The sequence below is a fragment of the Excalfactoria chinensis genome, chromosome 5 (assembly GCF_039878825.1).
Source record: "Excalfactoria chinensis isolate bCotChi1 chromosome 5, bCotChi1.hap2, whole genome shotgun sequence".
In the NCBI taxonomy this organism is placed as follows: Eukaryota; Metazoa; Chordata; class Aves; order Galliformes; family Phasianidae; genus Excalfactoria; species Excalfactoria chinensis.
In genome coordinates, this window is record NC_092829.1 from 13,679,534 (window position 1) to 13,823,712 (window position 144,179).

Genomic DNA, 144,179 nt, shown 5'->3' on the forward strand with positions numbered 1-144,179 from the left:
TGCTCTGCCAAAGTGCTTACTGAATGTATAGGAACAATATGTAAACTCAGTTGTATACACAGATACCCTTAGAAATGCAATAATGCAATGCTGATCAGACACAAGGACAATTTCAGATAAGATACCTCACAAAAAGCAACACCTCACAAAAACCAACACAGAATCATTTCTTTCCTAGTGGTGTCATGTTAGTATCTTGGTTGGAAACAAATAGAGCAGACCAGAAATGGACTAGCCATGAGGCCCAATAGAAAGAGAGTAGCAATCCTAAACGCTGGCAAATGAAAATCAGTATTTCAAGTACAAAATAAACTGGTTTTATGCAGGAAGTATAATATTCTCTACAAGATAATCTTTCCTTTCTCAACAGAATTATTCAGAAAGAAAATGAAGCCTGTACTGTATTTGTGTTTGTTTCTTGTTGGACTTCAAGTCCAGGCTCTTCCTAACCCCAACCACAGAAACAAGCATAAGAAAGAGAGACGTCATTCCGTAGGACACCATGGGCATGTGGAAGGTGAAAACTTGGCTCACATGAGGATAGCCCCCAGCAATGCTGAATTTGCATTCAGGTTTTACAAGCAGGTCGCAAAGGAGGGAGGTAACAAGAACATTTTCTTCTCTCCCTTGAGCCTTTCTACTGCCTTTGCAATGCTCTCACTGGGGGCCAGATCAAACACACTCAGCCAGCTGCGCAAATGCCTCGCCTTCAACCTGACAGAGATGGAAGAGCAGGAGATCCATGAGGGCTTCCAGCATCTCCTCCAGCTGCTGAATGACCCTCACCGAGAGATTCAATTGAGCATGGGCAATACTCTGTTCATAGATGAGAGACTGAAACTGCAACAAAAATTTTTGGATGATGTCACAAATTTTTATCATTCAGAAGCTGTTTCTATGGATTTCCAAAATTCTGAACATGCTATGAAGGAAATCAATAACTACATAAAAGAAAAGACCCACGGTGAATTTGTAGACTTACTGAAGAGTCTTAATAAAAATACACAGATGATTCTGACTAACTACATTTACTTTAAAGGTGAGTGAAAAACATTGGTTAAGGTTGTAAAAATAGGCTCTAGAAGTCTGATCCAAACTCAAGGATCAAGAGGTTTTTTCCCATGGTGAACCTACGCTATCATCCAATTTAAACTATATCTTTCTTCTTCTAAATGAAGTAAGGAAATACTTGAAAGGCAGGTATAAGGAATCAATTTTTATGAGTAAAAAATAAAAAGGAACAAAAGGATATAAGTACCAACCAATACTGTATCATCTCAAATTAGGCTCAGAGCTAAAAGTATTCCAGAAGGGCAAGCTTGCTATCATTTTTTGAAAGGCATAGCTATTTTGCTGGGCAAGACACAGTCAAAATAAAATATGAATGAAGCATAATAAGGGAATAATTCCAGAGAATGCATAAGGTCAGTTCATAGAAGATAAAGGCTCAGGCCTTTTCCTTGGCCTATATTTTCTTTTGTGATTTTTATTCAAATAACTGAAATGATTCAAAACTCCTCTCCATTGCCAGGGAACAAGAATCCTTAAACTGAGATAGGCTTGTAATTGTATTTATCATTCAGATATACTACCCTGAGCATCAACTATTGTGTTATGCACTTACTTGTCACTTTTTCAGCTTATTCACTTCTATTTTCATTCTTTTGTCAAAAGGCTACTGGGAAGATCCTTTTCAAAGTTACAACACCAAAGATGATGACTTCTTTGTGGAAGCTGAGCATTCTGTTAAGGTTAAAATGATGTACAAAAAAGCATACTATAATATCCATAGGGACAAGAAGCTGTCTTGCTGGGTAGTAGAAATACCATACAAAGGAAATGCTACTGCCTTTTTTATTCTGCCTGATGAAGGGAGTATGAGCCAGGTAGAGGACGCTCTCCTACAAGATACAGTGTTAAACTGGAGCCTATCACTTCAATTAAGGTAATCCTTTGACTTTTGACTGACATTTTTTTAAGCACTAAAGAGGCCATAAATGCTCATGCAGGAAAGGTTTAGGATACCACAAGGAGCTGCTAAACACAGATCTGAGGGCCAAGCATTGCAGAGCTCATTCATCTCAAAGGAAGGAAGTATCAGGAGATTTTGTTCACTGGGGAGCCTTCTCCTCATCTTCCTCTGCCACAGCAGTGGTAATGCTGTCAAGTGTGGGGTTTCTGCATTTGCAAACTCAGACCTCAGCAACCCATCTAGTTTAGGGAGGATCCAACCAAAAGAAAATGGAATTTCTTCTCCAATCTGGATGACTACTGATCAGACTGTGGGTGGTGGGACTGGTACCTCAATTTCTCCTTCACCAATGTTGTATTTATTTAGGCCTTAGAAAGCCAGATCTGTGCTCCACAGTTAGCTGGGATGGGCTCACGCCTCTTGTATCAGCTCTTATATTGAAGAACATTGAAATTGTAACTCACTTTCTTTTCACTGTTTTGTGTTTTGTTTGTTTGTTGTTGTAAAAAAAAAAAAAAAAAAAAAAGAAAAATCAACCTGTATCTTCCAAAATTCTCCATCTCTGGATCCTATGATGTCAAGAAATTATTTTTGAAAATGGGTGCGACAGACATGTTCAGTGACAATGCTGATTTCTCCGGAGTGACAAAAGATGCCCTTCTGAAAGTTTCCAAGGTAAGTATGTGAGCAGGGCAGATAATGAAGAAATCTGCTTGCCCTCCTGACTTGATGGTTCTATCTTAAAAAATAGGCTGATCCTATTTCTAGATTTCAGCCATGGTTCACCCATAGCAATACGTAGTTTAGGGGTTAGATGGCTACTGTTCTTTGCATTTAGCAAGCAATTTCTTTTTCCATAACTATCCCATAAACTCACTTTAAAACTGACAAAGTGTAAAGATCTGGAAAGGATAATGGGAACAATTTCACAAAGATCTTGTGTAAATAATTAATACTAGAGTCAGAGTTTCGACATTAATTTGGGAATGGTCATTCTTATTCTACTAATATGCCTTTCTTACTGTATTAGCTGAGCACCTCAGAATTGGTCTGTCATTATTGTGTCAACAGAAAAAAAAGTTTTTTGCATATACATAAACTGATTCAAAATGAAAACATTCATCCTTGGTGTTAAATATTAAGGAAAAGATCTTACTCAAAGAAACCACTGAACAATAAAAGCTCTCCATGCTGCTCAGTATCTGTAAGCAGCCAAGTTCGACTCTGACAGAATGAAAAATAAAGCTTTCTCTTAATTCAGAGAGAACTTTCTTGTCTTGGAAAGGCTGGACAAGAGAATCTTCTCACAAATTCTGTTCATTTTGTGCTGTGTCTCTTAAAAACTATCGACTCTCAATTATAGAGCAAACCTGTTTATCCCCTTGCTGCTTTTCACTGTCTGTCTCTAGATGTTTAATTTTTGCTTCCTTTGTAGGCAATTCACGAGGCCAAGTTGAATGTTAATGAGAATGGCACAGAAGCTGCTGCAGTGACCATGGTAGAAATGGTGTTTATGTCTGCAATGATTGATCCTCTTGAAATAAAATTCAACAGACCCTTCTTGGTGATGGTTTTTGACAAAAGCACCAACGGCATCCTCTTCATGGGGAAAGTTGTGAACCCAGCTGCCACTGAAGACTAGGTCAGAGTACTTGTATTCCACAACAAAGAACAGTCTGTACACATCTCAAAGATTTCTTTGTGTAAAATGGCCAGAACTGATCCCTAATGAAATAAAAAATAATTTTAAAAAGAAGTAAATTGTATATTATATTATTCTTTTTCAACAGACAGCCAGGAGAAGAAGAAGCAGGCTATGCTTATGAAATGTCCCAGGATAAACATACAGCAGTGAAGTCTTTACAGACATTTCTCTACCTTGTACAATCAAGGCTGCTGTTATAGGCCCTTGTGTGCCAAAGACCAATACCTCCAGCCTAAGCTCTGCTTTCCAGCTGAAGAGGATCAGGGATCAAAACTTGATTTGAGATAGAATCAGGCTTCTAGCCATTACTGGAGAGTATCAGCTTCTAGCAAGGCTGTGTCAGAAATGTTGAATGTGGCTGGGTCTGAAAAGGTCCTGACAGATCATATGGATGGGAGAAAACAGGAATCTGAGGAATCTGCTCTTGTTTGTCATGAGAAGTAATAGAACCTTTCAGATGGGCAATGGGCAATCACAGACCTTTTCCCAGACCTACTGACAAAAAAAAAAAAAAAAAAAAAAAAAAAAAGGCGGCAGTCAGTTTATTCACATAGATAGTTTATTCACATAAAGATACTCTTAACACAAAATATTGTCTCTATAATCATCCCACTGTACTTTAAAGAAAGGAATACACTGAGGCCTGAAAAATGTTCCAAGGAAAATCTTAGTCGGCTATGCCTGCCTAATTCATTTTTGCTCTCAGGAAAATCAAATCAATTGCTCCAACAGTTCTTGAAGAAGCAAAACTCCACTCCTGGAGCTAAGCCAAAGATTTCAGCTCTGCACAGAGGTGCCAAATTACCACACTCTTTATCCACAGCTTCTCATACAGCTGCATAATTGTTGCTCACCTGCTTTGGAAGTGGTGGGATTTAGGTTAGTAGTCAAATGTTTGAGACATGTTAGAAAAAAGGTAACAATGAAGGAAAATGGGTAACTGTTCATATTATTTCAATTTCCGCCTTCCCCTCTGAAACTTCTGGAAAATGAGGACAGACACAACCTCATTCTTATTGCTTAATTATAAATACAAGTGGTCTGAAATAGGAACCTTTGCAAAATTCATGATTCTCTGCTTATACGAATTGTTATTCTTATGAAAAATAGTGGAATTCAACTTGCTGCCCCATTGATACTTAAGATGGAAAAAAATATTTCAACTGAGAGAATACTTCCCAGAAACTGTTTCATAACTTCCTTAAAACTGTAAAGAATAACAACCACCTAAATTTTTCACAAACCAGTATATAGAGTGGACTAAGGATGTATCCCTGAGTTACCACAGGATAACGTCTCACTTTGTCCTCCACTAGCACAGCACCTGCAGGCAATTAGGCACAAAGATGTGGATTTTGGTCTTTTATGACTTCTCTTGTCATCTGAAATAATACCATACATACCACAAACCTTTACCATCCATGAGAACTGAGATCTGCAAGGGATCTTTACAGTGATTTACCTCCATTTTGCATATATCTTGACAGGAAGGGCTTTCTGTGTCTTCACTAAGCAACACTCTCTGCTACTTTTAGTGTCAAGACCCAGTCATAGAAAATTAGTATTACTGAGGTGCTCAGAGACAGCATAGTTCTTGCCAGAGTCACAGGGAGCTTGAACTGGCACTGCCTACAAGCAGTTCTATGTGGGAATGGAAACTATATGAGCACTGCTTATGTTTTCCATTTCCAACAATATGACCTGACACCCATCAAAAATAAGGGTTATGAGAAGCAGCAGGGAATGGTGAAGGCTGCAGACTGGGAGATTCGATCAGCTGCATGTTGCAACTCAAAGTTACTTTGAACTCTGTTGATTTCTCTGACATGCACTTATTGAATAAATAACAACAAGATGCCTAAATAGAAAAGCTCAGAATGGTAAACACAGTTTGCCATTTGCTAAGATATAATTTTTAAAATATACGAAAACAGCTTATAACTTTGGAGTTTTTCTGTTCTCTGTTTTTCAAGTGCCAATTTTCAGCAAGGCTGCAGTAATTCTCAGTTTTCAAGGGTCTCACCTTTATAACTGCTCTGTGCAGAAGAAACTACATTTTTTGTCTGAGGAACTCAGGAACAAGTGTGTTTAGAAGGGAGGTGACCCAGAAGCCTTCCTTCATGCTGTGACCAGTGCCAGTAATCCGCCTGGATCACTCAGAACTGCTCCAAAATTTTTTGGCTCTCATCAGAATCTTTTTGGTGACTCAGAAGTTATTTCTAGAAACAGCCTGAGTTCCCCAGTGGCTGAGAAGCCAAGCAGCAATTTTTCCATAAGCCCTTGGGAAAACTGCTGACTTCTTAGACAATAGCTATTGTATGCAGAGTCAAGCAGATTTTCTTGCCAGCTATATTTCTTTAAAGACATGGCAGTACAGGCAATGTGCAGGGGAGCTTGTAGCGAAGAGGAACTATGATGTTTTCAGTTCTTCAAAGCTGCAATTATTTCTGGTCCTTTCATTGCTTTCCAATAAACATTCTAGTTCCTTTTGCACAAAGCCGTGAGCCTTTAGGCAAGTATGTCACATTTACTCCAAAATTTTGCTTTTCTACATGCTGCTTTGAAGTCAGTGGGAACTACAGATTTATACTGACTGTACTGCAAGTACTATTTAGTTTAGCATTTAAATATGGCACTAGGAAAGGATGCAGAAATCCATGACTTATGGCTATTCCAGAATATTTTTTTTTCCCAAACTGCTGCAGTGTCTGTGTTGTTCACTGTATGCACAGTGTTTTCACAGTCCTCCTTGTTGAATACTCATTCAGGAATAAAATGCTCCAAAATCAGCATCACCTCTCATGCTGTGAGCAGCAGTCTGCAAACCATTGAAATGTACCATAGGACCAAAAAAATTACCAGTAAATGAAGGGTTTTGACTATTCAGGAAATGATCAAACTGACCCTGATGAAGCAGTTTACATGGAAGAAGCATGTCCCTCACAGAATAATACATGACATTCAGCTATACTTGAGATGTTGAATTCCCCAGTGTTCCTGCTCTCTCCTCTACTGTCCCATTGGGGAGGCCAATGCATGCACACAGGTGGGGACAGGTGAAAGACCATCAGGATTGTTTTCCCTCTTATTTATTATTTAATATCTGCTACAGACAACTACAAATGTTCCTGCCCATACTTACTGTGAGAAGGAAAAAGAACACACAGAAAGATAATGATAAAATATTGCTTAAATAAAGCAAGATCAATATAAATTGTAGCCGCTACATTCTATTTAGAATGCTCTAGTACTTCTGATAGTGTAGAAAACGTCACAGTGGAAAAGCCGCATTAGAAAAAGAGCATTCAGGTTTCTGTAATCTTTCCAAATACAGCAAAGCAATCTTCAAATGCAGACAACGTGCTGAAAAAAAATACCAAGATATCAATGAAAAAGACTTGAAACATTCTTTCCATCAGAAAGAAAGCAGTTTTATCAAAACTTATACTTACAGTGGCTATGGGTATAAGCTGGCAAAGACTTCCCTCAGTAAAACCAAAATTTTCTGAGGTATCAGATGACATATGTTTCAGCATGCATTTGACCAAGTGCTGTGCTGAGTTATGGTACCTACATGAGATCTTCCACCCCCTTGCACTCTTCTTTTGGGTCAGAGCAGCTTTTTTTGGCCTTCTTGAGGCTAGGCTGTATCTGGGCATGAGGATACATCACAAAGAAGCTGGAATACATGGGAAGTAAAAGCTTGCTTGGGCTGTAAAGCAAAAATCAATTTCCTATTCTGGGAAAGATTAACTGACTTTAATCAATAAACACTGTTGAAACAACGTACACATTCCTGATTCTTCTTTTAGTTTTCACACTAGAGAAAGAATGTGAAATTATGGCATTCTGTTCTTGGAGATTAAAACAAATGTCCAAACACAGAAAAAATAAACTTCCTTCTAACTAACCCTTCAGTTGCTGGAATCCAAGCAGACAAAACTTCTGCCATACTCCTCAAGGATTTTTGAGAGATTATAGCAGACAAAATTATCTGACAAAGACTATTTTTATGTATTTCTTTTTGTTGAATGCTGGAGGTCACTCAGACATTCTCAGAGATTGCCTTTTAACATATTTGTCACTTCTCTACTGTGAAAAGCCTTGTGCACCGTGTGGAAATGCAATAGATACTAGTATTAAATCACCAGTCATTGCTATTTATACTTTCAGTAAATGTTCACAGTGAACCCTTTTTCATGATGAATTTCAGTGAAACTATTCAGTTTTGTTTTGTTTTGTTTCAGACAGAACCTTGCTATTTTTCTTCCCATTCTCTCCCATGTGTGCTTATTTACTTTTCTGTGGGTTTAACAAATCACCACAGCATATTTTGCTGTTGAAGTTAGGGGTAGGGGACTAACTGTCCCTGCATCCCTGGAGCAGATGGGTGATTATGTAATATGTATAAGCTGATACTGATTTGAAATTGTCATAAATATAGGAAAGTGAAACAAAACTTGTACCAAAATCTTACCCTAATTTTTACTTACTTAATTTTTACTTTACTTAATTTTACTTACCCTAATTATAGGTACAAGAGTCAGATACTGCTACTGCTCTCCTTATCAATACAAATGGCAACCTTTTGAGGTCACTGATAGAGATTTTGTGTAATACATGCAAATTGTTATATGATATTTTGAAAAACCCAGCTACTTAAATGCTTATAACTTTACTATATGGTGCTTCTTTTGAGCAATGGCAGATGCTTGTGCAGCCTCAGATTGTCCAGTTTGCGTGAGCTTATGGACTTTCCCAGACAAATACACTGGGACCAAGCATTCACCAGAAAGTTGACATCTGCAAGGAATTACTGGTACAAGAAACTATAGTATTCTAAGAAGATGAGAAATGCCTAGATGGCCCCATTACATGACATACTTAATAATCCATCTCTCCTAGTTAAGAACTTGCACCTGCTCCATAGAGGACTGAACCCTCATGCTCTGTGCCTGCCTTGGTGCAAGCACTAACACAGGCTCCCTTCCCAGCATCAAGCTCAATTCAGTAAGGCAATACCTTCTCCACTGTGCCCAGACCTCCTGATGGGTTGTGATCTTTCAGCAGTCTTTTCACAACTGTATGGGGAGATATTTTCCATCACCAAGAGTACAGGAACAGTCCTGTTTGCTCACGAAAAACAGTTATGATTTGCCTACTCAGAAAACAATGTTTCTATGAAAAATTTATATCTACAAGTACTTCTTCATAAACCAGTTCCATCAGCAAGACCACTTCCCTCTTTGTACAACTGATATCCTCTGCCTCCCTCTGTTGATTGAGCTGATCAGCAGCACCCTCGACCAAGGGGAAGCAGCGAATCCTTTGGAAAATTCTGTACTTGGAAATGTGTATTGCTTTCCTCTAATGTACTGATTACAGTTGGTCAGTAAAATAAATTTACATTTACAGGAGGTTCACTTCTCACTGGTTAATCTGTTACTAATTAAAAGCCTTCTGTTAGAGAGCTCAACGCTGCCAGCATTGATTGCAATGAGTTCTACATAAAGAGACAGAACTCCATTTTTGTTCCTGTGTGTGATTCCTACTCAAGCAGCAGTTTGAGGAAGCAGAGAGAAAAAGAGTGTGCATATATGAAAATCACCTTCCTGCATACCCAGTTACAGCTTTTCCTGCCTTCTCATTATCATTACAGATAACCCACAGTTCCTCTGAGCTTGCCATGTCCCTCTAAACCTCTGCAAAGGGGCAGAGGAAGCTTTGTGCTTCCAAGTAAAAACAAGTCAAAGGAAAAAAAAAAAAAAAAAAAAGAAAAAAAAAAAAAAAAGAAAGGAATATGCGACAGTGCAAAAAAAAAATTCAGAGCACTGGAAAAGGATTCTTATTTTTTTCTTAAAAAAAAAAAAAAAAGAAAAAAAGAAGAGCAAAAAACCAAAAAGAACAGTTATTGAATTATAGGTCATTGATACCCACAGCTATTCTTGGAAAAATGCTGGGAATATTAGTGAAAATAAAAACCATCAGAAGGATTTAGAAAATATCAGGATGATACATAGAAAAAAAAAATGACATGACAAAAAGAAATTGTTTTTGTCAGAAACTGACCACATCAGACCAACTTAATCCTCCCCAGTGACAGAGTACCAAGCCTTGTCATCAGCAAATAGTTGAGCTACAGTACATCTTAGCTAAGCAATAGTTAGGTTATATTTAGGCTTAGTAAGGCACTGTTGTCTTACATGACCTACTCTTGTATAATGTAGTGAGCTGTGAGTTTGGATCCAGCGATCCAGAATTAAGGAGAAATCAGCCCTCCTTTGTTGTTCTGCATGTAGAATGATTCAATATTTTCTTTATCTGTCCCACCTGCCTGGCTAAAAGGCATTAATAAATGCTGGTATTTCATAACTGTGGGAATTTACAGCTGATATGTCTCACCATTATGCCATACAATGTGACAGCCCATCCAAGAGACTCAGATGTTACTGCCAGCACTAGTCCATACTACCAATTTCTGGGGTGTCCAGTCACCACAGACAGTGGATGGGACAAAAACTGAGATTCTGGCAAAAGAGAAGATAGTGCAAACACTGAAGCAATCAACCTACCAGACAAGTCACAGTTGGTCTCTGGGATTTGAAATCAAATCAGAGAATAAGTTAGACTTAGTCTGCTGGGACAGGTATTTCTGTAAGTGGCTAGATTCCAATTGCCTGGCCATTTGAGAGATATAAGGGCACCTTGGCAGAGGTGAAATGCTTTTTAGAAGCTTTTGAAAGAAGTTGTTTATACAGGGCATGTGCAGACCTTGAGTGTTGGCATTCCTTGTTTTTAAATCTCTTATGGGCTATCCATCTCACAACATGGGCCCAGAGTTGTGCAGAATTGTTAAACCTGTGGGTATCCTTTGGCCAAAGAACCACACATGGTCAAAATGAAGATACAACATTGAAGGTGTCCTGACCACATCATTTTAGAGCACAAAAACAATGGATCCACTGATTCTTTCTCTTCCCTACAGCTCTCAAGAGGGAATAACTGCAAATGGAGAAATGAAATTTGCTCAGATAATAGTGGAGAGCTGTCAACATTTGTTCTCAGACCCACTCACATATATTGTTTATAATGGCACAAGAAAGAAGAACTCAGCTCTACTCAGATAACAAAAAAATCTAAGTGCACAAAACAAATTAACATGCATTTGAATATTTTCCAAACTCTGTTCAAACTCCGACAGTAATCAGAGACAGTTCTTCTCCCACAATCACACAAGCTCATCTTCAAAAATGCTTTGTCTGTCCCTAGACTAGATCATGGAGAACCAGACCTGCTAAGCCATCTGCAGCCACATGTGCTGTGCATCTTATAGAAAGTAAATAGAATTTAAAAAAGGGTTTTCCTCAACTGCTTGAAGGCTTCACTGAGGATGTATCTGAAAACTGACCATCTTAATGGACCTTTGCGAAAGAAAATGGAGTATTTCTGATTTTAAAATAGTTCATTCAAGCTTGTCTATTCTGAACAGGTCTCAACACTTCCCCTTCTCCCCTCCAACCTAAGCTTTAAAAACATATTATATCATTAGCAGGACATAATTACAGGCAGGTGTAGAGAAATCAAGGCAGCTGCATGAATCCCTACTGAGATCACAACTACTTCCATGAATTTCCAAGGTCTTAGGAGGGGAAAAGCACAGCCTAAGCTTAGGCACCATTGTGGTGGGGTGTGTGTACCTACTGGGAAGAAGGCAGATGGCCTGCCAGATTTGTTTGTTCCTAGTGTCATACCTTGTGCTGAGCCCTGGCAGAGGCTGTGTCTGAGCAGTGGAGGGGGAGGCTGCCTGCTTGCTTGTGCCAGCTCTGCTGCTTTGTGCCATAGGATGAGGGAGATGACAGCTTCCTGAGTGTTTTGGGAAAAGCCGCTGGAGTAACATGGTGAGAAGCAGAGAGGTTTCTCAACAGGGTGAAATGCAAACCTGTTGCGCGAGGCAGGGTCTCCTGGGAGTGGGATTTCACAGTCATTTGGATTAGCTACGGGAAAGGGGGAGACAGATTCTTTATCAGGGTCTGTAGTGACAGAACAAGGGAAAATGGCTTCAAGCTCAAAGAGGCTGATTTGGGTTAGATATAAGGAAAAAGTCTTTTACAGCGAGGGTGCTGAGGCACTGGAGCACAGTGCTCAGGGATGTGGTTGATGCCTCATCCCTAGAGATTTCAAGGTGAGGTGGGTAAGGCCACAGGCAACCCACCGTAATGTGGATGTCCCTGTATGTTGCTGGAGATTTGGACTAGATGGCCTTCAATGTTCTCTTCAACTCTGAGGATCCTATGATAATTTGGGTTGGAAGGCACCTCTGGAGGTCATCCAATCCCACCACCTGCTCAAAGGAGCACCAGCCTGGAAATTAGATCATGTCGCTTAGGGCCATATCCAGACAGGTTTTGTATGTCTCCAAGGACAGTGATTTCACAACCTCAAAGAGCAATCTGTCCTTATGTTTGACTATAATCCCTGTGAACATTACTTTACTTATACTGATTTTCACTTCCCTTTCTATAGCTTGCATCACCTGCTACTCACACTACTGCTGTGCAACCCTGGTTTCATCTTCTCTCTAACCTTACCTGTTACACAGATGAAGACTGCAGGTACATCCTCCTGCACGACCTTCTCTTCTCCAAGATGATTAAGTCCTGGTGTCCTAGCCTCCCCAGCTTTGTCCTGGACTCCAGCCTTTCAGCCACCTTGTTGTCCCTCCACTAGTCTCAGTCAAGATGTCATCATCACTCTTGCACAAGGGAACCCAAAAGAGGAGATAGCACTCCAGATACACATAGAGCAGAATATGATGGAGGGAACATATGCTTCACCGATGAGAGGCAGGAATGTGTTTACTGATAAAATACAGTAAATTAACAAAGAAGACCATGACTTAGTAAGATTCAAGATGGTGAGATGCACCTGATTATTAGCAGTATACAGAGTTAACACGTTAATCTAGGAGACCCTCCAATTGAGTAATGGGGTTCAGAGTGGACCCCTTTTCTTTCTAAGGTCCTACTCAGAGAAGCATAGGTGCAACTTAATCTTCTTGTAGTAGCAGGCTTGGTCAATGTTTTCTATTAAAATGTGGAGGAGACCCTCCTGCTGAGTGACGAGATTCAAAGCACACCCTCCTCGCTTTCCAAACTTCTTGAACTGTAGAGGAAAGGAGCCTTGGTGGTGCTGGATCCACACCTAGTCCCAGACTTGGTGAACAGTTTATGTCTAAGGGATTATACGTGAACAATCATTCTAAAATACAATCTCAGCAAAGCTAACAAAGCTTAAATAAACTGTTAGACACTTACCAAGTACCTATATTTGCTAGACACTTATTGTTATTGTTTCTAGACACTATATTGTTAGACAGTTACCAAGTATCACATCTGTCTTAGCAAAGTCTTGAGTGTAATCAGCACTATGCTCACTATTGGCCTGAACAAGGTCTTGTGTAATAGCTAGGCTGGAGGAGGATGCTGAGCACACTATCATGGATAATCATACCTTCACTTAACCTGTTGGCCCCACTTCTGCTAACTCAGCCTTGAACATGGTAAGATAAACTAAATCCAAGCACAAACTCTTCCCAAAAATAACTACCAAGATATATGGTAATTACCACATCCTGGGAAACGTTCAGGCTCAGAATGAACGGGGCTCTGAGCAGCCTGATCTAGCTCTAGATCTTCCTGTTCATTGCAGAGGAGTTGGATTAGATGATTGTAAGGGAAACTGTTGATCACAACCCAAACCTCTGCTTACCCATCTGAGGCAAGCGACAAGTCAGCTGTAGGAGCACAGGTGAAGGTAATTCAACTGTGCTCCTGGAAGGGGTGGAGCTTGACTCCACCTCTCCTAGATTCCATTTAAGGGCTGACCACCACTAAGGTAGCATCTTTTTCTGGAGATTGTTCCTTTGTGGAGTTTTGTTTTTTGTTGTTGTTGTTTGTTTCTTGTTTGTTTGTTTTTTGTTTTTTTGTGGTGAATCTCAACACTGGCAAGCATCCATCTGAAGTGAAAGCCTCAGCACTGGTGAGTCTTTTCTTAGGTACCCTCTGGCTATTTACTCCGTGATTATAACTACACACTTGTATTATTTCAACTATACAATGACTTCCAAGGGTTTCTTCAAATGATTCTATGATCCTGGCCTCTAAGCAATATCTTATCCTTTCCTTCTTTACGCAAGCATTAATGCCTGTGAGCACATGGAAATCTGATCAGCCAATCAGTAGAAAGCCAGTCTTTTTTTTCCGTTTTCCCAAGGTTGGGAGAGCACTACAAGCCCTGGAGTGAACAGGGATGCCCTTCCTGGACTGCTGGGGTCAAGAGATGTACAACACAAAATAGAGGAAGACACATCTTAAGGGTGAAGATCTGTCATATCTTTGCTTGAAAGGACTGGAGCAGAGCCTTGATACTGCTGTACTTTTTCTTTATTGATACTGAGAGTAACTTCTTCCAGGAAGTCATTTCTGAGCTGTTTGTGTAATTAAGAGTGTAGTTCCCCTTGAAACACGTTGAGAAACAGAGGCACACAAATGCACAGAAAGAGAGTGAGAGATGCAGCCTTCAGCAGTTCCACACTGATGTGTCATCTAGGCACATCATACAAGGAACTCTGTGCTCACTGTACTCCAGAGGGCATCATCAGAACAGCAACCCATCGTGGTTTTAAATGGCTTTCAGGGCAGTCAGTTAAATATATTTAAGAGATCAAACTGTTCCTCCACCAGGGAAGCAAGCATGCAGTTTTTCTAATTTGAATAATTGATTCATTTTGGACTGCAACCAGCCTGTTTCCAAGGGAATTCATGCTGGATGACTTTTGTTAATTGAGACAATTTACTGAAGGTGAAACAGTGTTATTAAGATCTTGCAGTAATATTAAAAAAGTAAATTGGAGTTCAAAATAATAAGATACCTAATGTAGCTTGACCTAGATCTAGAGGAGCAAATGGAAGAATTCCTAACAGCACTGTTGTTAATGAATTATTTTTCAAAATGCCAGAGAAGCGGCCCATTAACTCTAGAAAATAAAATACTGCATGTTCATATTAGGCATATTATTTTATCAAATACTGAAAAAGAATGTCAGAAAATTTCAGAGTTAGATACATAGTTAATGAAACTGTTTTATGCAAAAGGGGGGAAAAATCAGGCTTCAATGCTGATAAGATCAGAGATTGTTATGCATTAGAATTTATTCATTTTTTTTCCTCTTGCATTTTTGTCCTTCACTTGCCGTTGGGATGCTCCTGCTGGATGTGAGGTACTCAGCTATGCAGTGATCTATTATATTTTCCAGCCTCACGTTAGCACACACCCTAATGCTCCTCCTCTGTAGTGCTGTAGGGGCTACAGACTTCTTCAGGGAGTTTGCTGTGAAGAAGGATCATATAAAACGCAAGTGGCCTTCCTGGGCTCACCTTCATGCAGTTACGTTCTAGCCTACTGGCCTGATGCTTCATCTGCAATTTAGGAGTACTTGCAGTTGGTGGCAGTACACCAATTCATAATGTTGCTGATTGTCCACCTGCATGCATGGCTACACCAGTCTGGATGGGGCACCACGGGCACTAGAGTGCCTTATCTCTGCCATCATATCACTATCCCTACAACAACCCTCAGCCACTATATACATTGATATTACCTCTTTAAGTTTACTAGCAAAGTCCCTAACACCTGTCTCTTCTTAGACAATTAAGAATGATTAGATAATTTAAAACAAACTAAATAAGGCTATTAAAAGTCTGGTGTAGAGAAGCAGGATATTTCTATACAGAATATTGAAATGAGATCTCACCATGACATGCATCTAGCTGTCTTTTCATAATGCTTTACTTTGTATTATGGATGTGTTTAATTTTACTCATTTCAGTAGTTCTAATGTATCTAGTCAGGCTGTTTGCAGAGTTAATGGTGTATGCAAACTATTTGCTAGAGTGAAGGGCTGATTTCCCAGCAGGAGACTGTGCAGAAATGCAAGAGAACTCTAACAACTCTTATAAGCAAAGGCAGGTTTAGGCCATGCATATACAGCAAAAGTCAGGTGCCTCCCAACAAAAAATTGTCTTCACTGTTTGCTCTGCTCCATTCCTAATGTAATAATGCCTGTCTGACTTGGTTAATATTTTCTAGGGGACGCTTTGCTTTCATAATGCTATTTAACAGTATAAATAAGAGAGGGTGCTGCAAGGTAGTTCTGGTGAGGACAGCAGGATCCTTGAAAGCTGCTGTAAGTAGTAACTATTTTTCCTACAGAGGCTTCAAAAGCAGATCATATTGCAGTCAATTGATTTAAAGACTTTCATAGTATATTAAATCTGTTTTAGCAACCGTTTCAGTGGTAAAGAGGCTTACTTGGCCAACTGGATACAAAGCACACAGGCACCACTTAGGCATTTGCCTGTATATAGTTAGGTGACTGGCAGGACTACTAATAATGGCAGAGTAGGGTGTCACTGCCTTTGGGAAATGCAAGGCGATTTCTGGAGCCAACAGATCTTAAACATCTAAAGAAGGGAATTTCCCCCAACACACCTCCTGCTCTTCCCAGCTGGAGGGAATGGGCCCTGTCCTGTTCAGAGCCTGGAGATGGGTGCCTAGAGCACTGATCATGTTTTTTAACTAATTTTACTTATTGTCATATTCAAGAAGCAATATCTTTGCTTAGAGAATGGGATATCTGAGCTGTACTTCTCTTTCAGATGAGACATCTCCTTGTATCCTCCACTCATCAGACTGAAGGATAATTGAGGGGGAAGGAGGGAGAAGTTGTTCTTTGGCCACTCAGGTGAGCTGAAATCACAGTAATGCCAAACTGTAATGTTCCTGTAGAGACTGTGTAGTGGTCGGGTGTACACTGGAAAGCAGAAAGCATGAACTCAGTTTGATCCATTCATAACTGCTGTAAATACTGCACTGGTTCCTTTTTGTTTTCTTTTTTTCTTCTGGCCTCAGTAATGCTTTATCCATAGGTGTGTGTAGTAGCTCAGATCCAAAAAGTAAATACCAAGAGTGCTCTGGTAGATGAGTGAGAGCTTGTGTTCACCTGTTTCCAGGTAAAAGAAGCCTAGAAGTGGGTGTTGCCACTCCTAAGGGCTGCAACTCCTGGTGAGGTCTTCCATGCCAAGCTGTCTTGCAGAAGGTTTATTTATTTGTTTATTTACACCCATGTAGGATTATAAGCATTTCTAAAGGATACTGTAAAATTGATTTATATTTCTATCGCAAAAGTAATAACTTATGAAATAGTGACAATGACTGGATTCTTTACAGAAGCCAGTACCCTTGGCTTGTGCTTATGGTCTTCTCAAGCCTCATGTACAGGGGTATCACAACTCTGAATCTTAGAAATAAATGTCTAGCTGATCACTCTTGAAGAGCCCTAAGCTTGTCCAGGCACATAATGGGAGGTATCCTGAGAACTTTCAGGCCAGCTAGTAAAGAAAGTGAATCTGTGGTGATCCTGTGAATAGGCAGTCATGTGCAGTAGGTTTCTGAGATCAGTTTCTCACATACACATGTGAGTAGTCAAATCTTGTGACTTCTGTGTGTTTGAATTAATTTCTTCTTTGGATATGACCACGAGCAGCTGAGATGAGCCCAACAGACAGCACTGATGGTGGTAGGGTCATGTCTTGTTATGCCTGGTCCCCCCAGGGAGCAGCTTTCAGGAAAAAGGTATCTCAGATTTCTTCATTTGATTGTTTTTAAGAGGGAAGCAGCACCATCTGGTGAGTGAATGGCTCTTCTATTACGTGACTGCTTATGTTTTCAAATAGTGCAAATGTTCATGTTGTCTAAAATGAGATTAGTGGTGAAGATCCCTTACAGAAGCAGCATGGGATGATTACTGATCTCCAAATCACAGAGACAAAAGTCAGCCCTCAATTGGACAAACTAGCTGTATCCACAAAGAATCAGGTTCTGTCAGTTGGAAAATTTGGTCTCGTTCTGCTCTAGGTCTTCAAGTGGAATTATTTTGAGGTAACAGCCAATCCCAGTTTTCTCCATTTTCTTTCTAGGAAAGAGCATCCTAAAAAAGTAATGTCTTTCTAGTTTCCATGGTCGGGAAGATTGTAATGTACTCAACAAATGTTATCACCAAATCTGTTACAGATAAATTGCTTTAAACATCACTATCCTGCAGGGCTTGGCATGTTCCTGTGCCATTGTTGAGTTTGACTGAAAGCTTTTCATGAATGAAACCTTTTCCTGAATACCAAAATTACATTGTCATGGCCTGACATAGACAAAGGGAATAAAAGAAACAGAGAATTAAATTGGCTTTCTTCCAGGCTATTCAACAAATTAGTGTAAATATGAAATTGCGTTTGAATAGCTCTTTGCTGTATTCCCATGTCTGTGGGCAATCTGACAGAATGCCTCTTAGCAAAATGTTCTTCTGAAGACAGTATGAGTCTTAAGATAGAAAGTTTTCTTCAAAATTATCCTTTTCAGATAGGGAATTCCCTAAGGGCTTTTTAGCAGATGTTCCCAGGCCTTTGTTTCTTAATACATAGATTGAAACTATTTTTGGTAGGATAACTCAATCATGAGGATAGCCTAAGAATCTGAATCTTCTGCTCCGTAAGGAAACAGTTGTTATCATTGGATAATCTTCTGCTAACTTAAAAATGCAGTAAAAACAACTAGAATAATAAATACGAAGTAGTAGCTCCCAGTTGTATTCTAAAGACCTACAGGATCTAAAATCCGTCATGAAAGTGCCTTTATTCTTCAAAGAATAGCCTAACAGTGTTACTTCTGTCTTCAGTGATTTAAAAAAAAGAAAGCATGCAGACAAAAAGGGAACTCTGCACACTACTGTTGCTGAGTCTTTCACAATCTCATGATTTTAAAATCATCCCTTACCAAGATTTCTGCAAAACCTGACTCATAAGTCTTGAATGTTTGTGATTGGCCAGTACTCAGTAACAGATGGGTTATTCACATTCAGATTGTAGTTAATTATCTGTGAATTCAAAGCTATAATAAAATGAAATTAATTCTGTGAAAACTAAACATAAAAGGCTAGTATGTTGTAACTGCATAGAGCAAAAATATCAGGGTAGAAGGAAAAAAACCTTCTGAAAACTATAACCAATATTTTACAAAGCTCTTACTGCACCCATTAGCTATAATTTTGAGGCCAGATCAGTTAAATTCCATTCCTAATTTGCACTTCAAATAAATAGAAATGCACAATTCAATGCCTATATAAAAAAACACAGCATATAGGTGGATTATTTATTTATTTATTTATTTTGTAGATATTAAATGTGATGAGATGGGGAACAGGTAGTGTCTTAGGTTTAAAATGAAATATTTCTTTCTTTCACATTCATGTTGTTGATAATATTGCCTGCAGCTGAGTAAATTCATAGTGAGTAATTTATCCAGAGGCAGATTCTGAATCAGACCTGTACACACATGGAAATAGATTGAGCTCACATTTAGTGCTTTTGTCTGGGAGCTGATTTCAAAGTCTGACTAACATATTGGATCACACATAGCTGGCTTTAAATATTCAGAATGAAAGTTTTTATGATGAGTTAGAAGTAGATAGTTATACTGAGCAGTATCATTTCAGTGACAGAATCAGAGGAGAAGACCAAAATATAATTTAAAACTATTGTGCACAGTAATTGAAAATGTAGTTACTGGGACCCTCATGGCTATTCCATTTGTTAATATCATAGAGTTGCTGCAAGCAGGTCTGCATTTTAGAAATCACAGAATCACAGAATTATAGGGGTTGGAAGGGACCTCTAGAGATCATCGAGTCCAACCCCCCTGCCAAAGCAGGCTCCCTACACCACGTCGCACAGGTAGGCGTCCAGGCGGGTCTTGAATATCTCCAGAGAAGGAGACTCCACCACCTCCCTGGGCAGCCTGTTCCAGTGCTCCGTCACCCTCACCGTAAAGAAGTTCTTGCGCACATTCGTGCGGAACTTCCTATGCTGGAGTTTCAGCCCATTGCCCCTAGTCCTGTCCCCACGCACTACTGAAAAGAGACCAGCCTCGCCACTATAGCTCCCACACCTCAGGTATTTATAAACCTGGATCGAGTCCCCTCTCAGCCTTCTTTTCTCAAGGCTAAACAGACCCAGTTCCCTAAGTCTCTCCTCGTAGGGGAGATGGTCCAGGCCCTTCACCATCTTTGTGGCCCTCCGCTGGACTCTTTCCAAGAGATCCCTGTCTTAAATACTTTCATCAGACTTGCAGTTGTTTAAGTATCTGATTAAAATTCAAAATATTTTGTTGTTCTTGTGCAAGACTAATTGTAACTAAATATTCAAATACTAATAAAATTTGATCCCTCTTATATTATGGAGAAACTGTGGCCATGATCATATTAATTTCTGACCACAACCTTTCAAGCCAAATAATACCAGAATAGAAAGGTGCAAGTAGATTAGCATATCTCATTGCACAAGTTTTAGCAAATCTAGCTCATTATTTCCACAAATCCTTTGCAAATCTTTCACCATTCTTTTGCATAGAATACCCAAGAAATGAGGCCCACTGGGACTCACGTTTCCAGTGTCCAACTGTAAGAGCTGATACAGTGTCAGCTCTGTATAGAAATGTAAATAACGCAGCCAAGAGTAACAAGATAAGATAAAAGTACTGTCCTTTGACCAGTAGAGCATCTGATAAAAATAAGGCCTTGTTTTTGTTAGTGTCATTGACTCCTTTTGCTGTGTCAAAAGTGAATCCACTCCAATGGTATGGTTAATATGGTATATTAAGAGATAAATTAAGAACCCAAAGAAATGTTTTAAGTGTCATGTCACTTTTTATTGAGAAAGAAAGAGAACTTATTTCTTAGAGACATAGTGCTTTATGTTTGGTTTGCTACTGAAAAACAACCACTATTAATTGTTCTGCCTTGAAATAGAAGGCCTTGTCAGTCTGACCAAAAGGTTATTTAAAGATCTCTGTGCCTAATTGTTCCAGTTCTATTTGTATGTAGCTACTGGTGGCTGTCTGTGTAAATTTCCTTTCTTCCCCTTATTTACAAAACATCCAGGCTTGCTCTGTGATTATCTTAGACCATTACTGTCAAAAGCACGGAAGTATTGAAGCCCTCTGATGATTAGTCATGGTGTGTTTTCTGGTGGAGTACTCTCCGTACACTGGCCTGCTGAGGGTGCTAAGTATTCAACAAATCAGTGCTGAACTTTGCTTTTTGGTGTACTTAGAGTGAGGCAGAAAGAGTTGTGGAAGATCAGTCAGGAGGTCGGGGATATTAAAACAAACAAACAACATCAACAACAAAAAAGGGGAAAAAAAAATAACATGCCTGGCAAGAGATTATTTTTTTTTTCTTTTAAAGGAAATTGAGATGAGAAAAACACAGCAGCTCCTTTTTTTCATGAGAATGACAGAGTGACTCTTTCTACTTGATTAATTAGTTTATCTTAATAATAGATTTTTCTTTTCTCCATAGGATTTTAATACAAGAAGATGAAGACTGTAATTTATATGTGTTTGCTTCTGGCTGGGCTTCATGCTTTTGCCTATGGTCAGCTTACTGCCAACCACCACAATGAACACGATCCAAATGAACCTAACGACCACATCCACCACAGTGCTGAAGCGATTGCTTGCCTTAAACTAGTGCCAAACAATGCTGACTTTGCATTTAAATTTCTAAATGAGGTTGCCCTAGAAGCACCTAATAAGAACATTTTCTTCTCTCCTGTGAGCATCTCCGCTGCCTTTGCAATGCTGGCCATGGGGGCTAGGTCAGTCACCAAGACTCAGATCTTGGAAGGACTTGCCTTTAATCTTACAGAAATTCAAGAGAAAGAGATACATGAAGGCTTCCACAATCTCATGCACATGATCAGCCATCCTGAGGGTGGGGTACAGCTCAACATGGGGAGTGCAATCTTTCTAACAGAGAAGCTGAAACCACTAAATAAGTTTTTAGATGATGTCAAACCTTTGTATCAAGTAGAGGTTTTTGCTACTGATTTCAACAATTCCATAGAGGCTGAGAAGGAGATCAATGATTATGTAGAGAAGAAAACACAAGGGAAGATTACTAATTTGGTTAAGGAAATGGATCCACAGACCGTAATGCTCCTGGCTAGCTTTGTTTTCTTTAGAGGTAAGTCATTTAATGTTTGTGTTATTTGTTTTTTATCAAATGATCCCATCAGCTGCCTTACTGGGAAATTGTTCCAGCAGAAATTTTCAAATGTGGGACTGAAGCACCTTGTGATGTGCTTGGTTGAAGGAGAACAGCAGAACTTTGCTTGAGGAGACCCTGGAGATCAGATCAGATCAGCCCAAGGCAGATGCAGGAGCTCTGCTCTGGGATGCAGCCTCTGTGCAGCCCTAGCACACTTTCACACTCCAGTTGCCCCACGTTTTTTCAGTTCTCAGTAAATGCATGAATGCATGTCTAATATTTTAGAAGTCTGAACAAATGTGTGCTATTCACTGGCCTAATTTATTATATACTATAAAATCCTATTTTTCTTCTCCTGAAGTCCTTGAAATATGTACAAACAAATATTTACGTATGAAAGAAGCTACTGAAGAGCAGAGGAAGGCATTTTAAGGAACAAAGTGGAAACAATGTTTCCAATGTGGATTTCAGGAGGTGGTATTAAGATGACACAGGAGCACTCAAATATAAGATCTTACATCAATTTTATCTACAGACCAGGACTTATTATTAAAGTTAATAGGCATCAAATAAAGAGTACGGATGCTGTCAGGTGAGCCCTTAAATCACAATTTGCAGAAAGACCACTAAGATCATGTGAAGAGAGAAGCAATGGAATCTAATATTCTCTCTTGACTGAGTAAAAGATTCTTGCTTTACTGTAACACACATCGTAAAATGGTAAGTTTGAAAACTGCAAATTTATGTATTGGAAAAATAGGTGCATACAACTAGTTATATAAAATTCCATTTATGATGGGATGAGACATGGGATATTCAGCTGTATTTCCCTTTCTGTATCAGGCAACTGGGAAAATCCTTTTAAACCAGAGAACACTGAAGAAAGGGAGTTCTTTGTGGATGCTGAAACTACTGTGAAAGTTCCTATGATGTATCAGGTTGGCACATTTGAATTGTATTTTGATAAGGACCTGCCTTGCACCGTGGTACGTCTTCATTTCAGTGGAAGTGCTACTGTGTTTCTAGCTCTGCCAGCAAAAGGGAAAATGGAGCAGTTAGAGCAAACTCTGGACAAGGAAAGAGTCAAGAAATGGTCAGACCATCTATTCCGGAGGTAATCTGTCAGTCAGTTGCAGCAGCACCTAGATCTATATGTATATAATTTTTCTTTTGGGAATGCAGTACTAGAGGTTTGCTGACTCTGATACCTGAGTGGGTTGTTTTTTGCTTGTTTATCCTAGTTATAAAAAATCTTTCAGTTGGTTGATATTTAACTTTTCCCTTGCTGATGCCTAAGTGACCTTATACTTCCCCATCAGAGCAGAAATCATCCTGATGGGGTCTTGAGAGCGCTGAACAGTAATCCCATATAGGGTTTCTAAAACCCAATCCACTGACTGAGTGAGAAAGTGGCAGTTCTAAGGCAACATCTCAGCTAATATGTTCTACCTTTATATATGTCACTGACACACCAAGACTCAGAAATATGTCTAAACCCTAAATAAACCATAACTTTGTATTAATTCGTAATATGCCCCACACGGATATTGTCCTTACAAGGACCATTACAGTATGCAGTGGTTGTTAGAGCAGGCTGGTGACTGATTACATGCACCCTGATTTTCTGGAATTCTGTTTCTGAAACTATGAAAAAATATGAAGGGGTTCTGTGAGCTCCTACCATTGAAATTAATGTCAGTTAGTATGTCTTACAACCTTGTTTGACTGAAAGAGATCAAAGCACCAGTTGATGGGTAATATCAAGGTAATACAGGCCTAATTTACCAGGCTCTGCCCTGATTCTCAACAAGGCTTTGCAATTCACACAAATGATTCTTGGTGTATGCTATAGAGATGCTGCCACAGTTAATAAAGACATAGTGGGCAGCAAACTGAATGTGAGCTGTGAAAAATAAAAACATAACTCTCAGGTGTGAAATTAGGAAAATCTGTATCTAAATAAGTTATTTGTGCATGCACCTTCAAGTCCAACGTATAAATATATTCTTCGTAGGAGTTATGGAGAACCAAAAGACAATTTTAATTCTTCCAGTTTGATTATTCTAGTGCTAATAAGCTTGGTGCTATCATCTTCTAATACACTGTGAAGTATCACATAAAGGCGGCAGCAGTGGGGCTTGAATTCTGTTCATTTTGGCTCTTCAGCAGGTTACTCTCAGGGAGAGACAGAAGATGTGAGCTACTTAAAAGGGCAAAACCTGCAATAGGTACCTAGAAGGTTCTGAGGGCCCCTAGACAGCAAGTGAAAGAAATCAAGCAAAAAGTGCAGTGAGCAGGAGTTATATACAGATAGCCTGGAGGTGGTGCAAATCCCATCAGGAGTATGTTGGGGGATACACTTTGATCTCTGGAGCTGGACAGAACTTTTTCTGCATGTCTACCCTGTCTGTGTCACACTGTTGAACACAGACTCTATCACAGCAAGTGTGCAGAGGAGAGACATTAGAAGATGTAGACCCAGTGTAGATGTCAGGATGAAGAACCTTCCCTGAGTCATGCCAAAGCACTGCTTTGGTTTGAATTGCTGGGCTTTATCACATCTTTCCCCAGGCAGAACTGTTTGTACCCTTTTTCATGTCCTTCCCTGCTTGAGTGATATGGGCTGTCACCTCTGTGTCTCATCTTTACTGACTGTAGAGAGACTCTCGTTACTGCCCTCCTTTGCTGAGAGCTTTCATATTTGCTACAGCAAAACACCAGATAGATATTGCTGTTACTACTATGAATTACAGCACCTGCATTACCCTGAGAAGAGCCAACAATCAGATTAGTGCTCATTGTATTTTTATGGCTGGTCCAGCCCCCTGGTCTGGTATTTGACACAAGTGGGAGTTACACAGCTTTCCTATGAACATTTACCTCTGCAAAAGATCTCTTGCCATCCTCTGTATTTATTGTTTTTAATTTGTTTTTGTTTTGTTCCTAACAGCAAAATACAGCTCTACCTCCCCAAATTTTCTATCTCTGGGCACTATGAAATAACAAACATACTTAGCAAGATGGGAATTGTGGATGTGTTCACCAACCGGGCAGATCTCTCCGGCATCACTGGTGACCCAGAACTGAAGGTTTCTAAAGTAAGTCTGTGGCCACCAACCCTTTTCTTCCTTTCACAAACATTTGTCCCTGTGGTGTCCAGAAACATCAGCTAAACACAACTCTTGGCTTCCTAGCTTGCCATACCCAGGGTTATCCTGGCTTCAGTCTGTAAATTCACAACCAGGGGGAGTTTGGCTGTCAGTGACAGTGATCAGATTAGTTTTCTGCACAGTTCTTTTTCCCAAGGCTGTTTTCAGGCAAGACCTCCTTGGGTGTATCTGGAGCGTGAGAAGCACATCAACCCTCAGCTCCTCAAGAAGAGCCATAAACATTACTACACACACCACAGCCCACCCTACTGCTCTGTTGACACAGTTTCAGAAGTGCAGCTCTGGCCCCCTCTAACATGTACCTGAAAAGCAGACAAGAGCAGAGCAGCACTCTGGTCACTTTGAGATACAATGGCTGGAGGCAGGTATGAAGGCCTACCAGGTCTGAGGGCCAGCTGGGCACTGGCACCTCTTTTATCTCAGCATGAGGAAAGACTGGTGAGAGGCATTAAGAAGAACAAGGGAAAGAACGATCAAAGAAAATATCAAGATAAGGGGATGCAATCATTATTATTCTTTTATTTGTGAATGTTGTGGCAATTTATCTTGTATTTGCTAAAACAGTCCCTTTTCCTCCTCTTCAGATGCCTCATTTTCTCAAAGGTAACTGGGCAAATAAAAGCATTTGACCCAGTAGAAAGCAGAGACTGTTATCCTCTTTTCATTTATCTCACAAGAAGCAAAAGAAATTTATTTTGTTCTGTCCTGGTCTTCATTTAAAGCAGCTGCCTATAGCAGTGCAGCTCACATCTCTTCTTTGCCTACAAGTCATCTGTGGAGGACCTTCCAAAGAAGGAGAGATTTAAATGGAGTCTGTTTCGTCTTTCTGCCCAGAATGACTGTGTTTTCTTTCTTCCTAGGCTTTCCATAAGGCTTCTCTGGAAGTTAATGAGAGAGGTACTGAGGCAGCAGAAGCAGCTTCTCCTAAAATGATGGCCCTCTCTCTTGCTCCATCCATTGAATTCAACCGCCCCTTCCTGATGCTGATTTTTGATAGAGACACAAACAGTACTCTCTTCATAGGAAAAATATCTAACCCAACTACCACTAGCACAAGTGAGATATGAATTCTAGTTATTATTATTAATTAAAGAACTTGTGAAACTGCATGACGTTTATTTCCATTTGCACCAGCGTAGTATACAGCTCCTTTTCATAAAGAGTTCTTATTCCAAGTCATTATCAAAAACACAAGGTATTGATTTAGGAGGAAGTACAAAAATTGTTTTAAATTCATCTATCAAAGAATGACTTTTTTACTTGACCTAAAACCTGCTAAGATTTGCCAGTATTCACAGTGAAACATTTGTATAACAATGGAATATTACTGCTTAGCAATTAATTGCTAGTCAGAATATCAGATAAAATGATTAACACTTCTGCAAACAAAGCATAAGTAGTTATAATTTACCATAAGTACATTATCGAGTAAATAAGAAATGAGGAAAGCTGAATAAACAATGTAGGGTTGTGGGAGATTGAAGCTTCCATCAGCACCCGGAACACAAGGAGCTGTTTTCACTAGGAAGAGAGAATTCTCTTCTCCATAAATCATTTATTGCTTTTAGTGTTAATCTAGCAGCAAATATTTCTGGAAAACCTTCCTTCAGCTCAAAACAGAGCTGGAGGATCAAATCTTCTTTTCAGCCTGAAGACGTTCAAACAGGTACTGTCTATTTGACAGACTTATCTCTCACATTAGAAGTTGACTCTTCACATGTGTATCTGTCAGTAGTAAGGAGGATGTGGCTGGATGAGAAGGTGGGGTATTTGGACAACAATTAATTATAAAGGATATCAGCTGAGATTTGTAGAAAACACCTAATGAAGGTCTAGCAACATGCCATCCAAGGTAGATATGTAGGTATCACCCCAAAAGCAGATCTCTAGACCCAGAGAGTGGTGACAGTCAGCCACAAGAGTTAGGACAACCCAAAGAAGGCAGAATGATAACCTCTTTCAACAGGCTTGCTTTGAAAACAGGTACAAGAATGAGCACAACTGACCCTTTTTCTAAATACAACTGCAGTTTTAGAAGGAAGTGAAATAGTATGACAGCATCAGGAAACATTGCAGGAGCAGCCAAATGGCTTGAGACGCAAAAGGCTTCAGCCACATATTGAACAGAGTCTGTGAAATTAGAGCAAGGATGATTTTAATCAGTTTGACACATGTAAGGAGGACCAAAGCACTGTCTCTTTCACAGATGAAAGGAACATTCCCTTTCTCTTCCACGTTTCTAATAAAAATAATTGTCACACTTGGTCTTCGATTGGGCTTTTTGACTAACTGCTCATAATCTCTGAATAAAAAACTTCACGACCAACTGACAAACACTGATGGCAGGAATCCTGGTGAATGAGATACACATGTGCTACACAGTATTCCTAGCTCCTTCCTGCACTCATCTCCATCTGTTACAGTGGCTCTGTGGCCTGACACACACACAGAAATAATTCCTAAGGCAACCTGTCTGACCACACAGATTTGTCATCTTCCTGAAATACAACTAACTACCTGCACAATACAGAATTAACAGGACCAGTCTTAGCCATCATCACTTCTACTGTTAACTGACATACAGAGAAGCAACAGTGCCTCTAGGATAAGATAAACCTCTAGGGATAAGAGGATTCAGTGTGGTCAGATCTTCAGGTAAGCATTTCGTGAACATCTAAGAGTCATTCCAATTTCCTCTGGATTAAAAAAAAATATGTATTTGATCTTAGTAGTGTCATCTGTGGTTCACGTTAAGAAATGTAGAAGAAACACACACAGTGCCCCAGATACACAATTATCTGTGGCAGCCACAAGGCTAAATCTTGCTCCCTCGCTTGTAAACCATTTTGGAATGGATATACAATGCAGTAGGAAGAAGGTTGTCCCCACATGATACCGGCAGATATCTGAAGATCAAGAGAATCCCACACATCAACTGAATCAGCTTTTTCAGACTGTAAATCTGCATTTTGAGAAAGAGACTGCTTTCCTTCCTACCCTCGTAGGCATGTGCCCCAGTCGGAAGCTGAATGTGGGAGTTCTGTTTTTCTCCCACATTCTGAAAAAATGAGACCACAGGGCTCTAGGAAGGAAAGGAGAAGCAAATGTGCTGCCATGCAGAACTAGCACTCTGCAGTGTCTCTCCTGCATAAACTCTGTGCTGTGGAGGTTGCAGGGAAAACAGGCAAGGCAAAGTCTGGGTGCCAACCATGAGAAAACAGAGTGACAGCCAACCAACAACGCGTGTCTGCCATCCTCACACGAGATTTGCTACCAGTGTCAGGATCAGTGCTGGGGAGCCATCTGCCAGGCTTGCTTGATCAGGCAACAGCCCCTGGTTTACTGACACCTTACTGTGATTTTTCCACTGCAGGATTTGCCAGAGACAGTGTTGAAGTAGAGGCAGGCACCACACTCAGCACAAAAGAGCAGCAGACAGCTTGCTCCCTGCCTACGTCCATGCTGTGCTGTTTGTTACGTGTTCCATTCTCATCTCTCCTCCATCCACCAAGTCCTGCTGTCAGAAACTTGCTCTCATCACAGCAAGCATCACCAAACAGATTTTCCCCTTTTATGCTTGCTCTTTGTGTTTCCTCTCTGCACCAGCTCTTGTTCACAACCTCCCACTCTACCTCCTGCAGACATTTTTCCCTCCCATCACCCTCACCAATTCCACAGGAGGTGGATGCTGCTGGCTCAGCTAGGTTCTTGCTTTCCTCCTACTCCCAAAACTAGGACAAGGTGGCAATAGGGCTCCTTGCCTCCTGGTAACCGTCACTTTGGCGCATACAGTAGAGTGGCAAAGATTGGGCATAAAGGCACATTTTCAGCCCTCCCCTTTCACTGAGTTGTTCCCTTTGGTGTAATTGTCAGTAAAGCAGGGAGGCATATCAGAAGTAATTACAGAGGACATTCATTAGCTATTGACACAGCTGGGGGTGAGGCTCAAACTCATGGCCACTCCAGATTTTGGTGACCTGGATGAATTCTGGTGAGACAGAAAGACCCTTATCTTTGCAACAGCAGAGGGTGCAGGTTTCTGCAGCTGTCAGGTTTTGCCTGGCTTCACAGGGCTTGCCTGGAGTTTTGTTTATGTATAACTATATATAAATATATAAAATATAAAATATTCAGGTGATCGTTACCCAATTTATTATTTTCCTCATTCATATAATTGTATGGCATAACATCTATGCATCACTAGAAATATAAATATTTCTGTAATCAGTAATTATGAAGAATGAGCATGTGTTCCATCTATGGCCCTAGAATGAAAAATGAAAGAGTACAGGTGCAGTGGGATGATAAGATTTGAGAGTTCAGGCTCAGAATGACACTGGTGGCCTCAGGGCCATAAACAGCTCACCAGTACACAGTTACTGACCTTGAAAAGGCTGCAGCCTTTGGAGCTGAGTAAAACCAATCTTGGAGATAAACAGAGGAACACAGACTGAGCTCTCAGTATATGTGAGGCACACCACAGGTAGTAAGATCAGGCATACAGGGATCCATGAACCAATGAAGAAGCAGCAAAGTGTTTGGAAAAAATAGAAAATATATAAAAGTGATGCCAGATGGACCCTGGAGTTCATACCCACCGCCCGCACACTACTGCCATCAAGGACCAGGATGCAGCTTTCCACTGTGTCCTTCCCTCAGGGATGAAGCCACTAACCTAAGGGCCAAGCAGGGCAGAGAAAGGGTGACCATAACATGAGGGAGTAGGGAGGATGCTAGAACCTTCCTGTGTGTTAATTTTAATCTCACGTAATCTGTACTGTTTTAGGTGTGTTGGTTTTCTTTTTTTTACTAGACTAATCACAATACTCAGGAAAGAATGCTGAGGTACCAGTATGGCTGCTGGTAAATTCTCATCTTCGCATACAAGGCAGCATAGGGCACACTGACAGTCTCAGGGGTTACTGAAAAGGGAAGAGAGACAAAATGCCAACACATGGTTACAGGCTGGGTCCTCCTCACAGAGCTGTTCTAGATGCCATCTCATGTTGTATTTAGATCAAGAGTACATCATGAGTTTAATCAAAAGGCACTGGTATAGCACAAGATGTGCTTCACAGTGAAGGCAAGGAGACTGAGGGGATGACGACCTCCCTACCATCACTCCCTGCAGGCAAACAAGGCAAAGCAGCAGCCAGGAGAATTGCCCTGCAGTCAGGAACCTGATAGCTGACCATTCCTGAGGCAACAGGGTCCCCTCCATCTGGCTGAGGTGGTCAGAAGAAATGTGTTTCACCAGCAGTGCTTCAGCCTGGAAACTGAAGCAGTGCAAAACTCCATTTCTTTGCCTCCTTATCTTATCTGACACGCTGACACTCCGTTACTCAGTCACTAGATATTTAGCAACTTGACCAAAAGCACTTTTTTCATCATTATTTATTCTTTCTTATCTTCAGTAACCGAGGCAGTCAGCTACAAATTGGTAGAAGTCATCATCCTGCCTCTGTTCACTGAAATGGAACGGTGTCTCACTGAGGAGACAAACAACAAAAACACAGCTAAAACCTCCAGCTGATCACTTCCACATAACTAGAAAGAAAAATAACTATTTAAAAACATTTTTTTTCCTCCCCCTTTGTAAATGTCCACTACAGCTAGATAGAAGGAGCCATGACCAAAACCCTGTGTACAAATCCACGTGTCAAAGTCACTCTTGGAGGACTCAGTCTGCAACTAGAACCAAAGCTGAAACCTGTAACAATGGTAATTGTTTTTATAGCCTAATGTAATTCTATCCATTATTTCATACCTGTGGGATTGCTATGTTTTGTTACAGAGAAGCTATTTGCCTGCTAAATGATCCAGCTCATAGATAATCAGGCTGCCTGGTGTGTTGAAATAACAGACTTCAAAGCAAGGGAGATAACTGTTTAAATAATGTGACATGTTTGGCCACAGATAAAAGTTTCTCATAACTTAATATTTGTGAATCCAAGACTCTTAGTAAAGCTTTAGCAAAGTATATTTGGAGACTATATGAAAAAGAAGAAGATAAGAAGAATCTTTGGCTCCTCATACAGTAGGAGAAAAGACACACATGGTATAGCTCTGCAGTGGGAACGAGCTCACCCTATGGCACTGTGCACCAAGGCAATGCTGTCTCACATAACCCATGAGGGCGGGTCCACAGAGCCAGAATAACTGAACAGCCTTCAAACAGCTAGATCCTGCATGTATTTTCCTTCACAAAGCAGACTTCCTTGGTCACAGAACAGTCACTCTCTAAAAGAGACAGATATTTTATGAAATACAAAGGTAAGGTTCAAGACACAAAGGGCATGTTTATACTGGCAAGCTGCAGGAAAGATCAGTCTCCTAGATTAGCACAGGGAGATGCTTGGCCTACTTCTGCTCGTGACCACCAGGACCTAGTCTCACATGAACTCACTTGGGTCAGGAAGCAAGGTATCCCCATGGTGAGGGCTGCAGAGAGGAGACATGAGGTTGTGACTCCCAGCCTCCACTGAGCAAATCCTGGCTAAGGGACAAAGGGACACATCCCAGACATGTCCTGTTGGGTCTGCACCCATTTGCTTGATATCCATTGCCTTATGTTCTGTGGCATCATTTTCATATATGAATGCATCTCTTGGATGAATGTGTCTGCAAACCCACGCATGCATACTTTTTTCTGTGCTTTGAGATCCCAAGAGTATTTAAAGCTGTTATTATAACCAAACAAATCTATAGAAGACTGTGGCTAAGATGCTTGCAATGCACAGTATGGATTATTCCATAAGAAAATGCTTCGCTAGTTGATATCTATGTTTTCCAGTCTCAAGGTAAAGTTAAGATAACCCTGATGTTTGCTTTGCAGCTAGCATGCTGACTTTGCATGCTTCTTCCACCCCCTGCCCTCTTGCTCTATTCTAAACTAGGAGGTAAAACTCAGGACAGACTCCATTACACAGCTTATTTTTCTTTTCAGCAGTACTGACAAAAAAAAAGAGGGGGAAAAAAAAAACCAACCAAACAAACAAACAAAAAAAACCACAGCATTTACATTTCATTTGTGCTTAGGACAAAGTTTTCAGGCTGGCTTCAACTTCTGTTTTTGCAGCCTCATCTGTTTGAGCTCCTTTGCCTGCAGCCTTTCTATAGCACACTGCAGACTGGACTTGACACCTGCATCTATCACATCCATTTGAATTAGATGTGCCACTACCAACATAAACTGCAGCATGTGCATAATTAATGACTGAATTCATCTTTGCCTGTGCAAGGACAGCTGATCCCACAGCCAGCCCAGGGAAGTAATAATGCTGTATCATCAGAAATTTGCTTTACAAGGAGACTGCGTGCACAGGCGGCAGAGCTGTCAGCACAGCTGTACCAGTATAACCACTTCTATGGGGGTGTTTCAGTCCCCAGTTCCCACAGCAAGAGCTCAAAACCCTTCACACTGTGACTGGTCTGCACACCTGGGGTAGGAGCTGTTCTGCTGAGTATGGGAGTCACAAAGACACAGGCAAAATAACAGTTCCCACTATGCTAGGTAGCAGTGGAAGCTGTCACATGTGCATGGCATCACCTGTTGTAGATTGTTAAAAAAAAAAAAAAAAAAAAAAAAAAAAAAAAAAAAAAAAAAAAAGCACAAGCAACAGCACTGAATTCCAGTAAAGTTTACTTTTGAATTCACGTACCCATTACAACTGCATGCACACAAGTGAGGCTTAGTTTAAGGCAAGACAGATCCAGAATAGAAGTTCACCCATACAGAAGTTTTTGCTCTGGTATAAGACATCACTTCTCATGTCAATTGAAAAAGAGTTTAAATTCAACCAAATCTATTTTTATTCTATTTATTCTAACAAAGTCCATACAAGGGTTTAGGGTAGTAACATTTTCATTACAGCTCTGCTATATTATTTTGCTATGTAGGCAGCCCTATATTAGCTAAATATTACAGATATAATAATAAAACATGCCCACACCGGAAAAAAAACTGTTGTTTTCTCACTATTATTGACCTGTGTCTTATAGATTTCTCTCTTCAGATTAAAACAGTAATTTCTCTATTTTGTATGTTCTCTCTGGTGCTTCTGCTATTCCTCACAGCAGACTTCTATCTTCTGCAGACTATTGTGCTATACATTACTTGGGAAGAACAATTTGATCTGGTTAACAGTTTCAGGGGTATGAACATCTGAGCACATTGTCATAAATATATGCAAGCCTAAGAAGGAGCTGAGCTGCCATCTGGAGCATATTGGAGCAAATAAATAAATAAATAAATAAATCACACATTTACCTATATGGTTTGATTTGTATAGAATATAGACAAGGAAAAGTATCAGCAAGTCTGACCTACAACAAACATTAAAGTAGGTTCGGTGTTTACATTCTCACTACCAAAAGGGGCTGCAGAACTTCCCTGTGTCCTGACTTAGATCTTTCAATGCCTATTATGGATAAGATGCACCTAAGCTGCAGTGTAGATATATAACTTAGATATTAGCCTGGGTGAAATTCACATGAATGAGTATGTGCACTGTTTTCAATTTCTCTCTTCTCTTAGAACAGTTCTTAATCTCATGCCATTACTGCACTGGCATTCACAACAGCACTACTCTCTATGACCAACAGAACAAAAATCTTGTTAAATATAGTCACTCAGCCAATAAAGTATAACTAGAATATCACATTCTCCCTACGTTTATTTTCTAGCAAGCAAAAATGTTGGCTGACAAGAAGTCTGACCACAAGACTGACTTTTCTTTAGAACAGCAATGGCTGGAACTTGAAGACACCACTGCTCACTGAAGAAGAATGGGTGGTGAATTATAATTTAAACCTCCTGTCAATGTAAATGCCTCCATGTTCATTACAATGCCAAAATGAAAAATGAATACCCTATGAAAAGCAAATTATATGATGCGGAATCTCATACTCATTCCATAGTCAGCTGTTGACCAAGGCCATAGAGGGATGGGACTTGGGTCATAAATGGAGGGACTTCCGTGGGTTCCAAAAATTGTTTCATTATACAGGGAGAAAAGTAGGTGCTTTCAATAAAACAAAAAAATAAGAAGGAATAATCTGAAGACATTAAATGAAACCTTCTGGAAGGTAGGAAGAATGCTGTGGATGTGTTCAGTGACTTATTCTACTCTGACTATGATTACTACACTGGAGACACCATTCACTTTAAATATAACACAATACAGGATATCACTGGCTTTCTTCAGGTTGTAGAAAATCTTGACTGTAAGAGACTGGGAATCTTTCCAAGAAAAGGCATATGGAGCAGAGCTGGAAGCATTGCCTATGGCTGAAGCATATAAAAACAAGATTTACATACTGCTGACTCTTCATATGGGCCCTGATGGTGAAGATGGTTTACACTGGCCTGTAGTCCATGTCCTCTGGGAATACAACCTTCTACTCTAAATGTGTAAGCTTTCAGAGGCTGCATTGTCAGCAGCAGCAATGCAGCCAAGTCCTATCACTACCTAAGGAACAGGCCTTCAATGGCCAGGTTTAAACCAGGATGGTTACTATTTATTATCTCAGTTGATAGCGTTGGCTTCCTGCTAACTTGTCTTACTCTTCTCCCAACATCCTTTCCACTAGATGTAGATATACAAGAGAAGTTTCTAAAATAATGTTTCTTAATTTATTTTGCTGGCCCATTATATCAGAGGTGATAGAGGTGTGGCAACAGAAATTGAACCTTCCTAACAACAATACATTCCATTTTGTTGCTGTACAACAGATCGCAGGCAGGCAGTCTGACGAAATGACATCTGACACAGAAAGACTTTGAATAAAAGGCATGGAATTGAATTCCACACTCCAGTGTGGATCCTCTGTTGACTAACAAAGACAAGCATGTAATTTCCCCACCCCCCCCAGCCATACAGGCTGTGAAAGTACCTCCATCCCAGAAAAAGTCATTCAACTTTATGAATTTTGCAGACTTTATTTATTCAAATTGGATGCAGAACATTGTTCCAGGAGTTACTGAAGAGAAGAAAAGAGAAAAAGACAAAATACAACCACAGATTACATTTTAAAGCAAATAAGTTGAAATACCACTGAGTCACGTTCCAAAGCTGGAGGACATTTTAGCCAAAAAATATCAGGAACAGTGATCAGCAACCAAGTGCTGTAGTGCTACCTCTGAAAGAAGCCTCTCAAAAGAAAAAAAATTCCAACTGGATGCCATCAGGAACAAAAGACATTCCTGCATAAACTACACTACACAAATGTTTTTCTGTTATGTTATTCTCACTAGAAATCTATGTGCATCTATGTAAGTGTTCCATTTCAATGGTAAGTAAGGTTGCTAAGTGATATTAGCACTTATCACTCATCAAGGAAATGAATAATTAACACCTTACATCTGGCACTGCCCACAAATTAAAAGTAATATTCCTAGGAAAAAAGAAAATGTCCCTTCATAGCTCATAGACAAGGATTGCTGTTCATTTGATTATTCAATTATGTAAACATTTGTCCTCATGGGAATAAAGCCACATATTTACTACGTTCCCCTCCTTCCCCTGGCACCCCAGCTGATAGATTTTTAGTATACCATTTCTGTTTCTCAAAAGTTAGCATTTTACAAGTGATTGAGTGATAGATACAAACAGCACAATATCTCTGGTCCTGCATTTGAGGCAGATAATTATAGATATCAAATTTGTGTAATGTTATGTGAATTATTATCCTTTAAACTCAAACTCCAAAGAGCTGTGTTACAGCATGTGTTACATGAAAACATCTTATTGGAAGAAATGTTCACATCATCATAGAGATTTGTTCTTCCTCCCCCACCTCATTTTTATTGTTTTCAGATAAACTCAGACACCATCATTAAAAATCTCAGGAGGAGAGTGGTCCCAGGATCAGGAAACAGAAACAAAGAGGAGCACTTAATACTTATTCATCTCATTGAATCTCAGAATTTTAGAGAGTTTAAACAGTTTGAAAAACAATATTTCTTGAATGAAAACAAACCCCTGCTAAAATATTTTGTGGAAGCACAGCCAGATAAATAAACACATTTTTCAGGAAGAAAAGTTACTTTAAATAGCTATTTCATACATCCTACTGGGAGCTCACACAAGCCATGAGAACTAATACCAGAACTGAAGCAAGTTACAGTATTTGATGCCTATGTTTAAGAGGAAAACAAGCAAGCAAAACACAGTGAACAGTTCTTTGTCACTCTGAGTGGTGTGGCTAACATAAACTACACTTATTTGGTGCTTAGTAAGCCTTAGCACATTTAACAGGTGCAGGAGGGCATCTGTTCCTTGTCTTTTACAAGAGACCAAAGGACAGAAATTTCTTCATTTTCATTACAGCAAGTAATTGCTTCAGGCCAGATAGTTAAAGACTACAAGTCACAGGACCTCAATTTAATTATTGCAGCTGTAAGGAGGTGCATGCACAATACACAAACATAGAATAGCAGGAAAATCATCATATCCCAAGTTCAGAAGATCAGTAGTAGTTAATGTCAATATCTTATATGACTCCCTGATGAAATAATGCCTTTCATTTTCTTTCCCTAAACATTCTAACTTCTCAGACCCTTTGTAACTTCTGCCACTGAAGTTGATCCTTTCAGGAATCTTATGTAGAAAATGCATTTAGCTTCTATTGGAGAAACTTCGAGATGACTTCCCAAGAGGACAGAAATACTTTAAGCAGATAATTGTTTAAGTTTGTGTCTCTTGCTTGCTTAAGTTACATCTCACGATACAGACTTAGTAAGGCACAGAAAAGGGCAAATATCCCAGTACACAAAAATCATAGTTCTTGTCAGAGAAATAAAGGTTCTGATGACATCTGCTGGTCCCATGGGGACTAGGCAAACACCAACCATCCCCTACCATAGGTCTGGTTCTTACATGAAAAAAAAAAACAAAAAGTCCACTACATTATTGAGAATAATTATTGAGGCTCGTGAAGGGCTTAGAGAATCAGCCCTACGAGGAGAGGCTAAGGAAGCTGGGGCTGTTTAGTCTGAGGAAGAGGAGGCTGAGGGGAGACCTTATTGCCGTCTTCCAGTACCTGGAAGGTTCTTACAGTGAGAGTGGGGCAGGTCTCTTCTCACCAGTGACATGTGACAGGATGAGGGGAAATGGCCTCAAGTTGCGCCAGGGCAAGTTTAGGTTGGATATTAGGAAGAACTTCTTTACAGAAAGGGTGGTTAGGTACTGGAATGGGCTCCCCAAGGAGGTGGTTGAATCGCCATCCCTGGATGTGTTTAAGAGCCGTTTGGATGTGGTACTCAGGGATATGATTTAGCAGAAGTTTGTTGTTGTGGTGTTGTTTCATGGTTGTTTTTTAAGAGATAGGCTACCGGTTAGGCTGCGGTTGGACTTGATGATCTTCAAGGTCTTTTCCAACCTGAGTAATTCTATGATTCTATGATTCTATATCAGTGATCCTTTGTTGTGAGTTAGAGAATGACAGGAAGTGAGGGTAGGGATGTCTTTAAAGGTCATTAACTCAATCCCTGGAACCAGCAGGATTCATACTACTTCAATCACAGCTGATGGCTGTTTGTTTTAACTAATAATGAAAACAATGGTACTACTTACCCAGATGCACTTTTCTTTCACTTCATTGTTTTCACATTCCCCATCAAGCTTTTCACAGTAATATCTGATTTACAGGCAATTATTATTTTGCATAATCAAGAATAATTAGACTACATTTAACCATGAAGTTGAAAATACAGAGATACTTTATGTTATGAAGTCCTACAGCTTCACTGCATCATATGTCTGGTAGTATTAGACACAGAAACACACCCAGCATACCCCAATGCATGAATACATGCATTTTGAAGATGCTTTCATTATAGCAGTCATCACAGATGGGCAACCTCATGAGCCTAGTTCTCTAGGAAGACAGTCAAGGTTATAATTTCCATAGTATGGAGCCATCAGGGTAGTTGCACCCCACTGATTTCAATTGTAATGCACACTTGAGTGGGAGAATCAGCAGCCACCTTGATGAGTCATCTAGTTGACAAATTACACTTAGCAGACCATATAAAGAACTGTTTCATAACTGTCAGAGCATATTAGTTTATGTATTATGAGTAATTTTACTGTGACATTTCAGAGGAAAGAACACAGATCCTTGAAAATCACTACTGTGTATCTACTGCATTACTCCTGGTGCACTGACACTTGTTTAGGCTAAGAAACATAGTTAGATCACATTTAGCAAATTAAATAAGCTTACCTTAATTCTTCTAACCACGCTCCAGCTCAGGGATGAACACCTGACTGACCTCAATCAGCTTCATCAAGACAAAAGGAAACATCTTGTGCCTACCCTCAAGAAACCAAACTAGTTTTGGTTGAAAACTAAAACTAGATTGAAAAAAAGCAATATAATAAAGCAGCCATTGAAGTAGAGGAATTGCCAGCACCACAAGAAGTACTGCAAAAGGATGAAAGGGACTTGTAGGACTTGTAAAAGAGATCACCTGCATATTTGGAACAAAAAGGTGGGACTGCTTCTACAAAATCAGCCTCTAGTTAGCTAGGACACATGGGGTTTTTGCCAAACACATTTGTGAGATCCTGGACTACTTAGCATTGATGGCTTATGCAGAGCTGTGTATGCATCCAAGAAACTTGTCAGGAGAGATGGTCTTCAGCTCCACTGCTGACATCTCAGTTGCCAACTGCCCATTCTCAGCACTGTGACAGTGCTCTGCTAGACAAAACTAGCAAGAAGAAATGCAACAGGGTGACAGACTGCGTGTATTGCTATTATTTATACTGATCTCAGGGGTGGTTTTGTCATAAAGCCCCAAAAAGTGGAATTGCAGAAAAGTGCACTTTTGCCAGTACAACACATTAGCAATCCTCTTGAAGAAAATCACTCTTCAAGTATGTATAGTTTGGCTGCTACCCGCAAGTCGAGTGCTGTTTTACTGCTCAAAAAGCTGTGTTGAATCCAAGGGATGACTGACAATATAAATAGTACTTTGTGGGAGGAATATGTTACTCCCAGTTGTGTGTGGAAGATACTCTCAGCAAGGTATTACCCAGCATGAAAAGCTAGCAATGGCTTCATGAGTAACTAGTGAACAATGCAGCTCTCTCAGAGCTCTGTACAGAGCAAACACTTCTCATAGCAGCCTCCTTTTTCTTCCATTTAAAATAAGATTTATGTGTTCCATGTGCATCAGAAGAAATTGAAAGATTTGAATGCTTTATTATCTCTTCCTTTCACCACAGTCATATCATCAATACACAAGACTTCAGCTTTTGAATATCAGATATCAGAATTGCTATTCTTCAGTCTTAACTCAAGCAAGGCTTTCAGTGTTGACTATGAATGCGAGGATTCAGGAATAAGGACTAGGAAGGCTTGGTTGCTATTATCATTGCTAATAATTATGCTAATTTTGCTAAGAATAAAAGCTGGGTGTGTTTTTGTTCACATCAGTTTTTCTTGTCTTGCCTTTTTGGGCCACAACCATAAAAAGACATCACCTCATTGCAGAAACACAGCACTGTTTAGCCATGTCAGATGCAAATTTCTTCCATGCAGTGAGAAGAAATTTGCATATCAAATACAACTGAATTAACCATAAATAAATATAGACTGCAGAGTAGAAAAAACATTAATTCATCAGAGAACTGAAGTAATAAAGTCACTGTGGCATTCACAGTGGAGATCTTGATGTTTAAGCAATAGGCCAAATAATGTTAACTCAGCCCAGTCTCATATTCATGTGCTCTCTAAAACACTTCAGGCCTAGTAGTAAAAGAATTGCTTTTCAAAATAAGGCTATTTTAAAAGAGCTTTATCAAATGTATAATGTTTACCAGCAACGCACAACTCCTTTTTGCACTGAGTCCGGGATGCTCAGTTCCTTTATTGTCTTTCCAAAATATCATCCTTTTATCTGGCTAAGCTCCCACTTAAACTGTAAGCAGTGGAGGTTCTTTTGTTGCTTGTTTTTGTTTGTTTGTTTCAATTAAATTGACAATTAGAGACAAATTCTGTAATGTCAAGTTTTAAGGCCATATTTTTTAAATTTATTTTCTTAAAATCATTATGAAACGTTCTGTTTCATTTAGGAGTGTTTTTTTAAATGTAATTTAGGAGCATGAGGAATTCTTTGTTTACAGTTTATTGGGAAATAAGACAATGAATAAAATAGTGAAGAGTGATCGTGCCCACACTACAGCAATTACTGAATAGACTATCTGTCTTAAAGTAGTGCCTTGCCCAACTAACTGCTCAAGCTCCAAGAACAACTTGTCAAATCAGTTCAGGCAAGATCAAACTGGAAATCCTGGAGAACTTTTGCAGGAATACTGTCATAGGACAAGGGGGAGTGTTTTTAAGCTCAAAGTGGTAAGATTTAAATTGAACATCAGGGGGAAGTTCTTCACAGAGAGATTGATGAGGTGCTGAAACAGGCTGCCCAGAGAGGATGCAGATGCTTCGTCCCTGGAGGTGTTCAAGGCTGGATTGGATGGGGCCCTGGGTAACCTGGTATAGTACCAGATCTGGAGACTGGTGATCCTGCCTAGGGCAGAAGGGTTGGAATATGATGTTCCCTGGAGTTCCTTCCAACCCAAGCCATCCCATGATTCTATGAATACCAGATTCCCCCATTTGGTCATTTATAGGAGGAACATTGCTCTGTGCTTACCACTCATTAATTCTCACATACTCATAAATACTTTACTGAATATGCTCTTGAAAAAGGAAATGAAGCCCTGGTCTCTCCTCTAAAAGGAAGGGCCACACTGAAAGGCTAGGGAGGTGACAACACCCGTGCAATGCCCTGCATCTCCTCCCTCCCTTTCTTTAGTTTGGCTTAGCCCCAGTGAATACTGATGTATCCTTTTACGAAATGGCACACAGGATTCTGATGCTGAGTAGCTTAGGGCCTGTCTATAAAATAATTCTCATGGGCAGTCCAATGCTCATCAGACATGTGTGGCCAAATCCCACTTGGCTGCTGAAGGGCTAGATGCAGAGAGTTTACTGTTCTCTTGATTCCCATGAAAGAAATAATGTATTTACGGGAATATAACCCTCCCTCTTTATGCCATTTATGGGAAACACGTCACTCAGAGTTTATCAAGCAGTTAATTTATAACAGGCAAAGCCAGATGATCACTCTTTGGAAGAGCAAATATTTGTTGAAAATCTTCTATATGGGACAGTCACCTTCACATCGTTTTAAACATAGTTGATTAAGTAACAGAGAAACTACCTAATAGGTAAGTCGGGATTTATCTGAATCATTTCAATTGCAAAGAGGAGGATTATCTTATTATGTATGTTACTATTATTAAATATATTATATGTAGATAATATTTCTTATATATTCCCTAAATAAGATTATTTAAATGCTTGTAGATCTTGATCAGTGTTATAATATATTGAATGTTTCTCTTACTATAGTAACTTCAAAAAAAAAAAAAAAAAAAAAACAACAACAAAAAAAAAAACAAAACAAAAAAAAACTGAAAAATTAACTTTATCATGTTTTTATCAGCTAAATTTTCACTCCTTTTGTGAAGGAAGCTCTCAAAACTAGTAATAATTCACTAATATCACTTATAACTCTAATTCACTCTAGGAATGTAAAAATGCAAGTCTAAAATGTGCAAAAATATCACCTTATTGTTACCAAAACTGCTTTATCCTAGTCCTAGAGGACTGTATTTCTAACTGTTACTGAATGACAAAGTTGATGCAATATTTATGTTACATTTTTGCAATCTCAGTCCTGCAATGACCGTATAGTGAAATGTTGAGGCTCTTAGTCCCGTGATGTATGTAACAAATGGGCATCTGTGTGTGCATGAGGAAGCAGAACTCCATCCCTGAGTGCTGAATGGTCTGGGACATGTCTGTACACAAGGGCTGGGTTTGCCTGTCTTCTCAGTCTGAAATCCATTTGTGCTGGGATGGCAGTGCAACCTGGCATTCCCCATTTGGTCTCTCCATCTTCCTGGGAAACTTGGTGGCCTTTCTAAGCTGAGTATCAAGCAGCCCTTTCAGAATAAGATACAGCAGTGGCATCTGTCAAGGGCAGTGCTGTCAGGTGTTGCAGTGCACAGAGAAGATGGAGAAAATCACAGATTCATAGAATGGTTTGGGTTGGAACGGACCTGAAAGCCTACCCATTTCCAGCCCCCTGCCATGGGCTGGTTGCCACCCATCCAACCTGGTTCTGAATGCTTCCAGGGATGGGGAGCATCCACAGCTTCTCTGGACAGTCTGTGCCAGTGCCTCACTTCCCTCTGTGATGGAATACCACCAGAAGCTATGCTTTCCAGTCCCTGTCTCTGATCTTGCAGCATTCAGGGTTACTCCTTTGAAGAAGCGAGGATTTCCTGGGCAAGCTTCACACACTTTCAGGTCCAGAAGAGTCCTTTTTGTTGCCACAGCATTTAGGCAGAAGTACCTTGTGCCTATCTAACCTCCCACAGAAGAAGGTGACTACACAATGAATAGAGGTGCTTGGCAATTGTAAGAGCTCTTAACAGCTTTGAGTTATGATTGGTCGGGGAGGATAAGTGTGCCAAATCTGCAGAAGCAGCTAGTGCACCTTTTGCCAAGGCAGGAGATGAATTCAAGGCAAACCCTTCCCTACTCTGCTCCTGCTGAATCCTAAGTGCCAAGATGTGTAGCACATCAGCTTAGATGAGGGCCAGCACATAGAGCTGAGAGCTGGGTTTTCATTTGACTTTTGGAGATTACTTCAAACACAGATTAAACAACCATGAATGCATTCATGATCTGCATCTCACTGAAGATAAAGCAAGAGTTAATGGGAAACAAAAAGAAAGAAAAAATATTCACAGCCACAGTAAGCTGCATATTTTAGTGTTCCTTGACTGCCGTACACTCAAGAAAAGGCACAAAATTCAGAGATCTCACTGCCTCCCCATTAAGTCATTACAGCCCATCTGTGTCACATCAAGTACAGAACGTGACCTATTATCTCCAAGAAAAATAGCACACCACCTGGCTGCCAAAAACACCCTGTGACTTGGCACCCAAATGTCTCTGTACTCACATCAACGTACCTTTCTGGGACTAACTCCCACAGCCTGAATCAGGCAACTGTGAAATTCAGTTGAACTCTGAATAAATGGCAATCAAATAAAACCAGCTTTCCCATATGCCAAATCACAAATTGTACAATGACTGTTATAGAGCCTTAACTAAACAGCCGTAGTTAATAGTTGCCATGTGTTTTCTAGATTGTTGAATTGCTTTAATGATGGGTCAAACAATCAATATTTTCCTCTCAGGTTGGATTGTAGGAAAACTTTCTTCACAGAAAGAGAGCAGAGAGATTGGTACAGGCTGCTTAGTGAGGTGGTGGAGTCACTGTCCCTGGAGGTGTTCAAGAAAAGGGTAAAGGTTGCACTGAGGGGCCATGAGTTGGTGTTTGGACTAGATGACCTCAGTGGTCTTTCCAACCTCGATAATTCTGTTTCTATGTCTTTTATCTATTATCATGCCACTGCTACACACATGGATTCTGTGCAGGCTTAGTGGTCTTGTACACTCTGCTCAATCTGCAATGGGAAAATTCACCTGCATTCAAGACTTCTTCCATGAAGAGTAATTCAATGCCACTTTATGGGAGCAATATTCACATATCACTTTAATGGAAAGATGAATGATGAGCATATTTGCGTTTCATGCTTGAAAAGCATATTTGCACATTTGATAGTAAAGTTTGCCTAAGGCTTTTCTGGAAAACATGTCCAGATCTCTCCAAACATATTGTTTGGTGATGAGAGAATCTCTGTTAAATTTGCTCAGAATTCACAACATGTATAAATTTGTAACTGTTGAACAACTGTTTTGCCTTTGTGCTATTTGACACTGAAACACAGTACTTTCAGGCAGGATACAGCACTGACAAACCTGCTCCAGTATTTGCTGGACAATGAAGCATAAAATGTCAGGGAATCCCATGTCAGGTTCAGGAGAATGATCTGAATGAAGTAATAAGCAACCTGTATCAGAAGGAAGAGAAGTGAATTGAAATTATGAAATGCAATTATTACTCATAATGACACTGTATTTCCAGTTCTGAACTTCATAATCTTTCCAGGGCTTCATGACTATAAGCAGTAACATGAAATTTCATGCTGACCGACTAGAAATAATTGTACACACTGGGCTGTCAGCAGTACATTAGCAGCTATAGCACTGTCCTCTACATGACACTGAGTTTAAGACTTCAGCCTAGTTCTCTTGGCAAGATAGAGGTTGGCTTCCCTGATACAGCCACATACTGGGAAATTATCACCAGTGAATTGAACACTGTAGCCACAACATTACATTGAGTGCTGCCCTGTGTATTGCACAAAAAGCCTACAATGTCTTAACAATATCTATCTGGGCTTTCACTGAATTTTGACCTTCTTTCTGATGCTTCTGGCAATGGATTGCCAACCACATTCACTGGCAAAAATTTCCTGCATAATTTGTTCCTGCTTCCCCAGGGCCACCTTGGTATTCTCCTTCATAGTTACAGAAGTACTTAACTTATTGCTTCTATACAAAGCTCCAAATGATTTAGTGATCCTGAAAAGGAACTAGATAGATAGAAGCTTTTTAATTCTTGTCAAGAGTGTATCCGAAGCCTAGCTCTCCATGATGTATCAAGGGAAGAGCTGACCAGCAAGAGATACGATTACAGATACCACTAAAATCTGCAATGTCTCTCTTTTTTAGCCCAAACGAATGTTTCTGCAAGTGAACCAGAGAGCATGAGAAAGTAAAAAAGTACTCAAACCTGTCTGATTCTAATATAACAACCTCTAACTCTCAGTGACATGTTGTTTTCCGGGTTGGCTTTTGTCAAATCAGTTAGCTTTTTATGTTTCTCAAGTGTTTGGGTTTTTTTGTTTTGGTTTGGTTTGGTTTTGGTTTTGGTTTGTTTTTTTCTCCCTAAGGAGTTGTATCTTGTTGATGTAGCATACTATTGATATAAAACACCTGAGATAACAAATGAATGAGCAAAGGAATGGTAACTCTCAGACCACTACCAATAGATGGATCTCATATGCCATCTCTTGGCAACCATGCTTATGACCTATAAATGGAGATTACAAGCCACCTGTCAGTGGCAATGAAGAACGGGATGTTACAGATCTGTTTTCCTCAGTAGATCGCCCTTAATCTTTGTCAGAATCATTCAGGGAAAATGCCACTTCTGACACTTGTTGCCTGGAGAGCTGGTGCTTAAAGATGTCATCAGTTTCTAAAGGAATTAGAAATTACAAGAAAAAATTAGTGAAATATTTCCAAATTTAACTGCCAATAGCAGATGATAGCATTTCTTCTGAATTCTTTTACTAAATTAAAAGTTTCTCTCTTCCACTGGTCTAAATTTGATCCTTCAGATAGGAACATCATCTTGGGTTTACACTATGTACGCTAAATATTTAGAAATATCACTCTGTTACATCCATGACCTTTGTGTTGTGAATCGAATAAATTAAAAATCACCAAGTTGCTCTCTTTTTTTCCCATTTTCTTTAGTAGGAGGAAGAGAGGAGAAGAAAAGAAGTTCACTGTTGGATACCAACATGAAAATTGGAATTTATCTACTCTTTTTATGTGAAATATGTTTTGAAATCAGCAAGGCTGACATCAAACCTAAATCTCCAAAGAAGGACAAGAGGCTGTATTTCTTAGGAAGAAATAAAAACATCAGTATTTCTGAAGAATGGCATCAACATAAAAATGACTCCAAACCTTTGGGAGAGCAAAGTTTTGAAGACCTTACTCTTCACAATTTCACTGAAAAGACAGCAAATTTTGGATTTAATCTCTACCGAAAAATTGCAATGAAAATTGATAACAACATAATTATCTCTCCCTTTTCTGTATCAACCCTTATGGCTACATATTTGCTGGCAGCTGAAGGGGAAACACAGAGACAAATAGCAAAAGCTCTACACCTCCATGCTTTGAAGGACAGAGATCGCCATTATTTACCAGCACTGTTTAAACAACTGAAAGATAACATCACAACGAATGAAGAATTTCTCTTTGTGCAAGGTATTCTTTCTTTTATCCAAAAGGACTTTGTAGTTAGGGAAGCTTTCCTCAACTTATCTAAGCAGTACTTTGATATGGAATTCCTGTGTGTAGACTTTCAAAACATCACACAAGCCAAGTTTGTTATAAATCAAAACGTTAAACAAAGGACCAAGGGAAAAATATCAGAGCTTTTTGAAGAAGTTGACCGACATTCTAAACTGCTACTTTTGGACTACATTTTTTTTAAAGGTAACTACTGTTTTCATTCTGCAAAATGGTTATTTATTAGAAGAAATAGAAGCCTGACTTTACCAACATCAGGGGAATCTTAAATTAATTAACATTTTCTGCACTGCTTGCATCTCTAATAGATTTACTTTCTTCTAATAAGTTTATTTAACAGAAAATTATTTTTCATAATAGGGAACCAGTATTCTTTTACGTTTTCTTCCACACAACAAAGAGTCATAAAGAACAAAAGGCCCTATATCAATTCTCAGAACAATCCTTCTTCGTGACTAAAGTTTTTAAGTTTTTACTCAGCCATTGAAATGAAATCCTAATCAAAACAGTTTTTTAAATGCAAGGTACTGGGCAATTGTCTGACATTCCATAGAGCACAAATTCACAAGAACAAAAATTGTTTCCCTATTCTAGTCAAGAACCTTTTTCCCCAAGAGAAACCAAAGACAAAGGGATCCCTGCTGGTGACAGGGAGCATAGCCCACACTTGACTCCAAACAGACATATGAACGTCAGAGGTATCTGGTTAAGTGAAAGCAAAGCTGAAGAGCTAGGACAGCAAAACAGAAGAGAGGAATGCTGATAGAACCCATGCCTAAGACACTGCTGCATTCTAAGGCACTCCGTAACGTGGAAACCCCACTAAAATAAACAAGCATGATAACAAATTATATTACCTTGCAGACATAAAGCCATCAATTCTTTTAGATTTAAAAGACAGCAGTTCATCCAATGCCAAGTTTACTTTCCCTTGCAGACAACCAGAGCAAAGAGATCAAGGTTGAGTGATAGTGCAGAAATCAGAATCAATAGCCTAAAAGAGGTCACATTCCAAAGCACCTTCTCATATAATGCACTGCTGAATTCCCACTGAAGAGACTGAATAATTACATAAAAACAGGATGTTGAGCAGCTGGTAGAAATTTTCAGAGAAGATGGCATATTAATAAAAGACAGATGCTCAGATGGCATTCTGAACTCGATGGTTCTGAACACAGATGGGTTCTGAACCTGAACTGGCAACTAATCGGACACAGAAAATTATTTCCCCCCTTTCCCTGCAACTGAAGCAGTTTATTTTGTGCATTCTCCTGCTGTAAAAAATTTAAAGAACATGCTCTAAGCATACTGCAGCTGTCATCCAGTTGTCCCAGACACAACTGACATTCACTTTAACTTGCTGCAGTTTCTACATTTTGTTTGTTGATTCTGAACATTTTGTTGAACCAGACTGAATTCACATAATTATTTCATTTTTCTTTCTGCAGGAAAGTGGCTCTATCCTTTTAATTCAAAATTTACAGAAATGGAAACTTTCCACATAAACAAGTACAGAAGTGTGCAAGTACCCATGATGTTCAAGTCAGATAAAGTAAATTCAACCTATGATGAGAATTTAAGGTGCTATGTAATAAAACTACCCTACAAAGGCAAAGCCTACATGCTAATTGTCATCCCAGAAAAGGGGGAAGATTATGTTTCACTTGAAGACCATCTGACAATGGAGCTTGTGGAATCCTGGCTTGCAAACATGAAGAGCAGGTACAGCTATGACCTGTCAGCCTTCGTGTTTTTTATTTCCATTGTAGCAAAAAAAAATGCAAAACAATGATTGTATGTTCTGGAGAAAGCTTCAACCCTGAGGTGACAAGTCTGCTGGTCATCTCAGTCAGAAATGCCTCTGAGGGCATTGCCATTTTTTTCCATACACCTTCTCTCTTGAAATTCTGCATAGCCAGGAAAAGTGCATTATAAATGTCTATATTAATATTTATGAATTTTATAAATATGTATATTTACGGAACTTTACTTATCAAAGAAAATCCAGAATAATGGATAAATTTGAGTAAGAAAATGTGAAAAAAAATTACTCCTATGAAATGTAATTCCTGAAGTGAAAGGCCTCTCCAGTGGTCAATAACTGAAAGCGTCATCCCAGTATTAGGGCACTAGAAGTGCTCATGAAAGTGCTTTTTACTGAGAAAAAATTTATTTCTAGCATCTTTGACATTCAACAAAGTAGGGATGATATTCTGGCAGCCTAAATTCCAGCTGAGAATCTTTAACCTTTGGCTCTTGTTTTTAATGTTTGTGTGAAGCTTAATTCCTGAGAACCACGTCTTTCAGCAATAACTTACTACATATCCAAAGTTGGTTGTTTTTTTTTTTTTCTTTTTTAAACAGAAATATCGACATTTCATTTCCAAAATTCAAACTAGAACAAAAATACAAAATGAAGAAATTGCTTTATGCTCTTGGAATTAAAAGTCTCTTTGCACGTACAGCAGATCTCAGTCATCTCACAGATCAAAAATACATAACAGTCTCCCAGGTAAGCCTACTAAAATTATTTGCTCTTTGAATTATAGTAAACAGAGGGTCCATGTACTATGTTGTACAGATCCACCACTAGGAAAGAACCTCATCTGACAAGTGTATGGAATCTGCACATTCTAAACAACACACATCCCACTACAGAAGTATACACCTTGTCACAGAGAAGCAGAACCTCAAAGCATCATCACAACACAATTGTATTACAACCCATAACAAATGGACCACTTCTTTCACTGATTACAGTGTAAGATTATATATAACCTCAAATACAGGTTTGCAAAACTGTGTTGGCTGTGTCTTAAAAAACAAAAACTGCAACAACAAAAAAGACCCACCTTTCTGAGATGAAAGGAAAAGTGAAACGATATCTGAACTACCTCCTGAATCCTAATTATTGCAGTCATGATGGCTACACTGACTCCTGTTTCTGAAGGAGACCAAATATGCAGTACCAGTAACATACAGCGCTAGATTGCACGGATCTACTTGTAACCCCCAGGAGAAGCCTACATCAATTGAATCTCTGGCATTTTGAAATTTATTCTTCATGTTTCCATTTATTTCTGTTATCTATTTTATCTCTGCACTGCATTTCAGGTTGTCCAAAAGGCAGTCATTGAAGTGGATGAAAAAGGAACTGAGGCTGCAGCAGCTACTGGGTCTGAAATAATTGCATTCTCAGCACCTCCTGTCATTAAAGTGGACCGACCATTTCTTTTTATGATTTTTGAAGAGACTTTTAAAACTTTACTTTTCATTGGCAGGGTGGTTGATCCAACAGAAATGTGAATAAAAGTTACAGTTTTTATTGTGGCATGTAAGAGGCTTTATTTTTATTTTCTTTAAACTACTATTTACATTAGAATAAAAGGCAAACTAGGAAAACATGAAAACCTGTTCTGTCCCTACAGAAAGTAGGTCACCCTACTAATACTTCATTAATGTTTAATTGACAAGATCAATGCATGAGGGTATAAAATGACAAACGTATTTCTTGCAAAATCTATCAGGCAAATTAAAAACAAACAAAACTTACAGAACTAAAATTCAACTCTTTAATGACAAATCTGAATGAAAATCAAAGATTCATATGCCAGAGTATCCAGAAAGGTCATTCCCAAACAATTTATATTTCTCAGTGCTATCTTCTTTTATACTGAGGTTTAAGAGGCTTACATCACTGTCACCCACTTTTGCCACCAATAACAACAGAAGCAGGATCAAGCCTGAAAAAAGAATTTACAGCCCCTGTACAGAGATCTTTATTTCTACAGAAATGGTCTATCGTGAAGTCTGCACTGCCCAGGAGAGTGACTTCTTTCAAAGCATTTCAAATGACTTTGTGATGAGCCTGATTTTAAAATGTTCTTTCTCCTAAAGACAAAATAATTCTGAAAGATATTCAGTCATTCTGCACCTGAAAAATCGGAATCTATCTTCCTTCATAACACCAACCTGGATCTCTCCTTAAAGCAGAATTTCTGTGTGTATTATCATCTAGATACAAGAGAAAATGATGACACGAGACTCTACACTTAAATGAAGACAAATATTGGTAGGAAAAAACATATATCCACAAAACTGGAATGGAACTGTTCACATAGCTTGGAAACACCTTTTGGATTTCAGGATCAGATGTTTATGAAAACCACTACAAATCACCTTATTCAAATAGTACAGTAACTCCAACGGAATATTTATGGAAAAAACAGCTGGATCATGAATACATTGTAAATTTTAATTGAGTCCTATGTGTAACTTTGAAACAATGAAAAAGCTGTTCCTAACTACATAACTAGAAGAACTAAGCTTATATATTTCCCACAAAAGTGAAGAGTTTGATGACAGGGCAAAAGTAGAGTAAAGCTGGCAAACAGCTCTAAAAACAAAAATTCAGTTACTATTAGTTGTCCATTTACAGAAACTCAGACATTGATGTAATCCATTCACAAAAGGAGTTAGGGGGGAGACTCTGGTACCTGATTGTACTAATAAGGCATATCTAACCTAATTGGATGAATGTACCCAGAATCACTGCTTCATGCCTCAGAACAATTAGAAGAAGGAATGCTACTATAGTTATCACTGCTCAGCTGAGCTGTGCTGGTGTTATGAGCTGCAGGTAAAACAGTGCTGTAGATTGGGAAGTACTGGTGCCATCCAACAGAAGTAATACAGTAAGGGCGGGTGGAAGGATATATAGGACATCAGGTGTACTACATAAGGAAGTCATACAGTCTGAAAAGAAGTCTAAAAAGAGCACTGAAAAATTACACGGTAGGATTTTAATATGTGGTAGGGTTATTGAGTGGAGAATTAAAGTTGTTAAAAAGTGACAGACAAATGACAACTAACAAGAAACAGATGACAGACAATACAGAACTCATTATATGCTTATAGAGGGGAGAAATTGCTTGGGTTCAAGTCTAGGAAGTCACTAACTTCTGATGTGTTCTAATAAAGGTATCTGAGTCACAAACAAATCCTGTTCTGCAGCTGAGTACTGATGATTTGATTTGGTTGCTGGCAGAAGTCAAACTGAGAACACTGAGCAGTCTCTGGTGCCCAAGGATCACAGCTGTACCCAGCGTGTAGAGGCAGCCAGCCATGGGGAAGAGAGAGTACCTGTTTGCATCAGTGAAAACAGAAGCAAAAGCTGGGAAAAGCCAGCACATCTGTATTACTGAATGTCAAAAACATCACTGTACTTGAGGCAGCTTTTAAATGAATCTGATTCACCAAGTTGCAGCTCAAACTGAAACTTGAGTGTTTCCAACAGAATCCAAACCATGTTTATGGCCAGAAAAAGAGAAAATACCTAAATCCAAATGTGGCTTAAGAGGCTGAAGTATTTAGATAATAAAACGCTGCTAAATCCAACATCTTGCACTTCATACAAGACAGCATAAATCTAGCATTATTATTATGTTAAATAAATATTTTCCATAGGTAAATGCTTTTATTTTAGTTATAAAAGATGCCCTGAGGAAAAAACATTTATTTCAAGAACATGCATGTATAGCATTGTCCTGGTTTTATTTTGAGTAAACTCATCATTCATGTTGTCACATTATAAAAAGTAACCACACACGCATATGCATTCACAAATCAGATCATCTTTATCATACACCAACAGAGTTAAAAAAGCAGTTATTTCTTATATTAATATATTTATGTTGCTTCCATTTCGAAATAGAGAAGCTGACAATAGCTTCATATGCTCTCTCTCAAATATAGACATAATTAGAACTTTTTAAAATAGAATTGAATGTTTTTCCACAGACATATTTTGATAGAAACATCAGCATTAATACAAACAAAAGCAGATGACATCACTGAAGCATGATTGCTTGCAATAACAGCTAATTAAAAACTAGATTCATCATTATAAATTATTCAAGTGAAAATACAATTTGAAATACTAAAAATTAAAGCAATTATTTATACAACAAAACTTATGAAATAAGCCTTTTCTTTTTTTTAATATCATCTGGAGACATCTCCTTTTAGATTGCTGTGAAACTTATATAGAATTTCTATGAACTTTACTTTGTACATGTAAAAAACTTTACCTCCAAATTCACAGTACAATGCTACTGAAGTTTGTGTTTTACCTGTACAAAACAGATTGATGGGTCTGGATTTTGATCTGAAATTAGGTTTGAAAGATCTTTAAAATGCAGGATTTCTGTTTCATATCCATGACAATTCCTTCTATTTCTTGAATAAAATATGGATGTTAGGAATTAATAAAATTGTAAATTGACCCAGTTACGTAATGGATATGTGCATTCTAAATCCAAGAATTTGAACTACAAAGGCATAATGGAAGAAACCAAAATCCTTTCTTTAGCCGCAGCAGTGAAAAGCACATAGCTGAAGTTGCATTTCATTACATTTCACTACAACATTAGAAGTCTGCAACCATTACATCACTTATTTTACAACTTGGGATTTTGTTTAAAAGGTAAAAGGTTTTAGCACTGCAAGATGCATTTTGTCACCCCAGGCATTACAGAGTCCCATGTGCTGCTCCAGCACTATTACGTGAGATTGCTGCTTCCAGAAGTCTCCCATTCTCTTGTTATCGTGCCAGAAGATCTAGGAGTTTGACTTTCTGTTTTTTCTTCATGCAAAAGAAGAAACACAATAAGTCGTTGCTATATTATTAAGTAAAGCAATAAAATGTTATTGTGTGCAACATTTTATTTTAACAAATCGGTGGCAGAACTATGTAATCATCTGCTCAACTTCTTAAAGCAATTATATGACTGAGTGAGAAACATCACTTTAAGATACTTATGCTTAAAATTGTTATGCACCACTGTGGATATCTTACAGATCAGTTGTAGAAATCTAATAAAATATTGATATCAATTTATCATTAAGCAATTTATTTCAATGCAAAAATAAATCTACGCCCACCTTTTTAAGGATGGAAAATCCATACATCTCATTCTTGAAGTTAATTTCCACTGTTTTAATTGGAAGATTAATAAAATCTAAAGACTTACTGCATGCCTATAGACAAGATGCAAAATGACACCTATAAAGCTTGATATTTTTACTGGTAAATCTGTAAAATACTGAAAAATGCCAGCTTTTGCTAAATGTATATTGAAATCAGTCCTGCTACTGCACTACAAACTCAAGCAGTCAAACATCAGTTCTCACTCTTCGGTGAAAATGTTTAAAAGAAAACAATAAAGCAAAGCAAAATATTAGAATTCTTTATGGACCTTGGTGCTTGTGAATCTGCTCTATTTCTGCTCCAAAACAGTCTGTGTTCTAACTGGACACTCTGTATTCGAAAGTCAAATCAGCTCTGTGAATTGACTTACATGAGGTCTCTTGTGGGATAAAATAACCGGTGTTCTTTGTGACTCTTCCCTATTCTGCAAGGTTCTTAAAATCAGGCAGTCATCTCTTCTGTGGCTTCACCATTAATGCATACAGGTACACCCCTAAGCATGATTCCTTCATTTTCTATTGCCTGCATATTACCAAAGGTCTGGCAAACAACACCAAATCCATAGGTCATTTTCCTGCTACCTGCCTGTGAACACTAGAGCAGGCTTTATTAAGATTTTTTTTTCCTTCCAATTATATTATTTTCCAAGAAGAGGGAATACATTGATCTGTGTTCAATTCTCTGAAGTGGAAGTAATATGAAAAGACCACCATCATGCACCAAATTAACTCTGCATTCTGAAAAGTTCCTATAATATTATGAATACGTGAAATATAGTAAAGAGAAACTCTTCGTCTTTACAAGTACACTTGTCTGCAGTGAATTTTTGCAGATATCCACTAGAACAGTTTTATGGAAAAAAATGAAAAATAATATTTTGCCCAAATATACATCCCTTTCAACTAAGAATCACTACTTATATTTGTTAGTATTTAATTATTAAATAATAGATTGCTGCCCCTTCTTCCATTCTTTACAGACACATATCATTAAGTAAAAAAAACACACTACAAATTCCCTTATTCATTCAGCAGAGCCAATAAACTAAAAGATCAGGACTTGTCAGAACTAAGATGATCAGCACAATATTTATCAAGGGTAAATGTAAATTTACTTCATGGCATAGTATAAATATATGCTCAATTATTTTCTCACAGGTTTTCTGCCTTAATGTGTGTATAGATGAGATGACACTCATTTATGAGCATCTATTCAATTGAAACTCTAACATAGTTGTAATATTCTACTCTCAGTAAGAGTTATTTCTGTCAATGGGATATATATTTTGATATTAATTTCTTTTTTCATTTAACTCATAAAACATTGTTTCATTGAAGCAGACTCTTTTGGTTATTTTTTGTTTGTTCTTGAGATTATACATATTTCAGAAAAACTTTTCCTAAGCAGAGTTTCTTAGCACCAGAATTGACTTTCCGATGAATAGAAAGTACACATAAGCACATCTGTGATCAGCAAGGTCATGAAGATGTATTTACCACCAACTAATCCTGAATTTGCACCTTTTACTATTTCCTTGTAGAACTGCTCCACTTTTTTAATGAAACCAATTAACTATTGGTCCAGATCACAAAAGAGAAACTGACTCTACAGTGCAACAGACACTATGTTAACTTGGGAGATGCGTTTTCCCATAAGAACACACAACATTAAAGCGCGTGTTCAGAGCTAAATGTAGGTCATCCTAAGTCCTCTCTTCTCTCTCTAAAACTCTTTTTCTTCTCATGGTATATCCTCCTGCTTTCTGACCCTAAGCATTTTTGGGACTTTCTGAACCAAAGAAAGCATTAGATCATTGTGCTTAATGAGATACCTACTTTCAAATAGGCTGTTACAGTATTCATGTCAGTATTGCACACTGAGACTGGAAGCCAGGTCTCCTATTTTTCATTTTCCTGTCTGAATTCAAAGGTATTGGCTGCTCTCTATTGGTCTTTTTTTCTTTCCCTTTTTATTCAAACAAAATATGTCAGTTTTTATGTGAAGTAACATATAGGAAAAAAAAAATGTTTTAAATAAGTGACCACCTACTGATGACCTGTGAAAAGCAAGTACTGTGGGAAGTATTTCAGAGAGTTTATTAAACTTTGCCTAGGACAGGGATAGAGCGCAATTTGACTTGGCATATTCTTAAGACGCTTTTTCTGTGAAAGCAACATATACTCAATATATAGTGTTCAGTTTTATTTAATAGTTGCTTTCCAAGTTCTACAAAGAAATCACAGTTTTAGAAATAATTGATGACCTCAAGTTTGATTTCTTTTTTGTATAGTTAAGGTGATAAAATTTCAGTTGAGAAAGAATATGAGACTGCATCGTAATATAATGCCTACAAGTAGATGAATATAAACTGTTCAGAGAACATTTTTGATTTTTTTTTTTTTTAAACTTTTGAGGGTTTTATTTTAGTATTTTGCAATTTTTAAATTCACATCTGTGAGTAAAGTCAGGGGTCTTGTTTTGATCTTTCTTTTTCTTTTTAAGGAAAACACTGAAGTTAAAAACTAGGAGTTCATACAGATGTTCACTTCTTATAATCATACAATTGAAGCTAGAAAAGACCTTTAAGATCATGAAGACCAACTGTCAACCCATTACCACGATGTCCACTAATTGTGTCCTTCAGTACCATACCTACACATTCCTGTGTTTAAGTCACCAGAAAGAGTGATAGCACTATTGTTTCCCACTGACACCTGGAAAATCATGTCTTTCCTCTTCCCTGTCTAGTGTAGGCTCCATATCTCAGCTCCATTATCTTTGCTCAGCAAGTCATAGCATCAGATTTTAGACACTCCTTTCATTCTCAGTCTCTCCTACCTCCTTCAGACTTATAAGTCCCTTCCTTTTCTGCTAGTTGTATTTTCTATTATACTCAAGTATACTAGTCCCAAATAACCTCTCTCTCTTGCTGTATCTGGCTCCTACACCTTCTTCACTGTGCTTTGGCAAAGCAAGCAATAAGCAAAGAATAATCACAGTTTGAGTCCAAAATTACAGCTAGTATTCTAATGACAGTAATTCAGAACTACAAGCTATTGTGCAAAAGGAATCTGAAAAAAAAGCTAGCTACTACAGTCTATGCAGGTTTGACTGAGTAAGTGCCCAGAGATTTTCTAAGAAAATTGTTCCATTTCACTTACAGGAGCAAATGCATTTACTTTTCATTTTGGTCTTACAAAACGTTGAACTGTTTAGGCTAATGTTTACAGAAAACCATTCTGAGAGAGATGCATGGGATAGATGACTTTAAAAAAAAAATAAAAAAATCTAAATGGTTAACATAAGGCAAAAAGGCAATCTTAATAACAACTAGCATCACCAGTTCATTATAGTTGTTAAAAATTCATCATGAAATACTTAGATAGTAATACATAAACATATATAAATGTATTAAAAGAAAGAAAAGGAAAAATTAAATACATGCATTCTATTTCTCCAACTACAGCCAGCTAAATCACAGTGACTGTAATTATTATACACCAAATGCATTATCCTTCACATTGTCTCTTTCCACCCACCCCATACTTTACCAGCTGAATTTGAACAAATGCAAAGCAAATGATGAGAAATACTAATTAAAAAGGGAAGGCAGAACAATTTTTAAAGTATTTGTAATTGCAAACATCATGTTTCCATCCTGTTATTTTTGTATTTGAAAACTTCATTAAAAAAAAAAAAAAAAAAAAAAAAAAACCACAAAAAAAAAAAACCACACAAAAATACAGGCTTAATTTTACAGCGCTCTTCGGAGTCCCCATTGGAGATGTTACCCATAAGTTTAATCTGACCTCTTGTCTACCACTTACATGCTCATCTTTCGGGACTGACTTTCCTTATTTCCATTGTTCTTTTGGTCATCTGAGTTAAATGAGTTGCGAGAAGCTATGAGGGAGGAACTGGAAGAGAAGGTAGCATTCCCACTATTACCAGTGGAACGAGTCCGAAATGAATCATCTGAAATAGAGTTGCAGTTTAGACAAAGAATCTTGTCTAAAAACAAACAAAAACAACCCAAACAACCAGAAAATGAACAGAATTAGCTGTTTTTACTATAGGAAGAGTTGGATATTTCCTACAGGAATAATGCAAAAGATTAACTTGCCATATGTGAATAGTTTCCACTTAACAACTTCTTAAGTAATTTTATGAAAAATCAATTTATTATTTCATATCTACTGGTAGAGAATGGAAAAAAGTTCCTCCTAAAGAGAATTCATCTCATTCTAATCTCAATCTAATCATCCAAACTCTTCAAAGGAAGAGAAAGAGAAAGGCATTGACAGAGGCCTCTCAATTAATTCATTAGAAGTTGTACATGATACATCTTTTTTCACATAAGATAGGCACAAAAAACAAACAAACAAAAAAAAAACTTTCTTACTTTAACTAAAATGCCAATCAAGAAATGACATTTTCATGTTTAATTTTACTCTTTGTAACTATAACTTTAAATGAATAGGAAGTAAAGAAAAATAAATTAAAAATTGGAAAAAATAGACCAACTAAACTAAAACTTAATGCTCAATTGAGTGGGTAGATACTGATTTATATTCTTTAGGAATAATAACATCTGCTATTATGCCTGTTTGGTGGTGCCCACATACTTTAAAATCTCAAAAAAAATGAATGTATATGTAACGTAATAACCTACTTACCACTAAAGGATAACATACAACCCTTCCCCATTCCTGATAGCAAAGATGTATATCCTGCAGCAGAGCTTTTACTTAAAAAACAAACAAAACAAAAAATCATAATTACTCTTCTCAATATTATAAATTTCCACCCTACTGTTTGATAACATTTGAAGTTATTTCTAAGTTTATCTGAAAAATAAATAAATAAGTAAATGAGAAAGTTACTCTGACATTTCCTAAACAATTTAAATCAAAAAAATTAAAAGCAAATTCATATATGATACATTAACTTAAAAGGAATTCTGAAGAATCTGTAGTACACCTTAAAATGCTATTTTCTCCCCTGGTTTGAAATTGTACCTTTTTACCCAAAACTCAAACTGAAAATTTAGGTCAAAAAACAGTGAGCAGAACACTAATTCTAGAGATTCAAGTACATGTATTTTTTAACAGTTTCCCATCAGCTAAGCAATTAATATAAAAAAAGATACTTAGAGCACTTGTCTATGTTGCTGTATCTTGGATGCAGTGCTTGAGTATTGAAAGACTGGCTTCGAACCAGCTTGGATTTTTTGTCTTCTTTGCCTAAAATTATAAGTAATAAACAATTTTAGTATGGAAATCATTGCATTTACTCAGTAAATAACATCTTTTAGTATCATATTCTGTCAACCTATGTTATCTGAAGAAACTGATAAAAATACCTCTATAGCAGTGAGTAAACATTATGTTACCTATTAGAGACCAAAGAATAAAATAAAACTAAAAAGCATTAAATCCATTTCATTCTAAGAACAATTTTTTTTCCTATTTGCTTAACTGAAACACCAGCCCACAAGAATGACAGTAGGTTTGCTGGGCTTTAACTGCATTCTAAAAGGACTTTTTTAAAAATCCTCACCTGTTGAGGCACCAGAAGAGCTTCCGGAAGAAGAAAGAGTCATACTTTTCACCAACACTGACGATGGTTTATTATCTCTTCCTTAAAAAAAAACAACACAACCCTAATATGAATACTTCTCTGTGTTAAATAGCTTTATCACATATTACAAGTCCAGCAGTGAGCAGAAATAATACCTAATCCGGTTCTACTAATACTTAAGAAATACCAACGACAAGTTTTTAAATTACATCCTAAAATAAAAGATAACAGAGAATTAAAAGCCATCAGATATTTCATTAAACTCAAAAGCTTTCCTTCTACCACAATTAGGCCAGTTTTCATAAATGTCTTTAGAAGTACGTAGAAGAACACTTTAATTTTTCAGGAGTTCTTGCATTAGCAACATAAATAGCATCTTCCCTCTGCATCCTTCTCTCCTACATAAGTAAGAGTAAAATACGTACAAACAACATGCATACAAATAAACTTACGCTTCTTTTCAAATATTTTATCATTAACATTTGCAGATCTTCCTTCATTTTGCTGCTTCTCTTTTTCTAATTGTTCCTAAAAAATGAATAACTTACTTAAATATTACTCATCCAACAATAATAACAGTAATACTACTACTATTAATAATAATTGTTTTACAACTAGGCTGGAAATCTTCAAAAAAAGGGCATACTTCCAACTCACAAAACAAAACAAAACAAAAACAGTTGTGCTCTTTCCCATAGAAAGACTCTTTACTACAGAGCCTAATGAATATCCAGAGAACAAATAAAATAGTACAGAGTGAAATGAGGGTGCATTTACTGTATAAATCACACCAAAAAAGTTGATTTTAATTACAGAGGAGTCTCAGAGTATAAGTTCCCATTCAAAACTCTTCTTTGATAGTCAAACATGCAGAAAATAACAGATGTGACCAAAGTACACAGAGATACTAATCCAACTGTAATTGAATATATTATTAATTCAAATATCAATAAAAAAATGTTTTTCTCAAACTGTAAAGTGCATTACATACTTTTTAAAGGTCTAAAATAAACATCCAAAGTTGACATGTCTTTACGGGAAACAAAACTAAGTATTAGAATACTTCAATTTTAGGGAACACATTTCTGCAGTATTACCTAGCCTTAGAAAGCCAAAAACACATCCACATACAGGAAATAGCATTAACACAGTTGTATACACTACTTCAAGCCAATACTTGTCTCAGAATTCTTGGTCCATGGCTTTCAATCTAAACTCAAAAACCTACAATATTAGCTTATCTTCTACATTCAGAACAAAAATGCAAAGTGAACCCAAATTATTCTAATGAGATTCTTTTGTTTCGTTTTAATTACTATCTGATTTAAAAAAAAAAAAAGTCGATCTCCATACACAAAAATGGGTAAGTAATTCAGGTCAAGGTTGCTGGAATACAGATTCTACTAAGTCACCTACTAAAATTAAGAAAACATTAATAATCTTATTAGCACTATTAAAGTCTGTAGCTTCTCATCTATTCAGGACTGTGACATGCCACAGTTTTCTGTGTACAACACCAATTCTTCAAAAGTATGCCTCTCAGAATATGGAAAATTAGATCTCTGTGATACAGAAGGTACAGACATATCTATCTCATACATGACAGGAATATGGGCACTCTTCTGCAATCTAGCTGTAGAAACAGGGTAAAAATAATAATGTTATCAAAGACTAAAACACAAAGCTCACTGAAAGCTATTTTGCCACAGCCCTCCAAATGCTTCCTGTGTGAGAAACAGTAACTGTGTCTGCTCCAAAACTGCTAAAGTTAAGATCAAGACCTTGAATGTGTGTACAAATGAGTATGTATGCTGAGAACAAAAGTTTGAACCTTGAATGCAAAGAGGCAGGATGCATATGAGACAGATATAACAGATTAAGAAAACTAGCATTGCAAGAAAAAGCCTATAGCACTTCTTGATATCAAAGTGGACCACAAATGCAGGCTCTGTAACAACTCCCCAGAGGAAACACCGACAGTTTCTTGACAGTCTTGAACCTGTTCCAGCTCACTGTAGAGAAGCACTTCTGCAAGAAGTCAGAAGAACTGGGCTAATGAAACCTGGTCTCTTAAGCCTGTCAGCTTCTTGGCTTCTCACTAGGCTGCAGAGTAGGACCACAGTCCTTGTAGCCACCCAACCCAGGCTCTGTGAAGATGCATGAAGCGCCTGTTGTCTCTTTTGCTTATTGTCACAGCAGACGATAATTAGGTTTGTAAGTAGGAGAAGCATTCTGCAGACTTCCAAATCCTAAGTATTTTGTAGTTGTTGTTTTCAGTAAGACCTACACTCTGACTCCCTCTTGTAAGGCTGCAGATGTCCTCTTTTGGCTAAGAGAAGTCTGCAACACTCACATCACCTCCTTCACCATTCTTGCAGAAAAAAGATGTCATGATTTTAACTTTGCTTATGGAGGCTGTGTATGAATTCTGACATTTTTCATTACTGAACTTAGTATGTCATACATACCTGACAAATCAGTAAGCTCCCTGAAGATTTCAAAGGTGCACTGAGGTTCTTGGGACTTAAGAACTATACAGGCATAATGTTTTAATATTTATTAATTCCAGTTGGCCTTTCTGAATGACACAGTGAAATTGTGGTAGCAAAGAAAAAGAAGTTGCAGGATATTTTGAAGGACTTAACCTTAATTTAATGCGTAAAATGAAATCATACACAGATTGTGAACCTATTGGGTTTCTCAGTAATGTGCTTTCTCTACCTTAAAATTACTTCCTCAGTAATATTTAGCTACAAACTACTGAAAAAGATAAAGACATCGTACTGATAAAATATACCATTTCCAAAAGGAGATGTTCTTGTCTTTCTTTTTCTTGGTCCAATAAATCATTTTCGTAAAATCTTTTCTGAAACTTCAAAATAAAATCAATAAAAATAAAAAAATCACTACATGAAAATGGGAATTAAAAGTAGTTAGTAAATACTAAAACTAGTAAATACTTACAGCATCTAAAGAGATATCCATTCTGTCCAATTCTAACACTGTCTATAAAGAAAATCAAAATATTATTTATCCATACTCAACAGCAACCCACAATTCTAACTCAAAAACTGGAGAGATGAGAAAGCTTAGCATAGCAGAACTCAAAATTAAGCATGTCCTTTCTTCTGAATCATTTGAAGCTTATGCTTGAATATTTGCGCTACAAATACTTAAATTCAAGAACTGTCAGAGTATTTTCAGAGCACTGCTAAGCCTCACACTGAAGGATTAATAGACCAGCAATACACAACTCAAAATACACTGAAGGGAAGCTTGGAGCATGGGCCCAAGAAGTAAGACTGAAAGGATAACTTAGGGAGAACAGGCGCTCATCCAGTCCCTGCTGCAGACTGGCCCCATGAGAGAACTACCTATTTTAGCTACTTCAAAGCTTCTTTGAGACTGAGCATGAACATGACTTAAACTGCTTTGTGAGGATTTTACTTTATAAAGGTATTGTAACATTTGAAAATCCTGCAAATGCTTTCTCTGTTTCTGTAAAATAAAAGAACTTGTCAGACATGTTTACCTTGAAGGCTCTTGATGATTTTTTACTAGGGTCATCCTAGTCCTGTCTTGAGCCATATCTATTTCTTCACTGACACACAATCTTTAACTCAAGACAATAGAAAATAACTGCAATTTATGTAACCAAGAAAGCACTGCTTCTCTTAAATTTGACAGAACACATTACATCTTCTCTTAATAGTCCAAAATTACAAATAGTCATTAGAGGTCTTTAGTCTCCAGTTCCTACATTAAGAGACAGAAAGCAAAACTTTGCCTTTTAACAGTAACCCCCAATACAATGTGTTGCTTACTCTTTTTACAATAGTCAGGACATCTTTGTCTTTCTCTTGACACAAAAGTTTCCGTATACATAACTCCAACTGCTGAAGCAAATGCTTATCAGTGGGAATCTTCAGAGTAGATTTAACTTTTGGCAACAAATAGCACAGCTTGATTCTACCAAAGGAAAAGAAAATAACCTTTTGAAACAGATTGTTTAATAAACATTAGTTTTTGATTTGCATGCTACCATTTGACTCTAAAAACCTAAACTCCGAAGACAAAGCATATAATTATTAGGTATTATTATTCAGAAGTGATTTCTGCTTCTGTGCTGTTTCCAGATATGCTATAACATCTTCAAAAAACTCGTCCATAGACTGGGTCACATATTTGTAGTTCAACAGGTTTTTTTTTAATTATTTTTTTAAAACCTCACAAGATAAGATGACCTCTAGGTTTTCAAAAGGATCTACACACCCAGCAGAAGCTACGAGCTGCTGTACAGAGTGAAGATACAATTCCAGAAGGCAGTAATTGCAGGGAGAAAAAATATTTATATAAATTAACCAAAAACAACATTCAAAGTTAAGAGACTATCTGGTCTAACAACCTAGCGGTGTACTTTTATTTGTTGCTACAGTGCCTCTGTGTGCTTTCAAACCAAATTCCATTAGGACTGAAGTAACTGGACTGCCTTAATCCCCAGATACAGCTTCTAAACAGGTTACAGGTTACATAGAAAATTAAATTTCAATTTAAAATTGAAAAGCACTATGGACTAAACAAAAAGAATTTCATATATTTAAGTGAAACAAAATACTCTGCATTTGATCTGACTGCAACTGCATAGCAAATTAACCTAGAAGAATCAACCTTAAAAAAAAATCAAGGACAATATGGTGATAATCTCTGCCGTTCTCAGATTCTACTGGTCTGTGCTCAGAGACAATCCTGTGTCAGGGAGGATAGCTTTGTGATGAACAATACAAAAAAGATCATTCTTATATGATTTTTTCCTGTTTTTTAGACCTTCAAAATATTTTAATCTTTACAAAGAGTTATGACAGAACATAGTTAATGGACTATAAGTCAATTAAGGTTTTCATTACGTAATGCTTTTAAAAGCAATAAGCTACTTAAGATGACAAAAAATTATTCTTTTGTTTGTTTGCTTGTTTTTCTGTTATCATCTTAACACAAGGACATGAAATCTACATGTAAATAACAAATATTTTTAGGTTTGGGACCCTGTTGAATGGGGTAACTATAATAAATACAAGGTCTACTTAAACAGCAGTTTTCTTGGCAATAAAATGAGAACTTCACTGAACACACACACATATGTGCAAACTGTTTACAGAGGTCATCACTATTAGGTATCTAGACATGTTAAGGATGACAATACGAATTACATCAGAAACAAAAGGGCAAAATCATACAAAATAAATGACAAAAGAACACCAAGGTAACAATTTTCTTATTAGTAATAGCTACTGAAATGCCTGGTCTCAGACTATTCAGGGAACAAAAAAAACCAACCAAACAAACAAAAAAAAATCACTATAAAATTAAAGAAAAAATACAGCTGAAAAAATATAAGCATACTAAATTCCCTTATATCTTTCTGTTCTTTTGAAATTAACTTTAACAATGAAGTAGGAAACTTTCACATATGATAAAGCCTATGTTCATTGCTAAACTATGACAACTGATATAATTACTTGTGTTTTTATCTTTATATATCAGCATATTGAAATTGATGGAAATTAATGGAAAGGGAAGTTATGCTTGTTTCCATTAAATAGTTCATTTTTTTTCTTCTTACCTAGTGCTGTCTCCTTTAGCTTAGTACTTTCAATCAGCTCCCCAGACACTCTGACTGACCTGCTTCTAATGTGGTTTAATGTGCCCATACACCCTCCACAGCTTTAGAACTGGTCACAGATAAGACACTGTCCATTCTCATTTAAGCCCAGTTATTTAAAATAAGCCATAAAAAACCCAAAATAATTGTTAATGTATTATTTAGTTTTTTTCCCTGTACATTGTTGCATATTCTTAGTACAGTACCTCACATTTGCCACTGGGTCATGTGTAAGTTCAAGCACAGGCAGAAAGAAGTATTTACAGAAGAATGATTTTGAAAAGAGTTCCATAATGAATTCACAAGTATCTAAAAAACGAAGTCTGTTCCAGTAACTTTTTCCTTGGCCCAGTTCTGAAAAATAACAATCCACAAATATTACCTGCAAAACATCCACACTGTCAGCTAGAACACATTTCAAAGGTTAGCATTTGACTGAGAGATGATACCCTTCCATGAGAGCCTAAGCTCCGAACTCAATAACCATTTCTACCAGCAAGCAATTTTGTCAGGTATCCAATCTATTCCTTTAATCATTTGAAAAAATGAAATTAGCAAATGAGCTAGCTTCTTTGTTGAACAAAGCCTGGTATGCCTTTCAGATGCTGTCATGCACATTAAAATTACTCCACAAACATTAAAAATTGTTAACAAGAATAACTGAATCTTCTAGTCTATCTTTAAAACATAACATTGGCCAGAAATTCCACATACTCACGTGACCAACTTATTCATAAATTAATTTCTAGGATGTTTTATTCAACACTTCTTATGTTGAAGCCTTCAGAGAATTATAGAGGAACTCTGCTTATGCACTGCAGCACCTCTTGCTAAACAGTTTTGGATTCAAGAAGTAGGGCTGGAGAAGCATTGGTACATTATCAGCTTCCCACACTGCCTCTTCCCAGTTCTTTCACCCAAACATATTCCTCATATATTCAGATTTTGTTCTGAGTGGTGAAAAAGTATGCAACTGAATGTCTTCTAAGTGCGATCCCACCAATGATGGCAGGAAACTACACTGAATGCATACAACCATAAACCAATCTTCAGTCAATACTCGCATCTCTAAGTAAACAAGGAAAAATTATCTTACGTTCAATCAGTTTCTGAATAACCTCATGCCTCTGTTCTTGCTTGCGATTATAACGTAAATAAACGCAGAGAGTTCGAGCAGCTGCTTTTTGTACTGGAAGAACATTCTTCAGAGAAATAAAGGAAACACAGTCAAACACAACTGAAAGAATATGAATTAAAACATATAAAACGTCAAGGAGTAACAAATCATGGTAAATCAAAGCTGAAGAAGTACAACAACAATCTTCAAATGTGTTGAAATATTTTCAAAATAAAGTAGGCCAAAAGCTTTAAAAGCTAGTAAATAATCTCAATCCAAGTAATTTCTGGCACTTGAGAGGCTAACATTTAAAGAGTTTCATGTTTAGGAAGCTTTTGGAAATGAATACCAGTCACTTTTTCTTACTCCACACTATCACGCTACTAGGATTACTAAGGCCTGTGCTCATCTCTTTCTCAAAGTGAAATGCTACCAATTTTTTTTCTTGCAGTATAATACCATCACATTTCTTTCAGTTCAAAATTAACAGGCATTCAAAATGATTTCATGTTTCTTCAGAGCAATTTTAGTTACAAATGCATTCTTTTCAGATTTCTACTACCTTTTATAACCATAACTATTCTCAAGTTGAGTAGATTTATAGTTGCCATAACAGACTCCTTTGTAAGTGTAACTATTTGCAAAATGCTTTTTTAACTGGGAAATTTGGTCCTGAAATTTTAAAGTCCAATATGTTTCAATCAAGTACAATTTATATTGTACCATTTCATCTTCACTTCCCATAACGCACTTTCTCTGTACTCTGAGAATAAAGCCTAGGACTTAGCACAGAAAAGAGCAGCCTAGCAAGGAGAATGAAAGAATAGAAACTCTAGTCAACATAAATACAATTCCTAAGAAGCCTGTCAACATATAGAATTGTTATAGAAAAACTTAAGTTATTTGGTGTCTATTAGCAATCAAGTTATGTTTGTGAGACAAAAGCAGATTGGTGAAGATTATGCTAATACAGGATATTAACCATACACATTTTAATTCAAATATCAGAAGCAAAGCAAAAGAAATAAAAGCATTATTCAATGATTTTAGTGAGTTTATAATGGATTTATTTGAACTTTCACCTACTATTTTTGTTGCTAATTAAGAAATCCTGATTCAATCTTTTTTTCTTTCACGTTTACAAGAATAAATACAAATCCATTTAAGCACTGCAATAATACAAGGGTTGCTCCAAAAGTCATGCCTCCTATTTTATGATGTTGGCCCACAACACCGGAGGCAGATATTGGTGATACAGTAGTGCAGGTTGAAACTTCCCACCAGTATTCCATTACATTTTGTTGTCATGCAACCCATGGCAGCAGAGGGACACTCTGACAAAACAGCGTCTGACATGGGAGTGTGGATGAAGCAAAGGCGTGGAATTCTATTCATCTATGTGGAAAGACCATTATTCACTAACATTCATTGATGCTTGCTAAACGTTTATGGAGACCAAACAGTGGACATGAAAAAATCTAAGCAGAGTGTGTTTCAGCAGTGGCAACAGTGACATGAAACACAAACTGCACTCCAGAAGGCCATATACAGATGTCATACAACAAAATGAACCATAGAATGGTTTGGGTTTGGGATCATCTGTGTTCCAGTCCCGCAGCAGAGCATCAATCAGCTCATCCATGCAAACCAGAGGATCACAACCAGGGAACTGCATATGGAACTAAATATCAGCTTCAGTGCATTGAAAAGGATGGTGGTAATGCTGGAATACTGCAAAGTTTGATGGAGGTGGGTCATTACCAGTGACAAGAAGTGGTGTCACCAATACAAACTGGAGTCAGTATGGCAGTCCACGGAGTGATGACATGAATTCCCCATCAAATAAAAACTTCAAGACAAGAACACTGTCTTTTTGGACAGAAAAGTTGTGATCCTTCTGGGTTTTCTGGAACTCAGACATACCACCAACTCTAACCACTACAATGCAACTCTGACTATACTGAAGGCTGGAACTTCCAGAGTCAAGCCAGAGAAAACAGACTTTCTCTTGTGACATAATAACACCAGAACCCATATCAGTTTGAAGACCACAGAGCACAAGGTCTATCTTGGCTGGAGTATCTTACCACATCCACTGCATAGTCTGGATTTGCCACCTTCTGATTTCCATCTGCTTGGGCTGATGAAAATGGACTGCATGGAGAACATTTTCCTAACAATGACACCACTATAACAGTCGCAAAACACTTGGTCACATCCACAGGTTCGGATATTTATGAGCATGGCATGCAGGCTCATAACACATAGCTAATGGTGGTGACTATATTGAAAAATAGTGCTTTATAGCTGCAACTTTGCTCAACCAGTGTTATTGTTCTCTATGTACCTGCTGTTGTTCCAATGGATATAAATAGGAGGCATTACTTTCGGAGCAGACAATGTACATCTTAGAATAAAAAAGGCATAATATTACTGAGAATATGGAATTTGAGCCAGATTATGTGACATTTCTTTATTCTAACTTGTTTACTTATCTGATTCTAAAATGCCTTAAATTATTCCATGTTTGGAAGGCATCTGCTATACTGTGGGCGTCAGAAAACAAAACTTAGAACATCTCTTAGAACAATTTCACTCTTGAATCAATTCACTGCAATTTCAGATCCGTAGCTTTAAGTGATTGCTCACTTTTAGACTTAAAGCATCCTCTCAAAGAATGGAACATGATGCAAAGTAATCAGTGAAACTAGGAAAAAGATTTTCAATTTACCTAGAAGCAAACTGATAATGAACACTAAGAAAGGAAAGAAGAGTGGTGGGAAAGGAACACCATAACCTGGCAATACAAATTTTTCTCCTCAAATTAGGGGGAAAAAGTTATTAGCACTTTTTCAGCCTTATATGAAATAAAACAGTCTGATATACCATATGCAATGAGAAATATTACTTAAAGATAAATTTATAAATAATGCTAAAAATACCTAGTGGTAAGTGTTCTAAATACTCTAAACAAATGAAGAACCAGAAAGAGGCAGGCTCACATTTGTCAAAATGATTGTCAACATTCTGTGAAGAAAACGGTAATAAATCTGATCACTTGATATGATTTGAGGGAGACATGCATATTTTTGTAGTAACTTCTCATGAGTTCTCCACTTTAAGGAAGTTGCTGCTCTCTGTTCTGCTGTTGTCAATGCAGGAATCAAGTCAGGAATAGACAGCAACTAGAAATAAAAATATAAATATAATTTTACATCTTCTGCCAGTATGGTACATCACTAAGCCTTAAAAACAAGGCACAACAATGTAAGGAAGGAAAGATTTTAAGTGGCCAGCTATTCCTCTACTCAGCCAGAATCAGCTACACTGTGACCATTTCCAGGAGGAATCTGATCAAGATTACACAACCTCTCACACATGGTAAACTCTACTGTTAACTACTCAAAAATCTATTCCAGTGCCTAGCTAAACATATCTTCACTTCCAGACCCTTCATCTCACAATGAGAAACAACTGATCAGTGTTCTCTTTGAAATATCCTTTGTAGCCAAAAACAGCCCTCCTGTCTTCTCATTCTTAAACCAAATAAATCCCCTTTTCCTCAGCTCTCAAACTTTGCAGTTACAGTTTCCAACTTCATTTTTCAAGGAGTTGTGCATCTTTTCTCATCCAGGAGGCAAAGATTTTATAATAGTCAAGATAAATTCTCTTTTGAACTAAGCTAAGTGAAATATGCACTACCAGACTTGACAAGCATTTGTCACATATGTAACATGTATACAGTTGTAATCACCTGACAAACCCACATTTTAAAATACAGCTTCAACTTGTGTCCAAATAGGTAAAAAAAAAAACACATTCAGCTCTTATATTGTTGGAATAGTTCTGTTTTTTCTGTATGTTTGGAAAGTATGTTTAAAACAGCATTTTGAAATAGAAAACAGTATTTTACATTCCATTTTACATGTGAGGAGTTCCTGAATGTACCATCGTCCAGAGTCAAATAAAACTAAATTGGCAAAGCTGAGAACTGAATTCAGACCTCTGAAGACCTAATGCGGTACCTTTACCTCAGGAGACAGACATCCTCCTGGCAGCAACTGTGTCTGAAAATGGCAACTGTAGGCAGTTGTCCAATATACAAATAAATAAATAAATAAATAACCCATTAAAAGTGAATCCAATTTTTTTAGAAGTCACTAGTTTTGATTCAACTCTGTTTCTAAATCTGATTTATTTCAGCCAATCTGTGTTTCATTGGGAAAAAAAAAAAAAAAGAGCATGGATATGCTGTTCATTCTTACACTAAATCCAATCTTTTGAATAATCCAATCTTTTTAATAATATTAAAATAAAAACCAAAACCCAACAAAGTAGCTCTGTATTTCCCCACAGCAGAAAATGATCAAAAAAGCCTTTTTTATACAATTACTTATTACGATTACTCAACGATCCTCACACACCTGAAACAACTTTGCTACCACATTCCATTTACATTTAGAAAGTAAATTACAAAACATAAGAATTCCCACCTTGCTTTCTGATCCACTGTTTTCTCCTCCATTAATCATCAGTTCAAGGATTTCAGGAAGGTGACCTACCAGAGCATCTAAAACCTATTTAAAGAAAGGCTGCATGAATTAGGTTTATAAATTAACTTGAGTCAATCTGTATCTCTCACCAATAATACCCCTGCTGACATCTCCTGTTATTGCTCTCTTACATCAATGGAGATTAAAAAAAAAAAAAAAAAAAAAAAAAGATGCAACATATAACTACTTGTACTTATGAGGTCTGAGATTTAAAATTGATATTTTAATATAGTATTATATGTTCCATGTTAGAAAAATAGAATTATAGCTTTGACTTACATTAATACCACACTCAGACATTACTAAAACATTCATAGTGTATAACATTTCTAAATGAACATCCACGCATTCTGAAAGATCCATCTTTCACAGATGGTTAAGTAACAGTCTCAACAGCCACAACGAAATGTACTTTGGATATTTGCCAGCTAAATCTTAAAAGCAATTTTTCCTGCCTTAAGAAAAATGACAATTCCATAAACTAGAACAGAATATTTAGCCTTCATTAGTGATACATTAATTAGCAATAATCTTACTTTCAAAGGTCAGAAACTAGGTTTGAAATTAGACTGTAAAAGTATATTATTAAATATTACTTGGCATCTATCTGGATTTCCATGGCACTGAATATTTTTAATATTTAGATAACTCAGAAGTTTTTCAAAACCACCAGCTGCATCTGAGTTTCAACTTTCCAGTGCTGGAGTTGAGAAATCTTTTAAAACAGGTCAGAATTTTATAAGCTATAAGTAAATGCTCTACAAACATCTTTAACTCCTTTGAAAATGCCTAACAGAAGATACTAAAGTAAAAAGCAGAACATTAAAGGAAAATTCAATTTGCCACACCATATCCAAAGACCCTCCAGATAGAAAAACAAATATATAAAACCAGTACAAAATGCTAAAGTACTGGAATAACTTATGTGAGAGGAAACTCCAGTTTTGTCACAAAAGAAGACAAGTCCTGCTATACTGTCTGTTATACATATTTAAGTGAGTAATTCTTTACATAGGTCAAAACCTAGGCTCACTAAACAGAACCATCTCGGGAATGGCCAGAGGTTCTGCACCAGATCACAGACCGAAATCCTTTCTAAAAATGTTGATCTTTGGACCACGCAAAATTTCATCTCCTCTTTGATTGGAGAAACATAAATAAAAAAGTCAAAACCTGGAATGTTGTTAAGAAATATTTCAATGCAGTATCAAAAGCAAATGTTTCCACATAATTTGTATGGTAATAAATAAAACAATAACACATTTAACATGAATGTTCTGAAAAGCAAACTAATGCAGTGTGGGTTAACTGAATCCAAATTTCTTATTTTCCTCCTTTCTATTCACATTAGCCTTGCACCCTTGAAGAGGAAGAAACAGAAGCTGCTTGTGATTTTGCGCAGCTAACATTTTGTCTTACTGCAGAATTCCTAAACATCAAGATAATCTGCCTCAGTGTAACAAGCAAAATGAAGTTGCAAAGAAAGTGTATTACCTCCAGTGACTCATCCTGTAATAGTGTAACCAGTTCCTTTTGAATTGTATACACACCAGAATTTAAAAGCTTAGCAACCTAAAACATACAAGGAAACAAACAAACAAAAAAGGCACTAAGATAATAAGGTAAACCATACCTTAATTCCCTGGCACTACAGCAATTACTCTACGTGTGCTTACTTGTTACTTGCAGAACAATTTTTTAGTATCAGCTTTCTGAAGTTGTGTACTTCCCTGTTGATCACACTAAAATATGCTCATGCAGAGAATATGAAACAAGGGGCAGACTCATTACCTAACTGATAAATAATGGTTTTAGTCTTAACACTGTTTCACACTTTCAATAAATAAATGAATAAATAAAAAAATAAAATTTAGGACTTAACTGCTTAAAGTTTTCACTTCTAAGTTATTTGTTTTGTTTTTCCTCTGATTCCTGAACCACATAAAAACTTCTAAAAAATACTAAAAGTTGATCTCCAAAGTGCAAAAATGGTTTTACAGTGAATACAGGAAAACCCTCAGGAATGAGATTTTTGCTATGGTGCATACTTAGCTTATGAATTTTAATAGTTTTCTTTGTTTATAGGAGCCTATTGAAGATAATATCTTACTTTTATAATCAAGATTAAACTTCAAGGAAATGGCTACAGGCAGATATTGAAAAGCATACCCAGTTAACAATAAATGCCATAACTTGTTCACATCTGGTTGTCACGCAGCAGCTTAGTTGTGATTCTAAAAATATACTGACTGGCACTAAATGTACATTCAGACTGAAGTATAAGTTTATATGTTTGTTTTTCTTAATGTACTAGAATACTTTACATATATTCAGACAGAATCTTGAAAGTGTTTTACAGCTGAAACAATATTACATAGAATGGTATGCTAACTGCACAACTAACTACAACTAACTTCAGTAATTAGCTTGGATTATCATTTAGTAAGAGAGGGGATCAACGAGTAGAGAGAAATGGAAGCCCATCGAATCCCTTGAAATGACAGAAATAAAGCCATCTCAGGCACTAGAATGGGCTGTCCAGGGAGGCAGTTGAGTCACTGTCCATGGAGGTGTTCAAGAAATGTTTAGCTTTTGTACTAAGAGACATCATTTAGTGAGGACTTATTGGTGGCAGGCGAATGGTTGGATGATCTTGGAGATCTTTTCCAATCTTGGTGATTCTATGTCTCGTTTATTTCTCTATTCTTGATTTAAATACTTTCAACAAGCTGTTTAACTTAAAATTTCCTCAGCTACAAAATTGCATGAAAGGTTAGTTTAGTTTAAGGATTTCATTACAGAGATCCTTTGTAAAACACTATGAAAACCTTGAAGATCTCTTATATGGATTGCAACATTCAGAAGAGAGTGTATATTCACTTCTGCAATTCATACCATACAGCTAACTGTATCTATTCAAAGATTTTTTTTTTTTGAAGTTTTATAAAAATAATACAGTATGTGCTTTTAGATCTGCAGAATTTTCCAAGTATTAAATCTGAGCATTTAACTTATTACTGATAGACTTATTACAAGTAGGTAGTCCTCATATAATACAATATAGTTGCAGATGATCTAGACCTAAAGATTTTCAGGACCAAAATGACAAGCCCCTTTTCTCCTGTGTCACTTATTTATAATAACATTCAAAACCTTCAAATAATCTAACTACTACTATCACGTTTGTTTGTGGTGACAGACCATCTTTAAGTTTCCTTCAGCTTTCGCTTCCTAAAGACTCACCTCACAATAGAATTTTGTAGACAATGTTGCATACCAGGCTAAAGGGTTTATGGGCTATAATTACATATTAGAAGAGACTGAATGCCTCTGATGAAATGAATAGTTTTAACAACTTTTTTCAAGTCTTCTTCTATAGGTTGAACAGTCACAAACATGAGCTTAAAGAATGCAACATAAAACAGAAATACTTCAGTACCAACAAAGAATTTTTGTAGACGTACTTCATAGAAGCTTATGGCCATAGTATATCTAACAGTAACTTCAGGATCATGACAAAGGCAGAAGAATATAGAATACAGTTCTAAATGGAAGTTCTTTGGATCCACAAAAACAATCATGGCCTGTGGAAAAACAAAGTCTTCTATTAATTGTATTGCTAAAGGGTCACACTATCAAAGATTATCAGAAGAAAATACTGAGTTTCAACAAGTGAGATATATGAGAGTTAACAAGCTGTGATTTTAAAGACAAAGTGTGATATGTTTGATGGCTGTGCCAAAACAAGGCATCAGACAAGCTAAGAATTAAGGACTCCATTGGTTGCACAAATCTTCGAGACTGCAAGCTTTTTTTCTGTAGACAGATTAAAAACACAAGCAATAAAGCCTGTTTTATAGATGACGTTTCAGTAAACTAGCAGAAGCTGCAACTGGAGACCAGAGCAACACAGACTGTTTTAGCAAGCACTAAAGTATCTGAATCTCAACTGTGTGTGTGCATACCTTGCTTTTGCTCAAATAAACCAACAGATTTTTACTACATATTTGGTGTTATCTTTAAAAGGCAGAATAAAAATAACTCTTTTATTGGCTCTTGGTACAAATTTAATTTCTTTAAATATAAACGCAAAATACAAATTAGATTTTGAAAAGCATGAGTGGTAGATTTAACGACCTCATATCAACTTGCAAATACTTTTTGAATCCAGGCAGGAACACGATTCAAGCATGCATTTAATTGCTCAGATTCAATCTCCAAGTCCTTGCATTCTCAAGACACACAAAAAATGTGAAAAGCTTTGGATGATTTGATATTGGCTATCCTGTCTCACAGGCATGTTTCTCAAGGACTTTGTGATAATTGTTTGGAGAAAAAGACAGGTAACCTGCCTTTGGGGAGACCTTACTGCTCTCTTCAAATGTCTGAAAGGTGCTTACAGCAAGAGCAGGGTTGGTCTCTTCTCACTGGTGACAGGAAGAGGGGAAATGGTCTTAAGTTGAGCCAGTGGAAGTTTAGTTTGGATATCAGGAAAAACTTTACAGAAGGGGTTGTTAAGCACTGGAATGGGCTCCCCAGGGAGGTCGTTGAGTCACCATCCCTGGATGTGTTTAAAAACTGTTTGGATCTGGTGCCCAGGGACATGATTCAGTGGAGGGTTACGGTCGTAAGGTTAGGTTGTGGTTGGACTCAATGATCTGTAAGGTCTTTTCCAACGTGAGCCATTCTATGATTCTATGCAAGAGTGAAATTAGTTATATATTGAAATAGTGATCACTCAGTCAAAACTTTCCAACAGTTTTCTCAGAACCTCCAAAGACAAATCTTTCCTGGAAACTCTTTTGGTCAACCTCTAATACAAGATGTTAACCTGAATTTTCCAGGGAAGAGCAAAAATCTGGTTAACAATATAAAATTGTTGTCAATATCTTCTCTGTCCTTCTTGCAGTCCTATTTAGTGAGTTATATGCATGACACAATCTAGTTAATCTCAAATTAATGTTACTTACTGGAAAATTGTAAGCACAGTTCTTCCTCACTGAAATATACTTCTTTTCCTGTTCCAGAGTTTGGAGTTGTAGCTGATTATCATTGTGTCCATTTTCCTGCTGTAAGCCCAGTGTACAGAGCTTCTTATAAAATTCCAAAAACCGTAAGTGCTGCTCAGGAGTAAAAATGCCTCCAAAATTAAAGTGAGAAAAATAAGATTACTACTCTCATTAGAGATTCTATTAATAATGCTCAATAAACAAATATCATTTGCAAATCTATCAAGTTTTTCACTTTGTGTTCCATGTATAGTCAGTACAAATTATACAAGAAAGATGATTAAAGAAAAATAGCAGATACCTATAAGGGATTGAATCTTGATTTCTGTTTACATAATTCTCCCCATAATCAAGAATTTAGCAGCAGGACTGCAAATATAAATTTTTGATCCACTAACAGGATTTTCATCTTTATTCCATTTTCAGATCTCTACAGATGTCAGTCATACGAAGACTGCTTGCTTGTAGAAAGTTGAAAAATCAGGACACATTGCAGCAGAAAGTAAAGAGGTGTAAGAATGAAATCACAGAACACGAACTGGAAAGCAACCAGTAAGACAACTTCTAAAATTTGTAAAGGTCATTTTATAAGCATACATTTATAAGAAAATGAGCAAGGGAAAACTGACATTTCTAATCAAGACAGAGGAAAACTATTACTGATTGGTACCAAGAAATGTTGTTTGTGTTTTTTTTAATTTCTCAAAGTTTGCTAGAATAATCAGCTTCAGTACAATTAATAAGATTACCAAAGACACAAGCTCTAAGAAGAGAAGGAAAAGGTCCATGAATACTTAAACCATGAGAGAGGCTTTCAAAATGTGCAAAGTTCAGCTGTGCTTTATTCTAGTATGAAAGAGTATTAGAACTACTAGCTGATGAAATCATATGAGTGCCATATCAGACTAGAAAAAGGCAGATGTTGTACTAGCACTTAACAGCTGGAGAGGGGAAGAACAAGCCATATCATTTTAGATAATTCAGATTAACTTTGTGGTTTTTTAAAAAAATGGAACAATAAATAAATAAATAAATCACAAAATCTACTTGTAAACACCAAAAATGAAACAAGAAAACTAGCAACAGACAACACAGCAAAAGCAAAACCTCTCAAACAGATTCCATTTCCTTCTAATACTAGGTAACAAGACCTGCAAATACCAGAAGATGCAGTAAAAGGGCATGTCTGCTGACATTTTCATAAGCAAAAAGAGATCTGTAAAGTTGCTTCAAAATTGCTTGAAGAACAGATAAGAGTCAACAGCAGGGCACCATGCTTAGCCAGATATGACAGGGAAGACTAAATAGGCATCAGGTGTTTTGTTTTTTTTTAAAGAAAAGAAACAAACCCCCAACATTTGAGTTACTTCTGTTCATAGCCAGCATTTTAACAAATAACATCAAACTACTGCAGTCTTCTGGGGAAAAAAATAAATAAATAAATAAAAAGAGTATATTTCAAAGTGAACAATATACAAAGCAATTTAGCTTGCAAGACGTGTGAAATAGCCCCTTCATTTTGCTCAGTTCTCCTAAAGTGTGGCAATTCAACAAAATGTGAATTAGCCAGACACAGTTCAGAGGTGTTGAGAGATCAGCAATTAAAGTCAGTCAACCTAAAGAAGATTGTGAATACATGATAAAAACAGGATGGACTCTTCTAGCTCTGGGGTTCTGTAAACGACACTTTGGCACTATGGAATAGCCCCTCAATAGTCTCAAACCTGATTAATAAATGACCTTTTCTAAGATCTGTAAGAAATATCAAAGGGCTTAAGAGTTTAGGAGGAAATTCACTACAGCTTAAATGTGTGTGCTGCCCCTTCCCAACTAAGCTCTGTATAAAGGATAAAAGTGGACAGAGTGATCACTGAAAGATCTGCCATGCACAATGTGCTGAGGTACAGAAAACAAGAAGTACAGAATGGGTCTCAGCTGCAGCTGGGAATCCACATGCTGTTAGATCTCCCTAGAAGTCCCTTATGGGCTGCACTTTTTCTTTCAGGCCTCAAAAAAGATATCAAGCATGGAAGTTGAACACACAAAGCATCATACTGCACTGTCAAAGACTACTAGTTTCAAATATTCAGTCATCCAACTCAGATGATCCAGAATATCCAACAAGTTATCAAAACAAATCAGTCAAGTTAATAAATAAAAGCCATTATGCTTCCACTTCTGTCCCTGTTTAAACATAAAAGGGCAATAAACTAATGAATAGCTTAGGTGCAAATTCACAAAATCCAATATTTACTGGATAGATGATTTCAGACTTGTAGTGATGTATTTTCTCTCCGAATTATCATCTCATCCAATTAACTGAAATCTGGATATTTTTCCAAGTGCTTCAAATTTGCTGACCTCATTTTTATTTTTGTTTTTAAAGAACATTATATCATACCATATAATCCATTGCACAGTTTTCCCAAATGGAAAGATAATGAAACTAGGATAGATTCATCTGCTTTGAAGGACTTTTCACAGAATGATTTCACTAAGGGGAGCACAGTTTGCCTCCTATCATCTGAAAGACAAAAGAGACTTTTAAAGTTAACCATTTGTTATGAAACATCCTAAAAGATTACACAGAGTGGGATTCTACAGTAAGTTACAAAAAATATCATTTAACATGCTCAGGAGCCTTTTTGGCACATATTCATTGAAGGCAGAAAACAGGAGGCAGAGAAATGAACATTACTATAGTAGAAGTCCATATTTTTAATACCATGCCTGTTCTAAATCTTTCTTTGTGTGTGTTTAGGGAAAAGTTACTTACCAGTAAAATTTGGGACAGAAGATAAATTAACAACAGCTAACTTCTCTGTTCACCAAGGGAATTAAATAATACAGTAGCACTCTAGCAGTAGTAATTCCTACAATAGTATGAAGACAGCGAGGTCATGACCAAACATGACTGTGATAGTAAAAAGGAAAATCTGGGGAGATGAATTTCTGCAACCTACTGAGGAAATCACAAATCTTCTGGCAAACAATAAATTTACAGAGAAACAAAATAATTAAGGACAACATAAATAATTAATAGTAAATACAGCAAATAGTGCCAAACACCCTGTTCCCACATAAAATGAAGAGCAAATATTCAAGGAAATTGATGCCTTTTGAATTTTTTTAAATAAAAGTAATGTATTTTAAAATATTCCAATTTTAAATGGATTTGGATTTTTTATTTTTACTTGTAGTTTAACTCCCATTTTCAGCAAATACATATGGATGAACAAAGCATTTATGTTGACCTGAGGAAACATTGTGATATCATGGGAAAGAAACCCTAGGATATAATATTGTGTCATCTACTTTGAAAAGTTTGTTCTGTAGTTCAGCCATGAAACCAAACCTACGCAAACCAAACACCTGCAGACACATTCCTTGTAAACCTGTTAAGAAGCCCTAATGTATTTTTCTAAATTTTGCTTTTTTGATACCTAAGAGCAGTAGCAACTGGAAAGGTGGGGGAAAGATGAGCAGGAACAAAGGGAAGCAGGAACATGACAGCGTCAATGGAATGGCTCAAGAATTTGAAAGTTAACCTACCAGCTTACTTGCTAATTTAAGCACTAACTGCTAAAAAGTCCATTGATGACATTCTCCCCCAAATCTTACTTCTTTATGTATTTCTCCATATGGCTTATACGCAGTCATGTATTTTAGTAATTCATCACCATGTTCCTGTGAAGTAAATATTTGCTCCTCACTTACGTATCTGGAGGTACAGTCAGTAACACGAGAGTGGGAGTGGGAAATACGGTGCAAAATAAAGAGTTGCTAATGAAGATAAATAACTGAAGAGGTTGGAAAGTGTATAAAGAGCAAAGTGGCAATTAATGAGCAATGATCAACAATCACTCATGGAGCTTTTAACATACTTTTTTTCATATATATTATAGCCAGGATCTTTCAATTACTTCATTTCCCTGTACACCTCAATTTTGTAGAGAAACAGTGGAGAATACAACTGACATTGATTCAGAAAAGCTGCCTACCACTGTCTTACACACAGCCCTGAAAAAATTTGGTACGGAGTGCAGAACAAGGCACTGCATTTACCCAGAATGGGACCCCCTACAGCAGAGTAACCAGTAACACTTCTTAAAATGTGCTCAATCACTGCTGAACTGAATTGTGATGGGAACTCAAGCACCATGAATGTGGACACCTCACCACCACTAAGAGTGACAAAGGCAACAAATTTCTCATTTCTTGAATAAAGAGGCACCCCTGCACCTGGAGAAGCATGAAATATTCATGTTGGTTAGAGGAAAGATAGAGAGCACTGGAAAAATTACAAGCATTTACATTTTCCACATTAAATACAATGAAAGCATTAAATACAATAACACGCATGCTTTCTTGTTGCAAAGATGAAAGATTTCAGTATCATATATCCACAAATTTACATTGTTTTAAATAGCAACTGCTAATTCTTAGGTCTCCAAAATAGATTCGTTTAGTTGTGCACACATCAATTTATGAAGAATTGTTTTTTGCCCCCAAATTTATTAGTGTGTTCAACATGTAACATTGCTAAAAACTGAAAAGTTTATTGACACACACATAAATTTCACATCATTGCCCCAACCTGGCTTCTGCAGCTGCAGTCAACAAGCTTTACTTCAATTAAGAGGCAAAAAACAGTTAATAGTAAAATAAACCCAAAACCAACCAACCAATCAACAAAACCCAGCCAGTCCCAACAACAAAACAAACCCACAAGTATCTGCATATGTTGAACTAACATTTTATATTATGCAGATTAGTAGCATCATACTAGCAACCCAATACTCCTATCACTTGTACACTAGTTTTACTAATTGGGTTTCATTTCACTATATTAGAAACCTAGAGTAAGAAATTAACAGCTTTTGTGGACATCTGGTTCACCTTTCTTAAAAAACTAAAGCACTTCAAGACACAAAATACATAAAGGATAGAAGAGAAAAAATCAGAAATGTATTAAAAATGCAGGGAGAACAAAGATTCGATTACATTTATGCATTTATGCCTTGAAGAGTTGAGAACTGGGATACTAAGTCCAAATGAAGTCCTTACCTGAGTCAAACATATCAAGCAGATTCACTAATGTCTCAAAAGCTGCGAGGCGTACACTGCTGCCTTCATCTCTTGCCAGCTCTACTAATTCAGGAAGCACTACAGTTTTGGTTAGTTCTGTCCTGCAGATTGAGGCAAGCATTTAAAGAGAAAACATATAATAAATCAAAGTCACAATGGCAAAACCAAATTCTGAAATTACCCTGAAATACTGAGTTAGTCATTCTTAGGGTGGCCAAGGAGGAAAAACTGACCAAGATGAAACAAAATGAAAATTAAATAAAAATGTGCATTTCATCTCAGGACTTAAAATATGAAATTTCATCACTAAGAAAGCATTCAAATTAATTTCAAATAGATTACAGTGAATGAAATCTGAAAAAAATTCAAAGGAGTCCAGCTATTTCATTAAGAAAACCTCTGATCAATTATTCAGGAACTCCTCAATGAAGTTCCAAGAGAGTAAATTCTAAAGTCAAAATGATTAAATACGTGACAAGTGGGACTGAAGCACCTAGAAATCTTATGTTTTGAAGACCAAAGATGAGCCTTCTTTGCAGATCGTAAGCAGCTGCTGCTCAGAGAACATGCAGCTTCCTTACTCACCCTAAAAACACTGGCTTTTTGGCTTGTTTTATAGTCGTAATGAAAGAGTTTCATCATAAGAAGGAATGAAAGACTTTCGTAATAGAAACTTCTTTTTTTTTATTATTAGAAATCAAGATTTCTAGTGTTTGAATTTGTGTGTATTCGAGTTAAGACTTCTGCTTTGTTGTGCTCTTGTGAATGAGCTCTTGGTCTTCCCAGCCATTAGTGAAAACTGTTGTAAGCACCACAATGGGACTTCGGCAATTCAAAATAGCCACAGATATGACATTCAGCATTTATAATACTACCCAAAAAATAAAATTGCAGAGAAAAACTGATAAAATGATATACAAGGGCACTATCCAAAATGACAAAGTTATGTTTTATGCTTTGAGCAACTGTATATAGAGAATTTAGACTGTCATTTCAATCGCAGTTTTTATATTAAAACTAATCTCAGTCTCCAGGCTGACAGATTTTAACAAACACCCAGTCAGACTATTCCTTGTGTAAGCCAATACAAACAATAACATTTTCAAATTTTACAAGTAACTAGCACCAACTATTTGTGCCTTGTAAAGTTTATTATTGATACCAGTAAATCAAACTGTAGCTAAATAGTATTCCTCCAAACAGAGGATTCATCATTTTTTTTTAAGATTTTTTTTAATGCTGTATTACAAGAAAGTCACATGACACAATTTAGTAATATCATTAAACAGTAACAACAGGTCGTGAAACTGCTGTCACTCTGTGCCTTCATCATATTCAAGAAAACGTGCTCATTTCCATTATTTTGTCTTTATTTTCCTACTACCTATTCATCCTCAACATAAAATACAGCAACAGTTTACACATTGAAAATACGGTCTACCATCTCTGTGAGATTAAAGTATCTAAATCATTAGGAAGAGATCAGGCAGAAAACTGACAGAGAAAGCAGTGTATAAAGATACATAAATAATAAAAACAGACAGTGGAAAGGAAAGAATGAAAGAAAATTATTCAGAATGGACCACTAATTAATGGTTAGGCATTAAGCCACTACATTAAGGCTGGGTAAATTGCCAGTAATAGTGCCATTTGCCACTCACAATACCTATGTTGTTTTTAGGCTTTCCTCTCCCAGGTATAAGACCTTCAATTTGATTAATTATAACGACACTCAACAGCATGCAGAAAATGTTATTTCCCTTCCAAAGAGACCATTTATTGGTATGATGTACTGCCCCCTTGTTACACACACAAACAATTTTTTTTTGTTTCTTCTTCCTCACTCTTAGAATATCTTGATATCAAACAGGATTTGGAGGACTGAGGAAAACAACATAAACACAACACATTGCATTCTAATTTCAACACTTTGCTGCTCGTATATTTATCATATAACAAAATGTCTGAGAGCAAATATGCAGATTCACAAAAGTGCTGCCTGAAAGTCAACAATGAAAACCATTTTGTTCTCAACAGATTGAGTCACAGGTCAAGAAAATCTGTGCATCTGTAATCTTTTTAAAACACTAAAAATATTCCAGTCATATGTGAAAGCCATGCTCTGCAACCACAGCCATATTCTAGATAAAAGTTATTTTATTCCCAACTATAGCAGGGGTTAACTGAGGAATCCATGGAAATGTAGATTGTATATCATAAGGAAACAGCAAAAACAAAAACAAACAAACAAAATAAACAACAACACAAAAAGAAACCATATACATGTGTGTATATATACATCATGTTATCAAACAAAGACAAACAAGACAAGAGGAAGGAAGACAACTAGAGAAGACAAGGACGTACAACACAGGGAGAGCCAGAGGAGAAAAGTAAAGGACCATGTCCCAGATGAAGACAGAATATTGATGAATTAAAAACAAAAAGACAAGTATTGAAAACTTATTTTTGTGGCTTTTTGGTGACATTGAAAGATTTCTAATATGACAGTTGGGACAACCCCTCCCTACAAAACTACAGTTCTGGAAGAAGAAAAACCATGATTAGCTCCTGAAAATACACAGAACCCTCTCTTTTAAACATCTTTAGTCTTCTATTAAACAGAACTCAGTCTTAAGATACATAATGGTACACGAGATATGTACATGCAGCAAAAATAAATTTGATTTCAAATTATTCAGTACTTCAGTTCAGTAAGTGTGTATTAAATTTTCAGTGCAAAATATTAATCAATACAGCCTTTCTTTTCTTCTATCATTTGTTCTTTCAAATCCAAAGCTGTTCAATGTGGAAAAATGCTACAATGCTTTACCATCCCAATCTACCTTTTGTTATAAAAGAAATTAAATACAAAAGCAAATTAATAACACTACTTAGTAATGAATAAAAATGAATAATACTGTTCTCAAATTCATTCACAATATTTGAACTTCTGCAGGGCAAAGAACTAGCAGTAGGGCTGCCTGAAGCACAAATATAAAATTATTCTGTATGTGATAAAGGAAAGTTTACCTGGGAACCTAGAATTACTGTTCTGCATGACCTCACCTGAACAATATGAAATTAAGTGCATTACAGCAGTCCTTTGACCTTGCCATGAATATCCATTCCTACATCTGAGTAAACTAAAACACAGCCTAAACATGCGCTTTTCTGATATTTCATGGCTGAGAGGTAAACAGCTTTGTTTGCAGGAACTTCTGGTGCTTTCATGGTTTTCTGTTCATAGCGCTGCTTTGGGCTTTTTTGTTTGTTTTCAGAATCTAAATCACAACATCATTCTCCATTAATAAAAAATATTCCACAGGAACAAAAATAATTTCCACAGGCATCAGTACTAACAAATGTAAGTGAATTTTTACACTTTGGTTTCAGCCTCATCACTGAATCTGCTCATAAATTCACAGTTGGTAAGGCCAGAGGGACTACTGAGATTTAATCTATCCTCCTGTGTAACATGGCACAAGGAAACTCATTTCAGTATTTCTTCAAGTCTATAAGACCAGCTACTGCTTTTTCTTAATTCCTAGCATAGGAAGCACTGTTTGAATGGTTCAGCAGTTCTACTCACAAAGAAATAAACATCTGAAAATGTAAAACAGCCAAATACAATCTCTAAGAACAACACTGTACAATCCAGATTCCTTACTAAGAAAGCATCAATGAAGTTAGAAACCTTAGAAAGAATTTTTAGGTCACCATTACAATTTTGGATAAAGGTTTTGCAATTGAAAGTAGTTACGCAAGTTGTACTCACCCTATTCCTTGAGCTACATGTTCTAGTTGCCGACACATGCAAGTTCTTACTTCATACTCTACATCCTGGCACAGTGATTTTACCAATGGAAGAATCTCTCTTTTAACTCTAAAAACACAAACGATTTTTATTAATATATAGAACAAAAACATATATAATCCACTTCACAGTATTCACATTTTATCTACATATGACTTCTAACACCAGTTTAACTTTTTACTGATTTCTCACAGGGGCAAATGATTTTTTGAAAACTTGAAGCTATGTCAGATACAAACATATACTAACAGAAAAAGGATTTTTTTACAGTCACTGTAATTTGCCCATATTTCCCCTACTATAGCCTTTACACTATGGAAATAGAAGGTAGGCTGTCCTCATTTACGACTGTCCTCATTTAATAACTATCTTCAGAACAATTTTTGGACACACTGTAAGAATACCACAAATTATATAAATGGAAGTGCAAATCCCAATTAATCTTGTCCTTTTTTTGAAAACAGAAAGTACAGAATAAAGCAGAACGTTAATAAAAGGTTGCTTATTGAGTCAGAAACCATACTGAAAAATAGGACAGCTCTACTTATTTGGACATGGATTAATCTTTCCCATGTAAACCAAGGACATTCCAAATCAGCATTTACACAATGTGGTGGGTCCATGGATTGGAAATGCATTTGCTGAAAATATTTTAGTATTGTAAGACTGAATAAACCCTCCAAAAATGAGCAACACCTACTACTTGGGCAGTTAAGGTATTCAGATTAACTTTCCCTATTTTGCACAGCTGCCCAAACCCACAGGCACCAAATCTAGGAACTGGATTTGCTCCTAATACATCTCCACATGCATACACTAAAAAATGCACATATATCTGCATGAGAAACTTGAGTAGACAAGATGTTAGGAAAAAGAGTTCCAAGGGGGCTTTCTCCTCATGATAATAAACTCTAAGGCAATTGTGTTTTGCCTCCATAAGCTGCAGAGACATCCACTGTCTTATTTTCTAGCAAGAAGATCAATAAACAAGAAAGACATGAAAATGGTACCAACATCATTCCGTGGAAGAATATAAAAGCTGAAGTTGCAAGTTGGTGTATATCAGAAGGAATGAATATGCTAGTTATATAGTGAACATTTTGTTATTATTTATTGTTAGCTTGATGAAGAAATCTGTAAGAAAAACACATTTTATTTTTGCAATAGTTTACTCTTCTCTCAGTAACTTTTGTCCACAAACACAGAAATACTGATACATATTATGGAATGAAAATGTATATGCAATCTACTCACATGTGAGCTTCAAATTTGTTAGCTAATTTTCCCATGATTTTACAACTAACTAAGCGTGATTGAAGTGTTTGAGAAATCTGTGCCTTGGAAACAAGTGGATTCAGGATCTACATGAAGGAAAAAAGAAGAAATGTCACAGGTAAATAATGCATTCCCCTTCTTTAAAATCATAATAATAATATAAAAACTAGAAAAACGTATATACCAGCAGTCATCTACTCCTCTCATGGAATCAATTACTACTAAAAATAATAATGCACTTTTGCATTAATGATCCACTAAAAATCCACTTTTAATATTGAGTTCTAATTATAGTATATTAAACTGATATCTTGGCCCAAATAGCCATTCACAATTCATATCACAGCCACAGTTTTACATCTGTCTACTTGTGTTTTTATTTTGAGACTAACTTGTATGTGAATATTTATAGCTATTAGCTGGCAATTTTCACAACAGCTGTTAAATATGTTCTCCTAACAACAACAGGAAAAAAAAAAATCAGAGAAAGGAAAAGTAACATTGAGGTCCTTTTTCATGAGTTTCCCTCAGGAAACGTCAGCTTTAATGTGAAGTTGTGAAGCAAGAATTTCCCTTGATTATGCATAACCGGGGAAACGTTTCATACCCATGTAGATTCAGAAAATCTCCATGTTTAATTGGAGCTGTGCTGTCACTTGTTCGATCACCTCTATGGTGCCACAAACAAAGATGTGCAGAACACCACATTTAGATATCCTATTTTTGGCCCAGAAATAGTCATGGAAATACAGGTGCCATGCCAGGGAGAGTATTACAGAGAGGGTCCTCCAGCAGTCTGCCAGAGTTCCCTACTCAGTGTCACTGCATAGCTCCACAAAAGGATACTATATATACACAGGGTAGCAAAGTCTAACAGTATTGCTAAAGCATTTTTCTCATCTCTTACTAACTGAAATTTTGAGGTGAGAAAAGTTATGCTAACTATAATACTTCATAAATAAATATTTCATAAGTTATACAGAAAATGGTTTATTACTCATCTGATCTCTGACTATGAAAGCAAATGCACCACATTAGTAATTCTACCTAGATTTTGGAGCTGACTGTAACTTATTTTTACCTTGTAGAAGCTTATTTTTCAACAGTGTTAGATTTTAATTACCTGCCACTTTTAATGAGTTCTTTTAAACTACAGAAATGATCACATATTTACAACTCTATATAGTTCTAAACACAGTAAAATTATCACTATCTCAAAGCTTTTAAGCTTAAAAATAAAATATGAATTCTCAAAATAAAACTAAATAAATTAATAGAGTAAAGGAGAAACATATGATCCATTTCCTTCCTCCTCCGAAAAATACTCAAATGACAAATTAGGGCGTTAGGCTTTTGGTACATAAAGAACAACTGAAGCACACAATGATATGCATCTCTAGCATTCAATCCCATTCAGCAGAAATCCAGAATTTCCATTTGCTATCACATAATGTGATACTATCCCATAAACCAAAACAGGATATATGAAAACATGTTACTAAGAATACTCAGTGTAAGAGAAGTGTTACAAAGCATACAAACTTTATCTTCTGAATTATACTAAAACATTTCAAGGTGACCCTTCTGTATTGCTTTAGCACATTCCCCTCTTATATGTTCTGTAAGGATTACTGCTTTCACAGGCACAGAACTGCCACAAATTTTACTGATGCAAATGAGATGGCAGGGAACTATAATCTTTTATTTGCTGTTAGCATAAACAGAGAGAAAATTTTTCACTGAAGGGGTAGTGAGGTGCTGGCACAGACTGCCCAGGGAAGTTGTGGATGCCCCATACTTGGAGTTATTCAGAACTAGGTCAGATGGGAACCCAGGAAGCCTGATCTAGTGCCTGATTTAGAATCTGGCAACCCTGTCTGCAGCAGGGGGATTGGAACTAGATGATCTTTAAGGTCTCTTCCAACCCTAGCCATTCTATGATTCTACAATATTACCTCATGTCTGATCGTCTCTTTGGGTAAAGCTTCTATTACAGCAAGAAGAGTTTCTAGCCATGCGTTGCTGACACCTGTCAGAAAGAAATGGGTTATACGTTATGCTGTACATGTAATGAGTATAAGAAAACATCCATCAGCTTTACAAAATTACTTATTGAAGAGATTAGTAGGAAAAGGAAAAAAAAAAAAAAAAAAAAAAAAGACAATCTATAAATTTAAAAAAAAAAAAAAAGACAATCTATAAATTTAAAATACAGAGGACTGGAGAACATATCCTGTATGGAGATCAGCTGAAAGAGTAGTGATTGTTCAGACTGGAGAAGAAAAGTTCCTGGGGAGACTTCATTGTGACTTTCTAGTATCTAAAGGGGCCAACAGAAAAGCTGCAGAAGGACACTGTGTCAGGACGAGACAAGGAGTAACAGTTTAAAATAAAAGTGGGTAGATTTAGATATATGTGAAAGTAATGAGACACTGGAGCAGGTTGCTCAGAAAGGCTGTGGATGCTTCATCCTTAGAGGTGTTCAAGATCAGATCAGGTGGGACTTTGGTCTGTCTGGTCTAGTGGGAAGTGGCAGGGGGTTGGAACCAGCTGGTATTTAAGGATCCTTCCAACTCACAGAATCACAGAATTATCAAGGTTGGAAAAGACCTAGAAGATCATCTAGTCCAACCATTCACCTATTACTACTAGCTCCCACTAAACCATGTCCTTCAACACAACATCCAGTCTTCCTTGAACACCCCCAGGGTAGGTGACTCCACCACCTCCCTGGGCAGTGCATTCCAGTGCCTGACCACCCTTTCCAAGAAGCAGTACTTCCTAATGTCCAGCCTGAATCTCCCCTGGCGCAGTTTGAAACCACTGCCTCTAGTTCTATCAGTGTCTACACGAGAGAAGAGGCTGACCCCCAGCTCACTACAACCTCCCTTCAGGAACTTATAGAGAGCTATAAGGTCTCCCCTGAGCCTCCTCTTCTCCAGGCTGAACTCAAACCATTCCTTGACTCTGATTAAGAAGCAATATTGGGTAAGATGCAAATTCTGTCCACATTCCTCTGTGTTTTTAATTCTTAGAAGAGAAAATAATTACTGTTTTGAAAAGAAAATTTTCCTCATCCAGAAGCATTATCTTTTCTTATAAATCTTTCTAGTTTGATAAAAGACCCTTCTGAACACCAAAATAAGTTAAGAGAAACATAATTATCACAGAGGAAACATCAACCCTTCTCTCAGTTGTCTCCACCACAGAATTCTGCTACTCAGTAGAAGTTTGGACTCTGTAACAACTTTTAGATTCAGTCCTTCAAATAAACTGTTTTTGACCATTTCAATCAGTGTGAACAATTACTTTTAAATATCAATGTGTACATGGTCAGCATGCATAAATATTTCATTTTATGCAAGTCTAGATATAAGGCTGCTTAATGCTTTACAGAGTATTGTCACTAAAGAAATGAAACACGCAGAAGTAATCAGTCATCACACAGCATAGTTTACAGCCCTGACCTGCATCCCTGTGTTCCAAATTCTGAAGAATGATGTGTAGGAAGGAGTGGGAGTATGTATGAATGGACACCGATTCATCTTGCAGTACAGTTAAAAATGAAACAGCAGCTGTTAACTGCATTTCCACTCCTGCAACATGCAGCACCTCCTGTATAATTAGAAATTATAGCAATTTAGAACATGAGGCAGAAATGCACTGAAAGAACACTCAAATTCAAAAATATAAAGTTTTAAGAATCAGTATACAAGAACCTGAGGAAAGTACAAAATTGGCTAAAAATTATTTTCCCTTAACAACAATTACTTGGAGATATTATAATATCTGATTATATAACAAGAACCCTTTAAGAAAAACAAAGTTAATTAAAATATATTTTCTGACTTTCAGTTTCATCAATACATAATAGTAGCTTTTTCTACAACATAAACTGAGATGTAAGAAGAGACCAGACAACCACCTCACTTCTGCTACTTGTGCATATGAATTATAAGAGATATTTTATTGATCCAGTGAGTAACACAGAAATAACAGAATGTAATTCAAATTTCATTCCTTCTCAGGCAATATGGAACAGTAATGAGTGTGTATATATATATACACACACATGCATGTATATGTATATACACACACACACACACACACATACATATACACAGATCATAAAAATAGAGCAGGATGTACGCATATTTACGCAGGTAGCTTGGAATCTACTAGCACTCAGCTTTAACATATAAGAAATGTAACTATTGGATTGTCTTTAAAAGCATCAGTTCAAAAGTCAAACAGATAATATGAAAATAAAATATTATTAAATTTGCAGAATGGAACAAAAAGCAAGTTTAAATTTAACATCTGTTTGCAAAGAGCATGCAGGATTCGTTCTAGGACTTAGCATTCATTGCAGGTATGAAGACATCTATTAGCTACATGAAAACTCCATCAATTTACTTCTCTAACTGTATCTTCTGCCTCATGAGAAAATTAAATGCCTTATTCTATTAGTACAATATTACAACCATCTTACAAGTGATTCTAAACTGTAGCAACATAAAAGTCTGCATTTCCTATTCAGTACTTTTTTCTCATCTTTAATGTGCTTGAGATGAAGTACTTTCTCAGGTCATGTATTAAAAGGCAATGATAAACTGATACTCCAAGCTACAGGTACAAGAAAACCCCTGTTTATACACCTAAGGCATATAAGGTGAATTATGCTGAGAACATAAGGTGAATTATGCTGAGAACACACAGCTTGCAGAGAACATCTGAGAAATGATTAGTTGCTTACTTCAGAGTACAACAGGAACATTTTCATTACACAAATATCAACCAGTGCGCAAATGTACAGCAAGTGTGTAAATCCTAGTTTATTTTATTTGAAAGAAGGTCATTATTTCTCAACAGCTTTGTTTATTTCTGTGGGAAAAAAAACAAAAACAAAAACAAACAAACAAAAACAAAAAACACCCACAAAAGACTGCATTGTAGATCATCCTGATCTAAGTATGATAAAATATTTGCATTCAATAACCATGGGGACCACTCTCTTCTATCCACAAACTCTCTGTCTTTGCTCCTCTACTGCTACTACTCCACAGCCAAGAATAAGGAGCTATGGATTTTTTAATGCAAATGTTGCTGAGCGTACCGTCCTGGGATTTTGGTTTACACTTGTTCAAATACACTTCCAAAATTATCAAAAGAGCTACATGCACACTGTGGATGATAAAACTTCACTGTAGATCAGACTGTTATGAACCAGGCTATACAAATAATATTTGTAAGGTTTAAAGCTAAAAGGAGCACTTAGATTTAGACAGGCTGTTTATATTCCAGAAGCCATTATATTTCACTCTTCAACCTCTGCCTCAAGCCCATTAGCTTAAGTTTCATTTCATTTATCACCCAGAAAGGCATTCAGTTTAGATTTAAGACACTGCATGATGAAAAACACACTGCTTTTCTCTGTTAGTTGATTAAAGATTGATAATATTTATTATTATCAATGTCTCCTTCATTCACCATTTTTCTGCCTTCTGCTCCTATATCTTGTTTCTTCACACAGTGCTTTCAATTAAATGTCCTTTATGCAGGAAGACACTTTAAAAAAAGTAAGTACCTCCTGATCTGAACGTACTAAGATCTAATTTCCAGCATACTGTCAGATATTTTCCAGGCCTCAGGTCCTAATCATGCTAATGACCATACTTAGGGTTTTCTCCACTGTTCTTATATAGAAAACTATGAACTGAAAATCATATTTCCATAATAGATATTTTATTAAAGAAAGAGGCAAAAACTACCACACTTCCACATTGTTATTTCCTGTTCATACATGCAAGAGTTATTTTGTTGCAGAATTGAAGCAGAACTTTCATTTTCAACACCTTATTTATCTCAACTTTTACACTTATAAGACTATTTTTCCGTTATATAAATGCATAAAAACAAGAGTTTATTAATATTTAAGCATAGCCTGAAAATATCCTTGATGGAAACACATCAGCTCCATAATATCTGACACAGTATAAACAATAACACATGCTCTCTTCTCTTTCTTGTTACTGAATCTGTCCGTAAAATTATGAACATAGTGCTTCGAAAACAAAAAGCAGTCGTTGTGATTTTCTACCTATTTTCCCCATACAGAGCACATATATTCACCCAAAAAGCTTCACACAAACACTATGGTCTTTTAGCTCACAATTTATGTAAATTAGAAACAGGCTTAAAGCAAAGTGGTCAGTTGCGTGAGACCACGCCAGAGACTGCTCTAAAACAAAATGTTAGTGGTACAAGTTGAAGACTAAAAACACCCTGACAAAAGGAAAAGAATAAAGATAAATCAGCAATTTGCTGTTATTAAAACAAACTTTCAGATATTTTGATAGTCAAAAATAATGTACAGCCTTAGAATCACCAATAGCCACTCTAAAAAGCATGGTAACATATTCAAAGTCTTAACTCCTAATGTCGCTTTGTATAGCATTACATAGGAAATAAGAATTAACATCTGCTTCTGTAATGCAGTCTCATTTGATTGAAGCTGCTCCTAAAACCACATCTTAAATGCACTTTTTCATTTCTTCCATGCTACACTAGGGGCAGAGGAGAAACAGACCATTCTTTTTTCTTAAAATACCTCTTATACAAACAAATAGGTGTACAGAGTTATTGTTTAACATTTCATGGACAGAATGCATTTACCACAGCAAACAGTAGCTTATCAAAAATGTGGAGGGCAGCACATGAATCTTAGGATGGCTAAAAGCAAAGCACACTTTTCTGGATAGTAGGATGTTGGATGGAATGAGGTTGAGAACATAAAATTGAACCAGTATGAGTGCCTGGTACACAAAAAGAGCTCTCAAAAAGGGGCCAAAACATTGGTAAATCTTTAGAATACATTAACAGTATTACTTCTCCTTTCCTGTTCTAATAGTTTTCAAAACAGATGCCATCTGCAATGCTACTTAAGTTCAGTCAATTAATGGGGAAGATCTGATGGACATTACTCCCCAAGCACATTTGCAATATAAGTATCTGGGATTTTTTATTATTTTTCCCCCCTCTTTAATGTACTTGCACTGATGGAAAAAGATACATTCAAACCTCATTACACACAAACTTACTCGGATTTTTGGTAAAACTCGACGGAGTGTTTCTGCAGGATTCTGTCGCATCAGGACGGGAAGATTTGCCACCACACTCGTTCCTTGGACATCCTGGCCAGAACTTACAAAAATACACACATACGTTACTTGCTAAGACTATTGCAAGCTCACAACTTTTATTTAAAAAGAGAAAACAGCCCTCTGTCCCCCTCATTAGATTATTCATATAATACATCAAAACAGGCAATACTTTTTTTTTATTCACAGTTTGCATTATTGTTGCATTATTCAAAACCATGTTCTTAGATATTTTAGTGAAATGAATATTTGTCATTTGCATAGCAGATTTCTCTGTATGTTACATGCTAATTCCTATTAAGTTTTAAAGCAAAATTGGGAAATCTAGTGGCCTCAAAGTAGAAAAGGGTCACAGGGGAGAAGAGGCCCACATCTTCTTTCAATGCAGCTTGCAGTCTCAGCAAGGAAAACATGCACACCTTTATATTATCCAGTAATAATACAAAAGGTCAAGGTAACTTGAAGAAGCTCTGTTTTCCGTATACTTCATTCAGTCCGTATCAAGGTAGAAGAAATCCTAACCACTAAAAAATACAACCAGTTTCATCAGTCAGAACTACAAAGAAAAGGGCAGTGTTTCCCTTTAAGGCAGAAATGCTGAGCACTTGGCCTGCTGCCAATTAACAATGTGAAGCAGGAGGCATTTCAACACCTACACAGCCTGTAATTTTCCAACCATGGAAGATTTTTATTCTATTCCTACCAAAAAAGCTACACCATTGGTTTGTTCTCCTTTAAATGTTAAAGCCTTTAGGAATAAAGTGAATTATTGCTAAACATTCAGATTAAGGTATTTTTGTACTAATAAATAGTACACAGTTATTCTCTTCAGTCAAATACTATTATGAGGGTGCTATTCCTTCATTAACAGTGCTAATTATAGAACACTGACAGAGCCCTAAATTTAGCAGCAATTTAGCTCAATCTTTTCTGTGCAAGGAAAAACCTTACAGATAATACCATTTAAATACAAAACTTGAGATGTCATCTTCTGAGCTCATCCTACAGGAGATACCAGTGACTGTACAATGCTGGAAATCATCATCCTGGGATGAAAGCTCTCACACCTGAACACTCCCATCCTAATTCTCACCATCTCTGCACTATACTACCCTTAGATACGTTCAGACCCTGACAATAACTTCACCCTGGCTTGAGCTCCCCATGAGCTCTCTTCCAGTCACAGAGAAATGGCCTATGTTTCTACTGATTCTACAACCACATGCAGGATACCTGTTTCCATCCATACAAGCAAATTTTCAGACTAAATCCCAGTCAACAATAAGATTTCTTATCTTTCAAGTAAGTACTTACAATAAAGGCTTCAGAAGTTCAGCCTGAACTTCTGATTCTGCAAAATGAGAAAAATAGTGTGCTAACTCAGCACAGTGACATCATTTTCAATGTAAAATTCCAAAAAGCTGTGTTGGTCCAAATCAGCTTTCATTGGGGGGGGGAGGAAAAAAGTTTACCTACTTTGATGGGTGAGGCATTTGAATAACATAAAAACACCTTTCAATGCCTTAGATTTCACTCGCAGAATTTAAGTAACTCGTAATTCTGTGTTGTTGGTTTTTTTAACTCAACCTGATATGGATCACTACTACAAAATTTCTTCTTTGCCTCATATAGTAAAATTTAGAAACCAACCACAAAAAATGCACAGGAAGCATTATGAGACATTGAAATAGGATGCCCAGAGGTTGGAGAGTACTTGGAGACATTCAAAACTCATCTAAAGTCCTGAGCAACCTTATATAACAATAAATTAGATTCAACTGGGAAGCTGGCACTGCTTTGATTAAGCCATTCAAACAGATGACTTACAGAGGTCCCCATCTCTATGCTGTGATTGATTCATAGATAACCTTCTCTTCATATAAAAGCTCAGTATCTGACATGATTTTGCCCTTCTCAAAATCCTTCAATAGCAATTGTATTTCCAGGATTTCTGTTCTCCAGTACAGTGGTTGTCAAGGCAAGCTAGAAATCCTGATAAATGTTTGTTAGTAATATAAAAGGTGCTCGGCCCATAAGACTTTCTTAGAGTATCTTCTTTGAATTAATTGCAAGGATTTTTATATAGAAGATTTTTATATGCAAAAGAAGAGACAAAGACTTAAAACTGATTGAATTGCTTTTTAAGGGCTAGTCTTCTAAGTAAACTAACACTTCCACAAGTTTTTTTATTTCTAAACTTTACCGTTGGTAGGTTAATTTAAGACTTTGTTTAGTTTTAAAGAAAAAAGGAAAAAAAAAAAAAAAAAAAAAAAGAAAAAGAAAAAGAAAAAAACCCTGGGAAGTAGAAAAATGTCCTGAAATTATAAATATTCACACATAATTCCTTTCAAGATGAATCCTTCTTGGATAAAATATGATCTTACATTTTCTTGAAAAATGCAGTCATTCCTGAACACTGCTCCAAGGCATATCTGAAATGCAGTAATTTTCCTCTTATTTCATGCTATCTACATTTATGTTTCAAGCATACTTCTGTAAGCATAAATTATATGAGTGTCTAAACAACTATTTGACGTATTTAAGTGTATAACAAGCAGACTTAGTTCCAAGGAAAGATTTGTCATTTTATTAAAATAACTCCCTTTAATGGCCTCAGCTGAACAACGGTTTAGAAGAATGAGTTGTAGAAATATTAACAGCTTTGAGATTACATAAGAGAAGTTTTATAGACAACATAAGCACTGTAAGAAAACCTGCATATTATTCTCTATCATGTTGTGACAAATCAAAAGCTTTATCTGATCATTGGAAATGTGAAGATAATTGGGACATATCTGATCTTTAAGAATATTATAGAACAGGCTAGGTTGGGAGGGACCTTAAATGTCATCTTCTTCCAATCCCCCTGCTGTGGGCTGACTGCCCCCCACCAGGTCAGGCTGCCCAAGATCCCATCCAGCCTAGCCCTGAACACCTCCAGGAATGGGGCATCCACAGTTTCTCTGGGCATCCTGTGCCACTGTCTCACTGCCCCAAGTAAATAATCTCTTCCTAACATCTAACCCAAACCTCCCCTCTTCTGGTTTAAAGTCATTCCTCATTATCCTATCACTATCTATTCATGTAAAAAGTTGGTCTCCCTCCTGTTTATAAGCTCCCTTTAAGTACTGGAAAGTCACAATGAGGCCTCCCTGGAGTCTTTTCCAAGGCGAACAAGCCCAGCTTCCTCAACCTTTCTTCGTAGAAGACATTTCTCTCATCATTGTGGCCCTCCTTTGGATCCACTCCAACAACTCCACATTTTCGTTGTGCTACACTCCAGATGGGGCCTCACAAAGGCAGAGCAGAGTGGGACAGTTACCTCTCCCTGCTAGACACCCCCTTTTTGATGCAGCCCAGGATACAGTTGGCCTTAAAGGGTAAAAACCCACACTTGTGAATCCTTTTCAAAAAAAATGGAATAAGAACTAAAAAAACACTTCTCATTCATACACACGTTTGCATGATTACTAACCTTTGCATCATATCAGCTATTCTGTATGTGTCTCACGTGTCAAAATCCAATACTGGAGCTCCTAAGCCACACGCTGCACTATTTTCCATTGTCAGAACACGTTTTCAAGGCCATAGATTGCTGTGGGAAGCATGTAACAACCTAACAGAACTAATTTAAATTGTCCTAGAAACAAGTAGCCTTTTTCTGTAGATAATAAGGCATTTTAACATCTGTGTACACCAGCCTTCACATTCACGAAAACTAGGGTAATATTCAAGATTCTGGTAGTAAGATATAAACCAGACTGAACTAAGCCCAACACTGTGAAGTGTCCAAATGAGCATCAAGAAGCTGTGCCCATCAACCACTCCCACCTTCAGGCCAAATCTAATAGAGAAGAAACTCCTATTATTATTATTATCATCCTATTTCTATAGATTTGCTGAAAGTGAGATGAATCTGAAAATATAACATTTAACTAATGTTCATTTTAAATGAAATCAGAAGTCCTAGTAATATCCCAGTATGACCATCTCATTACAACTGGCATCATAACCCTTTTCTATTAAAAAATACAAGTAAAAAAAGAATAAAAAAAATCCTATTTTCCAAAATCACTTTCTCAGTCTTCTACTTATTAACTATGTACCCAGCAGAATTTTAGAGCAAATATAAATAAAATCTACATATAGGAAAATAAATGAAGAAAGAAGAAATGAATCTGATCTTAGTACATTGTAGAATCATAGAATTACCCAGGTTGGAAAAGACCTTGAAGATCATGAAGTCCAACCGCAGCCTAACCAGTACAAAATTATCCAAATATACATCCCTCCAGTCTTACTCTATCACCTGTAGATATAGCTGTATATGCATGGCATGGAAGAAACAAATGCCTCAAATGACCTACCAAGTACTGAAGTCAACTTAGAGTCTTCTTCAACTTATGAGTCATTTTATTGTGGGGCATCGTACATACCAAATCCAAAAGCTCCCACTTTTATCACTGTGTGTCTGCTTATCATGTATACTCATTCTTCCTGAACATAACACATTTCATATTTTATCACTTCTACACTGTTTTTTCATAGCAGCACTAATCTGACACTTGTGGAAGTAGATGAGAATCTTGTCATAAATATTTATATGTACAAACACTGTAGTGACTGATCTAACAGAAGATATCACTTCCCTTCACCTCATTCCTTACTGTAAGTCTCTTTGAACTTCATTTAAAATCTAACTACATTATACTAATTCCATCAACACCCCATTATGAAAAGCATATCACAGGTTAGGAAAGCTAACACTACTGGTCTGTTCATCTGTGTTGCTTCATTAAAAAGCAGAATAAGAATAACCCAGAATAACAAACTAAGTCGATACATCAGACACTTTAACTTAGACAAATTGTACATGAAACATACTTTGTATGCAAGTAGACTGTCTACTTCTGAAATGGCACAGTAAACTGAACCAAAAGAAAATGAAAGAGACAAGAAGAGATATTTTTAAAATGTTGAATACAGAAGAAGTCAGTGAATAAATGAAAAGCCACAAAAAAACCAAAACCAAAGAAACAAGCAAACAAAAACCCAGCACAATCAGACCAAATTCAAGTGTTTGAAGCTATTGCTCATTGCATTTTCACAGGTAAACAAGACAGCTATATCTAGAGAAACAGAATAGGTAGAGGTATATGTAATAAACAGAGTTTCTGTTTCAGTTAGAAAAATGTGGGAGTAAAATTGTGAGCATTGAAAAAAAAGCATTTGAAATTTTAGAAACTCTTCTGAAGCTTCAGCTATAGAAGGCATTTCTTTTTCTCACAGCCAACGAACTCAGAATGACTCAACTCTGAATGACATCAAATTGATAACACTAAATTTTTACCAACTTATTGGCATCATAGTCAAAGGGTCTAGTGACCCTTAGAAAAAAAAACATCAGAAAACAAAACGCAGAACAACAAACTCAGCCCTCACATAAGCTATAAGCTAGCTGGGTGGACTGCTGGTAAGCCTTGCTTTTTCTGCCTCTATTTATTACTCAAATACTTTCAAATAGTATTGGACATCTATTCCAGAGTGAAGCAGCTATGTACACATGCAATGCAAAGTCAAACAGCTAACTGCAGCACTGTCCCCTCATCCATCAGCAGCAACCACAGATCAAAGGTAACTTCCAAGAGTAATGTGCAAATACCTAAAAATCACTTCAATTTAAGCCGCTGCTGATTCACATTCAGCCAAACGAAGAAGTGGCCTTCTTGATCCATGTTCACTTAGGAAAGTGGGGCAAAATGCATCTTCTTAATTAAAATGAAAGAAGAGTCAAGAGTCATGACTCTTAAAAATATAAAGGATTTCTTCCACTGATAACCTACAGCTTGGACTGGAAAGATAACCAAAGCAGATAACCCAGGAAACACTTTGAACAAACTGAAGCAATTACAGGTTCTGCATAGTTCCATGCCTTTTGCAGAATAATTTCAATCAGTAAATTAAAATATATCTTATATATACACAGATAATCCATCTGCATTTACATTCTTATTAAAAATCATTAAGAGCACAGCATCAGAACCCTTCTCTCTACCCAAGCAGGTTTTGGTAATTATAATCCCAGGCCTGTCTTAATAATGTCCTCTACCTTCAAAACCACTACAATGATTTTAAATAGACCCCTGTTAGACTATTCTTCCCCCTTCAGATAATCATATTTTAAATTATTTCTAATGGTACAATTATCCCAAAAAGTGTTTGACATTCTGCAATGGAACGAATAAATAAAGCATTTTCCAGTAATTCCACCCACATTTACTAAAATTAGTTCAGAATCATCTCTGAAGAAAAGAATATATTTCCCTTTCAATGCATTTAAAATATACTGAACTGCAAAGATCCTTCACAGTATATCAGTTTTAACCACCAGAATGCCTAGCATATCTATTTACTATGCCATCACCAGTACCCTCCCATGGCAGTAAAAGTAACACGGAAAAGAAAAATTACAGTAAAAAGCAACCACTGAAAGCATAGAATCACAGAATGGCTTGGGCTGGAAAGGACCTGAAAGCCCACTCAGTCCCAATCTGATGCTGTGGGCTGGTTGCCCCCCTACCAAATCAGGCTGCCCTGTGCCCCACCCAACCTGTCCTTGAGTGCCACCAGAGATGGGGCATCCATGGCTTCTCTGGGCAGCTGTGCCAGTGCCTCACCGCCCTCTGAGTAAAAAAACTTCCTCCTAAAACCTAATCCAAATGTGCTCTCTTTTAGTTTAAAACCATTCCTCCTTGTCCTGTGATCATCAGATGATGTAAAAAAGCCAAGTCTCCCCTCCTGTTTATTTTCCATGCTGGTATGTATCCAATTTTTTATAACAAACTCACAGCACAAGTAATTTATCTGCGTATAATACAAGAGGCATGTGAGGTTCAGAATTTATAAGCAACCCTTAAAATGCACCTGCAGTTGGCTTTACATAGTAATTAAAATAAGAAGAAGTATATGTACTCTTGGGTCAATAACTATACTAAATGAGGAGGTTAATTTGTAGTTATTGCTCTCCTCCTAGACGACTTGATGCAGTTGTAAAAGGCAAGAGTAAAAAATAAATCTTGACCTGAAAAATGTATTCTAAACAATGTCTAGCTCCCAAAATGGCAGAAAAAATAGGTACTCTCTTCTTGAACTTTTAAATGAAATTACATAAAGGAGATTAACTGTAACAGAAGCATTTTGGTACAAACAGCAATGAGGCAATGACTCATGTTTTGCTATTTAATATGGACATAAATCCTCCTCCTCAAAAAGCTCAGTTACAATTTCAGCAGTGAAAACTGCATCTTTTCTGTTTCTCCCTCTAAAGCCAGCATTTTTTTGCTTATTTTCAGGCCTGCAAAACAATGTAAGACATGCATATTAAACCAAAAGCTCTTGACATTCCTCTTCCACATATACAATACAATACAATTCATACTCAGAGCAAAAACATGGTTAGTTTTTTTTTTGTTTGTTTTGTTTTTAAGTATTTATTAATGTTCCTAACCTAACCTTTTCTCTGATGTCTTAAATTTCAGCAGTTTCATATCCATTTGACATGCGAGAACACTGTAACATAGACATCACACTGCACTTTCAGAAGAGTATATCCTACTTCAGAAAGTCACCCCACAAACTGGTCAGCTGTACTTCTCATGCAGTACAAGCAAAGAGTAAAGCACCCCATTCGGGGGACATGACCCCTTGCAAGCAAAATGTAGTGGTATTACTGAGTGCAGTGAGACTCCTACTTTGCAGCTGTGTCAGTGTATCAACACTCTGACCCAGCTTGAATCCCACTTCCTGCTCCTATTCCGATTGCCAAAGAGAACAGTTATACAGCAGCTTTGAAGAATTACCATTTTATCTCAGAACAAACAGATGGCTGCAGTGTTGTCTTCATTGTTCAACAAGAGTTTTCTGGAGGCAGGAGAGAAGGGAGGACAGAACTGATAATGACAAATTAATTCACTGTTTTTACTTCAAGATGTGGACTCAAATTTCCAAGGCTTTCTCATCCCCCTAGACTGTCACAGAAAATCCTGCACTGTTCCATTTGCAAAGCCAGAAGAATTATCTTAAACTGGATGATTATTGAAAAAAGGGTAAGGACAAGCAAGATGGATAAAACAACTTTTTTCCTCATTAGAAACATGTAAGACTGTAGTTGCGGTCTTTCATTACATGTTATTACTACTCGTTGGGAACATTTATTTATATAAACTTAAAGAATATGTAAGCTTTACATCTGATGTGCCACAAATACCTTCCTAGTCCCTCCAATTAAATAAAGTCCATGAGAGCAATACCCCCAGTTTTTGCATTCAGCCTGGATTCACACACACAACATTATCATGTTGCAGTTCTGTTCCTATCAGTTTATCCCAGCTGATACAATGTCTGAATGTAAGTTTCTTATGCTACAGTAAAGCAGTTGAAGAATATAAACAAAACAGAAATTACAGAGAAAAACACTGGGACTAAAAATCACACTTTAATATGATTTTTGTAAACAAAACAAGTGTGTAATTTGGAAGATATACAATGACTAAGAAATACTGCTTGTCCATAGGATGTGTTACTAAAGTGACAAGTGTCTAAAAATCCTCTAGTATATACGGGGTGAATGGATATTTTCAACTGCAGTCAACAGGTTCCAGAAAGCACAGCAATTCCTCTCAGTCCTCCTGTGAACTGACACAACTGACAAGGAATGACTCAGCTCATCTGCACATTAGAGTTGTACACATTCACAGAACCTACAGCCACACGACAGCACGGAACGAAGAAAGCTGCTCCTGAAACAATCACTATCGAGATACTGAGGAACATAACCACAGCCTGATTGCTTTGTTCCTTAACATTAAACTGCAAAAAGAAACATACAGAAACACTGATTTGAATGCAAAAGAAACTAAAAGTGTAGAATTTAAATACAAATACCTGTATCAAGAGTCCATTCAAACTGTAAGATGGATATGAAATATCTGGTACCTTGTTTTCATATAAAAGTATCAGCAATAAGGCTGGCCTCAGATAGATGTTTCTAAGAGATCTAACAGAAGTTTCCAGGTGGTTCTTTGTCTCTTTTCTCATTCTGTTTTATTATGATTTAAAACTGAAAGCCATCTTTCTTCCAAAGACAGTGGCATCCATCTGGTAGCTGTAGGGAGTGCACATTCAATGGGAAATATTATTTCAAGAAGTGTCTCCATGAACCAGCACAGTTAGGGAGTGAGGAGCAACTTCAGAAACTGCGGTGAATGTGATAGCCATGTAAAACTAGATTAAACAGATTGAGAAACAGAGTTTGGATGGCTCTTATTTCCAAAGACTGTGAAGGACACTGTTATTGTTCAGCCTGCCAAGATCTGTACACAAACTGTATCTTGGAAGATATTTATACAAGGTGAAGGAAAACAGGGCAAAAGAATGCCTGTCATGTTAACTTACACAGCATGAATATCACCATCACATTCCAGTTATATAATTCCTGCTACTTATGAATTGCTAGCCTATCTTTAAAAACATCGCCTTGAGGCTACAGCTCTGGCTTTGGCTATAGATGCCACTTCCAGCACAGCACAGGGCTGTTCAGTTTCAGAATCTGAAGAAACCTTCATATTAAGGCACAGAATCCTGTAATTGTATATAATTTAGACAGCTGTTTCTTCAGCCATTATGTTCTATTCCATACTTGGCCAATACTGTAGAAATTGCTTCCAAATTTCTCTTCAGTTTGTATTCAAGACCCAAATTTTCTTACACAAAAAGTTGCCCTGAAAAATAAAATCATACATCCCTTCCCAAAGTATTAGAAATTCTAAAGGACAACAGGAGATTTCCTTGAATCCCTCAGTCTCAAGAACTATCTACATTCCCATCATGCTTATCCCAATGTAAAAATCTCTGCTTAAATGATGAAATAATCCTGGTTTATCTTTTGAAAAATAAAGCTTCAGGCTCCGAGGCTTGATAGAATCAGTATAACCTTACCACACTATTGACATTTCAACCAGCAGCTGGTGGGACAAAGACAAAACTCTAAAAATAGCTAAATAAAGTAGTTATACAAGTATACCCCAGATAGCAGGATTAATTTTAAATCTTGATGGAACTATTTCTTCTCGCATTCCAAATTATTCCTGTCACAGCTATCAGCTGAGGCACAGACTCAAGCCTGTAGTCCTAGTTACCAAAGCCCTTAAGTTACAACCAGAATTTCACTCCAGTAAAGCAAGCTCCCCTTTACGAACTATGGAAATGTGAACCAATACATAATGGAGTACTATCCACCTTAGTTTGTGGAAATTAGGAAGCATCTCCAAGAGCTCTGTATTTAAAAACACATGAAGCAACATATCAGCACCAAGCATCATTACGCAGAAGAGTCTCAAAGTACTCACCCAAAGGACAAGCATTTGTCAAGTCCCAGCCCCCTACCACTAACAGCACATGCAGCTATTCTGATACTCTCAAAACTGAAACGTACAAGTCTCAGGGGAAGAATTCCTGGACCAATGTTAAATGCTGCTTCTGTCTGCTGGCAGAAACTGAAGTTAAGTCAGAGTGCAGGGCCATGGAAGCATCATGCCATAGCATTCAGGGAGCTCCCAGTGCCAAAAGTAGTCCTCAAAACAGAAGATGGCAATAAAATCTCCTAATTACTAGTTTCAGTCACTGCCTATTACAATATGGGGCACCATCTTGTGAAAGTGTTCTCAGACTTACAGAAACAGTAGCTGGTGACTTTGATGCTCACATCTAACAACACATACTGCATAAAGAGACACTCAGAATTTGAGAATACTCTTCCAAATCAAAGATGGCTACAATGAGGCACACTAATTATTTTTATAGATACGTGCTAGGTTTATAAACACTGAATTCTTTCTAATCTCGATCTCTTCTGTCTTGAAAATCCATACTAAGTGTTTTGGAGGGGAGCTGAGTTGCTTTCTAAACTGACAGAACCACTCCAAAAAATACAGTGTGTTCCCAAATGAGTGAATAATTCAGTCTTCCACCTTGTTAATTCACTATTGCCTTGGTATTTTGAGTACAACAGAAATGTCAAGGCCTAGAAGCTTTAACACTAAACAGGCACAAATTAACGTAAAGTGGCTGAATACAAAATAACACAAAGCACAGAACAATATAAAAACCCCTAGGGAAACCTATCAGAAAAGCCTTCTCAAAACAAGACACTGTACTGAATGGGTTCTAGTAAACATCCCTGTATCCAAACCAGATTTGCATCAGGCAAAGAATGCATAGTTTACTACTGGCTTTGTGCCACAAAAGGGTGAGTTCTAGTAAGACAGCAAAAAGTAAGTATTCCTATTAAATATCAGAAATCATGGAAATAAAGACTACAGGCAAAAGTTGCTGTAAGAACAAAAATTGCTGTCCCTGAGCTGCTTCACTGCTGGTCTCTCTCCTGGCAGAGGTCATAATGTCCTGAAGAGTCATGGAGTTAAAACATTAAGTCATTTCAGCAGTCTTAATCTGCTGGTGGTCTTTATGATAAGCAATCATCTTGACATTGATGCAGATACATTGCTATTCTGCTCTCTTGGTTCTTCTCTAGAGCCAGCAATATCCAAAACACATTCAGAATACAACTTCTAGTCAGAAAACACAAGGCATTCATGTTAAACCTCTGAAACTGAAACCCCAGATGCTAAGATGCACCTTCTTCTGTGGTGCACGGAAATCCACTAGATTTCAACAGCAATTCATAACTTTTCCTGACAACCTGGTCTAAAGAAGCTCAGTTTCTCAACCAGAATATTAAGGTTAATTGAGATTACAACTGACAGTCCAATTTTCCAGCACATTCATACTAAGTTAGAACTTGATCAGCCTAATTGAAGAATATTATCTAATCAAAATCGAGTACTCTGAGCAACATCAATCTAAAGCTACCATTCACGCATGCTTTCATCATTTTGAAGTGACTCTGGCCACCAAGGGAGCCACTGAGCCTTTCATTTCACCCGCAAAACAGTTTCTGAACAGTTCTGATGAGGCAAATCAAGGAACTCATTTGCTGAAGACTATTCTGACTAAAAATCGATCAGTTCTAGCTTGATCATCTTGTCAACCTACCTCATTACACTGCTGTCTGGAGATGAAAACTAATATTGCAGAAAAGAAAGCTGCCCACATTCCAACAATAAAACACATACTACACATGGTATTAAATTATATATATTATATAGCAAACTTGTTAGAATGATCAGAATTGCAACTAGTACCTGAGAATACAAAGCCAAACTACAATATGTAACAACAGAAAGCCAATTAAAATGAAACCACGTCCCTTTGAAAGTGATGTTTCAAACAGCGTTAATATGTCAATATGCTCACTGTGTACTAAGTACATGTATAGACATGTATTGGCAACCATGCCCATGGGAGGGAGGTTGGAAGCAGATGATCCTTAAGTCCCCTCCAACTTAAGCCATTCTATGATTTATATACTTAGAAGACAATGAACAGAAATCAATGAAGTATATGGCAAGACATCATGGCTAGATACAGATAGATGACATTTAGAAATGAAAGATTATGAGATGGATATGAATATGTGTTCCACAGGCAAAACAAATAGCTTTATAGAGAATGACATTAAAAAGTACAAAAGCATGTCAGAAGCCTTGTAGTATTACTGCCAAATGAGAAGTAATACAAGAGATGAAGAAAGAATGAACTGATGAGACCGGTAGGAGAGCTGGGAAAGAAATCTCTCAGTAGCAGGAACCAAACGTACACACATAAGAATAAAAGAATAATAAGAAGAAAAACATACATGCTATACGGGTACTAAAAACCTCAGAGAGCAAAAGACTTCTCTCCAAATACGATGTCAATGCATCTGTATTCAGACTACACTGTTCAGGCTTTGGAAGCAGAAATCTAGAGGGGGTGTTGAGGGGAAGGACTTTCTACTAAAAACACAACAGCTCTGCATATAAGCAGACCAGAGGATCTGAGTTTCAGGGTGGTGAGAAGAGGGTGGAGGTAGGTTCTGGAGGGAAAGAAGGCCAGAAAATGAGAAGAAAGTGACTGGTTTGTTTGTTTAGAATGAAAGCCATTACAAAATGAGGACTCTTTTTTGTATTTGCCCAGAAATTAATTACTAAACATCAGCTTTGCTGGATCACACAAAGGCTTCATTAAGTATTAGTCAGCTCCATTGTGCTGAATGTGTACAAGCAACACTACTATGAATATAACTCCTTCAGTGAACTAAAATTCTCTAACTGGAAGATTCAAGTATACAAGAAGATTCAATGTATACAAGTGACAATATAAAAAACAATGTGACACTACGTTAAGCGTTTCAATACTACTTGTAGATACGGAAGGTAAGATATATGCTTTTTATTACTGTTCTTCCTTTATTATTATTATTAAATTGATAACCTTAAGGAAGTCAAATAATGCATCTGCATGAGAAAATGAGGCACAAAAAGTCTAAGTTTACATCACTGTTCCAACAGGAACAGTCAGGGATACTGTGTTATAATAGATGAAAAACAGCAGACAAGCCAAAAATATATACCTCTGTGCATTACATAAAGGATACCATTTGTATTACAAGCAGCTTTTCAACTCTGCTGATATCCTACTTGGTGCAAGGAAAGCAGCACTGAGCAAAAGCTTCCCCTGGATTAGTGTATTAACATACCTGAACAATCACAGCAAGTGATTGCTTTACAGAAAGCTTACCAAGCAGAGATGAAGCCACCTTTCAGTACAAAGGTCTATGAAGAGGCAAAAAAAATGAACATTTCAGCACAAGGAAATGAATATTATGTCTCCAAAACAGCTGTTCATGTAGAGAGAAAGCAGATGAAGATACCAAGAGAAGTTCAAGGCCAAGTTCAAAAGTAAAAGTAATTAGTAACATGAAAGATAAAATGTAGTACCTTTCACCCTTTAATAAGGCAACGATCCAGTAATGACATACTACTCATTTTTATTGAGAAAAGAAGAAGATTTTTGGCTACAGAAAGGGGAGCTGATAAGGGGAGTGGGTGGAAGCCAGCCCTGCTGATTGCTGTGAGGTACAAAATGAAATTGATGTGATTTTCTCCAATGATATGCAGCACATACAAAATGCCTTCTCTGAATTTCCCTAGAGTCAACAGATTGCTTTCAGATTATTTTGACTACAGGAACTATTTCCAATACAAAAGATTCTAAATCAGTATTTCATAAAATTTAGCATCAAAAGAAACTCACTACTAAGAGTAATACCAATAGGCAAAAGTGCTTACCTAAAAATAATGCCACACATCCCAGCAAGGGAAAACTAAGGCATCAGGATTGTGTACTCTAAACACTGAGGGCAGTAATAGACCAGAAGAACACTTAGAACAGCAGAATAAGCAAACTGAGAGGGAGCTGCAGCTGGTTCTCCAATTACTATGTATTGTGCAAAAACAAATACTCAAATCAAAATCCCTCAAAGCATTTGTAATCTCAAAGATGACACACAATTGCTGAAAGTGATTTTAGAATATCAGCATTTAAGTTGTCCAGTAACTGCAAGTAAAATTCTTTAAAGAACATGAAGAGGGAGGTACAATGAAAAGCCACAGGGAAGCCTTAACAGAGCATCTTCCACAGTATTGCATAAGGACTACAAAACTAATCTCTCAAGTTTTCTCTTCCAAAAGCCCAGATGTATTCAAGCAGCTCTGTTATCAGCTTGTGTAACCACTCATACTTCAGAGTGAATATGAAGGCATTGAATAAAGGGCATTACTAATGTTAACACTTGAGGTTTTTGCAAAACCATCTGCTGGGGAAAAGAAGATGAAGTACAACTCAGTGTTGGTGAAAGCCATATTAGAAACTCAAATGTTGGTACACCTACACAGGCATCATAGGCTCTGCAACTTTAAAAAGCACAACTACAGTATCTATCTTTACCTTACTTAGACATCCAACATAGCAGAAAGTAAGACAACAACTACTACAAGACAGAAAATGAAGAGAGTGAAGAATAACAGCACTAAAAAAGCCATATGTAAACACAAAGGTAAGTAATGTTTCACAGTAATGCTGGAGGAAATACCTGAGCAGGTAAAGAGCCCTTTCAATGTCATTGAGTTCTTCATCAACTGTCAATCGTTCTATTTCTTCTGGTGTCTATTGAGTGTGAAATAGAAATTATGAGTTAACAATGCCTTGCCACTGCCTTATTTTAATCCTCTTTTACTAATCCCCTCTTCCCCACACCCAGGGATGCTCCAGGAGTGATCTCAACACTATCCCTGAGCCAACATCTCAAATTCAGTCCCACTGACCCCTCACTGGGGGAAAGAGGGGCTGGAATTGAAGCACAGCCCCATGTCAGACACTATCGCTTCTTTCAGCACTTGAAAGAAAGTATAAAATCAGTCACATGTACATTAACCTAAAAGCCAAAGTAAGTCTGTTTTTTGTTTTGGTTTCTTTTTTGTTGGTTTTCTTTTTTTCTTTTATTTATTTATTTTTTTCCCCCAGCATAGCAGTCTCACTATGAGAATATCAGAAACGTAGAGTTCAATATGCTTTACTCCAAAATAACTGAAAACAATCTTTGATACCCCGGCGCTGTAAAACAGACCACCCATCCGGACAGCTGCCCACAAACGCAACCAGCAACAATCACACACGGACTGCAAAGCATCATTCTATTTCCGAGCACATACCTTCAGGCTCCTGCGCACCGGCCTCTCTATAATAGTTAGTTCCTGCAGGTCTTCTATGTACCCGAACAGATTGCTCTGCCCAAAATCCATGTCGCTGGAGCAGGGTACGGGGCGCATGGACGCGCCGCAGCCCCCGGCAGCCGCCGCTCCGCCCGCGACTCACATCGCGCTGCCGGCACCGCGCAACGCCCCCTCCGTGCCTACCGCCGCCGGGAGCCCGGCACACTGCGGCACGGCCCCGCCGAGCTCCCGCCGCCAAACTTTGTACTGTCGCTTTCCCGACCGAGCAGGGAGCGGGATGCGCCCCTCCCGGTACCCCACGTGGGGGGGTATTAAGAGCCAACTTTCCCCTTCTCGCCGCTCAGTGCCGGGCTGCGGGTACCACCGCTCGCCGCCGGGGCACGGAGCGGACCAGCCTCGCCGCGCAGCCCGGGTGCCGCCCCCCCGCCCCAGGGGGAGGGACGGTCGCCGTGGCGCAGTGATGTTCCCCGCCTCCGTCCCGCTCCGGCAGCGCAGCCCGCGAGGCGGACGTACCGCACAGCGCCGCAGGCAGAGCGGGGGCGAGAGCTGCGGGTAGAGCCGGGGCAGCCCCGCACGCCGGCAGCCTCCGCAACGGGGCCGCCCCAGCACCACGAGCCGGTCGCCGGGGCAACGCGGCGCTACAGCGGCCTCCGCGGGGCCGAACGGCTCCGAGCGCGGCGAGATCCGAACGCGTGGGGGGGCGCCGCCCCCTCGCGGCTCCTCAGCCCACGTTCCCCCAGCGCGGCTGTGGCCACGCAGACCTCCCCGTGGACGGCTACAGCCTCCCTGGGTGTTTCCAACCCTGCGGTGCCGTCCAAAGCAGCTCTTTTCCTCCCGGCCCGGTGCTTTGTAGCATCTCAGCCGTACCCTCCCCCCAACCCCCCAAACTATTTCGAAGCAAACATAGAACGAAGCTGGAAACGTTGTGAATTTAGTGAAAAGTCTAAAGCAGGTTCCTCCCCTGATTAACGCTTTCAAACTCAATTTCAGTAAGTAAGATAACCGACAAACTTGGCAGTGATCAGTGATCCTCCAGCGAGGGCATCACTCACACATGTTCTTCCTCCTTACTGCCCTTTACCTCCCCTCTGGCACAGGGACTTTTTCTGAGGCACCCACTTGCACCTTGGCAGCTGTAGAATTTATTCGGTCTCAAAGAGCACACTGGACATACGAGGAGAGTACTTAAAAAATGAAAGCCAATTCTTGCCGTTTTAAGGATGGACAAAATGTGTGTGTGTGTATACATATATATATTATATATATATATATATAAGATGCGTACAACTCCCTTAATGCCTTTACAAGTTAGTACTTATGATTCAGCCCAGGTCATGCTGTGCAGGCACAACTCGGGTAAATTTTAAAGTCAGTAGATACATGAAATATTTCTGTGGTAGAATTCTATAACATCTTGAAAATGCAAAAAGCAGAAGCAAACTAAAAGAAGTTTCTTTGTTCATTAAATACTAGACCAGAAGGAGCATCACAGGAGGTATTAACTCACCTGAACTCACTACAAACTTATTCCCTTTTGATGCACACATCTGCCAGACATGAAAGAAAAAAATGCTTGCACATTCTGTTCCAAAACCACATATATATATAAGTGGATCCCACCAGAAGTAAATCTGCAGACATACCCTTCCCAAACGTCTGTCATTGTTGTCTGTAATGAAAATCACGTGATTTCCCTTACACTGTTGCTGCTTTTCAGCACTTCACTTTTCCAATACTCTCTTCTTGCAAACAGAGCTCTACTTTCAGCTTCATTCTCAACCATGTCACAGCTATCACAATGGCATGAAGAGCTATTTCATAGTGCTTCTGTGAAATCCAGAGTGAATTGGAACCCCCATTTTAGCACAGGAGCTGTGTAATCTTGCAAAAGTCAAAACAGGGCTGATTTTGAATAATCCTTCATTGATGGAGAAAACTGCAGAGCACTCAGGAAAATGACATGCATACCTAGTGGAAGGAGCAAAATAGTGTTATTCACGAGCTCTAAAGAAATAATCTATGAATGCAGTATAGATCACAAATGAAAAAACAGAAGATGGAGAGGACAACTTTGCTATCAGCACACTCAGTCCATGGACTCTGGGTGAGGGGATTTGCTGTACTGCACAGACACACAGCTCTTTGCTGCCCAGCATCAGGTGCCTGCTGTCTAGAAATGGCTTTGAAAAGGCTATGATTCTTTGATTTACTTGTTACCCCTTCGTAAGAATTAATCTGTAAACTGAATTATTCACAGAGAAATTGAAAGTTCATAAAGTCTCAACATGTATTGCGATGCCTGAGTCAGCTGGAATATAAAATAACTGGTTTGGAGGGTGCAGAAGGACATGCCAGTAAATGCTTTCAGACAGTGTAAGCACTCCAGATTTTTTATTTTTTTATTATTTATTTATTTATTTATTTTTGCTTCATGTTTGGGGCTTTTTTCTTTATATATTTCTAATTTACATTATGCTTTTAGCTGAATACTTCCTTTTGAAATGAAGAATTTCCCTAAGGGTCAAAATTAAATTATGTCTCATTTTGTCACTTCTGTCCCTCCCTCCCCCTCCCCCTTCCCCCCTTTTTCTTTCATGTTAATATTCCAGAAAATATCAATGCCCTTTCATACAGTACACTACGTAGATTATGCACAGTTCAACTCAGCACGTAAACTGAGCAAGCAGAAGTTTGATTCAATCTGTTCACCAGCAACAAGTGACAGCCAGAGCTGCATCAGCTGTAGCTCACCATTCCCAAATTAGTAACCTGTGACTAGAATGTTTGGGGATATTTTATTTGTTTATTTTCACCGAATCCTTCAAAAATGCAGTTTTAACATTTAATCTACTGCCTTGGCCTTGCAAAGAGAGGTTTCTTATTCCATTCTTACTCCAGGTAAGAACGTCTGCACAAATAGCTGTTTATCAGATAACCTCCACGTCAAGGCAAACCTGAAACAACATTCATAGAATCACAGAATTGTAGGGGTTGGAAGGGACCTCCAGAGATCATTGAGTCCAACCCCCTGCCAAAGCAGGTTCCCATCTAAAAGATCCACACACAAATCTCTGTGTCTGCTTCAGAACAGTGCTTGGAACGTAGCATACAAAGCCTCAGCAGGAAATATATAAATATATATATATTATTTAGCATATTTTCCACTTCGTTGCTAAGAAACTGTTGCTTCATTTTCCTATTGCCATTTGCAAAAAAGCTCTGATTGTTCATTTGCTACTTTGGTCAACTCATTGTAACAGCGATGTAATTAAAAGGGGTATAAGGGAAAACACTGGAAAGTCCTCACTGTGTTGTCATCACCTGTAAAATGGCCTCTCCTATTCTCTCCAATAACGTAGTGCCCTCCAATAAAATAAAGAATAAATAAATGTGTGTATATAGAGAAGATCTTTAAACTTGTTTTCATTGAATGCTTAATATATGTAACAGTACAAGCTGCATTCTTCATCTTTTTCCTTAAGAACTAGTAGTGCCTAATCTGCTAACCACTGTCCAAAAATGGCTAATTGGTCTTGCACAAAGACAGAATAACAACAGAAAAAAAAAGACATTTCTGTTTCTCCTCATACTCTACAGGTATTTGTAGGATTTCTGACATGAGAGTAGGATCTACTAGCAAATTACTTAATGAAGTTTATTTGTATTTTAAAAAAGAATAGGGCTTTTGTAGTTGCTGTTGCTTTGTTTGCCCAGCTTTACTAATTATTCATACACATAAAGCAGAATTTATTTACATTTTAGAAGTAGGAATAATAACGTTTAAAATGACATCAGCTCCTCAGTAGGGAGTTCTTCTATACAACATTCTATCAGGAATTTTCTCAACCCTTTTCAATGAGCAGGGAACTGAAAAACATCTCAGTGAATATGAGTACACCTCTGGAGTACATTGTAACATGGATCAAGTGATAATGGGCATGGTACAGGTGCTGGAGCTCAGTGTAGCCCCGACACTTCCCCATAGGCAGGAAGAATGCATGAGCCCCAGTTCAGGAGGTGAAGGAGTTTGCTTTTGTGGACACAGTGAAGCAACATCAGTTGCCATACCTCAGAGCCAGATGGGCACCGTTATACTCCTAACAAAGAAAGCCAGTGAGTCTAGCTCCTTGCTATGACAACCATGAAAAAGATCTGCCATAAATATGTCAAATCTTACATTAAAACTAACAACTTTTTGTCTTTGAGTAATCTTTACTCACTAGTTGCCATAGAAACTTCAGATCTCCTACCTAAAATTACTGTTGGCCAGTTTAGTGAATTTCTTTTTGTGCCAGTGTTGTCCAGTACTTTAATTCATTCATTCTTTCCTGGAAATTAAAGACTGTATTCATACCTACACAAATCCCAGGTTAAAGTGAGCACCCAGACATCACCTCTAGCGTAGGCTCCCTATTCACCTTCTCACCCTGACAGCCCTCTCTGCATCTGCTGCAGTTTTACTTCACCTTTCCAGAATAACAGTGACCAGAACAATATCTAATGATACACAGTGAAATCTCAGAGAAGTCACACCTTCCGTGAAGAACTGCACAGGAATTAGTTTAGCAAACATACCACATTGGTAGGTCATAGTTATCTTGTAATCAGTTAATACACAAGGTCATTCTTGCCCACGATCATCTAAAACTAATTAACTCTTGCCTTAATAGTCTAAATTCTGAGTAAGAGCCTTAGCTGAATGGTGCTACACTTCACAGGACCATCCCATTATTCTGGTCCTCCAAGTCCTTTTAATCTAGCAGATAACTTAATTCCCTTCTGTATTAGTAACATTGTGACATCAGCAAATTTAATATTGTATCATAGTTATTAATGAAATAAGATTAGTCCCCAAGACTTAAGGAACTCCTCAAGTAAGCTCCCTACATCTAATAGCTCAGTCTATCAATCTACATGCCAGTGTGCTCCCTCAAGTGCATTTCATTCCCTTTTCAGCTTATTCTTTCCATCTCAAAATTCTTATTAACCATTTTTCATATAAAAATATTTGACCATGTCCCGATATATTAGATGAACTATATTTTTCTGTCCAGACAACCATCCATCCTACCTCCTTTTTTCCTGCCCCCAAAATAAGAGATGGAGTAAAACAGCCAAATTTCACATTTCCACTTTGTTAAGCAATACAGAATGTTATTTCATTCCTTATCTTCAGTACTTCCTTTATTACTTTTTCCTTCCAAATACATTCTCAAGTACCTATTGCATCTGACTGTACTTGCAACAACTGCAAATGTTTACCTCATCTTAAATGAAGGCTCCCCTGTTATTCTTCAGTCACTCAGAAAAATCTTCACCTTGATATCTATTGTATTGCTATTGTAAGTACTGTTAAATGTGCCAGTGCTCTTAAAACTCATGCCTGGAGATTATCTTGTCCTGTTTTTCTGAGTCCATCAGTTGAAGAAAAAGCACTATGTCTTTGGCAAAGTGCATTCTATACCAAAAATACTTCAGGTAAATAAGCAAATCAGCTGCAAAGTTAAAAGCATGGAGAGAGAGGAAAATAAAAAGAAAACACCAATAAAAAACAGCGGTGAAGGCAAAGGAGTATTGGAGAGATGTAGGAAAAAGGTTTCAGAATACTGCAGAAGACAGAAAGAAAAATCCAACATAAAATTCTCCCCCGATTCGCAATCTCTCTCTCAGAGCTATTATTTTTATGGTGCTGTGTCTTAATGGATCTTGTCAGCTCTAGAATGATATTCTAGAACTTTTAAATACAGAAGCAAAGGCCTTGAATGCAAGAAAACCAAGATTTTACATTCCCACCCCAAGACCCTGGCGACAGCCATATCTGACATTCCAGCAAAGACAGAAGAGCCAGTTCTACAGCCTGCAAGTCACAAGAGATCCCAAGTACCCCACAGGCCAGAGGCTACATGTCTGTCATGCAAAATGTGCCATAAGGTCAGTACCCATATAAATCATGATACGGTGACATTCTTTTATTAGCTGTAGTGGCTAATAATGTCAGTAGTTAAGTATACACTGATCCCAGTACCTGCAAGAGAAAGAGGAAATGTAAAAAATACACTAAGGCACTGCAGATTTGATTACTCACTGAAAACCTACATCAGTTGCTCAGATGCAGATTCAGCTGTACCTAGCCCTGAATTTGGCTACCCTATCACTGATCCCAGAATTAGAGGTACTGGTGGAAAACATCTCCAGCTTGACCTACTCTAGGAGAAGTCTTGTGTATTTTACAAAGCTTCAAAACATTATTCACAAAACATGTAATATCCAATGAGAACAATCCATGATCTCTGGGCTACTAATCTACAAAACTGTAAGCTTACAGTTGGGATAGACAGGATGATCTGTTGTCAGTTAAGGTTTTGTAATGAAGACATCAAGCCTCTCTTGAGCCCTCAGACATAGTTGGATTACATCATTTAGATATTACTGATAAAATGATCAAATATGTATGCACTGATGTGAGTCTTACAAACATCTAAGGGGCATGGTTCATAACTATTACTAATACTAGCTATTATCTCCAATTAACAATTTCCTGGCATTTATGTAACTGTTGATCTAAAGAAGCCTTAGGATGAAAAGCAGATCTTCAGAAGCTTTGTTTCTCATTGGCACTTTAACCAACAGCTCACTCTGCACTGTAGGTAACAGAACTGCATTTACCAACTGTGTAACAGCTAACTTTCCTGCAGGACACAAATGTGCGTGTCTTGTAGAGAAAGCCTTGTCACTAAATACCAAAGCTGTGTCACTGAGGTTATACAAAGGAAGATTAATGTTACTGTAAAACTAAGCAAACATTCAGTTTCCCCAGTTATGCCTTTTCAAAACAATTCAGAACCTTAATGCCTCTTACACAACAAGCTGATGCCATGGCAGTAAAGGAGAGTTGTTAACTCTTTTGTAGACTGAACTTCAATGCTCATGTAAATAGTAATCTGCCTTCTTTCAAATTAGGATTTAGGGACTGACCCTCTGTTTACAAATAGCACATAGAAATCAGCTGCACCAACAAACAGATTTTTGAGGGAAATCTTAAAAACTCTTACACCCTGTAAAGATATGTCCATAACTAAATTAAAAGGCACAATTCAACAGTCTGGCAAGTCATTATTCTGTTAAATCTTTCCTTCAGGACAGAAAACTGTTTAAGGACAGATAAATTACCAAGTATTCTACTGTCCACATTTTATTTAACTCTTTATTCAGAAGTCAGACACATCTAAATTTGAGAGTAATCAGTTTCTTGCGTTTCAGCATATTTGCTAATATTCAGTAAAATAAAGAAAAATACTGCAGTAAAATTCTAAACTAGGAAAAATTTCAGTGATAAGTTTGAACCTACACAATATGGACAGAAAGATACTTTTAATAAAGAAATGCTTAATAAAGACTGCTGAAATCTCTCATTAAGGTTGGCTGGGAAGTTCCAATCACAGTTTCTACCAGCTCGCTAGCACCAGCAGTCATCAGCATTCCCAATTCACCACACATAAGTAAGGTTTGCAGGTTTAACTGTATCAAATCTTGCTTCCTGAACTTGAGGATTCTCATTGGTTTTAACTCACTTCTTACATAACATGAGGACACAGCATCAAATTTCAATTGCTCTTAGGAGTATATGAATTGGAAGCAACTCCATGTGTAATGCACTAGCAGATCTGAGTTAATGAGAATTACCTGGAACTGAAACTGCCCTTCAAATGACTTAGAGTTCTTATTTTTATCCTTGGCCTTAAATTAAAAACAAAGCCTTTCATTTTCCTGTCTTCTCACAGAACCAAGAAGCACCTCCACAAGAAATAACTGCAATTGCTGCTGTGACTGCACCTAAATCCAATACCCTCATCTCTCCAGCCTCAAAATACGTGCTTTTTTCTCTCTCTTCCCCATGCCTTATATATATTAAAAAAGAAGCCACTCAGGACATCTGCCAATCTATTAGCAGAAAGAAAATCTCCCATTAAACAATTATCATCCCATCATCATAGCAAACAATGCATGATGCCCTCTCCCCTCACCAAGCACAGGCAGCTGCTGGCAGCTGTTCTCCAAATACATGTTGCTTCACCACAGTAACACATCAGCAAAACAGGGTAACAAGGCTTCTACTGCAAACCCTAATGACGAGCAACCTCAGCTGCTAATTTTAGAGCTGAAATTTAAGAAGTCCTTTATGCATCTTCTCTTGAATGAGATCTATTATGCACACAAAGATAAATCATCCGTGGGGATGTTGGTCGTATTTCGAAAGAAAAATTCCATTTGCAGGATGGCATTTTTTCCCATTCTTTCTTTGTCAGGCCTGCACCAGCCCGTCTAACGCATGCATTAGTATAATGCATGCAAACAGCACCATAGCTACCGGTGTACTCGTAAAGGATAGAGGCGCCGCGTGGGCTGCCCTACGCACGCTCTACGCTACGGCGCACGGCGGGCGCTGCGCAGTGACGTCACGTTGTAATGGCGGCGCCCACGGCGAGCACACGCGGCTTGGGGCGACGTTAACGGCAACCGTGCCCTTACCCTGTGACCGTGGTGAGCTCTGGGTCTGGGGGGCACCTCGGGCCTCCTACGGGTGTCGTGCGTTGTCCTCTGAGGGGCTGAAGCACCTGGCGGCGTGAGCGAATTGCTACCGGTACGTGACAGTGGGTTTCCGGGCAGGGCTGCTTCTCTTCCCCGGGGCGCCGAGAGGTCTAATTTCTATGCAGATATAACGTGCAACGGGATTCAGGGCGCTCGGTACCGGTGATTTATCACGTAGCTCTCGCGGGGTGCGCGCTGCGATTGTTGTTCATTCCGATGAGCTTCACCAAGAACAAGCGTCGTGTCCTACAGCTGGGGAGGAGGAATAACCGCGTGCATCAGTACCGGTTAGGAGCTGACCTGCTGGAGTGCAACTCCTCAGGGAAGGACCCAGGGTGGACGGCAGGATGACCGTGAGCCAGCAGTGTAACCTCGTGGCCAAGAAGTGTCATCCTAGGGAACATTAATAACAGCACAGCTGGCAGTGCGAGGTTATTACACGTGGTGGAGTCCCTGCCGCAGAGACATTCAAGGCCAGGCCGGATGGGGCTCTGACCAACCTGATCTAGCTGTGTGTGTCCCTGCTCCATTGCAGGGGAGTTGGACAAGATGACCTTTAAAGGTCTGTTCTGACTCTAAGGATTCTGTGATTTTATCCTTGCCCTCTGCTCTGTCCTGGTGAGGCCACATCTGGAGCATCGTGCCCAGTTCTGGACTCCGCAGCTCAAAAATAAACAGGGATCACTTAGAGACAGTCAAGCAGAAGGCCACAAAGATGATGCTCAGGAACGTGATTTAGCAGAGGGTTGTTAGTTAGGGTAGTATGGTTAGGTTGTGGTTGGACTCGATGATCTTAAGGTCTTTTCCAACCCGAGCGATTCTGTGATTCTATGATGAGAGGCATGGAGCTGAGAGACCTGGGGCTGTTCAGCCTGGACAAGAGAAGACTAAGAGGGGGATCTCCTCACTGTTTATAAATGTCTAAAGTGAAGGAGTCAAATAGATGGGGCCGTGTATTTCTGAATAAGTATTAAAGATAGAGGATGAAAAGGAAGGTGGTCGGTACTAATGGTGCTGAAATAAGAGCAGGTTTTTGGTTGGTGTTTGTTTGTTTGTTTGTTTGTTTTTAAGGTATGTTCAAGGCTTTTCACAGTCATAAAAAAAGGGAAAATAATTATGCTTTGTGTATTCGCTTCTTTTTAGTATTCTCAATGTAATGCTCATTCTTTTGATCTGATGCCCTGTTTTGTTTTTATTCCCTCCCAGTGTTTTTTGTTCCCTCACAGTAGGTAAAAATGAAGTTCAGAAGAGGAAGGAGATTTACATCTTCTGCTAAAATGAGGCGAAAGGGTATTGAAGTAGTGGGAAAATGGAAAACTGTGGAAATTGACCCCAATCTACTTGCTGATGAGCAGTTTAAAGATGTAGTGTGCTTGGAGGAGCTTACGGAGTACAAGCTAGTAAGTTCAGACAAAGTGGGGAAAGGAAACAAGCAGAAGAGAAAGTCTGAGGATCTTTCAGAAGAAGGAAGTGAGGAGGAAGAAGAAGCTGTCATCCCTCCTAAAAAGAAAAAGAAGTGCAAAGCTTTAAGAACCGGAGCAGATAAAAGTGATGATACCAATGCAACAGAAGTTGACGTGCAAGTTGATGAGGAGAAAAGATGCAAAGAAACAGTCAAAGGGGCAAATCATGAGGTCTGTGCACATATAGCTGAGAGCACTCCAAGCACAAAAAATGCTGCAAAGAAAAAAAAAAAGAAAAAGAAGGTAGTTAAAAATAAGACTTCTCAAGTTCAGGATGCTTTACCAACAGTAACTACTTCTAAAAAAGTAAAAAATTGGACAACAGAAGTTTTGTCTACCTCAACTGATCACAAAGCTGATGTGTCTGCATGGAGAGACCTATTTGTGCCTCAGCCAGTGCTGAAGGCCTTGAGTTCCCTGGGGTTTAGTGCTCCAACTCCTATTCAGGCATTAACTTTGCCTTCTGCCATCCGGGATAACATGGATGTTCTTGGTGCTGCAGAAACAGGTATGACTCTGTTAACCTGGTAGTACATGCAGTGAGGTTTCTATTTCCCCTCTTCAAATGCAGCTTGTTAACGATTTCTGTATGCAAGTTAAGGGCTTGTCGATTTTTCTTGTCCAATGAATTAGTAGTGGTTCATTGTAAGGACAATTTTCTGTGCTCATCGGTTACAAGGTTTTAATACTATACTTGGTAGACCATGCAAAGCTTTGAAATCCTGGTGAGTTTTTATGCTTTTGACAGAAGTCTTTTTTTTGTTATTTCTCAAATTACCTCTTATATTAGGAACTGCAAAGCGACACACTACAAAGGGCAGAATGAAGTCAGGGTCATATTTTAACAGCCCAGTTTTAATGATGTCCCTGTGTCAAGGCAAAGCAAAGAACCAGGCTTCTCTGGGTATGATTCAGTACTGGTTTGAAGCAGCAAATAGGAAAGACCATGTGCAGAGTGTTATGCATTGTGAATATGGCCTGTGATACCATAACATTATTGTAGCAAAATAGGCTCACCAGGTGCCCTGTTTGAAGTATTACATTGTTCTACCAACTGTAGAGGTATAATTTCATGTCCAGGTTTTGACCACCTGGTACTTTATTTCTTTGAGCATTGTTAGCTTTGTTTGCCATTTGTTATAGTTTCTGTTTTACCTAACAGTACTGTGAAGTCTGAGCTGCTAACTTTTTTGCTTCTCACACCTTAATTTTGTCTACTTTTACATTGCAACCTGTTTTCCCCATTAGTAAAAATGGGAAGCACAACCACAAGGTGTGTTGGTTTAAAGGTTTCTTTGACTTTCTTCTCATCTCCTATAGTTTCCTCATCTCACTGCTTGTCTTGTAAAGCCATTTACTGCTCTTAAGCATAGAGGTATAGTTACTAATTTAATATGATATGCAGTCATTTGCATTTTTATTTTAATTAGAAGCCATGCTGGTCTTATTAGGTTTTAATAAGATTGGAAAGATCCACAGGGAGTGTCTTTGAAAATGAAACTGAAAAATTAAATGGTGCTTTTGTGCTGCAAAAAGGTGCCATTTTGGTAGTGCATGAAAACAAATCCCTCTCATATCTAGCTGCAGAATAGAAATCACAGTTAGTGGTCAGCTGTGCTCTCATTGTCCTAATGTTGCATAACCCTGAGCTAGTTTGCTCATTTATTTTTCTCTCTTATGAGAGAAAGTCTGGTTGCCTCCTAAAAGCCCAGTTGGTCATCAGTGTTCCTGCAGAAACTTGAGAGATGTGAGCAACTGTCAAAGTGTTGCAGGTGGGAGAAACTGAAACACTCCTTTCTCACATCCTGCAGCTTCCCTCAGCATTAGGCCTGAGGGAGGACACTGATGGATGAAACAACTATTATTCACTTTTTGGTAGCACCATAGGAGACCATAGCAAGATGTTGATATGGCGGTGGATCCCTATGGGGATCAGACACAGAAACATCAAGGTTTCTTTCTTCTTGCAGTAAAGCTAACTAGTTCTGTTCATTACCATCTATTTATGGTGAAGAACTACTGAAGATTTTGAGTTAAGAAACCAAATTTTATCTGTAAAATTTCAGAATCTACAATCATGAGAAAGGATGTCCATTAGCTTATGCTCTCAGATCTAGAAACACCAAGGTAGACTGTTCTGGCTTTGCAGATGTGATCTGTGTATCGTGAAGATAGTGTGTTCTGTGTGATTATTTAATCTGCGAGTGAATCTAAAATCTGCAGAATGGTTCTGATTATCACTGCCAAAATCTGTTTAGGTGCAGAGCTGACATTAGCCCCACACTGGCTGCTTTGCATTTGATTCAGGATCACTAATATCAGGGTAGTGGTACTGACACAAGTGCTTTTCTCTCAATAGACAAAATGTTGTGCTGCTGTCTTTGGCAGGCAACTGTGGGTTTCTAATATGGACAATGCTGCCCAAGGAATTGAGATTTCCAGAGGACTGCTCTCCAGCAGCAGCATACTGCCAGGAATAGTGTAATAGTTTCTTGTGCTCTGCGTGCTTCTTTTATGACTAATGAACTGACATTTATGAGAAGCTTAGCTGAGGTTACTGTGTTATCAAGGTTCTCCTAACATCTCTGTTAGTGGTCGATAGTTCAGAAGGGAATACATATTAGGGATGTAATACGTATCAGGGATGTGACTCACAGTTTGGTGCATCAAACCCTGGAAATTATAGTTGGGATCACTTTTTTTTTTTCCTGACAACCTTCTTTCTAGACTGTCTTATCTATTTTAAATCAAATTTGTGTGTTTTGACTATAAAAATGTGAGCTGGTGATAGATCAAGAAGTTATAGGCTGGAATATGTCAAAATACAGTCTTGGAAAGTGGCACACGCTACTGTGAATTAAAGATGGAAGCAAATCCATCAAATACTTCCTAGTTTGTCCTTGGCCTCATTTTTTATTTCTTTACTTGGAGGGCATAGATCAGAGCTGTCAATTAGGGCATTGTATTTTCCTTACAGGCATACAATTCTTTAAAAAAATCTTGACTGAAAATGCAGCTTTTTAAAACTACGTTCATAATAAATGAATCTGCCTGGCCTGCTAGAGATAGAAAAAATACCCGTTCCTTCAGAAATACGTTATTGTTGACGTGAAGGGGATGCATCAAGAGAACAGGAACTGCAGTTCTTGCACGTTTCAGGTTTTCTAGAGATCAAGAGTTTGCGCCCATTACAGCTGTACGCTTTAAAAACAGTGTGATTGGCTGTTGCTTGTTTCATCTTTTCAAGTAACCTTCATGTTCTGTCATGCTTCATTCTGTTTGTTTCTCAGGAAGTGGCAAAACGCTTGCATTTGCGATTCCTATGATTCACTCTGTACTGGAATGGCAAAAATCAAATAGCTCAGTGAGCATAAATGACAATGTTTCTAAAAAGCCTTATCAGCATCAAGATGAAACGAGATGGGAAAATGATGATGAAGCAGAAAAACAAAAACATCAGCAGGTTGAAGACAGTGGAGATGAAGATGATGCATCTTATGCAACAGGCTCTGTGAAGGTGGAGGAAAACACTGAATATGATTCTAGCAACAAAGAACATGCTGTTGGACTCCATAAAAAGAGACCTCTTTTAGGGCTGGTCCTTACTCCTACAAGAGAATTAGCTGTGCAAGTGAAGCACCACATTGATGCAGTTGCAAAGTTTACAGGTATGTAGACCTCAGGGGCTTCATTCCAGATAACACCAAGTTTGGGTCTTGGCACTGGTGTTGAGTCAGAATATGTAACATACTGTAATGCTATAATGTGAAAGAAAGTACAGCAATAATAGTGGGGTGGCCCAATCCTAAACTGCAGTAAATGAAAGCAAGCACCAATACAACAGCCATGGACACAGAAACAAAGGAAAAAAATCTGCTTACCTTTGGAAGATCTCCAGTAGACGGGGATCTTCAGCAAGATACCCCTACCTCCACTACCAACCCTTAAATGAGGTCTGGGAAGGGATGGATCTTGGCTCCACCCCTTCAGGCTACTCAGCTCTACTGCATGCACCTGAGCTCCCCTCAGTTGGCCCTGCCTTGATTGAGTCCTACCAGGTGCTCAATCACTGATTGAAGCCATGACTTAGCATTTCCACTGTACATACTTTCTTCCACATTGTAAAGTTGGGATGGTGTTTGAAGGGTTAAGGTTCTAGTTGCTGGTATTTGAGAGGTGCATTAAGATTCTTAAATACAGGTGCATTTGGAAGCAAACAGTGTGGGACATTCTGCATTTTTTTTGTACAAATAGTTACTGGCTTGCGCTTTAGAAATATAATCAGTACTAGATATCCAGCCACAGCTATGTATGTGTCTATGTATATAATAACAACAATAAAGCCATAAATTTTAAGGTAGATTGGTAGATTATCTGATTTACCTCCAGCAGTACTTAGGCATATTGCTGGGTAACGTGTCTGATGAAATCAAATTCATCCTGCTTTCTCTTTCAAATCAAAGGTTAGCACATCTGTTAAGTGAATGAGTGAAGATGTGGAAGTACTAAAGATAGGGAGAACTGGGAATTAACTCCCTTGTTCTCCAACAGCAGCAACTGTTTATTGAAGAGGGTATGCAGTGCAGTGAACTGTTTAAGCACATCTTCCTTTGGTGTCTATGCAACCTGCTGTGCTCATCAGTCTGCAGCTGACTGCAAGGCTAATTTTAACTCGTAGCCTGAAACAATCAATTTATGTCAGTACAATTCTGATAAGTGGTACTGTTTGTATATACAAATCTACTGCCCAAGTGATGATACATTTGCTGGAGCCTGAGAGAAAACAGTTTTGATGTGTGCCTGCTTTGTCTATAATAAACTCGGAACAAATCCTCACCTAAAAAACATAGAATTATACAACAAGAAGTAGGGAAGAGAGATGTGAGGTAGCACAGATACTAGAAGAACCTTGCACAGTAGCATTGGGTTCACCACATGGGCTAGTATATCCCTTGAAGAATCAGAGGGAAATAAGCTGTGTGTGTGGTATGCACTTCCCAGAGCTGAACTCATTCTGTACCTGAAAATTCCTTAAGTCTAACTGGAGGTTTCTGTGCTACCAGTCCAGGGAATCATTAACTGGGGACTGATGTTCATATTAAGACTAGTCCATAACAAATGAGCAGTTATTAGTAAAATGGACATTCCTCAGTCCTATTCTTAGAGGAATCTGCTGGTTATTGTTAACAGTAACGTTCTTATAGAATCATGGAATCACAAGGTTGGAAAGGACCTACAAGATCATGTAGTCCAACTGTCCTCCCATTACCCTTTCTACCACAAGCCTCTAAGTCATATCTCATAGCTCCTCATCCAGACACCTCTTGAACACTGCCTGGGATGGTGATTCCACCACCTCCCTGGGCAGCCATTCCAGTGCCTGACCACTCTCTGAGAGAAAAAGTTTTCCCTCATGTCTAATCTAAACCTCTTCTGGTACAACCTCAGGTCCTGTTTGTTGCCTGGGAGCAGAGGCCAAACCTCTCCTCATCACAGCCTCCCTTCAGAAAGTTGTAGAGTGCAATGAGGTCTCCCCTGAGCCTCCTCTTCTCCAGACTAAACAATCCCAGCTCCCTCTGCCGCTCCTCTTAAGACTTGTGCTCCAGACCCCTCACCAGTTTTGTTGCCCATCTCTAGACAAATCAGAACCTCAGTGTCTTTCTCCTGTACTGAGGGGATCAAAACTGAACACAACACTTGAGGTGCAGCCTCACCACTGCTGAGTACAGGGGAATGATTACCTCCCTGCAGATCGTGCTATTTCTAATGCAGGCTTGTTCACGTAGACGCAATCAACAATATTCTGAAGTACAGTTAATCAAAACTAAGAGCTGTGGAGGTCATATATGATTCTTGCAACTTTTGGAAGACAGGTTACTGTATGCACTGGAAGAAGGAATTTTGGCTTTGGTTTTGGTATTTTGGGGCATCTTCCTATAATGAGAATTACTTTGTAAAGTTGACATCATTGCCATCAAGTTTTCAGTGGTGTATAGAACTTAACCAATTTCTTGGCTGAGATGCTTAATGCTAATTGCGATACAGATATTTGTGAGTTGGATATATGTAAACATACTGATAAATCAGACAAAGACTATTATCTTTATCTCCTAGGTATTAAGACTGCTATTCTAGTTGGAGGCATGGCAGCGCAGAAACAAGAACGTGTACTGAATCGCAAGCCAGAAATTGTGATAGCAACCCCAGGACGTCTGTGGGAGCTAATTAAAGAAAGACACCCACATCTCTCAAATCTTCGTCAGCTCAGGTAAAGTTGCCTTTTATACTAACTGCTAAATGCTGAACTGGGTGTCACTTGTGTAGTGTGATTAACTGATGAAACAATTTAAGCTTTGTAAGATAACTTATTTCTTTGCCAGAGCATTTTAGTGCAGTGCACAGTGCTTATGTTAAGAGAGGGAAATGTTAAGGTTTTTTGTTACTGACTCACCTATTTTTGATATAACAGGTTTCTAAATGAAATATGAAAGCTACTGAAGCTGTGCTAGCACATCTAGTTTTCCTTTGGGTTTTACTTGCAGAATTTTCCCTATGTGTTTGGCAGCAAAGGTTCTTTTGAAGTCTATCAGATTTGTGTTTATCTACACAACTCTATTTATACTGTGTGTTCTATTTGACAGGTGCCTTGTGATTGATGAGGCAGACCGAATGGTTGAAAGAGGTCATTTCTTGGAGCTTTCTCAGTTGCTAGAAGTCTTAAATGATTCACAATATAATCCTGAACGACAGACTTTTGTTTTTTCTGCCACTCTGACATTAGTCCATCAGACTCCCTTAAGAATTTTACAGAAGAAGAATGCTAAAAAGATAGATCAGAAGACCAAACTAGAAATGTTAATGGAAAAAGTAGGAATAAAGGGCAAACCCAAAGTGATAGACTTAACAAGGAAAGAGGCTACTGTTGAGACTCTGATGGAGACCAGAATCCATTGTGATATAAATGAGAAGGACTATTACCTATATTACTTTCTTCTCCAATATCCAGGAAGAACTATGGTCTTTGCAAACAGCATAGACTGTATAAAACGCCTCTGTTCTCTCCTCACAATCTTAAATTGTGATCCTCTTCCTTTGCATGCCAACATGCACCAGAAGCAAAGGCTAAAAAACTTAGAACGGTTTGCTGAACGAGAGAGGTAAGTTGTTTCTATGTTCTACTAGAAAAGAAAAAGAAATCACGTAAAGGGCCAGGGGGAATAAGCAAGAACAGCTCTGTTAGAAGAGGGTAATGGGTCTGGGGAGTCACCTTGGAGTCTGAATTACTCTGCAACCTGTCAGATGGTTATTGCTGAAGGATCTGTTACTTGCCCTGTTGTCAGTCATGTGCTTTTGTAACTGTATGCATACCTTCTCCCATCCTCAGCCTTGGCTCTGCAGCACCTTCTGTTGTAAGTTGGTTCATCTCACTAAGGATCAAAAAATAAATCACGTTTTGTTGGCTTAGGCTTCAGATTTTCTTAGGTGAATTAGTTTGTTGAGGGTAAAGGTAACCTAAAGCAAATGAATGCCTATCTTGGCATTTAAAGAATCTTTGGTTTATTCTGGCTTTGGATTGGTCTTTGTGAGTCAGGTTGGTGGCCTCAGCACTTCAGTAGATCAGCTGTCTGATTATGTTGGAATTTGTACCTTGGTAGCAGACTCGGGCATGAGAAATAGAGACTGTACTGTCATGACAAATCTGCAGTATCCCTTTGCAAAATGTAATATCAGTAGCCTTGGCAGAGGCAGACCAGGCATTTTCAGAATACGCTGATTTTTATGGCAAAGGGAAATCTGTGAAACCATCTATAACAGCTGCCTGCAGAATGTACGCCACAGAATTTTCTATTTATTTCTGCTTTGATCTTTGTAACCATAGGGTATGCAGTCAGATGTCATAAAATGTTAACAAATTCCTGCTGTCTACAGCTAACTTTTCCGCTGCTGGGAGATGTACTTATTGTTCTTAAACAGGTTGTTCCATACCCTAGGCAGACTTCAGTCTGTGCAACAGACTATGTAAAAGAATGACTTTGAGGGAAGCCCTTCATTCCTAAGGGTGAGGGAAAATACTAATTATCAGATCAGAATTAGCCACCTTAAATTTCTACTTTTTAATTTACTTAGAGATCTTATTTGAGTGCAGCTTGGTACTTCAGCCCCCAGAAGTGTTAATTAAATCTTTAATAGTGTGATTTCTTCAATTAGTGGTACACATAATAGTTTTTCTGTCCTGCCAAGGGACCAACTGTATCATTAATGGTATGGTCATATTAGACTAATTATACTTTTGAACTCAGTCTGGGCAGAGCACTGAAAAATGTACTGAGGGAAAGCTTTTACCCCCCTACCAAGAAGTTGGATTTGTTTGTTGAATAGTGATTTGTGCTAGCTGCTATGAATTGGGAGAGAATAAAAGCATGGGAAAACAGGATCCAGCAAAGTAGGGAATTTCATAATTGGAAACAGAATGAACCCGCTGAAGGTAACATTTACATTATTTTTGCTATTTCAAGACTGCCTGTGAGGTAATATTGGATATCATTTTCTGTATTGGCAAATGAATGGTGTAGTCCCAGCAGATGAGATAGTACAAATTTGTTTCTTAAATTGCTGCGGTAGAATTGTGGGTCATGTATTTTATGTTTCTTAGCAGATGGTTCACTCTTCAATGTTATGTTCATTAAATGTTATCACTTCCTCAGCTGTGTCCTCCTGACAACAGATGTTGCAGCTCGCGGTCTTGATATTCCCAATGTGCAGCATGTCATCCACTACCAGGTTAAATATCTTTGATGTTTTTACTTTTACTATTTTGGTTTTGAAGTAAGCTTATCTGACCGTTTTTTGATAGCAGCCCCAAAACTGTAAAGCTGCGATTCTTAGTCCTATCTTAAGAGTACAGGGGTTTCATCATCTTGCACTGTTGCTACAGTGACTGTCAGTGATACATAGTACTTTATGAATGTGTGATCATATATAAGAAATGACATAACGTACAAGATTCTCCTTGCTTTTTGCTCAACTTTAAGATCAAAAAGTGTCACGTGGCTCAGCCCTGTAATTCTTTGAGAGTCACAGTTTGTTTCCTGCTTTGCAAATGAAATGGCAGAGGGCTAGAAGGCTCATAAGGGGTTATGCCAGGAAGAATACTAGACCAGGAAACAGAAATTGTCTCTAGACAACATCTTTCATGCTTCATTCAGCTGTGTTGCATGCAATGTGTCGGGGGTATATAAAAGCAATTTATCGTAAGACCCGATGCTATCTGATAACCTCTTGGTCAAAGTATGACAAACTGCTGCTAGCCTCCCATGACCAGCTTCATGACTGATTGGTCTGAATATTTGCAGGTCCCTCGTACTTCTGAGTTGTATGTACACAGAAGTGGTAGAACAGCTCGAGCTGCCAACGAAGGCCTTAGCTTGTTGTTGATTGGCCCTGATGACTTGATCAACTTTAGGAAAATTTATAAAACCTTGCAGAAGAGTGAAGAGCTGCCATTTTTCCCAGTTGAAACAAAGTATATGACTGCAATCAAGGTAAAGAAATAAAAAAAGTCTTTGCATCCTAAGTAACTGCCTGCTTATTTACATTACTGTGTTGCCAATCACATTCTTTACAACTTTCATATGACACTGACTCTTCAGGACCTGGATTTGAAAATGAAGTTAATCACACTTTTTTTTTTTTTTTTACCCAATATTTGTGGTTTCTCCTCAATAACTGGCCCAAGAAAGGTGTCCAGATGTGAATGTCACTTATGTTTTTTTTCTTACTTGTTACATAGAGCTTCTTATTACTGGATCCCCAAAAACGGTACAGGGAAGGGGCATGTTTTTTTTCTGAAAAGTCAGGATGGCTCTGTTGAGATGTTTAAAGTCTTTGTATTGGGAAAAGACTAGAGCACGACCCTAAATGGTCTTTGTCTGTCTCTTCTTAGGTAAAGTATTGAGTTGTCTGCTTTTCTTAAACCTTTCCTATGCTGTGAGGCCTCAGCTGCCACTGAAACTTGTATCATTAAGATGTATCATTACCATGTCCAGTTTCATCATGGACATCTGAAGAAGGTATCTTCTTCAATCACAGATATCTGGGATCTTTTTAGGAAATAATGATGCCTGTATTATGTAAGGTGTCTGCTAGAACAGCAGAAAGGAACCGCAATACTGACACCTCAGGTGCATTTTAATGCACACTCTCAAACATTGATTCTGCTAGAGTGCCCCATGCTCAAACTTGATTAAAATATCTGAAATGCACTTTTGTTGCAGGAGCGGGTGAATTTGGCACGACAGATCGAGAAGGCAGAATTTTTCAATGGTCGTGCAAAGCAACATGACTCTTGGCTCCAGCAGGCTGCAGAGGCTCTTGAAGTTGATATTGATGAAGACCTTTTTATGGGCAAGTAGAAAACCTTGTAACTGATTATACCCATTACACCTGTAGCACTAGTGTGCAGGAGTGCCACTATGGCACAGAAGCAGTTAAACCTTGCAGGGCAGAAGGAGAAGCAAAAGCGTTACTACTTAGTATTCAGTATTGCTGGTGTTTTCAGAATGACTATATAGTAGGTAGTGCTGCAGTCAGTGGGGAAGATGTGATGATTATAGAAGGTCACTGCCAAGTCTACACAGCTCAGGAAAAGAACCGTTTAACTTCTAGTAACTGTCTTAAAACAGTCTAACAATGTGGTGTGTCCTGTTTGAGTCCTCTGTGTCAAAGAAGCTATATATTCACTTCTGCTTATTGCTCCCTTCACCTGTAGTCTGGCAGCAGGTCAGGAGCCTGGCAGTGCAACAGCTCTATCTAAACTTTCTAGGAGTACTTGCATAATTAGCACTCTGTTTTGACACATTCTGAGTATTCTGTACTTTGAGATGAGTTTCAAAACAGCACATCTAATCCAAGTTACTTGTGGCTCTTGAGTGAAGCACTCTGTAATTGCCACCCAGAATCTTTCCAGTTATTTAGTCTCTATTTCTTGCATAGCTTGTTGGTGACAAATTTAAGTCTCAGTCATTCCTCCCATAAATAAAATTTCCCCTCTACCAATGCAAGAGGCTGATGAAACAGGCCAGCATAAGTTCTTCTTGTGTTTTAACACTCTGTTTTTCTTCCCAAAGGAAAAAAAGCTAGTGAGCAAGAAGAAAGCCAGAAGCAAAAGATGCTGAAAGGAATGAAAAAACAACTGAAATTCATGCTGTCCCAGCCACTGTTTAAAGTCCTTATGAAAACGAAGTACCCAACACAGTTCGGGAAACTACTCCTGCCTCAGACATCAGCTGGCAATACAGAAACTGCTCTGAGTATCATATCAAAAAAACAAGCCAAGAGGAAGAAATGAGTAAAATCAAATTAGAATGAGCAAGTTCACTTGTTGCAATAGAATCAATAACTATCCCTAACAAGGCTGACAAGATATTTTGCTAGAAGACACAAAGTATCAGGATGGTGCTTTTGTCTTGGTAGTGCAGGCGCACAGCAAAACATTTATCTAAAAGGCACTGTTAGCATGGAGTTACTCTTGACTCTTGTCTTTGATTTTAGTTTTTTTTTCTTTCTCTATGTTATTAGAACTTTATTAGTTTTGGAATAGTTCTGTTCATTGCTTCTCTTTATAAGACATGTAAAAGTTACTGGGTAAAACTCACTGTAAACAAACTCTGATTAGAATTTTAATTTTCTTTTAAAGGGTGACAGGACAGTCTGGGCTGCTGACAGTTCAGATTTGGCTTGTACTGCAGTTCATAGAGAAAGGCAGCAAATATAGGTAGCATTACCAACAAGCCTATAGTTCCAGTAATGGGAGTCTTTCCCAGTTTTCTTTCTCGGCTGATGTGATTTCTCAATTCAGTTACGCACTAATTACTTTAGTCCTTTGTTAATTGGTTTCAGAACATGGGGGGAAAAAAGTCAAGGTGGCACTGGTCCAGAACTGATCTTAGGAGACTTGCAATCCAAGCAGACTTCTCAGGAATGATTATTGCTATGAAACCTTTTATTAATTAGTATCTGGGGTTGAGTCTGTGTTTGAAAGCATATTTGAATTATAACCTTTCTTTTAATGGAAATGATGTAAAATGTCACTTTTGAAGAGTACGTTCTGATAACTGTACTTGTAAATCACTTTACCTGATCAGGAAAATAATTTCTAAGAGTATTTTTTAAGCTATGTCAGAAAAAAATGTATTTTGAATTTCTGTTAAATTGTACCTGCTATAAAACGCAAAGCCTGTATCTTCTTTCAATTACTTGAGATTTCTGAGTTTTTCTTAGCTCATGCCTGTCACACTTGCAGACCAGGTGAGAGAATTCAGGATAAAACCACCCAAAAGATAAGACACAGAGACATCTGTACTGGTGGGAACACAGAGAATCTCCACCTGCCAGCACTAGACTGAGAAAAGCATTTGTGTCTCAGGTATGGAACCTCTGTCACCGCCCTGCTAGGAAGTGCGCCACTTGACTCAACTAATCAAAGAGATAGTTGTGTGTCCCCTCCCCCCACTTGCTGATTCTGGAAAAACAAGGTCTTTGCTCCTTTATAAATAATTGAACACTCCCCCTGCTCCTCTGTCCCTCAGAGGATTTTTCTCTCACTTGCTTCCTTGCATTATGGAAGAAGAACAGTGACAATTTTTATGATAAGCATACAGAGCTTATCAATTCTATATGAGGCTCTTCTTGCTTCACTGTTCATCTGATGTCCTTTGGGGTGGAAGGGGGAGTTTTTGGTGGAGAGAGGAAGGAAGAAATTGTGAGATTCTTTATTTTCACCCACATGAAAAGATGAAACAGCTTTGGAATCACTGCGACATCTGAAGAACTACACAGTTAAGAGAATGTTCCTTGAATGGAAAGCTGAAAAAGAGAACTGAGCAAAGCCAAGCACACCTTGTCTCTCCCCTGTCCCACCCTTCTACCACTAAAATCACATTCTCATGCTATGGAAAGAAAACTTGGTTGGCTTTTGCATCCACGAAAGCCTGAAGACCAGGTGGGCCTTTTCTGTACCTTGCAATATATTTTTGCTTGCAATTCGTTAGACAAAATTAAATCAGGATCCTGACACCAGTCCTTCCTTGTATGAAAATCTGCATGAGATAGGCCAGTTTGGGCAATTTATAATTCCACATGATAGCAACAAGAATTGACCTGGAAGATAGGGAGAATATTATTTCCTCTCAGAAATCATTGCTGTGAAGTTTTTCAGCTCTTCTTTCCTTGTGCTTAACAGCCTACTTATCACACTCCCACCCCTCTGTCTGGCCCTCAACCCACTGTCTTGCTGAGTCTTCCTAAGATGGAGCATGACACTTCTGCACTCCTCCTCACCTTCTTCATGCTTGCCTATGCCATGCTCTGCTGTTGGTTCTCTCCCACACTCTACTGAAGCATTCAGCATGAGTTCTCTGTTCTTAATCTACTGATGCTGCACCCCTACAGGTCCATGCTTGGACCCTAAAATATCTGTCTTAAAAAGGATACTTGACTAGCACACAGCAAGCTCTCTTTTGATTGCCTGCTTTCCCTTGTCAGTCTCTCAGGATCTGTCAGGATCTCAGGACACCCTGAGTCTTCCACCTATAGGAAGAACCCTATCGTGTCTTAAAAAATGTAAACATACATTACATAAACGTTAAAGTAGTATTGCTTAACTGTTCTCCTCCAGTGTGGAGAAGGTTGCTGCAGAAGGAGAGGGTAGCAGAGAAATCGTTTTCTCCAGCTCTAATTATTTGCCAATGTTTTACTGGTGCAAATTAGACTTGAATAATTTTACATCAAGCGCCTATGAAGAATTTAATTTCAGAACTTAATAAAATCTGTAGTAGTGAATTACCTCTGTAATGCTCTACTGGCATAACAGTTACACTAAGACCTCAAACAAGTAATGTTGTGTATTGTGGCAGCTTATGTCTACTAAAATATCCATTAATTAATAGACTTATGAGGTCTGTTTAGGGTGTAAAAGCAATCTCCAAATAGATTAATTAAGGCACAAATGCAGTATAGTATTGAAGGTGGCCAAGCTGGTACAGAGCCACCAGTACTACATAATAGAAAACTGAAACCCTAGTAGCTTCTGAGCCTTTTATTCCCTTTTATGTTGTGAATATGGGAGGCCAGTCAACTTTGTATACGGAAGAAGGAAGAGTCCCTGTGGTTTGACATCTGCCAACAAGAGTGTTTGGACAGGATCTCATCTATTGGACAGTTAAGTTTCCTGAACTTTGTAGTGTTCCTCTCTCTTCCCCTGCGTGTTAATGAAACAGCAAAGCAGAAACTGGAGAGCTGCCTTACCACATGCTAGAGCCCTGGCACACATCTCTCACATGGCATGTAGGAAATAATTTGCACCTCTCTGAGAACAGGCCAGACACCACATGATCACCATGCTCGCCACAGGGAGAGGGCATGCGTGGAGGAAACAGCAATTAAGCAGCTGATCAGGGCAAGTGCCTGCCCTTGCTCAGCTCTCCTAAATCAGCTTGCAAATTCACATCCATAAGGAGGCAAGAAGGAAGCAAAGCACACTCCCAATGGTTTCCAGCTTGTACTCTCTAATGCCAGGAGAAAAAGCTGGTAAGAAACAGTAGTACTTTAACACTCTAGAAAGTATAATATGTGCTGTGCTAGCATGGTCTCTTTGGCATACCTAATTCTAGGCTGTCTAGTAAATGACTTGATGAAGGAAGGAGCTCAGATGGGCAGAAAGTCGAGTAGTTGCAAAGGACTGGTAATCCAGCAAGCACTGCTGAAGTGATATCCAGTCATCTTTGCAGAAACAACATGATGCTGTAGGACTGGAGCAGAAGAAGAGGGAAGTGGAGAAAAGACCCTTGTGCTGCAGGAAATGGTGCTGGTTTTGTAACCCCCTGTAGATGCTTCCCCTTCTGATACTATGGCAATTGTTTGATATTTTTCTTGCCCACATGAGATTACCTGTTCCAGATTACTTATGTGAAAGGTATTTAAGGGCACCAGTGTTTCATCGAGTCAGTCAAAAGTTCCTCATGGGGCTAGTCTTGCAGAATGGATAAGAAAAATGAAAACTAGTAATCCATTACTCCCAAGGCAAATTCATTGGCTTCTGAAAGCAAGGGAATAGGGCTGCTAAATTTGTTTGTCTTGGAGTTCAGCAGCTCATGTTGTTAAGCTGGAAGAAATGGAGGCCTGTTTCCAGAGCAACCAACTCGATGGCATAAACTGCCAAATTTCTGTAGGGAATGACTACAGTCTCAGAACATTAATCCAAATCCTAGGCTCAAAAATGAGAGAGCACCACAAAGTACACCTGGTTTAATTAGAGGTATGATGTCCTTTTATTATTGGTGTCATCATAAGAGTCTAATCAGTACTGTGGATACTCCTATACGAATGGAATTTATTTTCCTCATGGGAATACCTTCCACAGTATAAGCGATTTTAGTACTGACAGAAATTGATTACATTTCTGCACCTGTACTGGCAATGACAGTGCTGTGAGGGGCAAGGTGTGAGGAAGCTGCAGCTGCTGATCCATTTTCCACCCATTTTGTGCTTGTTTACTGCAGTGTTGTTTCTAAGCCAGCTCAAGTGAAGTCACTTCCATCCTCACAGCTCTCAGATGACCTCGCAGCATGATTTTCTTGGCAAGGTTAAAAATCTGTGAGAATTACATTTGCTGAAGCATTTCATAGTTTTTTTGTTTTGTTTTTTTTTTTTTTTTGTTTTGTTTTGTTTTGTTTTTTGTTCTATTTTTTGTTTTCCCAAGTTCTTAAAGGTTCCTAAATTCCAGCTGGGAATGAAGCTTATCCTTGCATATATTTCCAATCACGTTTATGATGTGTAATGTGCCCCTTAAAAGTTTTCAAAAGTCCATTTCCTAGCAGATCATCCAATCATATGTGTATAAACACATACATGCAATGTAACCTAGCTTTTACCTAACAGAAATTAGGGAGTTTAGCTTTTTCCTCACTCAAAGTACATGCTTCCCAAATTAAAAAATAAAGAAAAAGCTAACTGGAAAATGTCATAGTGTTTCAATATTCGCTCCCAGCTAAATCTTGAAGAAAAAACACCATCTTCAAGCCTTTGATACAAAAGATGCCTGATACCAACTTTCCTTCTTCCCAGTTTCCCACATGAAGGCAAGAAAAATGACACATTCATCAGCCAAAAATAAAAAAGATTAAGAAGGAATCGAGACCTGAAATTGGAGTGTAAAAAGCTCTAGCTTGTTGAAACTTCACCTTTTTGTCTTGTTTAAAATACAATCAATGGGAGAACCAAATAAACATTGGGTAATGTTTATCAGGACCTGTTTAGTTGGAAAATAGTACCATCATTATCCCTGTGCTTCTCTGTACACAAGAGCCTGATTGTCACAAGAAGCCAAGGCAGCTCTGTTTGCCATTAAGATGATGTTTGCATTTTTCATTTTCCTGTGATGCCTTATTTTACAAGGAAAACAACAACAAAAAAATCCTGAGACAACTGACTCTTGGAGGGCATTAATCTGACAGAGAGGTTTGTGTAGCATATGGCAGTGGCAACTATCCTTGTTGCTGCATTTTAACTAAACCATTCCTCACATGCAGGGGCTGGGATCAGAATTCAGTTTGCAATGAATTCCAGCTGCCACAGTGGGGTGAAACTGCAAGAACAGTCAACTGTGCAACATTGTCTCCCTGCTGGGGCAGGTAGTGCTGTAAATAAATGTTCCTGCTCTTTAGCTTGTATTTATATCTGTGCTGTATGCCCTGGAAAGTAAGCAGTGTGTGGCACCATTTCCCAGTGCACAGGTACACACAGGGGTGGTGAATGTGCCCTGCCACAAATGGTTGAAGTGGAGGAGGCGAGAAGGAGGATGCTGAAGAAAGACAAATCTTTCTTTGACATGTAGTGTCTAGAACTATGTGTTCTCCCTTTCCATGTAACTCTTCGGTGAACACTGTGTGGAAAAAGTAATCACTCAAAAATAAATAAATAAATAAATAAATAAATAAATAAATAAAATTGATGAAATACTTCTAGGTGCTGGGGATGCACTGGGTTGCAGTGACAGCTTGATGAGCGGTGGCTGCCTGTCTGTGCCAGCTCTTATTATGCGGTGGCACACACACACACACACACACACACACCCAGGGCTGCAGCTCCTGCCTGCTCCCTGCACTACAGACACTGAGCACAGGGTAGACTGGACCCTCCAGAGCTGTGCCCATTGGGGTGTCAAATCAGTGAACAGGTCTCCTGCTTTGTTCATTGGCTGCATGTGTCCCAGCAAATCTGGCAGTACATTTTTCCCTACCAGCACTGAATTTCAAATAAACAATTACACTGTGCTCTTAGATTACGAATTGCACTATGCACTACACCAGCCAACAAACTGGGAGATCACACTAATGGGCTCTGTGTTTGTTTCACAGAGGCCCTAGGGGGGCTCCAGTTCTGTTATACTTTCAGAACCTGACTTGGAACATCAGGGCTGTATGAGTAGAAGCGTTTGTTTTGGTGGAGCCCTGTCTGCTTCTTGTAAAAGTAAAATGAGGCATGATAAGAAGAAAGGAAGAGCCTCTCTGTCCTCCATGTCCTATCTCAGTATTTTATTGCCACCAAGTCCCTTGCCTTGCTGTGCCACTTCTCCAGGCATTACCACAACAACAAAGTCTCTGGCTGATACTCATCATGGTTGATAATGAGAATATCAATATAAGTTCCTACTGCTCCTCCTGTTCCTTCTGCATCTGTACATTTCCTCACGTTTACTTATACAGCTATCGCACCAGAACAAACTCTTGCCAGCTGTAGCTGCATTCCAGAAACTTAGGAACTTCTTTTTTTGTTTTTAAGATAAGTGCAGTGGTTATGCTCCGGGTAATTCCTCACATAGAAATCATAACTAAGCCAACATTTAAGTTAAAATGTATTTAATGTATTAATTTTCTTTTTAATTCAAAATAGGGCAGTACAGTTTTAATTAAGCCCCTAGGACTTCCTAGTTGGGGTGCTGTTTCCCTTTAATGTTCTCTATCAAACAAAATCCTCAGCATCTAGGTGTCAGCACCTCCATGGAGAAAACACACAAACATCCCCAGGAAGTTTGACAGTGCCTTCAGTAACATGCTACAACCATTAGCCCCTAGAAGTAGTTAGGCAGGAAAATTTGTTTAGGTCTCTTCCATACAAGCAGTGCTTTTCCCAGTCATCAAAGCACACAAAGGTAGATAGGCTAGCAGAGGCTCTAAGCTTGGCCTTTGCAGCAGGACTAGAATGGGGAAAGGCTTAAGAAAACAAACAAGCAAACAAAAAAGCAACATGTTGGAAAAGACCCACAGCCCTATGTTGTAACACAACAGAAAAGACAAAATATCAGGGCAACAAGATCCTAGACTGCAATAAGTGAAAATCCACTCAGATGCAACAGCAATGGGCACAAAAATAAGGAAAAAAAGAAGCTGCTTACCTTTGGAAGGCCCAAAAGGTCCTCAGGTAGGCAGGGATCTCTAAATGGAATACCCTCACCTCCACTGCCAACCCTTAAATGAGGTCTGAGAACAGGTGGATCCTGGCACCACGCCTTCGAGTTGCCCAGCTGCATTGCATGCATTGAGCTCCCCTGTGTTTTTCCCTTTTTGCTATTTTGTGGACCACAGCAGCATTTTAGATGGAAACATGCAAATGATCTAACACAGAATTGTCTGCTGCAGCAGGACCCAACATGGGAAATACCTGTTTTGATTTGCTCTCCTCTGATCAAATGCAGTTTTGGTATCTTGTACCAAAGATCTCAAGTTTGCATGAGTAAGGGTTTTCTGGCTTCTGATAAGCAGAAAACATCCTGCTTTGTGCAGACCCATCTGAATAGAGGCTTACAAAAGCTGTGATTACATAGAAACAGGAACAAAGACAGACAGAAGGAATAACGTAGCTGTGTTTGTCTCTCCCTTGTGCCTAATGACTCGATGATGGTGTGCCTGGGGAAGCCACAGAGACTGTCTCTCCCTCTCGAGTATCTTTGCACCCAGCCAAAGCACTGGGCAATTCGTCGGCTAATTCCTTTGCAGGACCGATTAGACCGGGATGCCTGGCAATAGCGCGGAGCAGACGCTGGGTGGCAGGGACGCCCCGGTAAACGCAGCTGCCGGTGCCATGGACTTTGCTTCAAGAACCCTGGCAGTGTGTGTACCTTTAAGGGTTCCTCCAGGGTGAAAGCAGGAACAAAGCAAAGGAAAAGCAGTAGGGATGGGCTCTTTAGCCAAGTCCTTGCATCCCTTCAGTGCTCTGGGACAGCCATGAAAGGCAGCAGGGGATGCTCTCCTCAGCGGTTCCACTCTTTTGTCTTTAGTTTCTTGCTCTAAATACTGAGGGTAGGGGAAACCCAGCCCATGAGCCAGGCAAAAGGAAGTGTAACAAGTAGAGGCCCTGGAGTGTGACCAGAGAAAGGCAACAGAACAGGTGTGGGGTCTGGAGCACAAGTCTTAGGAGGAGTGGCTGAGGGAACTGGGATGGTTTAGCATGGAGAAGGTTCAGGGTTGACTTTATCACTCTCTACAAGTACCTGAAAGGATGTTGCAATGTGGGGGTTGGCCTCTTCCCCCACAGAACTAGTGACAGGACTAGAGGGAATGGCTTTAAACTGTACCAGGGTTCAAGTTGGGTATTAGGAATAAATTCTTCTCTGAAAGAGTGGTCAAGCACTGGAACAGGCTGCCCAGAGAGGTGGTTGAGTCACTGTCCTTGGAGGTGTTCAAGCAATGTTCATATGTTGTACAGAGGGATGTGGGAAGCACATAGTGGAGAAATTTTGGCAGTAGGTGGACAATTGAACTGGGTGATCTTAGAAGACTTTCCTAACCTTGGCAATTCTATGACTCTATCAATTCTATGTTTGCCTCTTTTTTGGTTCTTGAATTTGGTATCCCAAATGTTGCTGTTTGTCTTTAACCTGTACTAAGGATAGGCCCACTGTTGCATGAAGAGCTATGCATACAGGTAATAAGCAGAGATAGCCACAAACTGAAAGATCAAGGAATATTTGGGGGTATTTTAAAAGTCTGGTTTTGATCCTAAATTGGTGGAAACCAGCATTTTTCAGAATTTCCAGCAAATCAGAACCTACACAACATTATCACAAACCTATCTACAAATAGCCCTGCCATCCTCCTGAGACCCATACTATAAACAAACAGCTTTTTCAGAGCCTGGAAAAGGCTGATTTTTCATTTAACTTGTGTCTTTCCACATCATAAAGCAGTCTGGAAATGTCAGGCCTACAAACTTCTGTCCATCATCTGTTAAAAGATTTGAATCCTGTTTGGTTTTGTTATACTTCATACACTGCACAGGCTACAATACAGGGATGCAACAAGGAGAAATGAACGGCTTCTGAGTTCTGGCCATAACAGTGTCTAGGCTCTTGATTTATGTAAGTGGAACCTAGTGTAACATTGGCACTGCTCTACTCTAGTAGCACTGCCACAGAAACAAAGCCCAGAGTGATGCCAAGCATTTGCTTTTCTCATGGAAAAAGGGACTTTGAGTGGCCTAAAGAAAAGAATAATAAAAGAAAAATGGTAGGCAGAAACTTTCAGTTTGGGCTGAAATGCTTTGAAGCATTTCATTAGAGGGGGGAAAGCAGGGGAAATTATTGCTGAAATTGAGCTGTTTCATTCAGCAAAAAATTCTGACATTCTCCAAAAACATGAAAGACTACGGTAAAAGCCAGAACTGCATTGCCTCTTAACAGTTGTACTTCTCGTTTGCAGCTGTCATTCTCCCACGTCCCTCGGTCTGGGAACCCCAAGTAACCCCTCAGCCTCCTCACCCTGGGAGGCCCTGGCCTCTCTCTGTATAGGGTGGGCAGTGCAATGCCCTGCCCTCTAGGAAAGCGGATGGAGACAGAGAGCAAACTGCAGCTCTAAAGGCCCTGCAAATTTCATTTTTCACCCAGCTTACAAAGGCTGCTGACTTGAGCCCACACACCACTTAAGGACAGAAGAGAAATATCAGTTTATGAGTGCAACAATGTAGGATGAACTGATTTAACTCACGCCCTTCAAGAAGAACAAAGAGCCCAGGTCTCTTATTCTTGTGCCTTCACCATGAGACTAACTGCTGCTTATTTTTGAGAGAAAGTTGACAAACTCAGGTACGCCAATGCAGGTTGGAATAAGGACTGAGAACAAGATAAGGAGAGTGCCCTGTGAAATTAGAAGGAAGATCCTAGTCCTTCTCCAAAGAAGTGTTATTACTATTATTATTATTGCTGTTGTTGTTTTATGTGTGTATAGCCCACTGGGATAGGAGGCTGTAGCAAGGTGGGGGTTGGCTTCTTCTCCCAGGTAACAACAATAAGATGAGAGGTAATTGCCTTAAGTTGTGCAAGGGAAGGTTCCGGTTGGGTGTTAGGAAAAAATTCCTTCCATAAAGAGCAGTGAGGCATTGGCAGGGGTGGTGAAGTCACTATGCCTGGAGGTTGATGGTTGGTCTAGATGATCTTATTGATCTTTCCAACCTTAATGATTCTATGATTCTACAGTACCGGTTTATTCTGGGTCTCTACACAGCAGCAATATAGGAAGTAACTGTGGTATATGAAAATGATTAAAAAATCTGAAACATGGAAGTTAGAAGTACCATGATGGCTGAGCAACCGCTACATCATATTTTTCTGGAAGGAGAAGCCATTGCAGATGGTCTCCCAGCTGTGTTACCAGCTGCAGGAAATTCTTTCATGCTCTGTGTAGTTGGAAGGCAACAGTGTCATCTTGGGCAGTCTAGCCCTGCCCAGCCCACTGTCCACTGTGCCTTGGCTAAGAGCGTAAGCAGTATTCATCCGCTGTCCTATGTTTTTCTTTTTTTTACTAGCCGGATAATTGGTGAGTCAAGGAGGGCTGATCTTGAGGAGTGGCTGGAGCTATTAAAACTGATGCTACCCTTGGACTGGGTAAAAAGGAAAAGTTATAAGCTAGATCTGAATGAACTTGATGCTGCCTGCAATGAATGCCACTTGTTTCATCAACCAGTGACTCACTTAGGAGTGTCTAATTCAGTGACTCTTCATAAACAAAACTTTAGCATAAACAACTCTTCTGTTTAGACTGGTATGAGGAAAAAATCAAGGGCTTGGTTCATTACCTTCCAGTGAAAAGTACTGTGAGAGGATTCCTATCCCATTTTGTTGTGTTTTCCAGCAACCCTGCTCTTGTACAGGGACTTGGCAACATGCAGGACTGTGAACTGAATGTGCTGTTATGACACTGTAAATCTTGGGCAAGGACTTCACCAGCCAGCCATCAGCAGATCCCCTGTGTTTCATATAATCATTAAGGCTGGAAGAGGCCACTAAAATCCTGTAGTTCAACCACCGTGTTTTGTAGGTAAGGAGTCACTTCCATGCAGGGTTGTGGATGCTGAGACAACACAGTGCAGGGATCCTGCAGCAGGAGATCTGTGCAGAGCTGCTCACAAAGGTCTGTTTGTGTAATTTCTTGGTAACTTTTTGCTTTGAATTTGGTCTCCAAAACCAGACTGCAGTTTCTCAGGTTCTGTGCAGTTCTATTCTGGAAATGAAAAGGATTCTTCTACAGGAAACCACTAATTGCCTCCAGTTCCCTCAAAAGCTATAAGATTTGAGCCCCCACACTGTAGCCTACTCCATTCAGTGGGCATGAGGTTATCCCTGCTGGCACACCATAGCCAGGAATGCATGGAGAGCGGGTCAGAGAACATGCAAATAGAGTCTGATTCTGTATCCCATTAACTATATGGTACTGGGGTTATTTATTGTTATCGTTATACTACCTGTAGGGTTTCCTGCCCTCACTCAGAACTCATTGATATGCAGACTAGATCCTCATGATCTGGGCTTTGAGACCATAAGCTGAACTGATTTCCTCTTTCCCTTTCACTTCCATAAGGTAAATTATTTTGCTCTGTTTCAGGTGCAAAGCTGGGCCCAAGGCCGTAGCAGCCTGGGAAAAATGTCTTTGAACTCTTTGTGGCCCTTCCCCTGACCGCCTCTGACCAAGTATTTCTCTGCATCTGCTATCTCCTTGGTAAGAGATTTACTCTGCCGAACTGCTCTGGGACAGGCTGAAAAAAGCCCTTGAAATACTAATGGAAAAACCATAGCAATTCTCACTTTCTAGAAATGTCCATATATAGCAGTCTCTGAGCGTAGTTATTCATTCTAGCAGCCTGTGTGCTCTGCGGCTTTCAGCAGTGATATTCCACACCACAGGTTTACATTCCCAGGGCTGAGTCCTGAAAAGATCAGTTTTGAAAAACATGTTGTGACATATCTCAGCCAAGAACAGTTTTTACACCCTATCTAGTGCCAGACTGACTAAAAGGAGCCTAATCTTCTGCTGTTCATGTTACAGACTTGCAGCAAGATGAGATCAGCAATGCTTTGTGCAGTGTGCATGCTGCACGTGTAGATGTACATATAGTGATTGCATATTCCCCCTATAGTGGGATGGGGATGAGAACAAGAAAAAAGATAATATGCATGAATTTAATAGAAAAGCAAGGAAAAATAATGATCATAATGATAAAACAATGTACAGAATGAGTGATGTACAACACAATTTTTCGCAAGCTGCTGACTACTGACTAGGCAGCTCCTGAGCAGCATCTGCTCCACATCCTGCCTACCAACTTCATTCAGGTTTGTAGTTCCTTGTGATACTATAATGGCATGAGATATCCTTTTTTATAGTTAGGGTCAGCTGTCCTGGTTCTGTCTCCTTCCAGATTCTTGTGCACCCCCAGCCTCCTCTTGCTGGCAGGACAGAAAGAGAAGCTGAAATGTCCTTGGTGTACTGTAAGCACAGCTCTGCAACAACAAAAACATCAGCATGAAATCAACATTCTTCTCACCCTAAATCCTAAACACAGCTCCATACTAGCTCCGTACCAGAAAAAAGTTAACTCTATCCTATCAGACATAAGGAATACAAATCCCATTGGGGGATACAGTTTTTCTTTTGGGAGCTTCCTAATAATTCTTTTGCTGCTGTCCTTGACCCTGTTCCCTCCCCATGATCTGGCTGGCCTCTAGGCAGTCTGCTCACTTGACGTGAACTTTTTCAAGGGTGACGTGTAGCTCCAGTTTGTTCTTCTGCAAGATGCTGCCATCCATCTAAAGCTGAGAAAGCTCACTTACCATGTCTGGAGGAAGAAATGAGAAAGCTTACCTGAAGTTGCATTTCTAGCTCACAGAGAGAAGGCCACCTATGATGGCTTCCAGTTACAAAATAGCTTCCATGTGATGCCAAGAGTCTCCTTCGTATTTACCAAGCCTTCCCTGGGGCTGGGCTGGCACAAGCGTAGGCTGGGCCTCCACAAGCCTTAAGGCTCTGCAAAGAGCTTTTGCATTTCTGTGTCTGCAGAAGGTTCACCAAGGTGAACCTCAAGCAGCACAACGTGAGCACTCAGCCACTGGCAAGGAGGAGGAAAAGTTCCAGGGCAGTGCCAGCAGGCCTGGCAGGTGACACCAGAGCCACCCTGCTGACCTTCTTGGGTGCTGTCCTGGAACATCAAATCCAGGAAGAGATGAAGACATGGGCTTTCGTAGGATGGCTTTCTCTTCTCAGTTGGGACAAACTTTCTTTTTCTAATCCAAATTAAAATAATGAATAACAAGGATTAATTTAACCAAAATATTGGGAAAAATCTTTTAACTATAGAAATCAGCTTCAGTAGCAACATTCTATAAACATGGCTCAAAATTAGGCTTCAGACACCCTGTGTATCGCCATGGCCTGGATTGTGCTTGGCCCCTCTCCAGGAACTCATTTGATACCCATGAGAGATTTCAACTGGGGAAGGAGTCCAGGCTGAACAGTGGCCACTGACACCACTCGTTTGACAAGAAGAATTTTTTCTAGCACATTCACGAGGGGAATATATTTTACATCTGCAATCAGCAAAAATTGGAGAAACGTTCTCTTCAGCTGTTATATACTGTTCTGGGCTCTAAGGCTTTCTTGCAAAAGCAGGACATTCAGCACCACGAAACTAGTTTTTAAGATAGCATGACTCTTTTGGCTCAATAAACCATAAACAATATGCTTAAAAACAATGCAGTTTTTCTGGCTGTGTATTCCCATAGAAAGGCTTCAAGGTCATCTACCTTTTGTTGTAATCATCTGACTTCCTTTACGAAGTTTTGGTTTGTAGCTGAGAAATCATCGTGCTTCCTGATGACGGCTCTTGCCATGAAGCTTCACCATATTCCAGGTAATCAGTAGGAAGGCACAAGGGAAATGGACAACAAAGTGGGTATATGTACAGTCTACCACCTATCACCTATACTTTACTGTGCTTTCTCTGCATGATACGTGCCAAGTACGTTCTAACTGCTTACAGACCTCTGCAGAAGAGCCTGCACCTTGCAATACCCATAAAGGACCAGGATATCTGCATAACAACCTAATCTCAGTGCTGGGTACTGTCTAGCAGTGGGAACTGCTTCACGATAACCAGCTAGGAGCACTCAGAAGTCAGCACTCAGCTCTCCCCTCTACCATATCTTGAGGTCAATCACAAATTCTGAAAATAGAAATTGGTACTGCTTTGCAATTACCAGTTTTTAAATGTGGGAACTTTACATTTTCAAGGTCTTTCCCCGCAGCTTTGAAGAGGCTTAAAACAGGTTGCTCAGAAAAGAAGAGAAAGAAAATACCCACTGTTCTTTTCCCCCCAGCCCCTGCCTGAACAGTGGAGATTGTTGCCCAGTCTGCTGAGTCCAAACCATCAGCAAGTCTGAGGTTATATAAAGTGTCTTTACTGGAGAAGCTCTCACAATAGGAAAGAAACCTCATTCTTCACAAAGAGAGGTAAGAAAATAAGGTGGCTGAAGTGTCTGCATTTCAGGGTTTGGTTAGAGAAATGCATTGGACTTCATACCTCTGCTGTTGAGGGCTTTAGGCTTCTGATCTCAGGGAATCTAATTTCTGGCAAACACAGTGAGACAGAAAATAGGAAAACTCTTCACCAAGTAAGGTATAGGTTGTTACTTCAAAATAAAGATTGAAGAATGAATAGA

The 144,179-nt window shown here is 38.3% G+C and overlaps 5 protein-coding genes across 10 annotated transcripts; 4 read left to right on the forward strand and 1 right to left on the reverse strand.

Moving 5' to 3' along the window:
- Positions 1-372: 372 nt before the first annotated feature.
- LOC140253110 (alpha-1-antitrypsin-like) lies at positions 373-3,614 on the forward strand. The gene is made up of 4 exons (XM_072338495.1): positions 373-1,039; positions 1,675-1,945; positions 2,500-2,647; positions 3,408-3,614. The coding sequence occupies exons 1-4, from the start codon at positions 388-390 to the stop codon at positions 3,612-3,614; spliced, it is 1,278 nt and encodes a 425-aa protein (XP_072194596.1). The 5' UTR covers positions 373-387.
- Positions 3,615-13,609: 9,995 nt separating this feature from the next.
- On the forward strand, positions 13,610-26,479 carry LOC140252372 (alpha-1-antitrypsin-like). Of its 3 annotated transcripts, XM_072336947.1 has the most exons (8): positions 13,610-13,715; positions 13,950-14,052; positions 15,825-15,921; positions 16,394-16,479; positions 21,145-21,810; positions 22,678-22,948; positions 24,785-24,932; positions 25,865-26,479. In XM_072336947.1, exons 5-8 carry the CDS (start codon positions 21,162-21,164, stop codon positions 26,069-26,071), a joined length of 1,275 nt encoding a protein of 424 aa, XP_072193048.1. In that variant the 5' UTR covers positions 13,610-13,715; positions 13,950-14,052; positions 15,825-15,921; positions 16,394-16,479; positions 21,145-21,161; the 3' UTR covers positions 26,072-26,479. The 3 variants fall into 3 exon arrangements, with proteins under 3 accessions (XP_072193048.1, XP_072193049.1, XP_072193050.1); XM_072336948.1 differs by lacking the exon at positions 15,825-15,921; XM_072336949.1 differs by lacking the exons at positions 13,950-14,052; positions 15,825-15,921.
- A 19,110-nt stretch (positions 26,480-45,589) lies between these two features.
- On the forward strand, positions 45,590-50,518 carry SERPINA10 (serpin family A member 10). The gene is made up of 4 exons (XM_072336950.1): positions 45,590-46,295; positions 47,558-47,831; positions 48,474-48,621; positions 49,224-50,518. The coding sequence occupies exons 1-4, from the start codon at positions 45,590-45,592 to the stop codon at positions 49,413-49,415; spliced, it is 1,320 nt and encodes a 439-aa protein (XP_072193051.1). The 3' UTR covers positions 49,416-50,518.
- A 1,125-nt stretch (positions 50,519-51,643) lies between these two features.
- On the reverse strand, positions 51,644-108,701 carry PPP4R4 (protein phosphatase 4 regulatory subunit 4). 4 transcript variants are annotated; one of them, XM_072336943.1, is made up of 25 exons: positions 108,066-108,701; positions 107,447-107,520; positions 92,296-92,398; positions 88,663-88,810; positions 87,151-87,224; positions 85,175-85,281; positions 83,882-83,989; positions 80,083-80,204; positions 77,417-77,539; positions 74,977-75,146; positions 73,471-73,590; positions 71,501-71,578; positions 69,947-70,030; positions 68,456-68,638; positions 65,433-65,538; positions 64,543-64,690; positions 62,502-62,646; positions 61,642-61,683; positions 61,475-61,549; positions 59,130-59,205; positions 58,657-58,737; positions 58,256-58,340; positions 57,774-57,844; positions 56,925-57,072; positions 51,644-52,752 (listed from the first exon to the last, which is right to left on the reverse strand). In XM_072336943.1, exons 1-25 carry the CDS (start codon positions 108,180-108,182, stop codon positions 52,728-52,730), a joined length of 2,613 nt encoding a protein of 870 aa, XP_072193044.1. In that variant the 5' UTR covers positions 108,183-108,701; the 3' UTR covers positions 51,644-52,727. The 4 variants fall into 4 exon arrangements, with proteins under 4 accessions (XP_072193044.1, XP_072193043.1, XP_072193046.1 ...); XM_072336942.1 differs by having other exon boundaries at positions 58,247-58,340; positions 108,066-108,700; XM_072336945.1 differs by lacking the exon at positions 61,475-61,549 and having other exon boundaries at positions 108,066-108,700.
- Positions 108,702-116,538: 7,837 nt separating this feature from the next.
- Positions 116,539-130,391, forward strand: DDX24 (DEAD-box helicase 24). Its single transcript, XM_072336946.1, has 9 exons — positions 116,539-116,727; positions 117,882-118,646; positions 121,429-121,806; positions 124,253-124,406; positions 124,780-125,295; positions 126,844-126,919; positions 127,492-127,680; positions 128,413-128,542; positions 129,265-130,391. The coding sequence occupies exons 2-9, from the start codon at positions 117,911-117,913 to the stop codon at positions 129,483-129,485; spliced, it is 2,400 nt and encodes a 799-aa protein (XP_072193047.1). The 5' UTR covers positions 116,539-116,727; positions 117,882-117,910; the 3' UTR covers positions 129,486-130,391.
- The last annotated feature ends 13,788 nt before the right edge of the window (positions 130,392-144,179 follow it).

Coding starts and splice junctions, on each gene's coding strand:
- LOC140253110 (XM_072338495.1), top strand. CDS start 388: ATGAAGCCTGTACTGTATTTGTGTTTGTTTCTTGTTGGACTTCAAGTC. Junction 1,040..1,674: donor TAACTACATTTACTTTAAAG/GTGAGTGAAAAA, acceptor TTTTGTCAAAAG/GCTACTGGGAAGATCCTTTT. Junction 2,648..3,407: donor CCCTTCTGAAAGTTTCCAAG/GTAAGTATGTGA, acceptor CTTCCTTTGTAG/GCAATTCACGAGGCCAAGTT.
- PPP4R4 (XM_072336942.1), bottom strand. CDS start 108,182: ATGCGCCCCGTACCCTGCTCCAGCGACATGGATTTTGGGCAGAGCAAT. Junction 58,341..58,656: donor CTCTTCTGGTGCCTCAACAG/GTGAGGATTTTT, acceptor TTATAATTTTAG/GCAAAGAAGACAAAAAATCC. Junction 52,753..56,924: donor CAGTCCCGAAAGATGAGCAT/GTAAGTGGTAGA, acceptor TTTTGCATGAAG/AAAAAACAGAAAGTCAAACT.
- SERPINA10 (XM_072336950.1), top strand. CDS start 45,590: ATGAAAATTGGAATTTATCTACTCTTTTTATGTGAAATATGTTTTGAA. Junction 46,296..47,557: donor GGACTACATTTTTTTTAAAG/GTAACTACTGTT, acceptor TTCTTTCTGCAG/GAAAGTGGCTCTATCCTTTT. Junction 47,832..48,473: donor CTTGCAAACATGAAGAGCAG/GTACAGCTATGA, acceptor TTTTTTAAACAG/AAATATCGACATTTCATTTC.
- LOC140252372 (XM_072336947.1), top strand. CDS start 21,162: ATGAAGACTGTAATTTATATGTGTTTGCTTCTGGCTGGGCTTCATGCT. Junction 21,811..22,677: donor TAGCTTTGTTTTCTTTAGAG/GTAAGTCATTTA, acceptor TTTCTGTATCAG/GCAACTGGGAAAATCCTTTT. Junction 24,933..25,864: donor CAGAACTGAAGGTTTCTAAA/GTAAGTCTGTGG, acceptor CTTTCTTCCTAG/GCTTTCCATAAGGCTTCTCT.
- DDX24 (XM_072336946.1), top strand. CDS start 117,911: ATGAAGTTCAGAAGAGGAAGGAGATTTACATCTTCTGCTAAAATGAGG. Junction 118,647..121,428: donor TCTTGGTGCTGCAGAAACAG/GTATGACTCTGT, acceptor TTTGTTTCTCAG/GAAGTGGCAAAACGCTTGCA. Junction 121,807..124,252: donor TGCAGTTGCAAAGTTTACAG/GTATGTAGACCT, acceptor TTTATCTCCTAG/GTATTAAGACTGCTATTCTA.